The sequence below is a fragment of the Dromiciops gliroides genome, chromosome 1, assembly GCF_019393635.1.
Source record: "Dromiciops gliroides isolate mDroGli1 chromosome 1, mDroGli1.pri, whole genome shotgun sequence".
In the NCBI taxonomy this organism is placed as follows: domain Eukaryota; kingdom Metazoa; phylum Chordata; class Mammalia; order Microbiotheria; family Microbiotheriidae; genus Dromiciops; species Dromiciops gliroides.
Genome location: NC_057861.1, coordinates 5,960,861 through 6,067,458, shown reverse-complemented (window position 1 = coordinate 6,067,458; position 106,598 = coordinate 5,960,861). Strand labels below are relative to the sequence as shown.

The window sequence follows — 106,598 nt, the reverse complement described above, 5'->3', positions numbered from 1 at the left end:
CCGCTGTATCACAAGAGAGAAGGGGGCATCCAAAGGATGTTGCAAAGGGAGATTCGATAGAACTTGGCAACTGGTTGGATATGGGGGGTGAGAGAAGAGTGAGGCCTTAAGCTTGGGAACCTGGGAACTAAGTGGTACCCCAAGAGTTAATTGGGAAGTTTGGAAGAGGGGAGGGTTTAGGGAGAAAAATCATTGGGTTTGGTCCGGTGGTTTGGGGGAGGCGCTGCTATCCCCAAGGCTCTTGGGCCCAGGGGCCTGGTCTGAGGGGAGAAGGGGGTCAAGGTGATGGTGGTTTGACTACCTGCCTCTCTCCCTCCATGCCTTGCTGCTTGGAGGGCCTGGAAAAGATTTGCTTAGATCTGTGGAAGCTGGGAAAATCACCAACCAGGACATCATAGTAGAAGAGAGGGAGAAGGGACGAGGGCCCAGGACAGAGCTTTAGGGGACACCCCAAGGTAAAGAGGCAGCAGCTACATGACAAACGAGCAAAGCAAAATGAGGAGGAGCCATCAGACAGGTAGGAGAGGTGTCACAGCAACCTAGAGGAGCAGGTCAGTGACGAGCAAGCGTCAGAGTCTGCAGAGGGGTCAGGGCCCGTCGATTATTCCAGACCTCACAAGCACCTGCCCCTCGAGTCATTGGATTTGGCAGCTCTGGAGAGAAGTATTTCAGGTGAATGAAGAGAAACCAGACTGCAAAGGGCTTAGAATCCAATGAGATGAGAAAAGAAGTCTGGGCACTCACCGTGGGGCCTTTCTCAAGGAGTGTATCCATGTATAGGAGGTAAGAGGATGATAACTAGGAGCTAACAGATGGAGAGAGGTTAGGGAGGCAGTGGGCATGGAGACAGTAGGATGGAGAAAGGGTTGCCTTGGCCAGGAGAAGGACCACTTCATCATGGGAGACAGAGGGGGGCAGGGATGGAAAATGAGAGGAGCATGAGACTAGGTCTTCAGCTCAGAAAGTTGGGGGAGAGCCGACAAGGAGCTCTGAGGGGGAGGAGCGGGAAGGCTTGGAGTAGCTGCTGTGGCCGACGGAATGGCTCTGACAGCTATGGAAGGATTGCCTTACTCCAGTGAGGGCCCAGTGCACAAGGGTCTTCTCTCCCAGTTCCGCAGCCTCTCTAAGGCCTCTTCACCCCGTATCTGCCCCTGCCTTTGGGGCCTGTTGCCAGGGTCTTACACAGAGAAGACCATCTGAGGAAAGTACAATCTCTGCTCCTGAATCTCTGGGCTCTTCCATCTCCTCCTCCCCACCCCCCTAGTCCTCACTTGGCCACTTCCCTTGTCTGAGCTGTCTTCCCTCTTTAGACTATAAACTCATTGAAGGTAGGCACTTTCTTTTGTTTACATTTGAACTCATTTAATGCTTCCCTCAGGAGCAGTGAACAGGACCCAAGGGAGCAGAGCTGGGGCTGGGGAAGGCATGACATTTGTGTACTCTGGGACTGGGGAGCAAGGGATGTGAGGGTAGTAAATCCCCAAGGGCTCTGGCTGGGGGAGATAAGGATGGCCCGAGAAAGAACGGAGGGCTTGCAAGGATTCGTGATCGCAGTGAACGGGTAGGGGTTGTAAGGAAGAGGACAGGTGAGCAGTCAGGGGAGTTTCAGAGTTCATCAGCATGGATGTGATGAGGGACAACCATTTCTGTGTGTAGCTGAGGAGGGCAAGGGGAGTTACGGTTCTTTAGGGCATAGGGCATATCAGTAAAGTCCCCTAGAGAGAAAGCATGAATTAGACTAGGAGAAATACAGGGAACTGGGCACTGAGCTCAGGTAGGAAGGAAGGGAGGGAGAGAGGGGAAGGAAATGGGGAAGGAAGGAAGAGGAAGGGAGGGAGGGAGGGAGGAGAATGCTTCAGATCCCTGGATAACAGGGACCAGCATCTTGATTGGTTGGGTGATAAATCTGGATCCTCAAAAAGAAGAGAAGATGCTGAGTAGAAGAGTTAGAAGGTGTCTGCCCTCAGCCTGAACTTCAGGTAAGAAAGTTGGATGGAAAGGTGAACTGCGTCAGTTTATTCAAACAAATATATTAAAGTCTGTGCAGAGCATCCTATGAGAAGGAAAGGCTGGTCACCCACCGTGGTCTTTGCCCTCAGGGCAGGGGCATAAGCTACAAACACCTGTCAGCCACCACATTACTTGGTGAGGGCATAGAAGGTTGTCAAATGTCCCCACTATGTTCAGATTTCTCCTTCAGGGAAAGGACAGGAAAGAGGAGTCAGAAACTGACTTAACCTAACTGAGGTTTGCCCTAAATGGAAAAATTCGAGAAGGGAGCCCCCAGGGCTGACCCCAGCCCACTCCTCAGGTGACGGCTGGGTGGAGGACTTAGCGGAGGCTCCAGAGAGCTGTGTGTCAACAGGCAGGGCATTTTGATCCAGTTAAGTCTGGACTCCCAGCAGCTGGGGCTTCTTCCCTTCCATGAATTTCCTTGCTTGCAGTCCAAGAGTACAAAAATTTCATTAAATGAAGCAGCCTATTGCTTAGAACCTCTAAGCTTTGGGAATAGGTTGCAGATGTGGTTTTGCTAAAAGCCAAGACTCATGCCTTTAAAACCATTGCGGGGGCGGCTAGGTGGCGCAGTGGATAGAGCACCAGCCCTGGATTCAGGAATACCTGAGTTCAGATCCGGCCTCAGACACTTGACACTTACTAGCTGTGTGACCCTGGGCAAGTCACTTAACCCCCATTGCCCCGCAAAAAAAAAAAAAACAAAAACAAAAAACAAAAACAAAACAAAAAAAAAACATTGCGGCCAGTCTTTTTGACAAGAGCTGACGATTATTCCCGACCTCACAAGCACCTGCCCCTTGAGCCAACATAAACTCCTTTGGCCTTCTCTTGGTTGTCTCCTGCAGTACCAGGTGACCAAATAACAACAAAAGCTCTGATTGGCTCACCCTGGGCCCCCGGGGTCCAGACCGGCTCATCGTCCAGAGGAAGTAACAGAAAGAAGTTCAAATCTGGGCTGTACAGATGCTAGTTCTGGTGGCCTGACAGTTTCAGGACTGTTCAGATACTCTGAACAGAGCCTCTTCTCTAGCAGAAACAAAGTTGTGCTGTTGTCTGGAACCCTGGCTCCAGCATGGGTCCCTTGGTGATGGTTGGCCTCGGCCTTGCCTGCTGGCCTCTCGCAGCATCCAGGACTGGCTGACCTGGATTCCCCGATTTTGGCAATGGTGGTGCTGACCCACAGACAACGTTACATAAATCCACCAGTATTAACAGTATGAGCCCCTAAATCTCTTTCCCTGTGTTTGCATATTTCTAGATTCCAAGACAAGAAAATTTCAACCTTACTCACTGGAGGAAAGGGATTTTTATTTTTATGTTTAAGCAAAATGACAAAATTGGCCAGAAGTCAGGCCCTCGCCCAGTGAAATAAGAGAATAATAAGCTATCCTTGTGAAGGAACAGTATGTTCTCCCAGACCAAGCCATGGATGGGGAAATAGGAATTCTTGGGTTCTGCTCCTGGGTGGGTCACTGGGCAAGTCAGAACCCAAAACTCTCCCTTTTGAGCTTGGTGGTTTTTGGGGGGGGTGTTCATAGGGATGACAACATGAGTAATGAGACTTTTGGGTGGTTCCTTTATAGCTAATGTTCTTGTTGCTATATTAGCAACAAAACACAAATACATACAAGATCTTGCAGTAAACTCATGTCTAAATTCCATCAGATTTTTAAATTAAATTTTCTAATGAATTAAATTACATTTTCTTCCTCACCTCTCCCTTTCCTCTCAGTAAAAGCAAAACAAAGCTTTTGTAAACATATATATATGCATAGTCAAATAAATTCTCTATGGACTGTGTCTTCCCCTAGAGTCTGCCCATCACCTCTTAGGATGTAGTAAATAGGCTTCCTCATGGATCCTTAGAGTTCTTAAATCTTTGTGGTTTGTTTTTGTTTTTTTAGTGAGGCAATGGGGGTTAAGTGACTTGCCCAGGGTCACACAGCTAGTAAGTATTAAGTGTCTGAGGCTGGATTTGAACTCAGGTCCTCCTGACTCCAGGGCCAGTGCTCTATCCACTGTGCCACCTAGCCGCCCCCGAGTTCTTAAATCTTTGAAGATAAGATGTGCCATTCATCAAGCACTGATTAAGTACCTATTGTGATCAAGTCCCTCTGTTAGGTACTGGATGCTCCAGGATGACTTGGTACCAAAAACTCCATGCAGACAACACAGTATGAGGAAGGGTTTGCAGCCATATTTTTGTTTCCAACCCCTTCCCTTCTCCCCAAACGTCTTTCATTGGAAGCACACTTAGGCCTCTATAACTGTCCCAGCAATTTCTCTCCCAACCCATCACAGGCAAATAATGTTAGTTGTTGGGTCACTTCAGTCATATCTGACTCTCCGTGACCCCATTTGGGGTTTTGTTGGCAAAGATACTAGAGTGGTTTGACATCTTCTCCAGCTCATTTTACAGATGAGGAAACTGAGGCAAACAGGGTGAACTGACTTGCCCAGGGTCACCCTGCTAGTGTGTGAGGCCGGATTTGAACTCGGGTCTGACTGCAGGCCTGGTGCTCTGTCCACTGCACCACCTAGCTACCCAATGTTTTCTCCTTTTGGGGGGGTAATTGTTGGGTAACTTCCCCATCTCACCTTTATATGTCTTGAGAATCAACCCTTATCGTCCTCCGAATCAGGTTCCCTCCAGCATGGACACCCACTGTGGCTACTTGGTCCTGTCCAGGGATTTCTTTCTCTCCATCTGGGCCTGGGAGCTTGTAGGAGGAAGGCATCCCTTGCCCTCTGTACCTCACAGGGTTCTGATGAGGAAAGGACTTTGCAGAACTGACAGTGTCATGTAGATCCCGTGTCTGTGGGGAGGCTGTGGGAGGTTCACAGTGCTTGGCACGTGGTAAGCACCTGATTGATCAATGCCTGATTCATTCAGCAGAGGAGAGCACTGTACTTGGAGTCAGGACTCCTGAGTTCAAATCCAGCTTCAGACATTTACCATGTGCCTTAGTTGCTTCATCTGTGAAATGGTGAGAATAATAACTGCCTCCCAGGCTGTTGGAAGGATCAGACGGCATATTTGTAAAGCGTATTTGATAAACTCGAAAGGACTAAATACTTCACTCACTGGCCTGCACAAGGATTGATCTGCCCACACAGAATGTGGCTGTTTTGATGCTGCCGAGCCGTGTGAATTCATCCCCTCTTCCTTGCTCCCCCTCTCCTGCTTCACGAACGTACCCAGAAGCCTCATTTATTTGGTGCCCATGTGCTGATTTGGGTTAGATCCTGAGGCAGGGTTTGCTGTAAACGAGTGGCCCTCTCTCTGGCCGGATCCCCTGGCCTCTGCTTGCATCCCAGAGGAAGCTCTCCTCCTTGCTCCTGGCTCTTTCTGTCTTTGCTCCATCCCATTTCCTGTCTCTGGGGATTCATTAGACTCCCTCTGCTTTCTTTAGTGTCCCTCCCCCACATTATCTTACATCCATCTTTGTATGTAGTTTGTCTTTACTCATCTGTGTCCCTGAGGTTACCCTGCAGTAGACTGTAAGCTCCCTATGGGCAAGTTCTTTGGCTCTCCAGCACCCAGCACAGGGCCTGTGATGAGTGGGAAAGTAGTCATTTTCTCCCACGGATGGCACCACTTTGAATGGGGTGGGAGGCCTGTGTCTGTGTCCCGAGGCCATGCTTGGTGGCTGCCTCCCCACCGCTCTTTGTCTCAGCTGGGGATAACGACCCCACGATGGCCAAACGGCTCTCTGGGGTCCAGGACCACCCCATACAGCCTGGTTTTATATAAAGCAACATTACGAACTCTGGCCATGCAGACGCTAATGGGCAGAAGGCACAAAGGGCAGCGAGGGTTGGTGCTTGGTGGTAACAATCTCCATAACATCTCAGGATACCAGGGCAGAAATTCCGAGGAATCCACTGTCAGAAAGGGCCTGGCCCTCTTCCCAAATGACTTCTATCTGCTTCCCCCAGAGCTCTCCTCGCCTTTGTTCTCTCTGGTCCGAGGGCTCTTGGCCCCTCTTTGCTCCCTGGGAGAGCCCCAGGGAGTCTGCTGGTCCGTTCCTGCAGGGCTCTGAAGCAGGGCCCCCAAATCGTAGCCCTGGGTGACTGGTGAAGCCCGGGCACAAGAGCCTGAATGCCTGGCGGCAGCTGGTCCAGGAACCCCTGGCGTTTGCTGAGTCACTCTCCTCACCACCAACAGCTGCAGTGGGCGCTGTCCTCATTGCAAAAGGGTTCAGCTTACCGTCAGCTGTGGGTGAGGAGGGGAGAGAAAACTCCAGGTGGGCTGCAGCCCGTCTGCATCAGAATATCCAGGCTGGGCCTGACATCCCAGTGAGAGCCCACAGCCCACGAGCTCCACAAGTCTTACTTCCAACACTCAGGGACTGAGGGATCCCAGCAAATCACTGAAACTCGGTACTTCAGCTTCCTCACCCCCAAGATGAAGGTGAGATGGAAGCAGATGGGATCCTGACATTCCAGAGGAGCCTGGGTCATTCGGGGGGTCCCTCAGCCAAGACAGGTGAATTCATCCCCTCTTCCTTGCTCCCCCTCTCCTGCTTCACGAACGTACCCAGAAGCCTCATTTATTTGGTGCCCATGTGCTCCATCTTTAAAACTGGGTGGACCGAGTGGTTAGGGCCCTTTTTGGCCTCCATCTTTCCCCCCACCCTCTTTTCTAATCTGCTGGCCCAGCTTGGATTCCATGAAGTGAACTGGTGACAGGAAGAGCTTCACACACTGAATCCCTGCAATGCCCCTCCCGTCCACACCCTTATGAACTCCCAGAAGTGGGTTGGCCAAGCTGCTCACATTTGTGAATGTTCCCACAGCTGGGCTCTCACTTCCCCTTCCCCTCCCTCCCTTCCCTGTTACATTAACCAATGCCTGGCATGTAGAACATGCTTGTCCATCAATGAAGGTAGGTGTGCTCAGCTTCTTCAATCTCTGGCTTACTGGCCATCCCATCACCTTGGCTGGGGAGGATCCCTATACTGTCTTTCAGGGGTGGGGGTGAATCCAAGGCCAGTGCTCTATCCACTGCGCCACCTAGCTGCCCCACCTGATCAGTTCTTGATCAGACTTCTAGGAAGCAAGGAAACAAGTTTTTTTAGGTCCCAGGAACTGCTCTGAGCACTTTACAAATATCTCATTTGTCCTTACAACAATCCTGGAAGGCAGTTGCTTTCATTATCCTCATTTTTTTGTTGAGGAAATCTGAGGCACAGAGGTGAAGTGATGTGCTAGTAAGTGTATGAGGGTGGATTTGAACTCATGCCTTCCTGACCCCTGCACTAGAATCTCCCTCACCTCCACTTAACCAAAGTACTTTCTACCAGCAGGCTAGATTGAAGTTCTTTGCATCTTGTCCCCCTGAGGGCAGGCACTTTCCATTTTTCTTTGTATCCCCAGCACCAAACACAGTGCCTGGCACAGAGTAGGTGTATCATATTTATTGACTTGACTCGACTTAAAATCAGTAATGATTTCTGCCCTTGATGAAGATGATTCTCAGGACTGGCTGCCATTTTGAGCGCCAGTCTGTTAGATGAATCAGAACCATTAACTGAGCTCTGTAATGGTGTTTTGTTTGTTGGGTTTTTTTTTTTTTTGTGAGGCAATTGGGGTTAAGTGACTTGCCCAGGGTCACACAGCTAGTAAGTGTCAAGTGTCTGAGGTCGGATTTGAACTCAGGTCCTCCTGAATCCAGGGCCAGTGCTCTATCCACTGCGCCACATAGCTGCGCCCTGTAATGGTGTTTTATTTTATTGTGGAATGCTATCTTTGTTGGGGAACACTTAAAAAACTCAACAATGGCTTGTGGAAGAGGAATTTCCAAAGGCAGGATGGATTGCTGACCCTTTGAACTTGAGATCTCTCTAAGCAGAGATGATCGTTAGAATTCATTTAACTGATTAAATTAGCCTCTAGATGGCTTGTGCCTCAAACACAGGCTCCAGCATTTTTCTTCCAGTGGAGGGCATGAATACTAAGCATACTTAGGCCATTGGGCAGCTTCACTGTATTTTCCAGTGTGGTCCCATGAAAGGGAAAACCTCAGGGCTTCAGAAAACCAGGAGGGTGGCTTCAGGCAGAAAGAAGGTGAAGAGGAGGGATAGTAATGGCACAACCCAGTGGGAGCCTGAGCAAAACCACAATCCCTGGGGAAACCCTCCTGGAAAGATGAAAAGGAAATGAGGTTCTGAAATAAGGGAAATGATACTGCCAAGAAAAACTGAAAAAATTGCAAAAGACGACAGAGTCCTGGGTTAGTAACTGAAAACCACAGGGACACAGGTGGTGTTTCCTGCATTGTTTCTGGCTGAAGGCAAAGGATACAGAAAAGAACTGATCTGGGAAGTGAACAGCTGCCTGGGAAGGTGATGGCTCAGGATGGGTTTTGGACTTGTGGACCATGGCTTAACATGGAGGAATGACAGATTCTTGCCTAGGGATGCAGTACACCTAGCAGAAGTTTCTAAGAGTTCATTTGCTTACCAGTTTACAAATCTAGACCAAGGGGCTGTAAACTAAAAAGAATGGGGCGGGGTGTGGAAATCCTCTCTCTCTCTCTTTTCTCCCTCTCTATCTTCCTCTCTGTCTCCCTCCTCTTTCCCTCCATCCTCTTCTCTCTCTGTCATATACACACACACACACACACACACATATATATACACACGTATATGTATGATATATGTATTTATGTATATATGTATATACACACAATAGATAAATAGAACAGTAAAAAACTGAAAAATTAGAAGAACAGGGAAGGTATCTAGAAAATGGTGAGTATTTAGAACATAGAAGGCATCTAGAACATGGAATATATATGTGTGTATATACCTATGTATGTATGTATATGTGTATATATGTATATGTGTGTGTATATATATATATATAGACATTGAAATTTTTTATATAGTACTTACTATGTGTCAGCCTCTGTTCTAAGTACTTTACAGTTATATTTGATCTTCATTCCCTATTGGGAGGTAGAGACTATTGTTATCCCCAAACCAAGACAAACAGGTTAAGTGACTTGCTCAAGGTCACATAGCTAGAAGTACCTAAGACTGGATTTGAACTCAGATTTTTCCAACTCCAAAACCAATGCTCTATGTGCCAAAACTTCTTAAACTGTGGGTCACAACCCCATAAGAGGTCACATAACCGAATGTGGGGGGGCCATGAAAAATTTGGCAGGAAATGTTTGACTTGTATACCTATTTTATGCACCTAATATACATGGGGTCCTGTAAAACTTTGTCTGGCAAGAAAAGGGTCGCGAGTAGGAAAAGTTGGGGAAGCCCTGGTCTGCACCCTACACCTTAGCTGGCCCCTACAAGATGGCAGGATTTTGGCCTTGGCCTATTGGAACTCCAGAAGGCCGTGAAGCCAGTCCCTGGTAGGACAAGTAAAGTCAATGAGCATTTATGAAGCACTTACTGTATGCCATGCACTGTTCTAAGTGATGGGGACACAAAGAAAGGAAAAAACAAAACAAAAAAGTCCCTGCATTCAAGAGTTCAACATGCAAACATTATGTGCCAACAAGTTCTATTCAGAGTCTGTTGGAGATAATCAAGAGAGGGAAGGCAGGGGCAGCTAGGTGGCGCAGTGTATAGAGCACCGGCCCTGGAGTCAGGAGGACCTGAGTTCAAATCTGGCCTCAGACACTTAACATTTACTAGCTGTGTGACCCTGGGCAAGTCACTTAACCCCAATTGCCTCACCAAAAAAAACCCCAAAACACCTTTATAATAAAGAATTTAAAAAAAAAACAGTAGGAAGAGACAAATTCCCTTTAAAATAACTAAAAGAATGTACAACGCATGTGAGAGCCTACCTACCAAGATGCCTATAGGAACTACATGGATGCAACTACAAGACACCATCTCCTCCTCCTTTCTGCCTCAAACATACTCATGTTTGGCCCATCCTTAAAAACCCTCACTTGGAGATGAGCAGAACCAGGAGAACATTGTACACAGTATCAACAACATTGTGTGTTGAGCAACTGTGATAGACTTGATTCTTCTCAGTAATACAGTGGTCCAAGATAGTTCCAAAGGGCTCATGATGGAAAACACTCTCCAACTCTAGAAAAAGAACTGTTGAATCTGGATGCAGATTGAACCATACTATTTCTATTGTTTTTGTTGCTGTTTTTCTTTTTTGAGGTTTTTCCTTTTTGCTCTGATTCTTCTCTTATAACATGACTAATGCAGAAATATGTTTAATGTGATTGTACATATATAACCTATATCAGATTACTTACTGTCTGGGGGGCAACTGGGTGGCACAGTGCATAGAGCACCGGCCCTGGAGTCAGGAGGACTTGAGTTCAAATCCGACCTCAGACACTTGACACTTAACTAGCTGTGTGACCCTGGGCAAGTCACTTAACCCCAGTTGCCTCACCAAAAAAACCCAAAAAACAAACAAACAAACAAAAAAGAACTTGCTATCTGGGGGAGTGGGGAGGGAGAAAAATTTGGAACTAGAAATCTTATAAAAACAAATGTTGAAAATTATCTCTAAATGTAACTGGAAAATAATAAAATATCTATATGGAAAAAAACCCTCACTTAATCTATGCCTCTCCATTAACTATGGTACCATCTCTCTTCTCCTCAGTGGCCAAAGGCCTTAAGAAGGTTGTCTATGATAAGTACCTCCACCTCCTTTCTTCTCCCTCTCTTTTTTTTTTGGGGGGGTGAGGCAATTGGGATTAAGTGACTTGCCCAGGGTCACACAGCTAGTAAGTGTTAAGTGTCTGAGTCCGGATTTGAACTCAGGTACTCCTGACTCCAGGGCCGGTGCTCTATCCACTGCACCACCTAGCTGCCCCCAGTGATCTCTTTCTTGCCCAATCCAGGGGCCTTTTCTCAGTCCTCCTTCTCCTCTGCAGCCTTGGACACTGTTGGTCAGTCACTCTCTCCTCCTTGATGCTCTTTCTCTCTCTCTCTCTCTCTCTCTCTCTCTCTCTCTCTCTCTCTCTCTCTCTCTCTCTCTCTCTTTCCCCCTTTCCTCCCTCTTCCTCTCTCTGTCTCTCCTTGTTCTCCTCCTAGCTATTGGGTCACCTACTCCTCAATCTCCATTGCTGGACCTTCATCTAGGTTGCACCTGCGAGCCACAGGTGCCCCTCAAAGGTCTACCCTGGTCCCTCTTCTCCCTCTATATCATCTTGCTTGGGTGATCTCATCAGCTCCCATAGATTTAATCATCATCTCTCTGAGACAGAAGGCACCACCACCACCATCACCTCGAACTTCATGATAACTGTCTTTCCCCTGAATGTGCACTTAATAAATGCTTTGCAGAAAGTAAGGGCGTTTTTCATTCATCCCTTCTATGCTAATGATTCTCAGATCTATCTATCCAGCCCTAACTTCTCTCCTGACCACTAATCTCCAACTGCCTATTGGACAGCTCAAACCAGATGTCCAGAAAGCATCTTAAAGTCACTATGTCCAAAAGTGAACTCGTGATCTTTTCCCCACCCAAACCTTTCCTTCTTCCAAACTTCCCTATTACTGTGGAGAACACCACCACCCTCCAAACCTGTGTTGTCCGTGACTCTTCACGCTCATCCTCCCGTCCAATTTGCTGCCAAGACCAACTGATTTTACCTTCATAATGTCTCTCAAACAAGCCCCTCCTCTCCTCCGACACTGCCCTTCACTGGTTTTCTCCAGTGTATCCTGAATACAGCTTGCATGTACAAAGCCGTTCACATGTTGTCTCCCCTACGAGATGGTGAGCCCCTGAGGACAGGGACTGTCCTTTGGACTCTCACTGTATTCCAAGTGCTTATTTGAGTGTCTGGCACATAGTAGGTGCCTAATCAGTGCTAACTGACCGATGGACTTTTCAGTTCACCATGCAGAAAGGCCCAGGATGGTAGATGGATGCCCAGTGAAGAGGCAATGGGGAGTCACAGACAAAAGCTACACTAAAGGAGAGGGCATAGATGGATTCCAGTCTCCTCTGGGGGAGGGGGCCCCATGTTGAAGAGATCGCAAGGTAGCCAAGCATCAAAGCACCCAAGACCTCTGGATTCACCCCTACACAAATCATGTTTTATTTCTGCTTTGAGACATGGAGTCTCAGGTCAGGAGATCTAATTACAAGTTACTTATGATCACAGAAAAAAATTGTAATTGAATTTTCCCACAGACAGGACAGTGATATATGGGTTTTGGCCCAGTGCCTGTAGAAACAAACCCCCACCAGGCCGAGAATTTGCCTAATGAAAATAAGCTTTTGAAAGGACACAGAAATTTCGAGCATGATGCTAAGAACAAACCTGCATTTCTTGGAGGTTGGCCATGGCTCATTCCTATCTCACCACTGAGGGTATGGCTTGTTGAGGGGTAAAAAAGGGGGACCCCAGCCGGAAGTGGGGCACAGAGATAACTGGGACCTTATAGAAAAAAGCTCCCATGGCTTTTCCTTCCAAAGAAAAGGGTGCTTCTTTTCTGCTTTGGGCTACATGACTGGGCATCCAAGATGTTCAACACTGCTTTGGAGGCAATTTCCATTTTGGGAATCTTTCAATGTATTGGGATCATGGTCTAGACCAAAAAAGGCATGAATATCAGAAGCAATGGGGCAATGAATGGTGCCCAGGGCCTGGAGCCAGGAGAAAAAATGGCCTCAAATCCTGCCTCTGATACTTGCTGCCTTGGTGAAATTAGGCACAAGCGGTAAACTTCACAAAATGATGACAATTAGGGTTTTTACACCCCCAAACAGACTTAACCTTTTGTAAGTAAACATTTTACTCCTTTATTGAGAAATGATTTTTTCTGGACTTTGCAAATTGGATATTTCAAATAAAAGCAATTTTCTAGAAAACCAAAGCCACAAAAAATGTCAGAAAAGCTCCTTCTTTGTAAAAAGAGAAAAAGTTAAACAAAAAAAAATTGAAAAGTTAAACTAAAAAAATTTTAAAATTAAAGTTAAGTAAAAAAATAAAGACAGGGTCTAGGCCACACATACACACATGGAACTTACACACCATCCAGGAATTGAGCATTCAGATGGATCTTCTGCCATACGAGGGCATCAGCTGCTGCCATTCAATCTATAGTTCAGTAAAACTGTCTGCATTTAGGCTGAGTTAGTAATCACTCATGGAGAGGCTATCTGGCTTCTGAGGAGCCTGGACGCCTGGCCTATGAGGCAGCAGTTGGGGGCGGCTAGGTGGCACAGTGGATAAAGCACTGGCCTTGGATTCAAGAGGACCTGAGTTCAAATCCAGCCTCAGACACTTGACACTTACTAGCTGTGTGACCCTGGGCAAGCCACTTAACCCTCATTGCCCTGAAAAAATAGAAGGGAAAAAAAAAAAAGAGGCAGCAGCCACTCTGCCTTTATCTTAGACGTTTCCTTCTTGGCATGATGAGCCAGTCTTGCTCCTTGCACTGAAGTGATTGCAGAGCTCCCAGCAGGTACAGGGGCCTTAAGACCTTTGATCCACTCTGCTAAGCTAGACCATGTGGTTTGGGTCAGTGGGAGCAAACAGTCCCCCCAGTGCTCCTCGACTTGTCCATAAACTGTAGGCTGAAGCGTCTGTAAAGGTGGTACTGTCAGATGGGGGCTTCAGATATCTGCACTATATCTGTACAGAGGACAACAGTTCATGGTATAGAAATAGCTACAGCAAGAGCTAGGGTTTTCCCAGCAGTGGGGACCCTGACAAAGATCAGAGCCTTTCCCAGTGCAGCCTGGGGGCTTAGAGTTAGCTGTGGCCCAGGTTAGGAAATGCAATGTGGCCTTCTTTGGAAGCCTTGTGTAAGAGCCACACTGATGGGGGCTTGGGAGCTATGATTTTGAATGGCTACTGACCCACACTTACAGTTTGTCCTGAAGCTGGGTTCCCTTGGGAGGGCTATCCCAGAGTCCACACAGATGCCTGGGACAGACAATGGGCAGGGCCCAGAAAGGAGTCAGAGGAAGAAGGATGGATGGCCTTTGGGAAATCACACAGGGCTTTTAATGACCTCAGGCGTCTTCATGGAACAAATGGCCATCTTTGTTCTGTGATGGTGCTTTAATGTGTATATTATGGAATACCACTGTGGGTTAGGTCTCATTTGGGTGCATAATAAGGAAGTCTGCTCTTTGGCAGCTGGGTGGCAACATGCATAGAATACTTGGAATCAGGAAGACCAGAATCCGGTCTCAGACACTTCCTAGCTGTGTGACCCTGGGCAAGTCACTTCACTTTGCTTTGGTTTCCTCACCTGTAAAACGAGCTGGAGAAGGACATTGCAAACCACTCCAGTATCTTTGCCAAGAAAACCCCCAATGGGGTCATGAAGGGTTGGATACAACTGAAACAACTGAATAATGAGAAATGCTATTATTATTCTGAATCTGTGACATTGCTGTTAGGACATATCCCTCGCCCGACCCCCACCATCTCCCCATTCACTTTTTTTTTTTTTTGGTGGGCCAGACTTGTCCAGGGTCACACAGCTAGTAAATGTCAAGTGTCTGAGGTTGGATTTGAACTCAGGTCTTCCTGAATCCAGGGCCAGTGCTTTATCCACTGTGCCACCTAGCTGCTCCCCTCCCCATTCACTTCTATTACTGCTTTGGGAGCCTCCTCTGGAGGGGAAAGGCTCATCTTCCTGCATACCCAATATGCACAGCACCTGGCACATAGTAGGTGTTTAAACAGTAAATTAATAAGGGCAGCTAGGTGGTACAGTGGATAAAGCACTGGTCCAGCCTCAGACACTTGACACTTACTAGCTGTGTGACCCTGGGCAAGTCACTTAACCCTCATTGCTCTGTTTCCCTACCCTCCCCCCCCCCTCCAATTAATAAGTTAATGATGACTAGCAGGGAAACAAGCCTGAGCATGAGGTGAGAATTTTACCACTGAATCACCAAATGCTTCCGTTTTGGGGGCACTGGGAGTGGTGTCACCCCAATTTTCCTTAGTCTTTGGTATATGACTGGCAGTGACTCTGGACCTGAGGGTGTAGTTCTTTGGGGCCTCCTGACTTAAATTCATCAGTGACAACTAAGCCCCCTCTTGCTTGGGGATCGATCCTTGCCTGCCATTTTTATTCTGATATTTCCAGTGCAAAACTCATTCTCCTTGGCTTTCTTGCAGTTTATTTCAAAGCAAAGGTCCTTCCTTCCCTTGATCTTCCTCTTTTTTCCAATATGACCTTTTTACACTTCTTAACTCGCACAGCTGTTGTGCAGAAAATGCTAAAGAAAAGGGAGTTATTTTTGTTATTTCCCTCCAAAAACCGAATTTGATGAAACTAAGTAGCCTAACAGATCCAATGCTGTGCTTGGAGTCAGGAAGGCCAGAGTTCAAATCCTCCCTCAGACCTTTACCAGTTGTGTGATCTTTGGAAAGTTGCAAAAACTGAGGCTCAGTTCCCTCATTTGTAAAATGGCGATAATAAGAGCACCTACCCCCTAGGGTGATAAATGTAAAGTGATTTGCAAAGGATAAAGCACCATTGTTATTATTATCTTTGAGCACTTTGGAGCTGAAAGCCCATTGGTGGTATTCAGTGCTAGTCTAGGGGTAGGGTCTGCTCTGGGAATGAGAAGCTGGGGAAGTTTGGAGTTTTTTCATGCCAAAAGATTGCTAGATGCAAATACAGATGCTTATGATTTGGGTTTTGGTTCTGATTCGCTCATCTCATATTTACTATTTCTAAGGGCACCAAGGCTCCGGCATTTATGTTTTTGCACAGACCAGCACCCCCCCCCCTCCCCAACCCCCCCAGCCCTCAGCCTTCCACCATTTGCTGAATGTGGAACCTCAGAGGTCCGTAAGGTCTGTAAGGAGCAGCTTTTAGGCAATGGGCAATTTGACCACAGATTTATAGCTGGGGGGAGGGGGGGCGTGCCCAAGTCCTCTACTACATTACTCTCATTTTCTAGGGGAGGAAACTGAGTCTGGGAGAGGGGAAGTAACTTGCTCACAATTGTAAAATGGGAAATACCACAATCTACCTGACTGGATTGTCTTAAGGATTAACTGAGAGAATATTTGCAAGTCGGTGCAGTGCCTGGCATGTAGTCGGTGCTTAATAAATGTTTTCCTTCTTCCTGAACTAGGTTGGTGGCTATGTGCAAAGGATAGAAGCCAAAGATGTCAAGGAGGTGGGATCCATGAGTTGTGGCCATGGGTTTGGTGTGTGGGTGAGGGGGGGTCGAGGATGGCACTGATTTCAGACCTAGGGGGTTAGGACGGTGGTGTGTACTCTTTATAGAACAGGGAAGCTTGGAAGAAGGGTGGGGGGGTGGGGAGAAGGATGGTTTCAGTTTTGGACACATTGAATTTGAGGTGTCTCTGGGACATCCAATTCAAAATGCACAATAGTAGTTGGGGGGCAGGGGGCTAAAGGTCAGGGGTCAGACTCAGGCTGGATGCCTAGATTTGGGAATCCTCTGTGCAGAAATGGTCTTTGAGCCCAGGAGAGCAGGGGAGGGCATCCAGTGAGAAGAGAAGGCCCAGCACAGAGCCCCGGCTAATTCTCCTAGTCCATGACGTGGATGTAAGAGGGGTGGTCAGACCGGTAGTAAAGTCAGAAGAGAGCAGGGTCATGAGGGCCCATCGAGGAGAAGGGAGTGGTCACCAGTGTGGAATATGGCGGAGCGGGGCAGCTAGGTGGTGCAGTGGATAAAGCACTGGCCCTGGATTCAGGAAGACCTGAGTTCAAATGTGGCGTCAGACACTTGACACTTACTAGCTGTGTGACTCTGGGCAAGTCACTTAATCCCCATTGCCCCGGCAAAAAAAAAAAAAAGAAAAAAAAAAGGAATATGGCGGAGAGGTCAAGCCATCGGATCGGATGGTTAGGAAACTGTTGGCCAATTTGGAAGTGGTGACAGTTGAGAGAAGCTGGAGGATTTGGGAGAGAGGGAAGGGAAGCGGAAGCTGTGCTTCTGGGCAAGTTTTTCCAGGAGCCGGAGAGGATGGAGGGAGGAGGGAGACGCCTGGGTGTGTCTGCAGGCAGTAGGAAAAGAACCAATGCAAAGGGAATGTTGGAAGATGGGGGCTGCGCTGGAGAAGACGGGAGGAGGGGGGATCCAGGACACTGGCTGGCCGAGGGCCTCCAGAGGCCACCGGAACTTCTTCAAAAACTGGAGTGGAGGAAGAGGGAGTGGGAGGCTACCCCAAGGGCTGGTGAGATGAGGAGAGGGGACAGCTAAGAGGAGGCTTTCCCAGTAAAGCTCTGGAAGGTGAAATGGCCTGAAGGAAAAACTTAAGGACAGAGAAGAATTGGGGGTGGGGGTGGGGGTAGGGTAAGACAGAGAGAGGGAGGGGCAGCTAGGAGGAGCCACAGTGCTCAGCTGGGCTTAGGGTCAGGAGGACTCATCTCCCCTAGTTCGAATCCAGCCTCTGACCCCTGGGCAAGTCACCTCACCCTGGTTGCCTCAGTTTCCTCATCTGAAAATCTGACCTGAACTGGAGAAGGAAATGGCAAACCCCTCCAGTGTCTCTGCCAAGGAAACCCCACAAGGGATCACAAACTCGGACACAATTGAACAACAAGGACAAAAGGTGAGTGGAGCAATCTAGCAAGATGAGCAGAGGAATTTCAGGGTCCTTGATTAGCTCATAACTTGTGGGTGATGAGCAGCTCTAGGGTGTGAACACCCATCATCCCTGATTGTGGCTAAGGGTGGAGGTGCAGGGAGACCCCTGACCTCCCACCTCAGTGCCCGAATCATGCCCGGGTGTCAAATCTTGGTGTGCTGGGGTGGGGTGGGGGGAGGTCCTGGAAGAGCCCAGCTTCTGGGCCTCTAGCTCCTCGGAGCTCTCTGTGCCCGGTAAGGCGATGGATGACAGGAAAGCAGACCAGACTAGACCAGCAGAGCCCACTCACTCCCCTGTCGAGGACTGGGCCTGAGGTCTCACATGCACACGCCTCGGTCACTCCTGTGCGCAGGGGAGCACAGGCCCAGCCTGGGCATGGCTGGTGAGGGCCTTTCTGATCCCGTATGAATGACAGTTCACAGATGTTGGCTCTCTCTAGGGGCTGGAGAAGCTGCCGGGCCAGCTCCCAGGACAGTGGCCCTCGGGGGGCCAGAGAAGTCCAGATCCTGCTCTGTGGCTGAGAGTCTGACCCGCTGGCTAAATCCCAACTCAGGGTCTCAGAAGCCCAAGGCATCTGGCAGGCATGATTCTGCTGGGGGACTCTGAACAACTCTCTCCCCTGCTCTGGGACGCCACCTGTCCTTCTGGGTAAAATGAAGGCACCAGAGGAACAGGCCCATAGGGCCCTCTGGCTCCCACCCCAACATTCAGAATTCTGTGTTTGAAGACATCCCATGCTGAGTGAGGGAGGGGAGAGAGACAGTGAGTGAGTGAGTGTGTGCGCACACACGTGCATGCACGAATGTATACACATGTACAGGACGAGGCCCCCCGTGAGACTGAGCAGAAAGAGCCTGGCTGACTCCAGGCCAGATGCTGGAGGGCAGCATGGAGAGGGGGCCACCCGCACCTGCCTGTGAGAGCTCCCCCTCTTCCCAGAGACGGAGACAGGCCCTGGGGGGCCAGGAAAAGCCCGGCAGGAGAGGCCTGGCTGAGTTTTGTATCCAATGCTGTGTTCATTTATTTCATACTTACAAAAAGAATCGCCCGCCCCTTGTCCCTTCCCAGAAATACGGTCTCTTTTACAAACATTTAAAAATTAAAACCCAAATGAGGACAGGTGAATTTTGGTACAATTATTGAGCAACGTCACTGTCATAATTAGAGCTGCAATGTCCTATGGGTGACAAGTGTCCACGTGCCCCATAGGGAAATCCTGATTCTTGGCCAAGGAAAGTCCTCTGTCACGAGCGAGCAGACTCGCCTGGAAAGCCCGCCCGGGGGAGCGCAGCCTCTCTCTTGGCAGGGGAGTCTCTGGGCTGCTGACGCCTTTCCCCTTCCACCCGCCAGGGCTCCATGGGCCCTGGGGCTGCCCGCGGCCGCTGGTGCCGGCGGGCTCTGGAGGGCTGTGCTTGTGGCCGGGCAGGGTGATGGCCGTCTCCCTCCGCCTCCCCGACAACTCATGGCGAGTCCCCTGGAGCACGGGGGGAGGCCTTCCGGCGTGGGAGCTGCAGCTCCCTGCAGTCCCAGGACCTTGCTCTGGAGAGGGAGGTCCTTCTAGGAAGGAGGGCCGGACCTGTCCGTGTCTGGTTGTCACACACCCTGCCGTGGTCTCCCTGTGCGCTGGAGGCCCTCCTGCTGGTTCCTTTGGGAGGGCAGGGCGGCCATCCGTCCGTCGGGCAAGACGTGGCTGTGTCGTGGTTAGTGCCGAGAAGTGTGTACCTCCTAGCGCAGGCCACCTCCAGAAGGCTGGGGGCTGCTATTTGTCCCTCAAGATGTCCAGCTGTTCCTGGTACTCTGTGAACAGTCGTTGGAAGCGCAGGTTCTGCCCGATGACCGGAAGCAGCTCTTTGAGGAGTTCTCGCTTTCGTAAGCCCTGCACACAGACAAAAGGGAAGAGTTGGGGCGGGCCTGACCTATGCTGGGGCGTGCTTGAGGGGGCCCACAGCTCACCTGGCCAGCTCTAGAGGCCTCACTTCCCCCCTCCCCCGGCCACCTACAGGGCACACTGAAAGGGAAGTGAGAGAACAGATGGGAATATGGAGAAGAAAGCCCAAAGCCCTTTACAAAGCCCCCTGCTGGGCACTCAGCCACGCAGGGTGACACGCCAAAGAAGTTACCGGATGTGCCCGTGGAGAGTGAGGTCAAGCCCACTCACATGGGACCACCAGCCCCCCAACGACAGTTCCCAGATGGTGCTCAGCTCTTGCACCAGGATCCCCGAGGAAGGGGACCTTCCCTCTCTCTCCTGAGACAAGCCTGAGTGGGCAGGAAGTCCTCCCTAATCACGAGCCCTTCCCCCACTGCTCCTGGCTCTGCCCTCGGGACCAGGCAGAATGAGGCTGATCCTTCTCTAGGTGACACGTCCTCAGATGGCACAGTCTCAAGTCCTGGCTGCCTGCCTGTGGCAGCACTAGACCAGGAGCTCCTTGAGAGCAGGCCCTGGCACATAGTGGGCACCGATCAATGCTGTGGATCCAGGCTAGAGGAGCCCTGCTGCCTCCCTACACCCGCACACCAGGCTGTCTTCAGTCTACATTGTGCTTGGTTGTTTTCTTGACATCTTGGCTCGTAAAGCTTGCGGTCCACTAGGACTCCCAAATCTTTTCCCTTCATATAAACTGTTGTCCAGCCATTCCTCCCAAATGTCTCCTTGTGAACCCAAGGAGGAGACCTGTCATTTACAGCCCTTCATTTTCACCCTATTAGATCAAGCACAATATTCTGGGTTACTGGGATGTCTGAATCCTGCCAGGCAGAGCGTGGCGGCCACTGCTCTCAATAGCTGGCCTCTATGGCATTTACGTGACTGCCCAAATTCCTGAGGAAAGGTCCTCTCCATGCCCTGGCCCGGGGTTTATGCTGCAGCCTTCCCTGTTGGAGAAGGGGCTGGAAGATATCCAGCTCTTCCCTTCTCCTGGCCCGGTCTGAGGTTTCTGTGAGATCTCAGGTAAGTCCAGAACCCGTGATCACGTGGGAAAAGCGCATGACAAGGCTGGCATTTCAGCAGTGCCCAAAGGCTTGTAAAGGGCCGGCAGCTCCTTGGGGCCCAGAGGCCCAGTCTTCCTTGCTCAGCACCCCGCTGTTAGACAGGAAACACAAATATCTGGGGTGTCTCCAGCAGGGACTAGGAAAGCACTGACGGTCTCTACCTTGTCCCTGACTACATCCGTCTATGGCTGGCTATCTGCTGTCTCTCTCCGGCTCCCTCGCTCTTCCTTTCCTATGCCATCAGTCACAGATCGGTGGTGCAGGTGCATTCCTCCTCCTCTCCCCTGCCCTCACTCCAATGCCTGGCACCGTATCCCTCCTGCCCATGGGCTCCCCCTTCCTCCCACCCCATGTCCGAGCTGTGCCCTGGAGGAGGGACCTCTCTGCAGGAGATTCCCAGGGGTTCGCCATGTTTTCAGCAATGCCCACCCCCCTTTGGGCAGCACTGACCGTCCTGGTGAACAGGAACGGGAGACCTTACCACCACTGTTGATTCCCACTGACTTCCAGTAGAGTAATGGACTGGCCCCAGCAAATCCTTGCATAATTCTCGCAGCCGATATTCAAACCCTGAGTGTGAAAGGATGAAGACACGCTGAAGTGGGTCCTGGACGTGCAGCCAGGGCTTGGGGAACCTCCCTCCCAGAGGGGCCTGTGGGGCTGGGGGTCCTGGTGGCTCCAGTCCTTTCCCCAAACATTGTGCCCTCCTCCCCCTCAGCCCCAGCCCCAACAAGTGGCTGCTGCTTTCTTGGCACAGCGCCCATGGCCTGGGAGTCCTCTGGGATTCATTCTCAGCTCATCCCCTACTCTGAGGAGTGGAGATATGCAGGTCCTAAGCAGGTCTTTGTGTCTTCCCCTCGCTGGCCTCAGGCCCACCTGCCCTAACGAGGCCCCCGGACCCCTGGCTGGGGGAGCAGCTGGGGTCTGGGCCAGGCTCTTGCCACGCCCTGCCCGGCATCCCCAGCCCTCTTGTGGACGGAGCCCGGGCTCACCTTCATTAACTAGGTACCGTGCATAGACGAGGAGCCAGTGGCGATACTCCTGGCTGGACTGTAGCGTCAGGGCTGCTGCCATCTGGCTCTCTAGGTAGGCCAAGGTGGTCTCTTGCTGGACCACATGAGGCACGGAGAACAAGCGAGTGGCTTGTCTTCCTGAACTGCAAAGACAAGATGGGGACCATGTGACAAGCCTGGTCCCTGGGCCTGCCACGGCGGCCAGAGAGGAAGAAGGGCAGGGGCGTGAGCTGCTGCTGTCGGCCGTGTCTCAGACCCCCCCAGGCGGGCGAGCGAGCCCCTTCGCCTGGCCTTTCACCCAGGCCCTCTCCCAAAGCACAAGGAAAGGTGGGGGCTGGAGCCAAGCGGAGGGTGACACAGTGAATACCAAGAGGCCACGCACCTGGGGGCCACGCCTCGGGACTGGCTTCATCTAATCCAATCCACATTTACTCCAGCACCACAAACCACCGTGCACATGGGCAGACCAGGCTTCTCATAAGCCTGGGGGCCTCCTGTGGCAACACTTGGGAAAGCAGGCCCATGCAAATGGCTGGGGTGGGGCAGGCTGCCCTGGCCGGCCGGTGTCCCGGCCGTGGGAGAGCTGGAGACACCAGGAGGCCCTGGTCAGTCTGACCGTGGGTGGTTCTGTGTCAGAATCTGCTGTGCCTCAATAATAGGGGTGACACTAAAGGAGATGTGGAACCCTCGGCCCCGGCCCCAGGGAGATCGAGTCCTGGGTCCGGTCGGCTGTCAGGCGCCCTCAGCATTTGTGCCGGGCACTGTGCTTGGGGCTGGAGATGCAGAGGCAAAGGACAGCGTCTGTCCTCGAGCTCACAGCATAGGCGACACAAAAGGACTATGGGGAGGGGCTGGCGAGGGCTTCCTGGAGGAGGCGGCGGGAAGCCAGCACAGGGAGCAGAGGAGGGAAGCAGAACAGTCAGGTCAGGCCCTGGATTGAGGGGACATGTTGGGGAGTGGGGGGTGAGAGGCTGGAGGGGCCCATGTAAGAAAGGGCTATGGAGGCCACAGGAATTCACTGGAGTCTACGGGGGGGGGGGGGGGGGGGGGGTTGGTGGTGGTGGCAGGATCAGGCCTGAAGGATGGTCCAGGGCCCACAGAGAGACCTGAGGCAGGCAGTCGCCCCCATGACAGCTGCAGTGATGGTCGGGGAGGAGGGGGCAGACTGGAGAGCCATCGACAAGAGGCCCACTGAAAGTGGCCTCGCCATCACATCCTGGGGGCCAGCGGGCCTCACTGTGGGCCCCGAGGCTGGACTCTGCCATGTGCCATCTTCCCCTCAGACTGTGAGGAGAGCAGGCACTGTCTGCGAGCCCCTGACAGTGCTCGGCGTGTGGCAACGGTTTAAGAAATGCCAGTTTTTCCTTCCTTCCTAACATACGCAAAGTGCTCTGCAAAAATTTGTTCTTTTGGGGGCAGGACAATGAGGGTTAAGTGACTCGCCCAGGGTCACACAGCTAGTAAGTGTCAAGTGTCTGAGGCCGGATTTGAACTCAGGTACTCCTGAATCCAGGGCCGGTGCTCTATCCACAGCGCCACTTAGCTGCCCCTGTGCAAATCTTAAACTACATGCTTGGCTGCCTTCTCATCATCCATTCATTCACTCACTCACTCACTTGCTCCTTCACTCATTCACGGGTAGAGGACAGAGGGTGTGTGCGTACTTAGACGTGCGTCCCTGGATTATGGCTAGAGGTCCGGAGCACAGCATGGCCTCCTGGGACGGCAAGCTGTTCCTGTAGTCTGCACACTGGGCTAAGGAATCCTGCTTGTCAGAAACCAGGTTCCTGGAGGGGAAGAGAACAGACGTCCGAGTTCAGGACGGTTACGGGCACGAGGACAGCTTGGTCAGCTCTTGGGCTGTGTCTCCTCAGAGAGCTGCCTGGGGCCCACCGGAGAGGCTTCTCCAGGGCCCCCAAAGCCCTTGTATGGAACCCTGCTGGACCCCAGAGGCTGGCACACGGCAGCCTGTGGCCGGGGCACCACCTGAGGTGGTGGAGGAGCTGGTCACGGCGCTTGCCCCAAGGCTGCCTGCGCCGGAGCCCCTCTGGGGGCTGGCTCCTGAGGGAACTTGGTGGCCCCGGCTGATGGCTACACAGACCCCTGGAGCAGAGGAGGCCCCCTCCGTGGCCACTCTCTGCTCAAGGCCCAGCATGGAATCCCTGTGGGCCTTGGACTCTCTGTCAGCCTTAGCTCTTGATGTGCCCGCATGTGCCAGGGGGCAGGACTTGCTCTTCTCCCGTGGGCAGAAGCCTATGGCAGGGGTGGGGGGCTCCCACTGCAGTGTGAAGGCTGAGTGCCAAGGCCAGGCTGGACTGATCTAATTGACCTCCTGGAGGTGTAGCAGCGGATGGGGCCACTCTACATACGTGTGCCTCCTGCTGCTTCACAGGGCTGTGATGAGCAAGGGGGCACAGGAGCCTATGCCATGGCACCCGGGGCCTGCCCTCGTTTACTGTAGGGAAGGGGAACTGGCCCCAGGCAGGGACCCTTACACAGGCCATGCCAGGAAGGCTCCAGGAAGCCTGGGGCTTTGGCCTTGCTGGCAACCTTTGGTACGGAGGTGGCCTCCGGGGATACTGACAGCCCGCATGGCTGGCAGCCTCTGCCATGGGCTTCAGGACGAAGGGAAGAGCAGGGCTTACGCCAGCCCTTTGAGAGATGAGGGAGGGGGCAGTGACCTGCCCGGGTGGGCGCTGGCAGCCAGGCCACCTCCTGCCCCCAATGTCCCAGTGCGGCCCCGAGAGGAGGTCATCAATGTGCCTCCCTGGACAGCTGGGCGGGGAGATTGTGGCCCGTGGTTCTAGAAGGAGGACAGCCTCTTTGGGAGCTGCTCTCAGCAGGTATCTCCCCTGTGTGGGCACCTGTGAAGGTCAGGCCCTTCCACACAGCGGCCTCAGCTTTGTAAAGCACGGTCCTCACATCCTGGCCCTGTGAGGTGGGCAGCACAAATGTCCTACCCATCAGAGGTAACTGACCCAAGGTCCCACAGACCAAACAAAGTTGGTGGCCCAGCCCTCCCTGACCATGCCAGCTGCCTCTGTAACTCACTTACAGGAGTCTCCCCAGAAGGGACCTGGCTGGGTAGGGCATACAGTCTCATGGGGAAAGCAGTAAGGGGAGACCCCCAACACACCCAGCTGGCCACTGACCCAGGGCACAGGAGGACCACTGACCCAACTAACTGCCTTAGAGAGAAGTGGACATGGAGCCTGCTGACCTCGAGAGCCGCAGTCCCCTGTGGCCCCTGGTCTGGTGCCCGGGGCTGCTTCTACTTGCACACAATGACAGTGGCAGGAACATCATCAGCTCACACAAGAGCCGAGTGCAGGACGCTGAGGACAGAGGGGCCCGAGCAGTGGGAAGTCAGGGAGGGAGACCAGAGGCTCGCTTACTCACCAGGTGGAGAGGGCAGGGTTGAAACAGTAAGCCTTCCCGTCAGACAGATTCATTACGGGGATGCCGTGCTGGGTCAGCAAGATCTGTGAAACGGTCATATCACTTCCTAGAGAGAAGACCAGAAGAATTGTTCCCACTGCTAAGATTGAGAAATGCCTTGAAAACCTCATTAACACCAATAACCGCCTCCTTCCTCTAACACACGCAGTTTACAAAGCACTTTATGTGTTGTCTCAGGCTCCTCACAAAAATGAGGTAGATCCTGCAAGGATCAGCTACCCTGCCCATTGCAGGATACAGGATACAGGCCCAGAGAAATGACGTGACATGTGGCAGGTGAGCCCCTCCCTCAACACTGACTGGCCCTGCTGAAGATCATGGCATAAACCCAGGGCCCTCCCTCGGATCCTCTCTAGTGTGCCCGCTGTGCCCACTGAGGGCAGAGGCTGGAGGGTAGGCACATGACCTGGAGTAGGGACGGAGCCACACCGGCCCTGCTCGAACCAGCCCCCTAACACACCCTGCTGGTAAAAGGGGCCTCCATTACCTGATAGAATAGTCTGCAGAGACTCATCTTTGATGACGACCACCTGTTTATGGACATCCCTATGAAAGGAAATGGGGACAATCAGTTCCTCCAAAGGCAAATTTCACCAGTGGGCAGTGGGTATGGTTTGGGGCCTGGCCGAGGCCCCCTGGCGCAGGCGTTGGCAGAGGAAAGGACTTCTCAGTGGACACTGATTTTGTCTCTGGTCCCGGGCAGGGGCTAATCTTTGGCAAGGCCTCTCTGCCATCACACCTGTCTTATCTTACATAGAGAAAGCTCAGGCTCAGCGGGGTCCCAGGTCACTGGGCTGGAAGGGAGTCCCCAGACCATCCAGTCCCACCTGGAGGGGAGGTCAGGCTCCAGGCCACAAGGCCAGCGGACAGGCCTTTGGCACAGGGTGACCTGCAGCTCCTTCAGGGGGATAGTTCTTCTCTGGCCCCTCCCCTCCCCTTACCCAGCACATAGTTGGGGCTCAGTGTTTGCAGCTGAGGGCCCAGAGTCTCTGCTCTTATTTAAAAAACTACTCATTTCATGCATTGTGCTCATACAAACGACTACAGGCCTTAAAAGAATTCTCTTTGAAAGGAAAAAATACAGATGGAAGCCAAGAATTCTGCTAAAAAAAAATGCCTGGATGGCTACTGGGAGGGTGCGGGGCAGCCGTGAAGGCTCTGGGCTGCCCTGGTGAGGAAGGGAGGGGCAGTGCCACTCCTGGTAACCTCCCCAAGGCAGAAAAAGATGAGGGAACCGAGGGGAGGACTCCCCGCCTACCCTTCTCCTCTCCTCAAGCCTGCCCATCTTCCCCCAGCCTCGGGTACTCACCACACAGACAAGGTGGCAGCGGAAGTGAGGGCCATGATGTAGGGCCCCGTGCAATGGAGCGTGGAGACGGGGGAGTGCAGGACGATTGGGGGCAGCAGGCGGCGGCCACAGGCGGAGAACACAGACAGGGTCCTCTTCTCGCAGGCAGCGCAGACTACGTCACTGCAAGGAACCAAGGGGAAGCAGGTGTCAGCGTGGGCGCTGTTATTGCTCCCATTTCACAGACTGGTCCATAGACCCGGCACCCTAGGCCCCAACCAGGACAGGACCCAGGTGAGGACTGATGTGCATCTGGGGGGTCTGAAGGCAACAAGAGGTGCCAGGCCGGCATGCTGGGCAGTCATCTGTACTAGGATGGAGGCCTGCTCTCTTCTGGAATAGTCCAGGTCAGAACCCACCAGCTGCCCTGCTCCAGGAGCAGGGGCCTCTCTGGCTAATCCCTGACCCACCTCAGCTGCGCCATCAGAGGTCTTCTGACCTCTAATACACCTAGACAGGAACCCACCTTTGCCTACAAAGCCCTCAATCTGGCGTGGCTCCCATGCCAATGGGATCCTGTTGCAACCTAGGGGTGTCGAGGCCAGCCTGTAGGCCAGGCCCTGTCTCCTTTTACCCCCGGCAGGGGATGGAGCTTCTGGCCATCAGCATCCCTGGCATCTCCTTGCTGAGGCAGTTATGGGGGTGGGGAGGAGTCGGGTGGTGGCAGAGACGGCGCTCAGGCCGCCAGCAGCCCTGAGAACTCACCAGCTGCCCGCTGCAGTGAGGATCCGGCTGGTCAGGACCGTCTCCCACTCTTTTCCTTCCCTAGTACACTTTAAGCGGCTCAGCTTCAAGCCTCCTACTGCAGTCACCTCATTCTCCACTTCAATGTACAAGGAAGGGTCAGAGCTCACCTGCAGTGGGAGAGAGAGGAGACCCGTAAACGGCCGTGTCCCCCAGCCCTGTCCCCTCTGATGGGCTGAGGCGGCCCCAGGCCTGCTCGGCCCCACCCGCTCACACTCGCGGCTGGGTGGTTTAGCAGGGGCACTTTTTTTTTTTTTTGTGGGGCAATGGGGGTTAAGTGACTTGCCCAGGGTCACACAGCTAGTAAGTGTTAAGTGTCTGAGGCTGGATTTGAACTCAGGTACTCCTGAATCCAGGGCCAGTGCTTTAACCACTGCGCCATCTGGCTGCCCCCAGCAGGGGCACTTTTACCAGCTGTGTGTCCTGCATGGCTCCAGATGCCAGGCTCCATCTCACCAATATCGGCTCCCAGAGCAGGAGCGGGGGGACACAGTCTCAGATGCAGCCAGCCTCACCCTGCAAACCCAGCCTGGACCCAGGCCAACGCCCCAAGTCTGGTGCCTCCGTGGCTGCCGCTGATCTCCCCAGAGATCTGTCCTGCCCCTCTCTGGCGGCCTTGTATGAGCAGCAGTGTGTGTCCAGCAAGGTCCTGCCCGGGGGGCCAGGCCGCTGAACAAATTCAGTGCAAGAGAGAACGGCGTTCAGCCCTGGAGGCCTGGGCCTGGGCCTTCACTGCCGCCCTTCAGAAGAGCCCTCCAGGGCCATTTGGAGCTATGCCCAAATGCTGTGGGGCTGTGCATGCCCTTTGACCCAGCAATACCACTTCTAGGGCTGTATCCCAAAGAAAGGGAAAAGGACCCACATGGACAAAAATATTTCTAGCAGCTCTTTTTGTGGCAAAGAACTGGAAATTGATGGGGAATGGCTGAACATGTTGTGGTATATGAATATATATTTTTTTCAATCTTAATAGTATTTTATTGGGGGCAGCTAGATGGCGTAGTGGTTAAAGCACCGGCCCTGGATTCAGGAGTACCTGAGTTCAAATCCGGCCTCAGACACTTGACACTTACTAGCTGTGTGACCATGGGCAAGTCACTTAACCCCCATTGCCTAAAAAAAAAAAAAAAAATAGTATTTTATTTTTTTCCAGTTACATGTAAAGATAGTTTAACATTTGTCTTCATGTTTTTTGGGTTTTTTTTAGTGAGGCAATTGGGGTTAAGTGACTTGTCCGGGGTCACACAGCTAGTAAGTGTTAAGTGTCTGAGGCCGGATTTGAACTCAGGTACTCCTGAATCCAGGGCTGGTGCTCTATCCACTGCGCCACCTAGCTGCCCCCATAAGATCTTGTTTCAAATTTTTTCTCCCTCCCCAAGACAGAGAGCAATTTGATATAGGTTATACATGTGCAATCACATTAAACATATTTCCACATTAGTTATGTTGTGAAAGAAGAATCAGAACAAAAGGAAAACACCTCAAAAAAGAAAAAAACAACAACAAAAAGTAGAAACAGTATGGTTCAATCCGCATTCAGATCCCACAGTTCTTTCTCTGGGTGTGGACAGCACTTTCCTTTGGAATTGTCGTGGATCACTGCACTGCTGAGAAGAGCTAAGTCTGTCACAGCTGATCATCGCACAGTGTGGCTGTTACTGTGTACAATGTTCTCCTGGTTCTGCTCACTTCACTCAGCATCCATCCACTTAAGTCTTTCCAGGTTTCTCTGAACTCCTGCTCATAATTTCTTACAGCACAATGGTATTCCGTTACATTCATATACCACAACCTGTTCAGCCATTTCTCAAGTGATGGGCATCTCCTCAATTTCCAATTCTTTGCCACCACAAAGAGCTGCTAAAAATATTTTTATACATGTGGGTCCTTTCCCCTTCTTTAGGATCTCTTTGGGATACAGACCTAGCAGTAGTATTGCTGGGTCAAAGGGTATGCACAACCCCACAGCCCTTTGGGCACAGTTCCAAACTGTTCTCCAGAATGGTTGGATCAGTTCTCAACTAATGGAATACTATTGTGCTCTAAGAAACGATGAGCAGAGCAGGAGAACATTGAACACAGTATCAACAACACTGTGTGTCGATCAACTGTGATAGACTTGACTCTTCTCAGCAATACAATGGTCCAAGATAGCTCTGAAGGACTCATGATGGAAAAGGCTCTCCACATCCAGAAAAAAAAGAACTATGGAATCTAGATGCAGATTGAAGCACACTATTTCTATTTTTTTGTTGTTCTTTTTCTTGAGGTTTTTCCCTTTCGTTCTGATTCTTCTTTCACAGCATGACTAATGCAGAAACATGTTTCATGTGATTGTACATATATAATCAGATTGCTTGCTGTCCTGGGGAGGGGGAGGGAGAAAAATGTGAAACTAGAAATCTTATAAGGACAAATGTTGAAACTATCTCTACATGTAACTGGAAAATAATAAAATACTTTTATGAACCAAAAAAGAAAGATGAGCAGGCAGAATTCAGAAAAACCTGGGAAGATTTACATGAACTGATACTGAGTGAAGTGAGCAGAACCAGGAGTGTGAAACGAGGCCAGTTGTTGTACACAGTAACAACATTGTTTGATCTGGCTCTTCTTAGCAATACAATGCCAAAAGACTCATGATGGAAAATGCTCTCCATATCCAGAGAAAGAACTGTGGAGTCTGAATGCATATCGATGCATACTATTTTCACTTTTGTTGTTTTTTCTTTATTGTGGTTGTCCCCCCTTTGTTCTGATTCTTCTCTCACAACATGACTCGTGTTGAAATATGTTTAACATGATTTTAATGTATAACATATCAGATTGCTTGCTGTCTTGTGGAGAGGGGAAGGAAGGGAAGGAGGGAGAAAATTTGGAACTCAAAATCTTACAGAAATGAATGCTGAAAATCATCTCTACATGTAATTAGGAAAAAAAATACTATAAAGAAAAAGAAGAGACCCCCACCCCCTGCCCCCAGAACAGCTGTCAAGCTTGGCTCATTTCGCTATTTCCTGAAATGGGCAGGAGGTCTGTCCTCATTTCTGGCCAGCCTGTCAATGAGGTCTTAAAGTTGAACACGACTGTACTATGAGCCAGAGGCGAGAGCACAGCCCCGAAGGTGCAAGGCATCCAGGTATGAGAGCTCCATTGAGGAGGGCTGGCAGTGACATGCCCAGAACTTCCTCCTGCTCTCATTTTCTAGAGCTGGGGTGGGGGCAGGGAGAGGATGGTTGGGGATTATTGAGACAGAAGGATGAGAAAGCTTAGCTATGATCAGTGTGTGTTGGCTCAGGAGGTGGCTACCAGCATCATTTGCATCAGTAAGCATTTATTACGTACCTACTATGTGCCAGACACTGGGGACACAAGGAAAGACAAAAATGCTATTTGCTCTCAAGGAACACACATCATGATAAACAATAATAACCCCATCATTTAAATAATTATACATGTAGTTCTATTATAATCTATAGTTTATCTTTTTCCTTTTTTTTGGTGAGGCAATTGGGGTTAAGTGACTTGCCCAGGGTCACACAGCTAGTAAGCGTCAATCGTCTGAGGCTGGGTTTGAACTCAGGCCCTCCTGACTCCAGGGTCAGTGCTCTATCCACTGCGCCACCTAGCTGCCCCTAATCTATAGTTTATGATTTATAATCGATGGAGGAGGGCAGGGGTGGTGGTGGAGGAACAGAACAGGCTCCTTTGTCTTCACGGCAGAACAAAGAACCAGGCCAAGCTCTTGTCATCTATAGCATGTAGACGTTACTCCTCCATGGACAAGAAACAAAGATGTTTTTACCAAAAGGGTTTGATTTTACCCAGAAAGGGGAGGCCATGGGCCTGGGGAACACTCAGATGAGCAAACTCTCCAGGACCACTGGAGAGCACCTGATCTGCACCAAGGCACCCAGGGGTGAGGTCAGTGCCTTGGCCAAGGTCACTTGGACACGACGGTGCACAGGAGCTCAGGAACTCCTGACTCTGAGGCCAGTGCTCACTCCCTCCCTCCCTCCCTCCCTCCCATGCTGGGCTGCTGTTGCTCCTAAGATGCTCACATCTCACTCCAATCCCTAAGGGGCTCAGAGACCTCTTTGCTATAGTTCCCTTTTACAAGGCCTTGTCTATGGGTCTTTTAAAATTTTTTTTTAGTAAGGCAATTGGGGTTAAGTGACTTGCCCAGGGTCACATAGCTAGTAAGTGTTAAGTGTCTGAGGCTGGATTTGAAATCAGGTACTCCTGACTCCAGGGCCGGTGCTCTATCCACTGTGCCACCTAGCTGCCCCTCGTCTATGGGTCTTTGCACATGGCATTATGGGAATTCATGAACCTGCAAACATCATGAGTCCAAATGCTGAGCCTGACTATTCTCCCTGGCTAAGCCAAGGTCATCCTGGCCACGGGCCAGGAACCCTTCTTGGCCTCAAGCAAAGAGGGCTCAGCCTGCCCTGGGACAAGTGAGCACACACTGGTGACCCTTGTTACTATCTTCTTGGGAAGAGAGGCCAAGGACCAATGAAGGGGCACCCACACAAACATGCTGGGTTCAGTGGGGGGATCTGACATGGCTGGCCAGCCCCTTGTGGGTGAGCAAGAGCTGCTCTCGGCCTCTCTATCCTTGGCAAGGCATCCTTAGCCCCACCTTCCCAAGGCCAACCAAGGGCAAACATCCCTACCCTCCTCTGGAAGCACATTCCCGTGTGTATCTCCCAAGGGCACTGGTGCCCTGGGTCATGTGGCGCCCCACTGCTGCCGCCCAGACAGTGACAGTGTGCCAAGCGCAGGGGCTCAGGTTAGAATGGGAGAAGGGCCCAGGAGGATGGAGACCAAGCTCAGTCTCAGGCCCGGGGACAGTGGATACACAGGGGAGGGTGGAGGAGTTCCCTGTAGGCCTCAGCTCCCAGCAGCCCCAACTCCACAATTGAGGCTTTGCCTCACCAGGCCCTTGGCTTACCTGAAGGGCGAAGGACTTCTGCGGGGCTGGTGTTGGCAGTTTAAGAGCTAGTGCTGGGGTAGACACACAGAGGGCATCCTTGTCAGCCGTCAGTGGGGACTGCAGGGGCCAAACAACAGAGAAGGGTCAGTGAGCACCAGGCCTGGGGGTGCAGCACGAGGGCCATGACTCACCCTTCCCCGATGGAAGGTAACTAAGTGTGCCCTCAGTGCCAGGCAGAGCATAGGCAACTTATAGAGGAAAAGACCAAAGTTCAGAGCGGGCCAATGGCGGTCATTCGCAATCACAGAACCCAGCGTCAGAACTGTGTGACCTCGGTGACTCCCTCAGCCTCTCTGGACCTCCCAGGTCCTTTCTGGCTCTACGTCTCACCCTGCACTCTTACTGGTCACCTGCCGGACATAGGTCCTCCCCCAGCTCTCAGGATGCAGTCTGTGCTCCGGGCAGGGATGCTCCTCTCTGCCTCCTGCAGAGGCTGCTGCCCCAAGAGGAAGCCTGAAGCCAGCGGCCACAGCACAGCACTGCCCCAGGCCCTGAGAGGAGGCCACGGAGGGTTCCTCAGAGAGCACCCACCTGTCCTCAAGGCAACCCCGGGCTGCGTGGTGCTTATAGGTGAGGTAAACAAGCCTCAGAGGGGTCAGCCGGCCATGAGGGTCTAAAGCCCTGGAGGCCGCGGCAGCCTCACCTGCACAGACAGTGCCACAGGCAGGAGGCGCGTGTCCTTGCGTGGGCGGCCCTTCTTCTTCTTCTCCACAGTCTCCCCTTCGAGGTCCAGCTTCCGCTTGGGCAGTGAGGAGGGCTTAGAAATCGGGATCTTCTCGTCGCTGTCGCTGCTGCTCTCCAAGATGTCCTTGGGCTTCGTCTCTTTCACCAAGTTCTGCTCTTTTAACCTAACACAAGGATGATGAGCCTCTGTTCAAATGAAGGCCCAAAAGATGGGGGGCTCCTGCAGTAGCTGGGGGTGCACTCCCACGGTCCCTGCTTCCCCCGCAGCTCTTGGCTACTTCCAAAACTCAAAGCCATCCTCAAAGAACCAACACGTGCCACTGAGTTAATTCCAAAGAATCTTCCTGGGCTCAGAGGCAATATCTAGTGAAGCGGCCCAGAAAGAGGAGCCATCCTCCTGGCTTGGAGAACTTTGAAGCCTGTGGCAGAGCTTTTCCTACCACTCCCCTAATGCATGGGGGAAGAGGGGCTGGATGTGAGATGGGAAGACCAATCTCACGGCACTGCTGCAGCCAAAAAGGGAAAAAAATGCAAGCGTGAGGCAACAGGCCCAGGGTCCAGATGGGTCTTCCTGACACACACCTCCCGCGACAGGCTTGAAAATACTGCCAGGGACCGGGCAGCCCCTGGGGTGTCCAGGAGCCCCCAGAGCCCAGGGAAGCTGGGAGAAGGAGCAGAGACCCCAACATTAGAGCAGGAAAGAGCATTTAAGGGGGTGAAGACACTTTGGCCACAAGGCTGATGTTCTTCCTGCTATGACCACAAGAACCATAAGAGAAAGGAAAAATTCTGTGGGTCAGTAAACAAAGGGCCAATCTTTCTACAGCCAGGCTGGGCCCAGTGCAGAGAGCCAGGCACAGGGGGTTCTGGGAGAGCACTGGTCACAGTCTCTGTTAACTGTCTGGAAAATGGGACCAATCGCTTTTCCATGAATGTCCTCCCCAGTCAGCTCTGAGTTGGGGAGTGGCACCCTCACCTCCCCAGCTCTCACACCCCCATCCCATTTTCTATTCTCTACCCCTTCCCCACTCCTCTGTGAGTTTGCAGAAACAGACGATGGCCCTCCTCTGGACCAAGGGCCAGCCCCTTCCCTCCCTCGGGGGCCCCCTCCATATCTCCCCACCTTCCATCTCTTCTCTGATGTTACCCCTCCATCGGAACAAACTTGCCCTCCTCTCCAGCAGTCACCTCATCTCTCCGTCTTCTCCCCGAGTGACTGGCTGCCTCCACTTCCTGCCCACACCTGTGCCATCTGACTTACACTCAGTACTCTCTCCAGCCATCCCTTCTCCTGGCTCTCCTGGCCTCCTCTGGTCTCCCTGAGGCCTTCTCCACCCCCCTGGCTGGGCTCTTTTCCCTGTCTTTGCTGCTGGCCCATCTTCATTCTCTCTCTTTCAGGCCCTCAGCAAGTGTCTCTGTCCGGGCTCTCTCTCCTTTCTCTACACTGGGAAGCTCATCAGGTGCCACGTTGCTAAGATATCTCTGTGCACCTAAACCTCCTTACTCTCCAGAGGAATATCCCTGCTGCCCTCGTGCCATCCAGGCTACCATGGATACTTCCCATTCCATTTGACCCCAACAGAGGGACTCCTGCCTGTCAACTGCTCAGCTCCCAAGGCCTGACTCCCCAGCGGTGTACACGTCCCTCCATTCGCCCCCCAGGCCCAGCATTGCCTGACCGGGAGCTCTGTGAAGGCACGGACCACATCATGCTTTACAGTCATGTGCGCAGAGGCCATAGCACAGCTTCCATGGCTCCTGGAGCTGTGGCAGTGCATGCCTCTGTGGGCCCCACAAGCCAGAGGAAGGCCGAGGCAAAGGGTCCACCCACCTGCCTGGACCTTCTGCCCATCTATCTCCCTGTGCCTTACCGGTCCACAGCAGTCTGGTTCATATTTGTGATGGCAGCAGTCCCAGTCCCTGAGGTGGCTTTGGATCGTTCGGTGAATCGGGAATCAAACGCTTTCATTGGTTCGATCTTGGAAGGGGTCGTTAACACAGAGGACGAGGATGTGGGGGGAACGGCTGCAGCCGAGGTAGCATTTACACTGAGAGAAGGGAAGAGAAGGAATCAAACAAAAAGGAGTAGGTGACAACCTCCTGGGACGACAAGTGTAATGGGTGTCTACAAGGAAGAGATCCGCCAGTGCTGAAACCTGCCTCTGTCTCGGGGTCCTTGAAGGTTTGGCTGCCCCAGCAGGCTGGTCAGAGTGCATCAGAGGCTCTTCTCAATACTATATAGAATCTCTTCCTACAGAATGTTCATCCACTTTCACTTTTCAGGTTTTTTTTTTTTTTGCAATGGGGGTTAAGTGACTTGCCCAGGGTCACACAGCTAGTAAGTGTCAAGTGTCTGAGGCCAGATTTGAACTCATGTCCTCCTGACTCCAGGGCTGGTGCTTAACCACTGCGCTATCTAGCTGCCCCCACTTTTCAGATTTAAAAAAATGTACATTCTCTAAGAACTTGGTCTAGACAAGGTGTTTTTAAGTCATCAATATGCTATAATATATGAAGATGCCAAGAAACCCAAACCTTTCTAAGTTGGGTTGGCTTGAAAGATAGTCCATGATAGAATAAACAAAAGGTAGTAAACAGCTAGGCTCAAGGGCCTGCCATGGATCCTGGTGATCTGTAGCTCTCTACCTGGGTGGAAAAATCATCTTGCTTGCTTCCCTTCTCCATCTTGGGCCACCTTCCCCCTTCCATGTGCTCCCTAGTGAGCCACGGGCTGCTTTGGATCTCAGGGATCTCATCTGTATGATGGTGCCAATGGTCCCTCCTTGCGTCACTCAGAACGGTGGGGAGGGCAGAGAGTGCCACAGAAATGGGAGCTGTATCATCAGGATTAGCCCTGAATCTTGTTTTAACAGTGCCAATCACCTCACTTTTCTGAAGCACACTCGACCGGCTACTGTACCCACCAAAGGTGAGACAGGTGGGAAGCACCCGGAACGAAGGCTGCCAGAGGTACACTCAGGTGGCCACTAGAGGGCGCCAAAGTGTACAGTGTGCAGGCCTCCAACTGAGTTCAACTATGACTTCAGGCTGGGTGACCCTGGGCAAGTCTTTTCACCTGTTTGCTTCAGTTTCCTCATCTACAAAATGGCGGCCATAGTAGCACCAACTTTTCTAGGCCCTTGTGAAGCTCAAAGATGTTCATAAAAAATCCTTAGTACAGTGCACACAGTAGGAGCTTGATAAATGCTGATTCCCTTCTCTCTTCCCTAAGCATGAGAGCAAGCCCATATCAATGGGGATTTAAGTTTCCAGAAATGTGCATGACACTAAGGCCAACTACTCACCCCCCCCCCAACGGGATGCATTCACATGCAGGAATGGAGGGATGTGTATGCGAATATTCACCTCAGGCAGGGACAACCTAGGAACCCAAAGTCTTACAAGAAAGAGGCCCGGTCCTGTAAGGTAGAGCCCCAAAGGTACAGGAGAACCTCCACATGCCTTGAAGTTAGAGGACGTGGATTCCAACTGCAGCACTTTCGAGAAGCATAGTCTGAGCCTCAGTTTTCCTATCTATCAAAAATGGGTCTGACCACTTCAGTCACTTATTCGATAAACTCCTAAATTCACGTTCTTGCTCAGGATCCAAGGCCCCCCTTTCCTAAGAGCCCTTTCTCAGCCCCTCTTAATGCCTCCCTCTCTCAACCATCTCTAATGCACTCTATCCGGTCTACAGACGCCCTCTCCCTCCCTAGGTCATAAGCTTCAGAACAGTGGAGCCCCCCCACCCTTATCTTATTCCTTATGTCCCCAGCACTAAATCCTGCAGAGCTGAGGACACCTCTCCTTCTGCCTGCAGACCCTGGAACATCACACCCTACTAGACTCCTCTCGGCCAAGGACAAGCCCCACATCCTGTGCCTTCGCACCTTCCCTTCCTGAACAGGCAACTCAGAAAACACCTTGTAAAACACCTTCTTTCCCAACACCTCCAGCGGGTACAGACACATCTCCTCAGACACCTGGTCTTTATCCTGTTTACAAACTCCCCGAGTCATAAACCACAGCTTGTTCAGTGATGGGCATCGCCTTGATTTCCAATTCTTTGCTATACTTTCTTTGTCCATCTTTACTTGAAGGTTGCCTTGATTAATATTAAGCCCCCCCTCCCCCATCTGCCCGTCTTCTGATTTCCCCATTTTCCTGTACCCAACTCTGTGTGGGAGTTTTCATCTTGGGGTTTCTTTCAGGAGGCGACCAGAATACTTCTACTTTGCCATCTGCTTCTAAGAGATCTGGGCAGTTTTAGGATTTCTTGAAATACCCTGTCTAGGTCATGGTGTTCAGGGAGTCCAATGATTCCTTTTTCCCTTCTATTTTCCAGGCCAGTTGTTTTAGCTATGAGACTGTTGGTGGTGGTCAATTGTTTCAATCATGTCCAACTCTTCAGGACCCCACTTGGGATTTTCTTGGCAAAGATACTGGAGTGGTTTTCCATTTCCTTCTCCAGCTTATTTTATAGATGAAAAAAAATGGAGACAAATGGGGTTAAATGACTTGCCCAGGGTCACAGAGCTAGTAAGTGTCTGAGACCAGATTTGAATTCATGAAGATGAGTCTTCCTGACTACAGGCTTGATAATTTTTCCCCCCCTTTTCTGTGTGTTGACTTTTAAAAATACTCCTTTGTCGTGAACTGATCCAACCATTCTGGAGAGCAATTTGGAACTATGCCCAAAGGGCTATGGGACTGTGCATAACCTCTGACCCAGTAATACCACTACCAGGTCTGTATCCCAAAGAGATCATAAAAAAGGGAAAGGACCCACCTGTACAAAGATATTTATAGCAGCTCTCTTTATGGTGGCAAAGAATTGGAAATCATGAGAATGCCCCTCAATTGGGGAATGGCTGAACAAGTTGTGGTATATGAATGTAATGGAATACTACTGTGCTATAAGAAAAGATGTACGGGCAGATTTCAGAAAAACCTGGAAAGACTTAAGTGGACTGATGCTGAGTGAAGTGAGCAGAAACAGGAGAACATGGTACACAGTAACAGCAACATTGTGTGATGATCAACCATGATAGACTTAGCTCTTCTCAGCAGTGCAATGACCCAAGACAATTCCAAAGAACTCATGATAGAAAATGTTCACCACATCCAGAACGAAGAACTGTGGATTCTGAATGCAGATTGAACCAGACTGGTTCTACTTTTGGGCTGTTTTTTCTTCTTCTTTTTTGAGGTTTTTTCCATGTGTTCTGATTTTTTCTTGTACAACATGACTAATGCAGAAATATGTTTAATGTGATTGTACATATATAACATATAGATTGCTTTCAGTCTTGGGGAGGGAGAAAAAAATTTGGAACTAAAATTCTTATGAAAAGAAATATTGAAAACTATCATTACATGTAACTGGAAAATAATAAAATACTTGTCTCAAGGAATCACTGGCTTCTATTTGGTCCATTCTAATTTTCAAAGAGTTTGTTGCTCGAACTAGGTCATGTACTACTGCCAAGCAGTTAATTCTCTTTCCAATTCTTTCTTCCATAAGTCTCATTTCTTTTCCAATTTTTTCCTCAAGCACTCTCATTTCATTTATTTTTTTGAATTAAAAAATTATTTTTTTACTGAGGCAATTGGGGTTAAGTGACTTGCCCAGGGTCACACAGATAGTCAGTGTTAAGTGTCTGAGGCTGGATTTGAACTCAGGTACTCCTGACTCTAGGGCCGGTGCTCTATCCACTGCGCCACCTAGCTGCCCCACTCTCATTTCATTTATAAAACATTTTAAACTTTTCCCCCCAATCTCTTTCTGGAATTCTAGATGAATCTGTGCCCAATCTTTTTTTTTATTTTTTATCCTGAGGCTTTGCTTGTAGACATTTTGGGAGTCATTCTCTTTTGGGTTTGTGTCTTGACCACCCCTGTCACCACAACAGCTTTTCATCGTGGGATTCTTTTTGCGTTTGCTCATTTTTTCATCCTACTTTCTGACTCTGGACTTGATGTTAGAGCTGGGTTCTATGTACTTCTGGAGGGAAGGTCTAGGCTGGTCCTGCTGCTGCTTTCTTTGGGGTGGTGAGTGTTATGTTACTGCAGGCTCTCAGGGACAGGCTAGGGATCTGTCTGCTCCAGCCTGAGCTCTGCAAGTTCTTGACTTGGATTTGGGTCTGAGCCACAGCAGATGGATGCTGGCCTTAGTACTATCAACCAGCTGAGAAGTTCAGCTGGTTCAGAGGGACAGAACTATAGGCTTCCCTTTGGTCCAGGAATCCCACCCTGTTTATTCTTCTGCAGTCTTGAAATTAGGTTAGTACTTATAACAGAGACCTTGCTCTGCTCCCAGGGTCTGAGCCACATTGCTGCTGCTAGCTTCTTGCCACTTATTCTAAACGGGCACCTCCTCTGTTTCCCCTGGATCTGTGACCCAGAACTAGGCAGTGAGCACCAGAATTGCCAGCTGGAATCTTTTCTTCACCTGGCGTGAGTTTAGGCTCAAACTGGGACTTCTCTTTGCCCAGGGGCACAGCCTCCATTGTTCCTGGCCAGACCCGGTGCACAGAACTCTCTGTAACTGTCTACTAATCTGGGTTGGAAAAATGACTCGTGGTTATTTTGGGAAGGATTTCCTGACCTGGATTCAGCCTGAAACGTTTTGTAGGTTTGTTTGGAAGAGTTCTGTGGGGGAGCTCCACCTCCTCCTGGCACATAACTATTAAGGATGGAGTCTTCTTTGAGTCAGCTCTGAATCCATCTGGTGATGCTCTTGTTGAGCTGGTGCCTCTCCATCTTTCCCACAATCACCTTAATTTCCTATCTACAAAGGAGATAACCAGGGTAGCTTCCCGGCCAGCTTTTGTGGAGGACAAGCTGCATCTTGGTCCTTGAAGCCTTGGTCACTAACTGGCTCTGCTAATAGACTATTCTGGACTTTTCCCAACAATCAAAGGGATGCTCCCTAGCCAGCAGTCAGCTGCAGACCTTCCCTTTTGTGAAACAGGTCAATGTGGCCCGGGGCCAGTCCCAAGAAGCTCTTCTGTCTCCACAGACCCCACTGGCATCTACATTCCACTCCAGGCAGCTTGGTGCTCTCTTTGCTTCTCCCAATGGCCATTATTGTTCTCACCTTCCTATTCTCCTTGAATAATGAATGAGCAGCCCTGTCTCCTCTGGCATCAGGGATAGTCACCCCACCCAGACATGAAGACTGAGTAGGGACCACCCCTTGTCTCTCCTTTCTTCCCCCAACAGAGCTAACCCTTCTCTGCTTGTCCTTGGTATTGCTTCCCAGTCTCAGCAGATGAGGAACTCCTAGCGTGCAGCTCTGCTTACAGCACTGGGTCACCCATCTGTGTCAACTGTGTTATCCACCCTTGTTTCTGTATCTTTAAAAAAATCTGAGTGGGGCCTGGAGCTCTCTGGGCATCCACATGATTTTTTAGAAACTTCCTCTCATTGAGAACAGTGCCACACACAGAAATAATTGAGGCCATTCAACACTTCCTCTTCTCCCCTCCTCATCATCTCCTATCACCTAGGTGTCTTCTGCCCCCTTCCTCCTTCACTCATCTCATGTTGTCACCTCACTCCTTACCAAGGCTACACCCTCCTTGTACTTGTTACTTGTTCAAGTGATCCTACTCTATCCCCTCTCCACCAACACACTGGGCCCTCTCTCTGTCATCCCCACTCTGTCACTTATCTTCAGTCTCTCCCTCTCTACTGGCTCATTTCCTATCAGCTACAAATATGCCCCTGTCTTCGCAACCCTGAAACAAACCCTTACTTGATCCTTCCCTCCCCATTAACTATCATCCTATTTCTCATCTGCCCTTTGTAGCTAAACTCCTGGAAAAGGCTGTCTAGGACACAGCTTCTTTTCTTTCTTTCTTTTTTTTTGAGAGGCAATGAGGGTTAAGTGACTTGCCCAGGGTCACAGAGCTAGTAAGTGTTAAGTGTCTGAAGCCAGCTTTGAACTCGGGTCCTCCCGAATCCAGGGCCGGTGCTTTATCCACTGGGCCACCTAGCTGCCCTGACATAGCTTCTTAAACTGTGGGTTGCAACCACCTATGGGGTAAAATAATGGAATGTGGGTGGCAAAAAAGACTGGCAACAGTTGGGCGGAGCCAAGATGGCAGAGGAAAGGCAGTGAGCTCTCGAACTCATGACACAATCACTCCAAAAAACACTGAAATAATGCCATAGGGCAATGCCTGAAGCAGCAAGACCCACGGAAGAATGTACTGAAATCATCTTCTAACCAAGAATGACTTGGAAGGTCAGAAGGAGGGAGCTGTATGCTGAGACAGGAGGGGAGCCCAACCCCACAGTCAGCCTAACACAGATCCAATCCCAGGAAGGCCTCACCAGAGGAGACCCCCAGAGTCTCTGAATCAGCTGAAGCACCAGTGTCGTCTGGAACTAAGCTCACAGTCTGGTGAGAGGGCTGAGCCCTGGGCAGGGGGGAGACTACAGGGGTCTCTGCTGGTGCTGAGGCAGAACTTGGGTTTTTCACCCCTGCTGAGAACCAGGAGGTAGGCTCGAGTAGCAGTGGCCCTGATGGGGGAGGGGCACAGGCTGGTCGGAGCTAACAACCACAACACACAAAGCTGGTTGATTAGCAAGTTGGTCTGGGGTCATCTAAGGACCAGGGAACAGGCCAGGCCAGTGAAGAACCTGATCCTCCTTAAATCATACCACCTGGGACTTCTGAAGCTTGGGATACTGCAGCCTGGAAACAGTGCCCCACTTTAAGGAGCTAAAAGTCTAGTAAAAGAAAGGCAAGATGAGCCGACAGAGAAAGGTGAGGACCATAGAAAGTTTCTTCAGTGACAAGAAAGACCGAGGGGCACCCTCAGAGGAAGATGTCAGTGTCAGGGCCCCTATATCTAAAGCTTCCAAGAAAAATATGAATTGGTCTCAGGCCATAGAGGCTCAAAAAGGACTTTGAAGATAGAGAGGTAGAGGAAAAAATGGAAAGAGAAATGAGGGCGATGCAGGAAAAACATGAGAAAAAACAGTAAAAGGTTATGTATACCTATTTTATATACCTATATACCTGGGGTCGCCTAAACATTTCTCAGGTGAAAAGGGGTTGCGAGTGGGAAAAGTTTAAGAAGCCCTGCTCTAGGTCACCCACAACAGGGGCCTCCACTTTCTCTCCTCTCACTCTCATTAACCCTTTACAATCTGGTTTCCAGTCTCACCATTCCACTGAAACTGCTCTCTCCAAAGTGACCGGTGAATGGGCTCTTAACTGCCCAATTCAGTGGCCTCGTCATCCTCGTTCTCCTTGGCCTCTGTGCAGCCTTGGACACTGTTGGGCACCCTTTTCTCCTCGATAATCTCTTCTTTTGGGGTTTTCAGGACATCCCTCTCTCCTGGTTCTCCTTCTACCCATCTGAGCACTCTTGTCTTCTTTGCTGGACCTTCCTTCAGCTCACACGCTCTGACCATAAATGTCAGGGCTCCATCTTGGGTGTACTTCTGTCCCTTTATTCTACTTCACTGGCTGATCTCATTGGCTTTCATGGATTGAATGACCACCTCTATGCTGAGGATCTCTGCCCATGTCCAATCTCACATACCCAACTGCCTTTCAGATGTCCTGTAGATACCTTAAACTTAACATGTTCAAAACAGAACTCACATATCTCCCCCCTCCCCCATTCCCTACTGCCATAGAGGACAACACTTTCGTCCAAGTCCCTTAGGCTCTCAACCTAGAAGTTCTCCTGCACTCCCCTCTTACTCTCTACCCCCAATTTCCAAGCTGTCACCAAGGCAAATTGACGTCAGCTCTGCAGCATCTCCTGGTCTGCCCATACCCAGCGGAGGTCCTCATTACCTCAGGTCTCCTCCCTTTCCAGTCCATCCCCCAAAGAGATCTTCCTTAAGTCTGATCATGTCACCCGCCACTCAACAGACTCCAGTGATTGATTCCCTATCACCTCCAGGAGCAAACACAAAATGCTCTGTGGGGCACCCAAAGCCCTTCAAACCCCATCTTCTTCCCACCTTTCCAGGCTTCTTATTCCTTACATACTCTTCAATCCACTGACACTGGCCTCTAGGCTGTCCCAGGAACAAGAAACGCCATCTCCCAACTCCAGGCATTTTCTCTGGCCACCCCCTACACCTGGAACATTCTCCCTCCTCTGCTCCAACTACTCATCTTCTGGCTTCCTTTAAGTCCCAACTAAGTCTTCTCCGAATCTCTCTTAATTCTAGTGTTTTCCCTCTAATTATTTCCTATTTATCTTGTATATAGCTTTTACCCCCCACACATGCATATGTATATATGTAAGCTATATACAAGATAAATAGGAAATAAAGATTATATCAATATATCTTCATATGTTATATATATATATATATATATATATATCTCCACCCATTCATCTATCTATCTGTTTGCACACTGTCTCTCCCACTAGATTGTAAGTTCCTTGAGGGCAGGGACTGTCTTTTGAATCCCCAGCTTTAGCACAGTTCCTGGCACATAGTAGGTGTTTAATAAATGGTTGATTGATAATAGTGATGGTGAATTTCTATTACCTATACGCCTTCTGCAGTTCTTTCTGCCAAAAGCAGAGGCAGTTAATAATTTCCTGATTCAGCATAATAATTTCATCCTTCAATAGGAGGAAAAACTAATAAGACGGAAAATCTCTTCTGATCTCTTTCTTACCGACAAGGAAGAGCTAGGGTAGAAGCAATTAGAACTTTGGAGACAAGGCCAGACTAGCTAGATGGCTCCTTTGGGAAAGCAGATTTGAACAGATTCAGGGTCAGAAGAAGTAGAATCCGCTACTTGCCCTTTTTCTCCCAGAGCTGAGTTCTCTTTTATTTGGGAGAGCTTCCCATACTTCTCAGGCTAATTGTATCCTGTAGAATTTCAGCTCTGGGAGAAAAAGGACAAGTTGCAAAAAGGAACAGAAGTGCTGTGAAATCAGAATGACCCTGGTCACCCCCAGAGAAAATACAATATGAGGGTGGAGTAGGGGGTATTTGGGGAGGTGGGACAGGGGGAAACACGACAGTTTCTGTCAGACCTTCTTTCACTGTGTTGATTTTTTTCAATGAGATGGTTTTCTTTCTCTTTTGAAAAAAATTCTGTTTCATAACATCAGCCAGTCAATAAGTGTTTATTAAGGCCTTGCCATGATCCAGGCCCTGTATTAAGTGCTGGGGAACCAAATAAAGGCAAAAACATGGTCCCTGAGGAGTAGTTCTCTGGGAGGGAGAAGGGGCAGGAGCCCTTGAAATACGCAGGTGATGTAAAAACAAAAAATATCAATAAACATTAAAAAAAAATCTGACTGATGCGGATATTCAGGAAACTTACCAATTTAAATGATAAAAATATAAATACAGAAACCATATCACACAGAAGAGGCAGCTATGTGGCACAGGGAACAGAGCGCTGAATTTGGAGTCAGGAGGTCCTGAGTTCAAATTGTGCCTCACACTTTACCTCTGTGTGCCTCAATTTCTTTAACTGTAAAATGGGGATGATGATAATAGCACCTCCTTCACAAAGTTGTTGCCTAACAACTCTGAATAAGAAGATACTTGTGAAGGGCTTAGCATGACACGTGGTAGGTGCTTAATCATTGTCCGTTTCTTGCCCTCTTTCTAGGGAACATGGCAGGCAGATTAAGGAAGGCCAGCCTGGGGGAGCAGTGCCTCTGCAAGGCCGAGTTCCCTAACCTGTCCAGCACCAACTCCTTTGTGTCAAGCTGCGTCTTGACTCCTCCCCACCCCACAGGCAGCTGCTAATGAACCCCTTTAATTACTGACTTCCTCCATACATATTTAGGCTGACCTTATATGCATACACGTTGTTTCCCCAGAGGAATGTAAGCTCCTTTAAGACAGGAACCAACACGTGTTTTTTCACATTTCCAGCCCTGAGCACTTCAGGCAGGGCCAAGGAAGGAGGGAAATCCCATGGGAATCCTATGGGGTGGGTGAGGGGAGAAGGCCTGCTGCTCCCAGGGGATGGGCAATATAGAGCTGAGGATGAGCTGCTCAACTCTGCTCCAGAGAAGCATCTTTGGACTCAGAAGCACAGAAGTCATGAAATGGGAGTCCACTGCCAAGGTGAGGAGAAAATGGTACATGAGTGAGTACCTTTCTGCTCCCAAGCTTATGGGCCTAGGGGCATTCTGCACCATCTAATCCCAAGGGGGTCTTTCCCTCTCTCCCATTCTCCATCCCACTCCCCACCAGTGCAGTCCCAAACCCTCTCTTCTCTTCTCCCCTCAACTAAGCAATGTCCTCCTCAACCTCTGGCCACCTCTTGGATCCTTCCATGAGTTCTCCCAGCTCTGCCCTCCCTTGGTTCTCCATCACCTTTCATCCCTAGACCATGGCCGATCTGCTGCAACTCTCAGTCGCAGGACACTTGCTGTCATTTTGACCTCAACAGTTTCTGCAACTGAATTACTATCTCTATATTCAGTCTTAAGTCACATACCTACAACTGCCTTCTGGATATTTGGAAATGGAAGCCAAAACAGAACTCAAACCGTTCCCCTTCCCCACTTCCCCTCTCATTGCTGAGGGAGTGCAGCATCACCTTCATGCCTGAGGATCTCTACCTTTGTATTACCCTTGACCCCTCATTTTCTCATACCTTGTGTCACCACTCCCCTCTCTCCATCTCTGGCATCGACCCCTGGGCTTCACTCACACAGGCACTCCCGAGGACCATTTCCAACTACCAGTATGATTTTCCTCAAGTGCATGCCCAACGGTGCGATTCTCCTACTCAAACTCCCAGTTTCCTGTCACTGCCTAGCTTTTCTATTTCTTCCCAATCTTGGCTCAACTTCCCTTTCTAAGCTTATTATATCTCATCACTCCCCTTATTCCTGCACTCGACAGTCCAGCTTAACAGGTCTTCTCTTTCTTCTTCAGGAACAACGATCCATCTCCCATCTCCAGGCTTTTGTGCCACTTGTTCTGGATACCAGGCACGTTGTCCCCCACTCCCTTCTACATCTTAACTTTCCCACTTTCTTCCAAATCTTACCCACCTACAAAGGGTCTCATCATTTACCTGGTAATGCTTGTGTGCATGTTTTCTTGACATTTATGAACAAGGTTTGCCATCCTGAGAGAATGTGTGTTCTATGAGGCAAGAAATGCTTGCATACTGTTGGGGCCTAATAAAGGCTTGCTGACTGACTGACTGATCACAGGGTAAAGACCTGACAAATGTAACTGCTGAGTCACAGGTGAAGGGAAAAAAAGATCATTCTGATGTAGGACAAAACTCACTAAAAAATCAAAGCTATCCAAAAGGTAGAAAGGAGCTGGAAAGGAAGAGAAAGGAATCTCCTCTCAGGAGAGGTGCTGATGCTAAGGCTTGCCTATGACAAGGTGATGGGGAGGCGGTAGAGATACTTGCTTAAGAATGGGGGCAGCTAGGTAGCATAGTGGATAGAGCAATGGCCATGGCATCAGAAGGACCTGAGTTCAAATCCAGCCTCAGATACCTGATAGCTTAAGTCCCTTAGCCCTGATTGTCTAAAAAAATAAAATTAAAATAAAAACAAAGAAAGAACAGACTGGTGAAATGAAGTGGCCAAATATAAACAAAGGATGGGAAAAGCATTGATGGCGGGGCTCTCTGAAATCAGAGATGACATTTCACTTCATGTGCTAACATATGTTAACAATGGGAAAAAGACCAGCTTAACAATGAACAAACCAGGGCATGGACCAAGAGACTGTGGCCAGCTCCTTCAGATCTACCACGAGCTGGACCCCAGAAGGGGAAAACCAGGCAGCATCCCAACTTGGAAGATGCAGCTTCCAGTGTTCTCTGTGATGCAAAATCCCTCCCAAAACTAAGCACGTTGTCACTATTCCCCTGTGAGCCTGTACCACTGTACACACCACATACCTAACAGAATGGCACTGCACAAGGCACCATGGGCAGCAGAACAAGGCTGTAGGATGTGGCCAACAAGGGACTGCACCCTGGCAGCGCTGGGAACACACAGCCTCTGGTCATATGAATAGAATAATTGCCACCTAAAGGAGACGGGAGATGACGAGACCCGAACCCAGGGAGAATGTCTGGAAGTGAGACCCTGTGGCATGATGGGAAAGCATTTCCCAATCTGAGATCTGGGGGCCAAAGCAGCTGGCTTCTCCTTGAGAAGCAGCCTCTTGCACATACTGACCTGTCTTTACCGACAGCATCCCCTGCAGGTTTCAGACTCGATGCCACGGGCTCCAAGGAAGGTTTTGACGTGCAGAGGGAGTTGGTAGCATTGGAATCTAGCGCCATGAGCTGCTGGTTACTTTGAGAAGACAACATGGAGCCCGCCAGCGATCCCGAGAGAGGAATACTATTAAAGAAGGCCGTGGAGAAGTCCCTGCACAGAAACAGAGCAGATCCCTGAGACCGAGCAGCGATGCTGGGACAAGTTTCCTCCCTAACCTCTCATGGGCTTCCATCCCACAACCCATCAGCGTGGAAGGAACCAGGCAGTAGGAGCCTCTGTCTGTCTCTGTGTGACACATGAGACTCAGAGTGCAAACCCAGCCTGGTCACTGCGCTTCCCTAAGTGGAAGCTCCACCTCCAACCCAAAAGGGCAGAAGGGAACTCCCTGATAAAGAGAGGAGAACCACTGATCCACACGCACCCCAAGCTTTTTTTGTGGAGGCTCGTAACAACACCCCATGTTTATATGGCCCTTTTCACTTTTGCAGCTTAAAAGTCCTCTCATCTGGGCTGTACAAGATACCACAGAATCAAGCAAAAGCAGAGCAGAAGTATCTTTGGTCCCATTTCACACATAAGAAAACGGAGGCATAGAAAAGTTAAGTGCCTTGTCAATGGCCACAGACAGACAGACACCCCCCCCTCCCCACTAGGTCTCTTGACATACAGGTCTCGACACGTAACATTGAATCACTGGGAGACAAAGACAGCTTGGGGGGCAGGGGGTCCTGAGGAAGGCACTGCCAGGAAGCCTCTGGGCATGGGCAGCGTGTCATCCACAAGACTGGGATCTTGAGAGGCAGGGATGGACGTCCATCCCAGTGGATGCAGGAGCAGCCGCATGACGAGGTCACAGCTTGGCCTGGGCCGCCTGTGTTGGTCAGGCAGAACTTGTGCCCCAGCCAGCCAGTGCGGTCAGCCTCATTCACCTGCCACCCTGACCAAGGGCCAAGAGGACCCGTGGACGATGCTTGTTAGCTCCAAGCCTTCCTCGAGCTGGCCGGCAGCTACTTCCCCGGCCTCCTTCCGCACCTGCTGGTCCCATGCCTGGAGTGCTCCTCTTTCTTACCTTCACCCTCAGAATGACTCAGGGGCACCTTCTCCTTTAAGTCAGTCTCGACGCACCCCAAATGCCACTGAGCTCCTGGTCAGAACCTCGTACCTCTTGGTTATCTGTCCTACCAAGCCCCGTGTCCATACATGTGGTCTTCCTAGAGGAATGCAAGCTCCCTCAGGGGAGGCATCACCACCTTCCTGTTTTCCCCTGGGGCACTAAGTGCATGTAAACACCTAAGCTCCCAAGAAGCACTCAATGAACGCTTATCCGCTGACTCATGGAGTCTTCAAACATTTATTAAGTGCATACTGCATGCCAAGCCTGGACTGGCCCTGGAGACAAGGAAGGACAGAAGGGAAAGTCCTTGGCACAGCCGTCACCTCTCAGGGAAGAAATGAGGACAGCATCTGTAGTGGCACCACCCTGGGCCCATCAGAGATCTCAGTACAGAAGCGTGAGGCGAGGCGTTCCAGCCTTCCTGCTTCCCAAACTACAAGGGGCACGTGGCTCGCTCACCAAAGCATGACACAAGGCCCCATATCTCAGGGAAACGACGACTACAAGAGTCTTTTCTACTGGAAGCCGCCACCCCCTTCGGCCATGGTGTCAATGGAAACCTTAGGGAGGCACGTCCAAGGAGGAGTTCCCAACCCCTGGATCCCCTTTCTGTCACCTCCAGTGCCCTGCTGTTCCTTTCCATTTGGGAGGCAATTGATGTAAGTGAAACAAAGCACTTCCTTACCTTTTCTACAGGAGCACTGGGAGAGGCCTGGCTGCGAGGAGGCCCTTTGGTCCTTTCCCAGATGGGACATTCTACATTCTATACTCTAAGCGAGAACCCTCCAAGATCTAACGTTGCGCTGAGACTGCTGGTTCTCATCTCTGGCATTCTCTGTTCTCAGGCCCTTCTGACTGTGATGCTGCATGTTCTAGGACCCTCCCAGCCCAGACATTCTACCAAGAGGTTTCACTGGACAAGAGCTAGCACTCTCTTTAGCAGGGCACGGGGTCTGGGCCTGGGGTGACCAGGCTTGATTCTCCCCCACCTGTCCCTCCTGACAAGGTAGAAGCAAGCTGTGCTCCCAGGCAGGGGACACCAGAGCACAGCCAAAGGCAGCTGAGCAGGTCAGTCAGCAGGTGTCCCTCTGCACAGCTGGGTGCCACCTCCTGCCTCTCAAGGGCTTGTACCCAGTGTCCAAGCGAGGGCTTGCCAGAAGGATCCTGGCACCCAGGAGTGAATCTGGCAGCAAAAGGCCCTGTCGGCTGTGCATGCCAAGGGAGCTGTGGGGGGGGTGAGCCTCCTGGCTGCTCAGGTGTATGGGGGCTGCCTCATTTACGAGTGAAGAAAATATTTTGAAAAGCCTAAGACATGACATACATTTGGTGCCACACCAGTGAATGGAGAGAACCTGGCCTTGGACCTGGAAGACTGGCCTGGGGTCTGGCGCCAGCCCAATCACTGACCGGCTGTGTGACCGTTGAAAGCCACTTTGTCTCTCTGGGCCTCAGTTTCCTTAAACCCCAAATATCTCCGTTATCTATTTCACAGGATCCTTGGAAGGAAAAACACTCATGATCACCAGCCTCACCCCTCATCACGGTCCCTCCTGGCCCTTGGATGGAAGGCTACTGAATTCTATCGATGCAAATGGAAAAGTCAACTCGAAGCCACGTTCCGGGGCCTGGCCGTGGAACAGGCTGGGGGCAAGTTGGCTGAGTGCCCAGTGCGGGCAGGCTCTGCAAACCGCTCTGGGGGGAGCAGGGGATCCCGACCTCATCAGGAGCCAGAGCTTCAGGCTCACATCTAGTCAGCACAGCTACTCAGCTCCCAGAGGGAGGGTCCAGAGGGGAGGGTAAGTCCTCCTCCTTCTCCTCTCTCCACGAGCCTGCACACTGGCCTCTTACCTGGACCAGGCGTCTTGCTCTACATGTGTCTGAAGTGGCAGGGAAGCTGGTAAATTCAGGACACAGAATATTGGACTAAATATAGGTCATCCCTGAATTGAGGCTGCGTTGAGCCCCTGAGAATGAGACGGCCTTGAAAAAGAACATGCATTCTCTCTTCTCTCTTAAAAACCCTCAATTCTAGATGACAGGCTTGATACACACTTGGGGGAGAGTGTGCTGTAGATTCAGATCAATCTGTCACACAAGAGGCCTCTATTCAAGAAACGTTCACAGACTATCCAGCCACGACAGGCTACTCTGCCAAGTCCAAGTACGGCTATGTGGCTGGAGGTCTGAGACAGACGTGTCCGAGCTGGATGCACCTCAAAAGACCAACCCAAATGGGAATAAGAATCCTCTCTACAGCCTCTTAGACAAAGGCTCTGTGGACTTTCCGTGATGGGAGACTCAACTATCTGCTGCCTTGGACCATCAGGGAAAGTGCAAGGCCACCCCACAGATCAGTCCAGAAGGAGCTTGGTGGGCCACAGAGAGTGGCCTGAAGGCATGGTCCCTTCCTGGCCAAGTGCTGAGGATGACGGGGTGTCATTCAGAAGAGGAAATGGCACTGACAGGGCCCAGAGTCACAAGAGGGATGCCCAGTGCAAAGGGTACCAGGATTAACGTCCCTGTCAAGAGTCTCGCTTTCCTGTTCTGTGAAGGGGGACGGTAAGAGGAGAGAGGGCTGCCAAGGTCCCATCCCCATTCCCAGGATTCTGTGGCTATCATTAAAACCTAGGAAGAATGGAAGGCACGTGGGGTGACAGCGGCCCTGAGCTGAGGTAAACACATAGCATGGTGAGGCTGGCTGTGCACAGGAAAGCCTGGGCACACCTGTGGCTTTGCCTCCATCGGGTCCATGGGCCCGAGTGTTTGGCTCTCAAGGGCAGGTTAAACTGAACGAAAGTCAGAAAACCTTCCTAAACCATCTGGGTCGGCATGCTCGGTGACAATGGCTAGCAGAGAAAGGAGGCCAGCTGGGTCCTGGGGCAGAGAACCTCGCTACTCCCGAGGTGGGAGAATGCAGTGGGGATGAATGGAGAGACTCTCCATCACATCAAGACCAGAGGACTCCAGGAAGGCCACACACAAAGAAGACTTGGAGCCGTTCTCCAGGCAGACCCCACAGAGAAGAAGATGAAGGCCTCCACAGGTAACAGAAAAAACTAAAACCTTGATGAATACCCAGTGTCCAGCTGAGCTATACAAAGGGGCGTGATCCTCCTCCGGCCGTCAGCCGTCCGTGTCTCCACTTGCTTCTTTAATAGGTTCTGCCGAGGAAAAGAAATACAAATGAAAAGGAATCCCGCTCTCTCTTCTCCCCAAGTACTGCAAAGAGGCTGGACTGAGCCCACAGTGAGGCCAGGATTCGCTTTTCTTCCACCATCCTGAGCAAACTGATCTTGCTATGCCAGCGGGGCACAAGCTGCTGGCTCCCTAAAATCTCCCCTTTGACTTTCTGCACATTTAAGGGCCAAGAACAGTGGGCCACAGCAAGCCCAGGGAAACCAACCTGAGACAAAAAACGAAGGAGCTGACTAAAGAAAGGTGAGCAGATCTGGGTCAGTGCCTTCCTTCCCAAGGCCACAACATAAACAGGAATTACTCAAAAGATCCAAACCTCCAGGAGGCTCTTGTCAGAGAAAAATCTGTGTTTCCAGAGAGACTCTGGGGGTGTCCAAGGGAACTTAAGTTCCTTCCTTTTCCTATCTTCTTAATCTTAACCAAGAAACCAAACAAGGTCACAGAGGGTCAGGTCCTCTGAGATCAGAGCTTCTTGCATTGGGGTTTGTGAACCTGTTTTTAAAAAAAACATTCGGGGGGGGCAGCTAGGTGGCGCAGTGGATAAAGCACTGGCCCTGGATTCAGGAGTACCTGAGTTCAAATCCGACCTCAGACACTTGACACTTACCAGCTGTGTGACCCTGGGCAAGTCACTTAACCCCAATTGCCTCACACAAAAAAACCCAAAAAAAACATTCTGGTAGCTCTATTTGAACAGTGATAATCACCTGTGGAATTCTGGGTATATCTTAAGCATTTAAAATCCCCAATTCTAAGAAGGTCTCCATTAGCATCACTGTCAAAAGGGGCCAGGACACCCAAACAAGGAAGACCTCCTGCCCCAGATAATGACAGCTACTGAGGGCTCTGCCTATCTGTGGGAGAGAGAGGCCCAAAAAGTTGCTTAAAGGAATCAGAGTCAGACACACGTGGGCTCATCCCTTTCTTCCTTCTCTGACTCCAAGTTCTGACTGCCCTGTCTCCTTCCACCCCTGCCATCCTTCAGCACAGAAGCCCACCCACTTGCTGCTGCCTCCCCAGGCAGGCCCTCCACACTTTCTGCCTGGGTTAACACCTCCTTGCTGGCATCTCTGACCCCGAGGCCTCCCCACCGCTCATCAGCCTCCTCCTCTGCTGGGCCTGCTTCCACGCCAATCCTCATTTCTCCCAGACTGAACCTCATCATTCCTGCCCTTTAAGGTCCAGCTCCCAGGCTGGCCAGGCAGCCCTGCCTTGGCAAGTCTAGACTGAGCACGAAGCTCTGAAGTTCTGCGACAGAGACAAGGAACCACAGCCCTCAGCCCTGCAGTCGGGAAGCTCCCGGGGTGGCCCCAGCGCACGCCTGGCACAGAGCACTGGCCCCGAGAGGGAAGCGGCTTTTGGCGCTGCCTCGGTGGGAGGGCCTCGGGCTCAGGCTGAGACCCACCTTCCTGATGTCTTCCAGGCTCTCGCCATTCACCATGCTGGCCACTTTGGGGCTGGAGCCAGCTTCCCGGGCCGCTGCGTTCTTGTGGCCCAGCTGCTGCTGCTGCCTCTGCTGGTACTTGAGCATCTCGGGGTTCTCGATGATGGTGGTGGGCAGCTGAGCCTCCGTCATTACCGCAAGGCTCTTCCCATAGGTGGACTGGTGGATGTGGCTCTGAGAAGGAAAAGAGGCTTTAACGAGGAAGGCTCTAAAACATGTGGCACAACCTCAGGTACTGCTGCAGATCAAGACGCCTGCGTCGCTGAAGACCAGCTGCCTCCAGAGGCCCTAAAAGCTCCCGCACCTTCGGACTGCCCCCACCACCTGGTGAGTGGCAGTGTTACCATCTCCATTGACAGAGGATGAAACTGAGGCTCAGGGAGGAGACGGACTTGCCCAAGGTCAGGCAGGGAGGTGAGTCTGCTGTGGCCTGCTCCTTGCATACCATCAGGCACATGAGGCTGTCACTGATGTCAAGGGGAGAAAAGGAGCCCAGAGCGCTCTCTGGCTCAACCCAAGGGTCCATCCTAGAAGCTCCCAGGGCCATGGGCCGCACTGCTGGCCCTGCTTCCTCCTCCAGGCAGCCTGGCTACAGACTGGGCCTCAGCAGGTGAGTGAGTGCGGGCACTGCCAGCCTCCCCATCCTCTCCTCATGACCAGGAGCCACTACCTTGGAGGCTCTAATTGATTCCTGTCCTCTATGGCCTAATCAATAGCACAGGCTCCAGAGGATGCCTCTGCCCGTGGGAGCTCCTGGAGCAGGGGACAAAGCCTGAAAGAGCGACTCTGCTGGGGTCAGAGGTCTGGGGGGTTGGGGGCGGAGCTGAGGGCAGCTGTCCTGAAGTACTGCCCCCTGGCTGTGGCTCCAGCTCCAATCTACGCTGCCCATGGCTGTCAGCTCGGCTCAGCCCAGCCTGCAGAGCGAGCGTCTACCAGGGGGCAGAGCTGAGAAACCACAGCCACGGCTGGTCTTGTAGAGACCTCAGCAAGCGCAACATCCTGGAGAAACCTCATCCTGCCCTGGGAGAGAGCATGGGACGGGGCAGGGAGGTACTGGGATGATCACTGAGGAAACGCCCTGAGGAGGCAAGCGACTCGCCTTCAGTCTGCCAGCCCCAAGGCCTGGCATGTGACAGAGCTTAGAGGGAGCCCAGAGGAGGGGGCACCGGGAAAGGGGGATGTCTGGGCCCTTTGGAGCTGGACATAAAACAGGTCCAAGGCCTGTAGGTCCTTAGCCTGGCCCCTCAGTATGGAGGCTCAGAAAGAGATCCCCCTGAACTGGATTAAAGGAGTGGTCGCCCACCAAAGCCCGGGGTACGCCTTATGGGCGGGGGGGGGGGGTGTTTACGCCTCTTGGAGATGGAGGGGTGTTCTGGATCCATATATCTGAGTCTCGTCTCCCCAGACACATTACAAGCTCCCCTGGGAGTGGGCTGTAGATCCGGGGCACCTCCTGTGGCCCTGGGCAGGGACAATAGGCTGGAGAGTCGTGCTAAACGTTTTCTGTTCTCCATTGAGAAGGGCAAGGAGGGGAGAATAAATCGGGAAATGGAGCAGATGTAAACCCCAAACCTATCCAGGTGCTTGAGGACTAGAAGCACCCTCTGCTTGTGTCTTGTCACCACGCACAGAACCCTCCCTACAGGAAGCCACTCTCCCAGGGGGGCAGGAGAAAGAGGAGGAGGAGGGGACACTAAGTCAGGAAAACCCCTCTTTATTGGCTTTCTTCTCCTGAGCCGCCAGGCGCCAGGGAGTACAGGAGGCCCAGCCAGGAGGGCCTCCCCCACCTCTGTGCACCCCCACAGGTGGTTAGCTCAGTACCTTCTCCTCCTCGCTCAGGGGATCCCCGAGCTCATCTTGGGAGAAATCCAGAAAGGCCACGGAGCCGTCCATGGAGCACACTAAGATGCCGAGTCCGTTTAAAGTCCTGCAAAGGAATCAAAGGGATGAACTCTGCCTCAGGGAGGGGAAGTCCTTCTCTCTGGTTCCTCATCTAGTTAGAAGGCTGACTGGCAGTAGAAAGCAATCCCACATGGGGGAAGCTGGGGGCCTTGAAAGAGCCGCTATCTGTGGGGTGCAAGGCTCTGCCAAGGGCTTTGCTTGATCCTGAACAAGGTCCTGGGAGGAAGGTATCCCTTGGACTGCCAGTCCTAGTTACAGGTGAGCAAACTGAGGCCCAGAGGCCAAGGGGTTGCCACCCTGCTTACTCAGTCTGAGCAGGCTTCCCTCATGAGCCGGGAGCCAGTGAACTCGAGGGGCTTCAGTCTCCATTTAGAGGCTGCGGAAGGCCCACTCTGCCATGCACACAGCAGGATGCTATCTGAGCCTCTCAGCCAGAGGGCAGCCTAGGCATGTGTGGACAGGGACACAGAAAGCCTGGCCACTGGGGCCCCCAAAACAAAGGGGCCGGAGGGGATGAGCTGTGCCTGAGCGTGCAGCCCTGAGCGTGCAGCCCAGAGCACACAGCCCCAAGTGCGCAGCCAGCCCTACGCAGCTGGATTCTACAAGCTGCTTGGTCTGGGGAGGAGAAACTAAAACTCATCTTACCAAGAAATGTCCATGATGGACTTGTCGAACAACTCATGGATGACAACCAATGGCCGCTTCAAACACGTGAGCTGGTGGGGAGGAAGAAAGAGGTCAGGGACACGTGAAGCCCATCCCCCATCCTGCAGAGGCCCCTCCCAAGAGCATGGGTGCGACCAGTGATCCAAGGAAGCTCCGACACAAGAATTAGCAGGGCTGACATGGTCAAGGCACAACTACCTCCCCAGAGTCTGTGACACCTCAGCTAAGTGGGCATGGCCAACAGACAGGAACACAGAGGCTTGGAGAAGGCTGCCCCCGGCTTCAGGGGGCGCAGCCAGTCACTTGGTGTCTGAGCCGGACACTGCCTCCTGGGACCCCCAGGCCAGTGCCCTCCCCACCCACTACTTGATAAATCCCTCCTCCTGTCATTTGTAAATGAGGCCCAGACATGAAGGGCTTTTGTTAGCGCCAAGCACTCCCTCTGCCAATGCAGGGGTCACCACCTGAGGCCCAGATGGGTGAAGTAACCTGACCAAGCTGGCAGCAGTAGGATGCCAACCCAGGTGTCCTGACACCAAGCCCGGCTCTGCCTTGAACAGCCTCTACCAGCCAGGTGTCTGAGGCTGTCGTGCGTGCGTGAATGGGAGGTAACAGACTGTGGTGGACAGAGCACTAGCCATGGAATTGGGACAGTGCTGGGTTTGAATCCTGCTTCAGACGTCGGGCCAGTCCCTTAAACACTACCAGCCTCAATTTCCCCAAGTGTAAGATGGGAGCTGGAGCAGATGGTCTCCGAGGCCCAGAGCTAAGGTGATGGTTCTAAATTCTAGCCTCTATAGCACACGGGGTGGGCCGGGCAGCCACCAGGACGCCTTGCTATACTAACCAGACACTTTTAGGGTGTACCGGTCATTGAGCTAAACACAAAAACGGTGCCAATCCCCCCCATCGCCAGCTCCATCAGGGGCACAGAGGCATCGGGGAGCAGAGCATCCGTTCTGCACACTGGCAAACCACCAGTTGGAAATCACCTAGACCAACCCTGGGATGAAGCCTGGACACTTCAGCTGGCCTCGGGTCACTCGAGTCCCTCCACATGTATGTGGCCCTCACTGCCTCATGGTCACCCCTCTATACCTTGGGGTCTCCACAGCAGCTCTTCCAAACCAGCTCAGCTCTCCTCAAGCCTCCCCTGCCCTCTCAGCAGGGGTCCTTGACAACCTCGTGTTTTACAGGAAACAGAGGCCATCTGTCATGCGCTTCCCTCTTCTGAGGGGCCGCCACCCTAGTCACCCCAGGTCTCCCCCCTCCTCCTCGCCAAGGCGAGCCCTCCTCTACTTGGTCAAGTCACCTCCTTTCATCTCCTCCAGCAGACTGCCTGGCCCCACCCCTTACCCCCATCTTCAGTCTCTCCCTGGCTCGCTCCCTCCTGCCTACAAACACACCCAGGTCTACCCCATCCTAAAAGACCCTCACTTGCTCTTCCATCCCTGCTGACTGTCATCCTGTATCCCTTCTGCCCTTTGTGGCCAACCTTCTAGAGAAGGCGTCTGTGACGGGGCCTCCACATTCTCTCCTCTGCACCCCTGCTGATCCGGCTTCTGACCTCAACATCCCCCCAAAACTGCCCTCTCCAAAGTGGCCAAGGAACAATGTCTTCGGTGCCAGATCCAGAGGCCTCTTGTCCATCCTCCTTTTCCTCTGTCCTGCCTCTTGGCAGGCTTGGACACTCCATCACCCTCTCCTTGATCTCTCTTCTCTCTGGGCTTTCAGGACACCCCCCCCCCCCGTTCTCCCCTCCCTCTCTGACGGCCCCTTCTCTGCCTCCTTTGCTGGATCCTCCTTCATATCACCTCCTCTCACAGTAGGTGTCCTTCAGGGCTCTGTCCTGGGCCTCTCCCTCCATACGGCTTCACTGGGGAGCTCATCAGCTCCCATGCATTCCATGATCGTCTCTGCTGATGACTCAGATCTACCTCAGCTGACCTCCAGTCTTGTGCCCACAACTACCATCAGACACCACAAACTCATTCTCTTCCCCCTACGTTGTCCCTCCTCCCGGCTCCTCTGGCTTCTAGCCCAGGAGCCGTGGCTCCCTGTGGCCTCCAGGATCCAATACAACACGCACTGCTTGGCCTTCAAGGCCCCCATGACCCGCCTCCTCCTCCTGAGTGACCAGCAGACTCGTGCTGTTTCTGGTGCCGGGCAAGCCCTTCTGCTTGTAGCCCTTCCAGCCAGCTCACAAGGGTCAGGTGGCCCAGGGCCGTGGAACAGCTGCCCCCCCAATCCTGCTTTAGATGGCTGCTAATGGGGAGGCTGTGGTGACTCCTGGTTTGCACCCTGACTTCCATTCTACCTTCCCTTTTTTTTTGGGGGGGGGGGGGAGGGGAGGCAATGAGGGTTAAGTGACTTGCCCAGGGTCACACAACTAGTAAGTGTCAAGTGTCTGAGGCCACATTGGAACTCGGGTCCTCCTGAATCCAGGGTCGGTGATTTATCCACTGCGCCACCTAGCTGCCCCATCCATCCTACTTTCAAAGGTGTGGAAGAAGAGGGCCCACTAGTCCCGGAACCTTCCCTGAGGAGTCTCACTGTCTATTGCAGCCTGCCTGCCCCAGCCTCTCTAGGACAGCCCCGAGGAGAGGTGGCCTGGCACCACGGAAGGGATGCAGGCTTTCATTTCGGCAGTGCTGGGTTCAAATCTCATCACTGCCACTTGTGACCCTGGGCAAAACAGCTAAGTCTGTGCCTCTGCAGATTCAGGCCCTGGGTGCAGGTGCTGCCTCCCAGCCCTCCCAGCCCCAGCCCGGAGGCTCACCCAGACAGAGAGGGACCGATCCTTGCTGCCCACCGCACAGCAGCAGTACGGGCAGCTTGGCTTGGCGGAGCTCCCATTCTTCTGCTTCTTCTTGAAGATTTTAGGATTGAATTTCTACAAACAAACAAACAAGCACCTGATAAGCACCTGTCCTGGGGACAGCCACTGATACCAGCAGATTCTTCCCTGCACAGCACCCCCCACCCCCAGGGAGAAGCTCTGCGCCTGGGCAGGGGCCCGCGCCAGGCCCCGAAAATCTCCGGCCAGTCTGGGAGCTTCCCACAGACACGTGCTCTTTAGAGGTTCTCTAGCCCTCTCCGTCGTGATGCTGAGCAGATCTGGGCCAAGCCTTCCCAACACCCCGAGTCGGGCAGCGCGCTGGTGCCACAGAGGAAGGTGCGGGTCCCCTGGCACCTTACGCCCACGAGCTGTAAGATTTGCTGAAGGGGGATGACAAAGGACAAGAGGGATGACTGTTTTGGGACCCCAGATGACTAGGAGAAGATTTCTGGAGGCGTGTAACGGAGCCAAGGGTCAAATAAAAGGGACAAAGAGTCCCCATGCTTGTTCTGAGCCACCCGCAGGGTCGCTGGGATGCCCGCTTCTCAGCCACATTTCCCCTCTCAGATGGGGTTTCTCTCCCCAACACTACAATTGCCTCTTTGCATCCTACTTTAGAGATGGGATGTGGCTGCACAGACGCAGCTTAGAAGGTGCGGCCAGTCCACGGGCACCTTGGTAGGGCCCAATTTGGCCGGACACTTTGTATTCGCCAAAGCCCAGCACTTGTCCCAGTGGGGGCTGCGCCTCTGTCCTAAAGTTGTCCAGGTGATCTTCCCCACCCTGGTGTTCTCTCCTTCAGGCCTATTAACTCCTCTTCATGATCAGCGCTGAAGCAAGGCAGCTCCCCAAAGGAGCCTCAGCGGCCTTGATGCCCCAGCCAGTAAGCGCACAGAGGAAGAGCGGCACTCGGGCATCTCTTGCTCACTGTGACCAGTATCTACTCCACTGTCCCCTGGCTCCTGGCTTCCCTGCTCCCTCCCTCCTTCCTTCTTCTCTTGTTTTAGGTTTTCTGTTTAAGTTTACAAAGCCTTTTCCACACAGGATCCTCCTGCGTCCTCCCGCCTCCCTGTGGGGAAGACTCACCACCACTGTTACTGCCTTACGATGCCCCACAAAGTCCATGTTGGTTTTCCATCCATCCCTCTCGATGATCTGAGCAGTAGGTCCTGAATTATTCATGGCATGAGCAGAGACGAGATAGTGTCCATCAGGTGACCAGCTGAGACGTAAAACGTGGGTCGTCCCTCCACACTGCAGAGAGGGGGGGGTGGGATTTGAAAGCCATACCCAGCCTGACCTTGGCTCTCCTTGCAAAAGACAAAAAGGACCCCCCAAGGCGGCAGCCAATCTCCTCGTGGGGCGGACATCAGCGCCTCAAGATGAAGTACCTCATCACCAATGTCTCAGTAGCCTGAGACTAGAAGAGAGGAGCAATCACCTACGAACACTAAAATCAATCACTCAATAAACACCAACTCTATTCAAGACACTGCTTGCTCAGAGTGGGCAGCTGTCGTGCGAGCGACAGAGGAGCGCAGCACTGCCTGGGATCGCTTCTCTGCACCTCTAGGGATTCAGGGAAGGGGCTAGTCCCACCTGGAAGTGCACAGGAGAGCTAAGGTTAAGGCCAAGCCCAAGGGTAGGGATGGTGGCCAAGCCCTGGACAAGGGGTATCAGGGGCCAGGGAGGGGGGGAACGTCTGCATGCCTAGCAGAATGCCGATGTGCACAAAGCAGCGTGTCACTTGATTCACCACCAGTCAGGAAGTATGAGGAGCTAGAATATTGAAGCCAAGGCCTAGACTCATCCAAAACTCCTCTATGCCTAGAATTTTAGAGCTGGCCAAGAGCTCGGAAGCCATGGAGCCCCCGGGGGCTGGAGGAACAGCAGCAGAGGGTGTGGGGGAGAGTGAGTACAAGGGCACCAGGAGGAGGAAGGATGCGGGACAAGACTAGTGAATGGCCACACCCACTTGCGTGGAGCAAGACTTCTTGGAAAAAAGCGGCCAAGTAAGGTTCAACTTGACTGCAGGGGGTCTGGAGGGCATGGGAATCCCTGCTGGGTCTGTGAGCAGGTCACGAGGCTGCCCCTTCCCACATTTAATTCACAGTGGGGTCTGGGACAACAAGGATGGAGAGGGGTGACCAGGTCTATCCTGCTGGCCACCTTTCCCACTGGCAGCAGGGCCCAGCCAACCACACTACAGAGGCATGGTAGCATTGGTGCCTCCTAGGGACTTGGCCACTGCCCCACAAACACCTCACACCAAGGGCAGAGCTCAGGCCGCTCCGGCTTCATACCTCGTCAAAGGGCTTGGTAATGCTGGTCTCCAGCTGCCAATCCATGGTCCTCCACACTTTCAAACTGCGGTCATCAGCCTGGGAAGCGATGTACTTCCCAACAGGATCCCAGGTCAGCCCTTTCACCAAACCAGAATGACCCCGTAAAGTGGCAAGAATTTCTGGGAAGGACAAAAACCAAGGAAGAGTGAGGAGTCAGCGTGTCTGCCTGGAGCAGCAAGTCTTGGGAAGTGAGGCTGCAAAGGGAGGTAACGACCCCAGAGGGTTGTGAGGAGCTGACCCCGGAAGAGCTGGCCGGCCAGCCGGCCCTACACCAGGGGCTGGACATCTAGGTGACCAAACGTCATTCCACCTGCTAAAGTGTAAAAAAGAAAGCAAGCCGGTGCTTTTGGAGAGAGCCCATGGATGCCTCCCAAAGTGGGGCTGGGCGCCGGGCCAATCAGCAGCCACCTTCCAGCTACTGCATCTGTCCCTGCCCTGCCCACCTCTGGTTACGATCCCCACCCGAGGGCTCTAGGCTACTCGGCCAGAGGACAATACAAAGCAGAGAACAACACTCAAACTTGGTCTCAAACCCTTGCCCCTGCTGCCCGGGACCCCTCTGGCTGGGGTTGCTTCTTTTCTCTGGGAGCCACTCATGGCGCTAAGCTGATCCGGGAGGGCCCCAGCACGGGGAGACGCCTCTGGCTGCAGGGCCCCCTTCTCCTTTCCAGGCTCAGTCTTAGGCCAGAACGGTAACCAGTCCTGCCTGTCTCTTGCTCCACTTCCAGAGATGGCTGCCACCCCAGCCTGCCCCACCAAGCTGATCTCTGCCACGGAAGAGCCGAGGAAGGCTTGGTACCTGGAAATTTGACGGCATTCCAGATGACAACGGTATTGTCCACACTGCAGGATGCGAGCCAGGCGTCGTGAGGCGACCAAGCGACATCCATGACATCTGAAAGGAGAGCCAGCAGAGGTCACAGTTCCAAAGCAGTGGCTTCCCCAAGCCAAGGCCAATCAGCACAGCTCCCGTCAGCAAGTGTGCCCGACAGCCTGGCCCGTTCATGCCCAATCACATATGGAATCCGACCGGCCACGCTCTGCTCATCCCACGGCAGGCTCGGGGGGAAGAACTTGTCCAGGGTTACATGGCCAGCAGAAGCAGAGCCTCCTGGGCCTGGGCACTCTTGCCACTGCCCTCCTTGGTTTGAAAGCTAATTTGGAACCACTACGTGGGTCAATCCTATGCCACAGAAAAGCCTCACCACTAACTCTGGAAAGGAAAGGTGCTACCTGTGAGTGAACTCCCATAACCCCCCAATGCCGGCACGGCTTCCTTCGCAGCCCCATCATCAGCTGAATGAATGCGGGCTCCAGCCTGCCCTTGCAGCCTGCAATCTTTCCCAGCCTCTGAAGAGTCGCCTGGAAGATGCCACCCCCATCAGGAGGCCTTCTTGGACTGGACTCCTTCCTTTGGGAAGTCACCTCTCCCTCCTTAAGGTTCTTCCCACCCTCCCCTGCACTCCTGGTCGGTCCCCTCTGGGTCATGATGGAGCCCTGCCACAGGAAGGCAGTGACATGGAGAAAGTTCCAAAGCCCTGGGCTGGAGAGAGAGGCCCCAGAGGGCTCTGCATTTGCAGACCAATGAGGAAACAAGTCGAATGCTTTACTCACTCTCAGCTTTAGCAAGGACTGTGGTTAGCCAGGAAGACCTCCGAGCCATAAAGAATGGAGCTACCACTCAAACAAAGGCTCAGTGGGCAAGGGAGAGGTTCTAACTAGCAGCAGCATCCTCTTCAAAAGCACCCCCCCCCTCTGAAATCACACTGGCGAACAAGCTCAATGTTCATGAAGTGTGTTCTTCTCTGAACAAATCTGAGTTAGAGGGTGCAAGTAAAAAGTGGATAGGCCAGTCCTAGGCCATTGGGGGAGCCGGGCCTGGCCTGGGGCCTAGCTCAATGGCGAGACAGCTTCCCTGGGGGCAGAGTAACAGCTTCTCATTTATTAGGGAAGTGACACTACAGGGCCATCCAGAGAGCAAACGCTTTGGTCCCTCTGGGACCCAGTTTGTAAGCAAATTAAACCTCATTCAATGTTTCAGTAAGCCAGAGGCCAAAACGTAAAAGTGGACTGTGCCTGTAGAGGGGAAGCGAACTATGCTGGGAGCTGGACAAAATGCTGGCCGGTGCAGCAGAAGGGACAGTGAAGAGGTGTGGGGCCACTGGGCCAAACTGACAGGCAAGCAGGGATCTAATGGAAACGGGGCCCTACTGGCTGCTAACCATTGTGCCAGGATCTCTGCCCAGGGGCTACACGGTGGAAAGCAGGGGGAGCAGTGGGAAGCCCCTCTGCGACTGGCTCAGTACAGTTGGAAAGCCTGGCGCCAAGGCTCCATGACCAGGAACAAGCACCACTGCCATGTGGTGACGTTTCCTTACAGCCTCATTTCACAATGACTATAATCTGAGGAAGCCAACTCGCCCAAGCTCTCAAAATACTGACTCAACCAGGTTCCAAAGAATCACAGTTCAAGGTCAATGTGGAATGTGGCGCCCCAGGCTGTGGCCCTGTGCTGGTCAGACAACAAGGCCAGAGAAGCTGGGGAGGTACCGACATCAGTGCTCTTCATATAGAAGGTAACCCTCCTGAAGGCCTAGCATAGGCCAGGCTTACTCCCAGAGTAAGACTGTTTGTAGGCTGGCCCTTTGGGGCTCCATGCCCTGCAGCTCAGCGTTCGAGGGACCAGCCTTGGCTGCTACACGTCTGTGCTGAGCGTGGGAGGCACAGACATGAGAAGCAGACAGCGCCTGCCCTGATGAGGCGAAACATTAACAAGAGCTTGGCTGCAGCCTGGATGAAAGAGCCCGGGAGTCCCTAGGAGGCTGGGGCCGTGAGTGCAGCAGACGAGGCAGGAGCCAGGGAATCGCTAAGCTCTGGGGGCTGCGAACAGCCTCAAATGGGGTATGAAGGATGGGGACACAACGACTCTCTCCCAGGTGCCAGTGATCTCTTGGCTGCCAAACCCAGGGGCCTCTTCTCCGTGACCTCTCTACAGTGCATCCCTCTCTCCTCGCTAGCCTCTCGGGATCACCCTCCTCCCGTTCCTCTCCTCCCTCTCTGATGGCTCCTTCTCTGCCTCCTTGGCTGGATCCTCCTCCACACCACACCCCCCCCCCAATAGGTGTCCCTCGGGGCTCTGTCCTGGGTCGTCCTCTTCTCCCCTCCCTCTATGCTGCATCATTGTGCGACCACATCGGCTCCCATGGAGGAACGACCATCTCTACACTGATGCTTCTCACACCTACTTGCCCTGCCCCGACCTCTCTGCTCCCCTCCGACCCCCCATATCCAATGGCCCTTTCAGACATGTCAAGCTGGATGTCTGTCCAGAAAACAGCTGCAATTCAATATGCCCAAAAGGGAGCTCATGGGGCAGCTAGGTGGTGCAGTAGATAGAGCACAGGCCCTGGATTCAAGAGAACCTGAGTTCAAATCCGGCCTCAGACACTTGACACTATCTGTGTGACCCTGGGCAAGTCACTTAACCCTCATTGTCCTGCCCCGCTCCCCCAAAAAAAACAAAAACAAAAGGGAGCTCATTTTCTGTCTCCCCCTCCTACTTTCCCTCTTCCCCAGCCCCCCAGGCTCCCAGCCTAGGAGTCATCCTGGCCTCCGCACTCTCTCTCACCTCCCACATCCAAGCTGGTGGCGAAGCCTGTCAGTATAGTCTCCCTAGCATCTCCTCTCCTCTGACACCGCCTACAGCCTGCTGCAGGTCTTCATCACCTCCTGCCTGGACTACAGCAATAGCTGCTGGGGGGGGGGGGGGGGAGGAGACACTGCCTGCCTCCAGCCCATTCTCCAGTCAGCCAGCAAAGGGGTTTCCCTAACACTCAGGAAGGACCACGTCGCCCCTTTCTCCCACTTACTAAACCCCAGTGGCTCCCAATGACCTCTGGGTGCCGTCTTCTTCCACCTCACTCCCCAGCCCATGCTCTTCCTTCCAGGGCCCCCGGCCTCCTGGCTCTTCCACCCATCAGACCCTCCACCCCTCACTCCGGGCATTCTCTCTGGCTGTCTCCCCATAGCTGGAAGGTTCCTCTGCTCTGACCACTGACCTCCCTGGCTTCCTTGAAGTCCCAACTAAAATCCCACCTCCTCCAGGAAGCTCTCTCCCACCCAACCCCTCTTAATTCTAGCGCCTTCCCTCTGTTGTTTCCTACTGACACCACACGGAGCTAGCTTGGTCTCTCCTCCACTGGACTCTGGGCTCCTTGAGGGCAGGCCATCTTTGGCCTCTGTGTCCCTAGCACCGAGCCCAGTGCCTGCCTGGGGGATTGACAGGATAGTCCAACAGGAGGAGGTGGGCTATGGGGGGTGGTATGGGGGGTGGGGGTGGCGCTATGCCTGCGGGGAACCAGGGATGACGACTAGGCGTGATGGAGGTTCTGGGAGAGTCTGCGGGGCCGCCAGCCAGTCTCAGTAAAGAACCAAAGCACAGGAGCTTCTGACCCTGAGGCAGAATGGCCTACGGGAGTCTAGGCACCAAAGCAACACTGGTGTCCTTTTCTTTCTTTTTTGTTTTTCTTTTGTTTTTTTGCAGAGCAATGAGAGTTAAGTGACTTGCCCAGGGTCACACAGAGTAGTGTCAAGTGTCTGAGGCCGGATTTGAACTCAGGTCCTCCTGAATCCAGGGCCAGTGCTTTATCCACTGCGCCACCTAGCTGCCCCCAGTGTCCTTTTCTAACGTCCCCTTAATACTTCCCCCTCTTTTTTCTTGTCACTCTAAGGGCAGCCACTTGGGACCACAGGATTAGAACTGAAGAGACCCTGGCATTCACTAGTCTAAGCCAGAGGCTCTTGTGTACCTCAGGTCTCCCAGGCAGGAACAGTAGAGCCAGGAAAAGAAGCAGGCCTGCCGGCTCTGCACCCACTCCATGAATACTGAGGGCTAAGGGACCGTGAAAACGCCCAGGTTTCTGCGTGGTTTGGATGATGGAGTAAGACGGCCTCAGATGGTGGTGGCCCACAAAGCCCCAAGGCACAAGACCTGACAAGGCCAAGAGGAGAATGAGAGGGCCAGGGAGAGAGAAGGAGGGAGGAAGGGAGGGGGAGAAAGAGAGAAGCCAGAAGTGGGGGGGAGAAAAAGCATGCCAGGGCTTCCAGGCAGTCACCGTCACCACACCGAACCCCTTCCTCCCTTGGGGGGAGGGCAGGGCACAGAGGGTCCCAATGTACTCCTGCCTCTTCAAGCAAAGGCCCAGGGTGGGGAAGACTGTCCAGGGGCCAAGGAGCAGGGCCCTCGCCAGCGTCTGGCCCCTGGTCTTCCCATGAAAGCTTAGTGACCCCAGGCCTTTGTAGAGGGGGCAAGAAGAGCCTCCTGGGCAGTCTCTGGTCTCATCTGAACCAACTGATTGGATGTTCACTCACCGCCTGAATGGCTCCGGAGAATCGACACACATCGCCACTGCTCCACATTGGCAAGCTTACTACTGGAACCAAAAACAGTACTGGGGCCGATGTAGCTGGGGGAGACAGAAGCCAAGCGGTCACCACCTCAGTCCTCACCCATCACCAAGGAGGCACAGAACACACAAGGCGCCAAGGCGGGGCTGCGTGAACACACCTCTTGGAGGCGGCGCTGTGTGGCCTGTGCTTTTGTGGATGGGGATCCAAGGGGTCCTGACTTGCAGCATCTTCGTTAATCTGACCTCTGCAGCCCCCTGCCCGTGGTCGCGAGCCGATGGCGGCCAGCATGTCTCCAGTGCGGGCTAGCAGTCCCACTGAGTTAGTTCTATGGGCATGACCATCCCCATCACATTTTTATAACCCTTAAATGGTACAAAGTGTCTTCTACACAATAAACACACAAGGAAGGATTCCAAGGAAAGTAATCCCTTTTACATATGAGGAAACTGAGGCACAAGCAGGATAAATGACTTGCCTAGGGCCACTCAGCCAGGAAGCATCAGAGCTGAAACCCCAAACTGGGGCTCATTTCACCACAAAGAGGTAAAGAAATAGACTATGAGATGGCTGGTGATCTGCTCAAGGCTCCATAGGGATTGACTATCAGGGCCAAGGCCTGAGTCCAGACCTGCTGCCAAATGCGGAGCAAAAGCCCAGCCAAGCGCGCCCCGGTCCTTCCAGAAGGACGCAGCAGGACTCAGCCTCAGGCTGGAGCTAAGAGTCTGCCCATGGGGCTCCAGGAAGATGCCCCCCAAATGCGCATGAGCACTCAGAGTGGACATTCGTCCACGGCCGGGACAGGAAAAAGGGGGAGCTGGAAAACACACCCTCCAGAACTCAAGCCATGAAAAAGAAAAAGATGCTTACGTAGCCCGCTTCCACACCATAATCAGTTTGTCATCTCCCCCAGAAGCTAAATACATCCCACTGTTTGACCATCGAACACAGTTCACACAAGCTAGGAAGAAAAAGAAAAGAGGTTGATGAAAATCCCCAATTCATGCCCATTTCCTCATCTGCAGGCTCTGGTCCAAGAATCGCAGGCCCAACGTGTGAAACACGAGCTGGATCTCTGCCCAAGGCGATGGTAGCGACGGCTGCCGGTGGCAGCGGCAGGAAAACCTGCTTTATCTGTCCCACAGCTGAAAAGCATTTCAGAGTGAGCTGAAATCGGTCAGCCCTTTAATGGAGGCCGGAGGCCAGAGCCCGTGGCACTGGCCCACAAAGAGGCCTCTCCTTAAGCAGGATCTTTGTGACAGCGGGCATGCTGATGGGCCCCTGGGCACACAGAGGCTCTGTTCTGGTTTGATACCTACCAGATTTGGCCAAGAGGTGCTGCGGTTTGGGAAGGGAAAAATGGTAAGTGACCTAGGAGCCATTAAAGTCGGCAGCCACAATCCAGCTGACAAAGACCATTTCTGGATTTGGGGGTAAGTGTAATATAAACCAAGTCTTCTTCACAAGGCACATTCTGGAGCTGGAATGAGCCCGGAGAAACATGAGTGCAGGGACCACCGAAGTGGACATCTCCTCACCAAAGCATGGGAGCCACATAGGGTACAATGAACTGCCTTGGTCTGCCTGGGAGGCCTGGCCCTTTCCAGAGCAGACAGACTCTGCATGGATAAAGGACATCAGGTGGAGTAGCCACCAGGGTCAGCAGTGAAGCTGAGGCTTCCAGAAGGTTCACGGCTCAGTCCTTAGTCCAACCGTGTTAGGGCCAAGAGAATAAAAACTGCTCTCACCAATATGGCCTGTGGCCAGCCTGGGCCCAGGCCCAGAGGGTGTTTCAGGAACAAGGATGTGGGAGCAGCATCTGAGACCGGATTAAAGGCTCAGAGCACAAATGCTGAAGGGATCTTGGAGTTCATTTGGCCCCCATGTCCCGTTTTACAGATGAGGCCACGAGGGCCCAGGAGAAGTCCAGTAACGTGGCCAGAGTCACACACCTTGTAAGTAAGTGGCCAGGCTGGGGTTTGGTCCAGGCCCTCTGGGCCTGCACATCAGGGGCTCCTTCTATCAGACCACGAAAGGTGACACGCTGAGGGACAAAAGGATGGACTAACAGTGACTCATGGGGAACCAGCAAAGCTGAAAACACCATGGAAATAAAAGGATCTCACCGGGCTCGAGGGGAGGGGAAGTTAAGCCACAAACACATCCAGGCAGGTCCCCGGAGGGGCCACACGGGCCCAAGTGGGAAACCCCAGCGAGCAGTCCGTTCTCTACCCCCTTCCCCAGGATCTTCCTAGTGCTCGGAAGCTGGACCCAAAGACGCACGAGACGCGTGTGGAAGCCCTAGGGAACCAGGCGCTGAGACTGGTGAGCAGGAAATCCCCAGAGGTACCTGCAGGACTGTCCAAAGGTGGTTCTGTGGGTTGGCCAAGTCTTCTGCTGAATAACTCAACCAGGTGTGTAGCCAACATCTGTGCCTTCTGACAGCAGACCGGGGACATTTACCGCTGCACGGGGCCTTACATTTCTAATTACAAACACACGGGCTAACTTTGGGCAATCTGCCAACACGCAAAGCCCACGAAGGGCTGTTCTGTAATACCTAAGTGATTGTCCATCTGGCAAAGCATCTTGGGAATATTTTCATTCTTTTCATCTTCTTCTTTGAGCACTGGAGCCATATTCCAGATCACAACCTTCCCAGAATCTTGCCCTACAAGGAACAGGAGAGAAGGCATCAACATACCCCAAAGTGCAGTATTTTTAACAGGCTGTCTTAATCCTGCCAGGTTTCAAACAGCTCCCTGCTTCCAAGCATCAGCAGGCCAGAGCCTGAAGAAACACCCAACAGGCTGATCTAGAGAAAGAAAGCCAAAGAGGCCAAGGCAGAAGCCCTGGTAGGGAGTGAGGTGTGGAGAGGCCCCAGCTTGCACAGGAGGGGCGCTGGGCTGCAGCCCTAGCTTGGCCCCTGACTCCTGGGGCCCTGGAGCAGAGGTCCTTAGGGAACAGCTCTGGGGCACCAGGCCCCGTGGCGGCTGCTGGTGAGCCTCCAAAGGGCTCACACTCTTCCTAAGCTCACGCCACAAGCCTTGATGATCCGGCTGGTGTGTTCGCTAAGCTTCAGACGGGTTTCGAAGGGTCCGCTAAGATGAACGGCACCCGCCTCCTCTACTCTCAACTCTGCCACCCATGTTGTGAACGATGACTGGGGAGCTCACAAAGAAAATGGCCAGAGGAATGTCGACTTCTGGCACGTCCCGACATGAGCCAGCAGAGAGTGGTCAGTCTGAAACCAGAGACCTGGGGTCAACTCCTCACTCTGCTACTTGCTCCCTATGAGCAGGTGTCCTCCCTTCTCTGGGCCCGCGTGTCCTTCTGTAAATGACAGCGCAGAAACAGATGCTGACTAAGGTGCATTCTAACCCTAAAGCCTATGAGCGGGCCATGTGTGCATGCACACTCGCTGTGTCACACACACTCACACACACACCCTGTCACCAGGTCACAGGAGTGCACTGAAATGTGCCAACCAAAGGTGTCTGAGCCTTACAAAGCTCAGGGAAGAGACTTACCCATGTGCCCTCCTCATAAAACACTGGCAGGAAAATGTACTAAGAGCGCACGTGGGTCTTTGGAAGAGATTCTCTGGCCTGGTGTTGGCTCAAACTGGTAATTCCCTGAGACTGTGAGGTCACTTGAGCTCAAGAGTGTCTAGCCTAGGGGCAGCAAGGTGGCGCAGTAAATAAAGCACCGGTCGTGGATTCAGGAGGACCTGAGTTCAAATCTGGCCTCAGACACTTGACACTTACCAGCTACGTGACCCTGGGCAAGTTGCTTAACCCTCATTGCCGAGCCTAGGTCTGTGGCTCAAGCTGACTGGTGTCCGGACCAGTCTGGCGCAGATATAATGAACCTCAGGGCAGGGTGCCCCCAGGCCTGCTGCACAGGTGCCAAGCAGTGACCAGGAGGGCCGCCATGATCCAGGACTGTTCTGGGCTGCCTAAACACCCTTCCTAATGTTCACAGGCTGCAGATGAGCTCTGATGCCAACGAGATGCCAGTGGGACACCAAGCCTGCTGTCTGGGGGTTGTTTCATGGCAAGGCTGGCCATGCTCTTCCCTTCCCAGAGCCCTTGTTGGAGGTACCCTGTGCCCATTCGGACACCCCAGAACATTTCACCCTCCGTTCTCCAAAGGAGGAGAGAGGACCAGGTGGCTGCCCAGGCCCCATCTCAAGGGGCAGAAGCAGAGGAAGCTTGTTATCAGGCGGGTGCACAACACGGCTAAATGCTCTCTGCTCCTGTCAGCTCAACTCCAACTAATCCTTTAGGACACAAAAACATGGCTGGATGATGGGTGCTACTCGGAGCCAAAAAATAAGTAAATCAAAATAAATTTACTTGCCATCCATCCAAGTTCTTTGTCTCAGGTGGGTTCAATATGTTGCAGCTGACTTAACCAAGTCACTGAATCACAGAATCTCAGAGTTGGGAGGGAGGGAGGGACCTTAGAATACAGGAAACAAGGGCTCCAGGGAGTCAGGAGACCTGACCAAGGTCACACAGAGGCAGAGCCAGAACTAATGACCAAGTCCCCCAATTTAGTTCCTTCTACTACAACACAGTCACACTCCATCATCACTAAATACTAACAACCTCAAATGATTTTCTTTGGTTTGAGTGAGAATCAGGTCCACTCGTGACCAGGATGTTCCCGCACATATGATGTGTATGTCTGTATGCTCCAGGGCTTCGTGGCCCCCACCATCCATCACACGGCAGAGCATGAGTCTACAAGTCCCTAAATAGCTCCTTGCTCCGCCTGTGTGCCCGGCCGTAACAGGCCCTCCCCCCTCCCTCCAATTCACTATGGACCTACCTTGCCCTCCAGTTGCAAACTTGGTCCCATCAGGATGAATATCAACAGAAAAAATCGGTTTGCCTGGAGAAGAAAGAAAAGGGAAGACATCTCAATGGGCCTGTATTCCTCAGAAGACCATAAGATGCACGAATATGGATCTCTACAGTGTGGGTCACCTTTGTCACTGTGGTCATCACAACAACGAAGCTTCTTAAGTGGGGGGGGACGGGACATTTCCTGCACAACAACCTACAAACAGGCGACGCAATTGCTATTGCTTCCCTTTTACAGATAGGAAAACCCAGGCTCAGAAAGGAAGTGTCTTTCCCAAAGGCCCGCGGCTCCTAAGTGTGGGAGGCAGGACTTGAATCCATGTCTTTGGACTCCATGACCACACCAAGCCAACATGTTTCCAAAGGCTTTTTTCCCCTCTATCAGTGCCCCATCAGCAGATGCTCTAAGCCTAACCAGCGAGGCAGGCTCCCCTCCTCCAGGGGGTCTCAGCCTGGCCTGGGCCACCCCTCAGATAACTGTGTTTCAGTGCTATTGGTTCCTTTTACATTTTGCATTTACAGGCACATTTCTGAGAAGGGATCCCCATGCTTTACCACTGAGGAGGGTCCAGGCCAACAGACAGAAAGGGTCCTGAATCCCTACTGGAGATCCAGAGGCTGGGTCTTCAGCGTGATGCTCCTGAATGATCTCGGGGAGCGGGAGCTGGGCCAATTCACTGTCATTTGATTTTCAGTGGCAAACACCCCATCTGTACCTCAGTCACTGACTTCCGAGTCAGGGAGCAATGGCACATAGAGGGCAGTGGAACAGATTAAACAAACATCCCTCTAAAAGTCCAGGCCTGAATTTCCTGCCGCTTATTGGGCATCTTTACCTAACGACCCCCATCACCTCAAGCTCAACGTAGCCTGAGCTCATTCCTCCTTTCTCCCAAAGCCACATTTCCCTTGGTAAACAGCCACGCCATTCTCCTCCCGGTGGCCCCGGCCCCATCAAAACCTCCATCTTCTCTTCTCTTTGTCCCCTATCTAATCACCCTGAATGGTCCCCAAGCTCGTGACTATTCTTTCTCTGTGTTCTTCTCGCGGCAGAGGACAAAGGAACTCTGGGTCTGAGCTCTGCAGGGTGACCAACCAGGTACCCTGCTCCTCACCTCCCTGAGACTAGACATAAAATGAGAGACAGACAGATGGACAGACACCAAATGATCTCAAGAGGCCCTTGCGGTTTTAACTCTCTGTGAATCTGAATCAGAATCTTAGTCCACAACCCTGAACAAACTAGTCCCCAGCTCAAAAAATGGCCATGCTTCCTCATGGCTTACCAAGTCAAATGTCACCATCATACTCTTTATCCTTAGCCAGGGAAAACCTGAAAACAAAACTAAAAATGGTCTTGTGCCCTGTGCTGCCCCCTTGGCTTCTGTGGAGAGAGACTAGCAGATGAGGGAAGCCAGGTAGAGGATCCCTCCCATCGGATGCTCTGTAGACCACCTATAACATATTTCTTGGAACTCTAAATGCGACCTTCTGTCCAATGACCAAGCAGACCCAACGCTGGAAGAAATGAACCCTCTCCTATTACCAGGATAGACTCCCTTCCCACAAACAAAATCAGAAGCTGGCAGCTATGATGGGGCAGCTGAATAGATGACCCGCCACTCCTCCTTAGAGCGACAGATAAAGGAGCAGGCAAAGTTGGTTTTATTTTCCCTCCCAAGGCTACAAGGGTCATCAGTACATGGGGTGATCAGTCACCCCACCACAGGGCTCACGTTTAAAAAGACAAGCATGAAGATCAGCTGCAGATGAGCCACCAATAACGTATGTTACACGAAAAGAAATTCTGTAAAGAACTGGATAAGAGCCTCCAAATTAATTCATTATATTTGCTGACTTCAATGCAAAGGTGGCCAAAAGAAAAGGTGGAAAAAATGTTGGAAAATAGGGCTCCAGAGTAGGAACAAGAAGAGGCTCAAAGTCTGCTGACAATGAAGTCTCCTACCTACATACAAGGAGCCCTTTCTTGCAGAAGAGAGTCAAGAGGCACTAGCCCTGGAGAACGTAGCGAAAACGGTCCCTTGGCCTCTCAGGGCTTGAGACACCCATGACCGAGGAAGGGAAGCCCCACAGCACTCTGCCACCACCATCATGGAAGGGCTAAAGGAGAAAGGAGCCTAACGACAAGTGGGAAGAGCTGACCTAGACACAAAGAAGCCAGAGAATGGAAGTAGCTGGATTCTGGCATGTCAAGATACCTGAAAGAGGAAGGAGACCAAGTGCCTGGAAAAAGTCAAGGCTGTTATTTCTAATGAAAAAGGTAACCTAGAAAACTGCCAAGCCAGACACCTCCTTTTCCATCTCTAGAAAATCTTCATGAGAAAAATGTTGACAAAGCTTGAGGGCATACTTGATAAAGGTGCTGCATTGTTGACTAGAAATCAAATGAGATAATATTTGTAAAATGCCCTGAGCACAGTGGTTGGCATATAATAAGTGCTACATAAATGCTTCCCCCAGGAGAAGGGAAAAACCAAAAACCATCCGATTCAATCAAGCAAAATGGGACCTGAAGTGGACACAAGAAAAGAGTCATCGTTACTAAGCAAGACCCAATTGGGAGAAGTGGTGTCCATGAATGCATGCGCAGAAGAGGGGGCGGGCTGGCCAGACAGCAGGAGGGAGGAAGAAGCAAAGGGCTTTGCCGGGATCTCCCCATTATTGATTGCTCAAGAGGGGAAGGCCTCCTCAACATGTCAGGTCAGGCACACAGCAGGGATCCAGGGGCACACGAGACTCGGCATGACTGATCTCTCCACTCTCTCCCCAGTGCATGGCATACTAATAGGCGCTTAATAAACATGCCTGAAACTCGCATGAAGGATGCACAATGACCATGGTGACATCATTGAGGAGAGCACTAGAAGGAAGCCAAACTTGGTAACCGCAATGACCAATGGGGGGCCCAGAGGCCAGACAACGAGACAAAGCGGAGAGGGCAGTGGAGGAGGGCTGAGATGTGTGGCACCCACAGCCACCTAGAACCCACTTAACTAGTTCCTTGCAACAAGGGAGGGCAGTGAATATCTGGAAGTGACTACAATGTCTTTAAAAAGGTCATCACGGGGCGGCTAGGTGGCGCTGTGGACAGAGCACCGGCCCTGGAATCAGGAGGACCTGAGTTCAAATCCGGCCTCAGACACTTGACACTTACCAGCTGTGTGACCCTGGGCAAGTCACTTAACCCCATTGCTCCACAAAAAAATTAAAAAAAAAAAAAAAAAAGGTCATCACTACTGTGTGACCCTGGGCAAGTCACTTAACCCCAATTGCCTTACTAAAACAAAAAACAAACAAACAAAAACAAAAAAAGGTCATCACTAGGGGGCAGCTAGGTGGTACAGTGGATACTGGATTCAGGAGGACCTGAGTTCAAAACCGGCCTCAGACACTTAACACTTACTGGCTGTGTGACCCTGGGCAAGTCACTTAACTCCTCCCCCCCCCCAAAAAGGTCATCGCTAAAAAAGAAAATACAATTCTCTTTGGGAGGGAGAGAGACTACTCAAAAGCTAAAGCAACATGAACTGAACAAACAAGGTGATTCTGTATTACCCTGTGGTGTTGGAAGTGACCCTTCATGGGGTCCTACTGGAACCTGAAATAACAACCCTGTCTGCAACAGACCCCATAAATCATCGTCCCATCTCTGCAGGAAGACCTCCAGTGGCAGTGGGTGTTTCCCCAGAAGCTCTTGTTCCTAGATGGTTTTCCCTGGCCTCATGGCCATGTGGTCACTTCCCCCCTCCCTCCCCCTTGGCCTCAGTTCTGGCTTTCTCCGCCCTCGAGCAATCATGCAGAATTCCTCCAATTGATCCTCAGATGAGGCTGGTTTCTTAGCCTCCTCCCCCCCCCCCAAAAGTATTCTGGCTTATAGACAACCTTCCTAAATGTGGTGCCCAGACTACACCACAGCTGCGGTCTCGCTGAGGCCAGCCCAGGAGGCCGATCACTTCTGGACAGCAGCCTGCCATCAGTGGTGCTGGTCATCACATCATGCCAACTCCCAATGACAAGATAGACTCCTAAGGCTATTCTCGACTGGCACGGCGCTTTACAAACATTCCCTCACTTGGGCCTCACAGCAACCCTGGCAGGCAGGTACTACAGGGCTCATTATCCTCACCTTCCAAGTGGGGAAACCGAGTCACAGAAAGGTTGAGGGACTGGCCCCAAGGCACAAGCCTAGGAAATAGCAAAGCACGTAAGCCCAAGTCCTCCTGATTCAGAATCCAGCGTTCTAACTCCTGTGGCACACTGCCTCTCATGCCAAGTCTGCAGTCTGTAGCACTGCCCCGCCCCAACGACCTTCTCACCACACTTTTACAGCTTCTTTAAATGAACCACGAGGCCTGGTGGTGTCCAAGGTCTCTCACGCCAACAGTACTCTGTGATATGCCAAGGGTTTCCTGGCACCACAGCAGCCCAGCCTGATCCCAGCCCTTTTCTACTCTCTCTGGGTCCAGGCTGCATTGCCTCCTGATGCTCTAGGGCCACTTCTAAAAATGTTTTCCTCCCCTCCCCCCAAATTATGAAACATTAATTCCCCCCACTTCTCTCCCTACCTCTACTGGAAAAGAAGGAACAGAAAAACCTTGTAGCATCTAAGTATAGCCAAACAACAGATTCTCACATGAGCCACGTCCAAAAAGAGGCGTCTCATTCTATTAGTCCACCCCTCAGGAGGAGGCAGCATTCCTCATCTATCCTCTGGAACCCTGGTTGGTCACTGTCATTTTCACAATACAGACATTATAGCATACATTGTTCTCCTGGTTCTGCTCACTTCCCTCTGTATCCGTTCATACAGATCTCCCCAGGGTTCTCTGAAACCACCTCTATGCTTATAGTCAAATCCCATTCATGTGATCATTTGTCCAGCCTTCCCCAGTGGAGGAACGCTTCCTTAGTTCTGAGTCCTCTGCCACCACAAAAAGAGCTGCCATAAATGTTTTCTTGTACATATATCTCATTTCTTCTTTGGGGTACAGGCCTAGTGGTGGTGCCAGGGGGGTCAAGAGGTTGGCAGGGATTGGCATCTTCTAGGCATAGTTCCAATCTGCGCTTCAGAATGGACTGACCAGTTCACAGCTGCACTAACAGTACATCAGTGTGTCTGTCTTTCCCCAAGCCCCACTAACATTTGTCACTGTCTTTCTTCATCAGCCAATCCGATGGGCATGAGGTGGAACCTCAGAGCTGCTCTTAACTTGAATTTCTCCCTTTATTAGCAATTTGTAGCAGCTTTTTTTTCCCCACATGGCTATAGAAGGCTTGGACTGTTTCCCTGAGGACCTGCTTGTTCATATCCTCTTACTATTCATCAATTAGGGAATGGACTATCAGTATAACAATTTTCCCCAGGTTCTCCAGGGTCCCTTTTATGCCAGGAGTCTGTGAATACAGTCATTCTACTAGTGTTTGTGGAGTAAACAGCCCATGTACACCTGCTTCAACTGTACATGTGATAAGATCCTTAAGTTCTAGGTGGGAGCTTGGCTTCAGAGGCGCCAGGATCCTATGAGTTTGGCACACACCTGACTAGGAATGAGTGATGCAGCACGGTTATTTAAGAAAGCAGCCACAATAATGAGGTTTATGAACAGAGTAGGACATGAGAATTGGGGAAAGTAATTCTGATAGACCTGCCACTGCTTACAGATGTATTCAGACGAGTCTCCATCCTTCTGTTTCTAAGAGGACATGGGAAACAGGAGACTGTCCAGGGAATTGAATACAAAGGAGGAAAGTGGTGGAAAATGAGTGAGTTCTAGGGATAAAGGTTCCAAAGGCTGAGAGAGTGTTTAGAGACAGAGTTTCTCAATGCTAAGGCACACCAGCATATCAAAAGACCTTCTGGTAGCCAAAAATCTAGACTCTTTCTGCACTCCTGCATGAGGTGGGAGGGCTCCAACCTGGTGCTGTGTCTCCAGTTGCACTTTCCCTCACTCATTATCATCTGATCAGCCTCCTGCCTCCCATCCCCATGAAGCAGCACAGCCAGGTGACCTGTGACATCTGGACTGAGCCCTTTCCCTGGGAAGGAGTGTGGCTCCAGACTCTAGGTGCTCCAGGCATCAAATGCATCCTCTGCTGAGGCCAAGCTCCCTAGCCAAACCCTCACCCCAGCTGGTGAGACTGGGAAAGGTACAAGACACTCTAAAGGGTCCAAGTGGGCGAGAGAATGAAAGAGGCTGGAATGGCTGTGGGACAAGGCGATCCTTTCTTTCGGTAGATTACACCCTCTTCCAATGTCTCCCCTGGCATATTCCAGTTGCTCAGAGGCCACATACACCAGAGAAGCACAACTTCTGATAGATCATGATAGGTCAAACACATTGGAAAGCACACACCCCTGCGCCTCCCCCCCTGTCAATAAATATTAATTAAGCACCTTTTGGTGCCAAGTACTGTGCTAAGCGCTGGGGAGAACAACAGGCAAACAAACATGTACGAAGTCAGCTCTACCCCAGGATAAGTAGGAGATCATTAACAAAAGGAAAGCATAGCATGGGACTGGATGGGCCTGATACAAGCGGGCAAGGGTACAATATGTCTGGATCCACACAGAGAGTGTCAGTGTAGGTGCAAGTTATCCTCCCCAGTGTTCTGGGAGCAGATCCGGGAGGGCCTCCCCAGGAAGGCGCAGACAGGAGCTGCATCTTACTCATCTGTAGGTGGAGAGCAGAGGTGCTCACATGGCCCCTGTCACGGCCCATCCCATGCTGTGTCAGTTCAGACATCTTGGTCCCTCAGATGTGGGGCTTGGCCAGGCTCCTCTCGTGATTTTTTTTTTTTTTTTGCAGGGGGAGAAAGTGAAGTAGAGAATGAGTCCTCCCTTTCGCTCACTTGCCAAATGCCTGTGGAGTTGGGCTTTCAAGAAGAGGATCCCAGGATACAGATCTAGAGTGGGAAGGCACCTAAGGGGCACCTCAAGGGGCACCTAAGGGGCACTAAGTCGGACCCCTCATTTACAGATTAGGAAACTGAGGCCCAGAACTTAAGTGACTTGCCTGAGGTCCCACAGGTAAGCAGCAGAGATGGTGAGATCTGAACCCAAGTCCTTTGCCTTCAGCACTCTGTTCCCTGACACACTGGTTCAAAAATAACTTCAAAGACTGAGCCAGGCTTGTACTCCCTAGAAATCTCATCATTTCTAGGGCTCAGCCTCAGAGAAGGTGACTCGCCTAGGGTCATAGGGCAGGGCCTCACATCAAGGTCTTTAAGGCCTGAGAATGCTTTTGAAGCCACGGATGCCAATTAAGTAGGATGAGGGTTGGATCACAGCAGGCTTCATGGAGGAGGGGTGGAGGCCGGGCTTGAAGGAAAGGCAGAAATCTAGACTGGGCTGGGGAAGAGAAGGCGAGCAGGGGTGTGGAGTGTGGCTGGCACTTAGCGCCTCATCCTGGGACTCGGGCAGCAGAATTTCAGTTCTCATTCTTTCTTTCTTTTTTTTTTTTTTGGTGAGGCAATTGGGGTTAAGCAACTTCCCAGGGTCACACAGCTAGTAAGTGTTAAGCGTCTGAAGCCAGATTTGAACTCAGGCCCTCCTGAATCCAGGGCCGGTGCTCTATCCACTGTGCCACCTAGCTGTCCCTTCGGGCAGCAGAATTTCAGGCAGGATTTCCCCCCATGGGTTAAGGTGATGGTGAAGTTCTCATCCCCAGCATTCAAGCACACAACTCTAAGCCAAACCAGAGCCATAAAGGGAGCTGGGGAGGGGTGCTAGTTGGCACACATTGCTAACTATAAGAGGGCTGTTGGGGGAGGCAGGGTTCTCTCCCACATGTTATGCAGCCTTTGTTGTGCTCCTGTCTTCTAACCTGAGCTTGGGGACATGACTTTATTAGGACACAGGCAGGAGCTTGGTCCCGGGCCCTCTCTGAAATCATTAGGACGGTTGCCCTCTGCCCTCTGCCAAGCTCCTCCCTGTCTCTAGAGGTAGGAGGGATGAAAGCTCCAGAGTCCCCCAATGCATCTTCCTTACATGTGGGAAGTGGGCAGCACCTGGGCATTCTCAGAGGTGTCTTCTAGCTCTTCTAGGCTATTCTCTACCTGCTGGCTTCACCCCCAAACCCCCTTTCCTCCGATGAATCCAAAGGCCAATTCATTAGGTCCTTGGCACGTGGTAGGAGCTCAACAAATGCCTGCTGCCTGTACACAGTAGATATTTAATGCCCGCCCAATCCCAGAAACCACCTGTCAAGCATCTCCTATGTGGCTGGTTCCCTGTTCAACACGAAAGACACAAAGAGCAGAAACCACAACGGTCTAGACACTCAAGACTAATCTGGGGGATGGGCTTGATGCCCCCCCCACATTCAGCCTCGGCCCAGCAATGTGATGGCTCATCGTTAGCAACAGCCACTTGTATCTGTAGATACACAATAGACCGAGGAACCCAAGTAGGACTGTAAGGGGGAAAAATCCTCTTCTCAATAAGGAACTCGGCAGCCATGTGACGAAGGCTCTTTTATTTCCTTCTCATGAGAAGGAGGGACCCTAGTGTGCAGCGAATGGGTGCAAAGAAAGGGGGCTCGCAGGCCCTGTTTTATACCCTAGTCCCTAATGCAAACAGACCCCCCCCTTTCATCATTGGTCCGATTACTCAAGGGTTACAATCTACACGCAAAAACTAGGTAATCAGAACACAGTATTCCCATCCCTCTTCCTTATATGGGCATAACTCAGGAGTGAACCTTATTATTCCTTATGTGGACACAACTCCGGAGCGGACCTTATTGAGAACAGGGCTCCTTGAACCATATGATTTTGTTAGCCTGAGGGGGAGGAGGGGATCTGAGGCCTCTGGCCTACAAACAGGTCAGAAGGAGTATGGTCATTGAGAGTTGACAACTACCAAGACAGTTTGCAATCAAACTTGAGGTTGACACGTGAGTTAATTTTATCAGGAGAGAAAAGGGAGCTGCAGAAGGTGTAGATTTGCACCAGGAGAGATTGGGGGCGATCTTTCTCTTTTCAGTCCAAAGGGGCTTCCTGAAGGAGGGACACAAAGAACTGTCCAAGCTGCAATCAACAGGCAGCTCTGCTTTCCGGAGTCACTGCCAGCTTCCCTTGGATTGCCCTTGTCACTTCCCATGAGGTCCTCCCATCACCACTAGCTACTGTCCTTGGTGCTCCACTCCTTCTCACCCCAAATCCCAGAGAAGGCCGGCCAGAGTGGACACCTGCATCTCCTCTACTCTTCCTCCTGAAGGCGGTGGGCCAGCTTCCATTCAGCTGCCACTGGCTGCTCTCTCCCTGGCTTCTCATGACTCTGCTTTCACTTGCTTCTTCTCCTACCCATCTGGCTTCTTCTCATCTAGATCACAGCTATTAACCATGGTATGCCCCGAGGCCTCTAGGTATTTTCTCCCTTGGTGACTTCATCGGCTCCCCTGGGTTTAAGGAGATGACTCCCAAATCTCCATGTCCAGATGTAGTCTCTTCCTTGCACTCCAGGCCCACACCACTAACTACATCAACCATTTAAAAATGAATGCACTCGAGGCAGCTAGGTGGCACAGTGGATAGAACACCGGTCCTGGATTCAGGAGGACCCGAGTTCAAATCTGGCCTCAGACACTTTCCCCAAAAGCCTATTTCTGTCAAGGGGATCATCATCCTTCCAGTCACTCAGACGTGCACACTTGGTGTCACCCTGCCCCCCCTTAATGCTCCATCATCTTACATATCCAAATCAGCTGCCAAGTCATGGAGTGTCTGACCCTACCACATTCCTAGGCCCAGCCCACCCTCCTTCTCTCCACTGACTGCTGTCTCATGAGCTCAGGCTCTTCTCAGACTGTGCCTAAAGTGGAGGTCTGACCACGTCACAAACCCAGCGGCTCCCTCTGACTTTGGGGACCAAATATCACCCTTTTGTTTGGCATTGAAAGCTCTTCACAATCAGGCCCCTTCTTACCTTTCCCATCCACCTTTATGTTCATTCCGCCCCTCCATATCCTCAAGGATTCGGCCATACCAACCTTCCTACTAATTCCTCCCCAGGGCGGGAATATGCAGCCTTGTCCTTTCTACATCGCCATCCTTAGTTTCCTATGATGGAAGGCAGCAGCGCCTTCTCCTCTAAGGTTACCTTAGTTTTTCTGGTACATCCCTATGTACATACATGTTGTCTCCTTCATTAGAATGTAACCCCCTTGAGGGTAGGGCCGCCACTCCTAGTGCCTCACATAGTAGCTGCCATGTAATAGGTGCAGACACCCAAGCTCAGTCTGTGATAAGGAGCAAGTCAGTAATGAGTCTGAGCAACACTTACGTATTAGGCACCTGCTCCACAGACACAGCGTACCAATGGCGAGACACTACAGCTACAAAGACAATAAAAGAGCATCCCTGAAAATGAGGAAGGGGATGAAAGTAAACCAAATGAGGGTGTGATTCAGTGCACAAAGAAGAAGGTAGGATTGCTTCTGGTAGACAGCAAGGGCTCACAGGAGGCTTCTAAGGTAGAATGTACCTGAACAGGAAGAGAAGGGGTGGAAGGAGAATGATTTCAGGCCCAGGGTAGGAAGGAAGAGCGTGCGTGCACACATGGGCAAATACACACATGCATACACACACACACACACACACAATCTAGGTGACTGCTTCTGTCATTGACTCCCAGTGTGACTCTCTGCACTCTTCACATGCATCCTAAGGGACAAACAGCCCAGGCAGCCTTCTGCCTACTTTCTTTCCTTACACAAATATTCCCCCATCCAGGGCCCCTGATGTATAGAACAGTGGGCTGCTCAGTACTCAGAGAGACACTTTTAGGTAACTTTAGGTAAAATCCTTTACAGATGAAGACGCGATGAGGAGGCTCAGAGAGGCATGAAAGGGTCACGTGTCTGGTCCATCAGCACTGACACTAATGCCCAGTGCTCCTTCCCCAGTACCAGGCTGCATCCTCAGGTAGACGTAGGGGCTTCTGAGAACAAGAGGAAGAGTGAGTACTGCCTCTAGAACCCAAACCATGGCAAGAAGCGTCGGTGAAAACAGAAGAGAGCCCAAGGAACGATATAAGTCCAAGAGCTCCCCCTCACGGTGACTGAAGCCAGACCAAGGCCCCCTTGATGAGTTGATCCTTAAGCAAAATCTATTAACCTGATAAATAACTGAACCAAAGAGCAACAACCACCATGAGAAAATGTGAAAAAGCTCCTCAGAAAGACAACTGACCTGGAAAACAGGTCCAGGAGAGATAATTGAGAATTACTGGACTACATGAAAGCCATGATCAGAAAAAGAGTCTAGACATCATATTCCAGGAAATTATCAAGGAGAACTGTCCTAATATTGTAGAATCAGAAGGTAAAATAGTCACTGAAAGAATCCACCAATCACCTCCTGAAAGAGACTCCAAAAGGAAAACTCCAAGGAATATTGTAGCCAAATTCCAGAATTATCAGGTGAAGGACAAAATACTGCAAGCAGCCAGAAAGAAAAAATGTAAATATCATGGAGCCACAGTCAGGACTGCACAGGACCTGGCAGCTTCAACATTAAAGGATTGGAAGGCTTAGAATACGATATTTTGGAAGGCAAAGGAGCTTGGACTGCAACCAAGAATCAACTACCCAGCAAAACTGAGCATTCTCTTTCAGGGGAAAAGATGAACATTCAATGAAACAGGGGACTTCCAAGGTTTCCTGAAGACCAGAACTGAACAGAAAATTTGATCTTCAAATACAAGACTCAAGAGAAGTATAAAATGGTAAACGGGGGGGGATTTATTATTCAATAAGCTTAAAATGTTTATATCCCTATGAGGGAAGATAATACTTTTAACTCTTGAGATCTATTAAATATACTTTGATGTGATTATATAAAGAAACTTCAGGGGCAGAATAAAAAGAGAATGGGAGGAGAGGGAAAGGGAGGTGGAGTAGGGTTAATTACATCATATGAAGAAGATGCACAAAAAACCCTATTACAATAGAGGGAAAGAAGGGAGGGGTGATCATGGTTTCAACCTTATTCTCATCAGATTTGGTTTAAAGAGGAAATAACATATACACCCATTTGTATAAAGAAACTTAACCTACTCTTCAAAGAAGTAAAAGGGGAAGGGGAAAAGGGTGGTACTCACAGAGGGGAGGACAGAAGCAGGGGAAGAAAGGGCAAAGGAAAGGATGGGCAGCTGATAAAAGGGAGGGCAGATTGAGGGAGGCAGTGGTCAGAAGCAAAACACTGGTGAGGAGGAATAGGGTGAAAGAAGAAAAAGAGTACAAAGGGGCAAAGAGGATGGAAGGAAATACACAGTAATCATAACTGTGAATGCTAATGGGATGAACTCTCCCATAAAACATAAGTGAGGAGCAGAGTGAATTAAAAACCCAAATCCTACAATATGTTGTTTACAAGAAACACATTTGAGGGGCGGCTAGGTGGCGCAGTGGATAAAGCACCGGCCCTGGATTCAGGAGTTCCTGAGTTCAAATCCGGACTCAGACACTTGACACTTAACTAGCTGTGTGACCTTGGGCAAGTCACTTAACCCCCATTGCCCCACAAAAAACCCAAAACGAAACAAACCCAAAACCAAAAACACATTGAAGCAGAGAGCTACACACAGAGTAAAGGTAAAAGGTTGGAGCAGAATATATTATGCTTCAGCTGAAGTCAAAAAAGCAAGGAAAGCAATCCTTATCTCAGACAAAGCAAAAGCAAAAATAGATCTAATTAAAGGCAATAAAGAAGGAAACTAAATCTTGCTTAAAGGTACCATAGATAACGAAGTAATATCAATACTACACATATATGCACCAAGTGGTATAGCATCCAAATTCTTAGAGAAGTTAAATGAGTTATAAGAGGAAATAAGACAGCAAAACTATACTAGTGGGGGATCTTAACCTTCCCCTCTCAGAACTAGATAAATCTAACCACAAAATAAATAAAAAAGAAGTTAAAGAGGTGAATAGAATTTTAGAAAAGTTAGATATGATAGATGTCTGGAGAAAATTGAATGAGAATACAAAGAAATATACCTTTTTCTCAGTGGTACATGGCACATACTCAAAAATTAACCATGTATTAGGGCACAAAAACCTCACAGTCAAATGCAGAAAGGCAGAAATAGTAAATGCATAGTTTTCACATCATGATGCAATAAAAAATTACATGTAATAAAGAGCCATGGAAAGATAGACTGAAAATTGATTGGAAATTAAATAATCTCATCCTAAAGAATGAGTGGGTGACCCAATCAATAACTTCATCCAAGAGGATGACAATAATGAGACAACATACCAATACTTATGCAATGCAGCCAAAACCGTTCTTTTTTCTTCTTTTTTTTGGTGAGGCAATTGGGGTTAAGTGACTTGCCCAGGGTCACACAGCTAGTAAGTGGCTGAGGCTGGATTTGAACTCAGGTACTCCTGACTCTAGGGCCAGTGCTCTATCCACTGCGCCACCTGGCTGCCCCCAAAGCAGTTCTTAAGGGAAATTTTATATCTCTAAATACTTACATGAATAAAATAGAGAAAGAGATCAATGAATTGGGCATGCAACTAAAAAAGCCAGAAAAAGAACAAATTAAAAATCCCCAATTAAATACTAAATTAGAAATCCTGAATATCAAAGGAGAGATTAATAAAATTGAAAGAAAACTATAGAATTAATAAGTAAAGCTAAAAGCTGGTTTTATGGGAAAAAAAAACACAAGATAAACCTTTGGTAAATTTGATTAAAAAAGAGAAAGAAAACCAAATTACTGTATCAAAAATGAAAGGGGTGAATTCACCATCAATGAAGTAGAAATTAAAGCAATAATTAGGAGTTATTTTACTCAACTGTATGCCAATAAATTTGACAATCTAAATGAAATGCATGAATATTTACAAAAATATAAACTGGCCAGATTAACAGAAGAGGAAATAAAATACTTAAATAAGCCCATTTCAGAAAAAGAAATTGAACAAGCCATCAGTGAACTCCCTAAGAAAAAATATCGAGGGCCAGATGGGTTTACAAGTGAATTCTACCAAACATTTAAAGTACAACTAATTCCAATACTATACAAATTATTTGGAAAAATAGGTGAAGTTCTACCAAATTTCTTTTATGACACAAATATGGTGTTGATACCTAAACCAGGCAGAGCCAAAACAGAGAAAGAAAATTATAGACCAATTTCCCTAATGAATATCAATGCAAAAATCTTAAATAAAATATTAGCAAGGAGATTATAAGCAATTCATCACCAGGATAATATATTATGACCAGGCAGGATTTATACCAGGAATGCAGGGCTGATTCAACATTAGGAAAACTATCAACATAATCGACCATGTCAATAACAAAACTAAGCAAAATCATATGGTTATCTCAATAGATGCAGAGAAAGCTTTTGACAAAACACAGCACTCATTCCTATGAAAAACACTAGGGGGCAGCTATGGGGCGCAGTGGATAAAGCACTGGCCCTGAATTCAGGAGGACCTGAGTTCATATCCAGCCTGAGACATTTAAAACTTACTAGCTGTGTGACCCCAGGGAAGTCACTTAACCCTCACTGCCCACCCTTCCCCCCAAAAAAACAATAGAGAGCATAGGAATGAGTAGAGCTTTCCTTAAAACAATAAGCAGTATCTACCTACAACTATCAGTAAACAAACAGAAGTTAATTAACTGAAGAACAAGATGAGAAGATGTGACCTAAATAAGGACAGTCCAGCAGAAAGACTAAGGGGAAGCAGAATGGTTTGATGTCCCCTGGAAGTGACATCTCCATCTTGGATGAGGCATCCAGGGGCCAACCCTTCTACCTAATCCTTTTATCTGTGTCGTGGATGAAGGCCCACACGGTACACCCATCAAGCTTGCAGGTGACACCAAAGCCAGTCATGGTGACAGTACAGTGTGATATTGGGTAACCCTGTGTACCATGTACTTCCTGGGACCTTCCCATGGCCAGGGGAGGTCATTATCACAGTGGGCTCACTTTCACTTTTCAGATGAGGAGTCCAAAGCTCCAAGAGATGAAATGACTTACCCACAGTCACCTAGCACCAGGGGCCAAGGTGATGTTGGAAAAAGGACTCTCCTTACCATACCTGGTGCTCCTGCCACTTTTCATGCACCAGGAAGGTCCAAAAACACTCTGATAGGGTGTGACACTGGGCTGATCCAAGAGGGTGTGAGTATTTCAAACATACTGGGATTTCCACCCCCAGGGAATCCCAACAGGCTTAATAGAAATTCTTCACAAGCCTCTGGAGCAAAAAGCAGCCTCAGAGGGGTGAGTCTCCCCAGACTGAGCCAGCCTGACACCTCTTCAGCTCTGGTTCTGCTGGGCTGTGGGCTCTGCACTCACAGCCTTCTAGACCTGACCAGCCCTTCTCTCCACCCCATGAGCAGGCAGGGGGGATTCGAACCCCAAAGAGACAAAGAATAGGGGAGGTTTTTTTTTAAAAGCCAACAGTACAGAGACAAGTTGGGCATAGGGGAGAGAGGCAGGCCCAAGTGTGGCGGCCCTACCCTCAAGCCTGGCCTGGAACACTTAGCTGTGTGACCTCAGGCAAGTCATTTAACCTCTTAATACAAAATGGGAATGTGGCCTCCGGGACTGCTGTGAAGACCCACCGAGATAATGTGTAAAGTATAATGTGTTGTGCACGACCACAGCAGGCACCGCAGAAATGCTGGCTGTCACTGTCACTGTTCTGTGTCCTGAGCCCCCTGCTCAGAATCAAGTTCTTAAGTGAATAAAGCAGAGGATTACAACAGGAACCAATTCTGGTGAAATAATCATCAAAATACCTAGGTTTTTTTTTAACATTCATAGAGCCCAGGTGAAGAATCCTATTGTACAAAGTCTTTCCTAATTATAAAACAAGCCAAGTAAACTGCTTCACAGAATCACCCTTGTTCCTGGTTCTCCTCATGTGCCAGGACCCTGCCCTCCCTCCCTCATATTTAATGCCCCATGATCTCTTTACCTTTATCCTGTACCGATTTCCACAGAGACTTCATGTCCCCACCAGAATAGCAGCTCCCTGGGAACAGGATTTGTCTCTTTGTTACTTGCACAGTCAATGCTGGTCTTAATGGATGCTTTTTGACTGGACCATGCATGCCCTGTTTGAATTCCAGCCAGGGACCCCCTTCGAATGCAAAGGGATGGAAGAGGCCTAGATTGGTATCACCAAGCAGGCACTGGGAGGAGCTGCTGGGCAGAGTTGGCCACCAATTGGCTAGCTGGATGGATCAAGTGGACAGCGTCCCAGCTGACAGTGCCCACTGCAGGGGAACTGTCACCAGAGACAAGCATATTCCAAAGAAATAATAAAGCCAAATCAAAGTTCTGGAGCAGAGGCCATACTTCTTGAGCTCAGCCACCCTCTGCCCTCCGCCAATGAGCATGGATTTGTCCACACTGGCCTTAAGTGGCACCATTATTTCCAGCCTCAAAGGCATGGGATGCTGGCCACAGAAGCAGCGTCATAGGCTCATTAAAGGACAACAGATTTGCCTTGAGGAACCTCCAAACTAAAATGTAAGGCTGGACACCGGAATAGACAATCAGCAAGAATGCCAAGTTCCTTAGGGCTACAGTGTTCTCAAGAAACAAGTGGGTTTCAGGTTTAAAGAGAACTCTGACATTGCCTCATGCAACCACCTCTCTTACAGCTCAGGAAACTGAGGACAAAGAACATGTGAAGCCCCAGAATTCCTCTTCATTCCCTTGACAAGGATAACAAAGACAAAGACATGGCAGGAAGAAAAGAAGTCCATTCAGCAGAGACTGGCCCTTTCCAAGAACTCCATTTGTCATCAGATTAATCCCACTAGAGTAAATACTACTACAAAGCCAGGGTCTATATAACAAAACCATTTCCATGTCTGGGCATGGGGCCCATAGTAACAAAGCTTTGTTGATCTACAATGAATAATCCTGCACAAGTGGGAACTGGGATCTTTTATCTATGAAGTTCCCTGGACCCACAAGAAAAAAAAAATCAATACAGAGGCAGAGATAAAAATCAATTTTCTTTAGGGCACAGGATTTAGAGAAAAAGAAATTTTGAGAAAGACCTCAGAGGCCATCTAAGCCTCGCTCCCTCATTTAACTGATGATAAGGGGAGAAGTGGCTTGCCCAAGGTATGACTAAATCCCACACTCTTTCCATTTCTGCGGCAAGATGTTATTTTTGTGGTTTTGGGTTTTTTTAAAGAATCAGAGAATATTCGGGTCAGAAGGGCCTTTAGTGTCCCAAGGTACACCTCAGCAGGGTTATCCCAGACAACAGTCTCTTCTATTGGGATACCTTCAGGAAGGAGGGGAGCTCACTCCCTGATTACCAAGGATGTCCTTCCCGCTTTGGACAACTCTCGTTGTTTTCCTGTCTTCTCTGCACCTTTCACCCTTTGCCTTCTCATTGGTCTTCCTACCTCAAGTCTCAGCACTTCCTATAGAGTTTGTAAAAGGCGGGCATTTAATAGGTTTGAGAGAAAGCCAGCTGCTCATCTTGGCTCATTCTGGACTTGGTGGCTTTGCTCTCATGCATGTCCAAAAGCTTCCTAGAGTGCCGAGCTCTGCAGGCCATCCTGTGTGTGTCTGTGGCCAGACTCCGGGAAGATCCCCAGCAGTACGTGCCCTGCCAGAAGCTGCAAACAGCAGCAGCTTTCAACATGTCTTCTTACTGGTCTTTGGGTCTACAAGGACTTTGGTTCTGACCACAGTTTGCTTAAGAATTCCCTTTAGGGATGGGCAGGATTGAATCCATGTCCTCTGTTCCACAGAGAGGCCTTTCTCAAAAGAATCATCACATCATGATTTCCCTGGGTAAACATTTCCCTAGAATGGCTTTCACTCAATTAGAAAGCACCTACATTTTATGCTTTTCTTCGTGTTTTTTTTCCTTTAGTTCTTTCAAATTTAAGCTGTTTTATGAGTCAATGAATTCTATCTAGCTCATATGATCTTTCAGGTAAAGAGAATTCTCTAAAATTCACAATCAATGAGAATAACAGCAGCCATTTACATAGTGACAGTGCAAGCTAAGTAGCAACATTCCATTTTGCAACTGTGGAAACTGAGGCTCCATGAGAGCTCCCCCTATACATTTTCAAGAATCCTGATAAGACTGACTGTTCTAAATTCTTGTTAGGGCAATAAAAATTTGATCTGGAGTTGAGATTAATAATTAATGCTTGGGCAGCTAGGTGGCACAGTGGATAAAGCACCAGCCCTGGATTCAGAAGGACCTGGGTTCAAATGTGGCCTCAGACACTTGACACTTACTAGCTGTGTGACCCTGGGCAAGTCACTTAACCCTCATATCCCCCCACACAAATAATAATAATAATAATTAACACTAGGTTGGGGGGAGGGAGTCTGTGATCAGCCTTTCATTTTAATATAGCCTAACTCCAAATTAAGTTGACTAACCAAAAGTGAACTCAGGAACACCTCCTCTTCAAAGGGCATATAATCTGTAAGCCCACCACCATTGGGGTCTTTGGTCTGAGATGGCCATAGACCTCATTTTACTGATAACCAGTTGGCCTTATTAATTAAAATTATTAAATTACCCATATATTTTTAATAATCACATGGCACAAGTGGATAGAGGCACTGGCCCTGATGTCAGGACAACCTGAGTTCAGACCTGGCCTCAGACATTTACTAGCTATGTGACCCTAGGAAAGTCACTTAACCCCAATTGCCTCCCCAAAAAGGGGGGAAAAAAGCACAAAACAACTTTGTTACCAGACACATCTCATGGGGGGGGGGGTGTATATGTGGAAATAATGGTGGCATTAGTAAGTATCAATAATTACACCAAGTGGATGGACTCCCTGAAGCAAACTTCTTGTAAGAGGGCATGGATAGAAGTTATACAGGATGAATGAGTGTGGCTGGCTAGCGATCTGCATTGTCGCAGGAAACACTGCTAAGCTCACAGATACACTGGAGGGTGACATCGCTTACGTCAAAGAAATCGGCTTTTGCAGCAGAGCTAGTTTGGGACGACTCAAAGCACTACGAGATTTCCCAGACTCAATCAAACCAAATCTCCCCTTCCTACTACACTGCTGGCCCAGTTCGCCATCTATTGGCGTTATCTGGTTCAAGATATACCCATTTTTAGCTCCATGTATAGCTCTGTGCTATACAACCTGTATGATAATCTGAACAAAATACCTTTTTGATCCCTTGTTTTTAACCGAGGCAGTGAGACGGATCTCTCTAGCCTTTCTATGGATTTGATCCTCTGGGGAGGCTGCAGAATTTTCAGGCATTGTTCTATTGCTAGAATCATCTCAATCAAATAATACAGTAGCAGGGTACCAAATCACATAGTAAAAGAGCTGTAACCTTGTTACACGTCTGGAAAGAATCTGCCCTAGATGCCTTTAATCCTTTCCAAAGAAACAAAGAGTACAATTCACTAAGAAAAAAATTAAAAACACTGGTTGGGGTGGGGGTTACGAAGAACTCTCTTCAATATATACTACTGGGAAAATTGGCAAGTTTAGCAAAAATAAGATTTATATTTATACTTCAATATGCTTCAATAAGTTCCCAAAGGATATTAATAGAAAACAGAAAAGATTACACCATTAAAAATTTGAGAGTAGATAGGGGCAGCTAGGTGGCACAGTTATGGATAAAGCAACGGTCCTGGATTCAGTGGGACCTGAGTTCAAATTCAGCCTCAAACACTTGACACTAGCTGTGTAACCATGGGCAAGTCACTTAACCCTCATTGCCCCGCAAAAATAAATAAAATAAAATAAAATAAATAGACAGTTGATGGAAAGTAGCCTTTCCAAATAAAAGAGATAATCACATTGCATAAAATAATTTATATATTATAAAAAGGTTTGAAGAAAAAAATCAACACAACTAGAAGTACAAGAAAGTGATAAAATGGGAAATTTTTTTGCATGAAACAACTGATAAAAGTTTGATACCCAAAATATATAGGGAACTAATATAAATATTTACTGTTAAGAATAATTATACCAGGGCAGCTAGGTGGCGCAGTGGATAAAGCACCAGCCCTGGATTCAGGAGTACCCGAGTTCAGATCTAACCTCAGACACTCGACATTTACTAGCTGTGTGACCCTGGACAGGTCACTTAACCCCAATTGCCCCACAAAAAAAAAAAAAAAATTATACCAATTGGGAAGCAGTTAAAACATATCAACAGGGTAGCTAGGTGGCGCATAAAGGGTCGGCCCTGGATTCAGGAGGACCTGAGTTCAAATCCGACCTCAGACACTTAACACTTACTAGCTGTGTGACCCTGGGCAAGTCACTTAATCTCAATTGCCTCACAAAAAAAAAAAAAAAAAGAAGCTATTAAAGTGTAAATGCCCATCAACTGGGAAATGGGTGAACAAGTTGTGGTCTATGATTGTGATGGAATACTCCTGAGCTATAGGAAATGATGAGCATGATTTCAGAAACACTGGAAAAGACTGACATGAACTGATGCAAAGTGAAGTGAGCAGAATCAACAGAACATTGTATATAGTTACAGCAATATTGTTCTAAGAACAACTGTAAATGATTTTGAGTATTATAAATACTCAAATCAACTGCTAAGGACCTATGAAAGCTGATGCTATCAACCTCCAGAGAAAGAACTGATATAGAAGTTTGTGTAGTATGGTTTTGCACACACACCCCTACCCCTCTGTGTCTGATGGTGAGGAGTGGGGAGAAAAGAGAAAACTGCACAGCAGGGAACAAAAGAAAACTGAAAAGTGGGATAGCTTTGAAAATGTGTAGTATTTGGTATATAATTTTTCCAAAAAAAGTAAACTGTGAAATGGAGATTCATGGTTTCATATCAAATCCTCTTTTTGTGCTATACTGTGTATGTGGAAATGTTTTTTTTTTCTTTTTGTATTTAAGTTCAAAATGAATTTAAATAAATATATGTAATACAAAAATCAAAGAAATGTCAGTTAAAGCAAAAGATACCTTAAGCTCAGGCTCTGCCCCAGAAATAAGAGTAAGGAAGCCAAATGAGAGCCAAGAAGCTTGATGGCCCCAAGTGATACATCTGGCCACTTGTGAGTCCCCTCTTAGAGTAGAAGCAAGGACAAATGTAGAGCTACTGGAGGAGATGAGATAGCGCCAACTGGGGCCTATGGTACAGAATGGGCCAACAAGGCGCCAGGGACCTAGTAGAACAAATTGTGCCTGATTAGTGCCAAGTAAGTCATTAGCAGCTTGGGGAGTGGAAAGCTGGTCTAGAGCTCAGGAAGACCCCTGCCTCGGGCTGTGTCTCTGCACCTCCCAAGGCCCCAGGCATCTCCCTATCCCACACCAACCAGAGGCACTAGGGTCAAAATATACACAATGGGAAACTAACTTAAGAAATGAGAAACTCTCTGCAATATATAGGAAGTGTGGACTGAACAACAAGACAGCCTAGAACTAGGCTTCTTAAACTGTGGGTCAAGATCCATATGGGGTCACATAACTGAATGAGGGGGTCTCGAAAAATTTGGCAACAGTAAAAGGTTACTATTTTATGTATATCTATATACCTGGGGTCACATAAAAATTTCTCGGGTAAAAGGGGGTAGTGAGTGGATAAAGTAAGAAGCCCTGGTCTAGAAAATACTGGACCTATGGGGAACATTTTCATTCTTTTTTATCCAAAGGGTCAGAAAGCTCGCTCAGGAAAATCTTCTGTCAGCAAAAGTCCCAGAAGTACACACTATCATAACTCGGGGGTGGAAGCCAAACATCAATGGTTTAGGTAAAATTCTGGCCTGCAGTCCTAGTGTCCTCCAACCCAAGTGACTGATGATGACCGTCAAGCACAAACCCTACCTAAGAAGGAGCTTTGTCCATCAACAATTCAAATTTGGCTTCATAAGAGGAAATCACACAGAGTCTCTCTGTTCACTGAGGAAATGGAATGGCTCAGGGCTGAACAGTCAAGAATCAAGAACTAAGTGCCGGGAATAAGACCACCAAAAAGACAGTCCGTGACCTCAAGGAGTTTATAATCAAATGGCTGAAGACAATACACGAAAGGTAGGCGTGTCAGAGGGTATCGGTCTTGGGGAAAGAAGTTCCAGGAATGGAAACTGAGAAGAGGTAGACAGGAAATGAAAAGCTAGCAGGAAAGTTAGGAGTCTGTGGGAGGAGTTCATAGCCCTACCCCCCAATCAGAGGGGAGAGGCCCTAGCCAAGGGGAGGTGTAGACTATCAAAGCAGAATCAACCTTCACGATAATGAGGTTTCAGGGGCCCAGCTTGGGGGAGGTGGGTGGGGTCCAAACTGAGCAGCCCAGAAGATGGAAAAAGACTAAATGATTTGCTCTGGGTCATAAGCTTCTCCTGGAATGTGAGTCAAGCGTTCTGAGCCCCAGCTCAGGGCCCTTTTCTCTTTCATACCTGCTAAGTACACATAACCTTGCCTAACATAGTGGCATTGGGAAGTTTCCCCACATTCCTCCTTGCAAAAAAATAAAACTAATGGTATGAAACATTATCCATTTACCTTAGAAAATACTAGAACAATTGGTGGGCAGCCCTGAATAAAAGCAGTAATCATTCATTACCTTGTCAAGGCCTGGAAAAGGAAGTAGTCCAGTCAGGTGAGGGGAGGGAAGGATACAAACAGATGGCCAGCCCAAGTGTGGCACTGGGGTGCGTAAAATATTAAAAGCTCTAACAAGGCATCAGGCATCCCAGGGAGTTGAAGTGGGCACAGAGTACTGTCATTTATGACCTCCTCAAGGATCCAGGAAGACACACAGGAGTAAAAATAAGACAGGATTTGAGAGACTGTATCCCTGTCTTGAATCACTTAACTCCGTCACAGTTTCTAACACTGTGATTCTCCATGTTCTTTCTATGTCCTCAGCTGCCTCCTAGTTCTTATGCCGAGCCTTCAATCTCTCACGTTTGGGTGTAGGCGTCCGTCCCCAAAGACTCTACAGTCTTTCCTTTGCTGATCTCATCTATTCATATAGGTTTCATTTTCATTTTCATTCAGATTTATATCTATCAGGAACACTAAACCCCACATGACCCCTGGACATCTCAAACGGAAGGCCTAATCATCTCCAACTTAACTTGGGCAGAAGGGTGCATCTCTTCTCCCACCTGTACCCTGCCTATCCAAATTCCTTGTTTCTATTAAGGGCATCACTTTCCTTCCCACTCTCAAGATGTAAAACCCTGAAGTCACCCTTGACTGTTCACCTCCCACACACTTGTATAATAGGGAAGTCCTGTAAATTCTACAGCCACCATGGCCTAACACATCTGGTCCTCTCCTCTCTACTCACCTCAATGCTACTAGAGTTCAAACTTTCACCGACCCATTACCTCAGGTTAAAGTCAACTCCTCTCTACACAAACTTCCAACTGAAGAAGAGGTTTTGAATGCCATTAGGCTTCTCTTCTGTGGCAACACACCTGGTGCTGATTCTATTCCAATTGAGATTTGCAAGGCCGGGGGTCCATTGCTCAGACAAAAGTTGACTGAAATCTTTCAGTTTATATGGCAAGAGGAGGTTGTCCTGCAAGAGTTCAAAGATGCTTCCACTATCCAGCTCTATTTAAGTAAAGGAAATAGATTATCCTTTGAAAAAAATCACTGGAAGGTCTCTCTCTTAGTCATTGCGGGCAGGATCCTTAATAGGCTGACCCTTCACCTAGAAGGTGGTCTTCTACCTGAGAGCCAGTGTGGGCTTCAGAAAGGTCAAGGAATGGTTGATATGGTGCTTGCTACCTGACAACTCCAGGAGAAATGCCAGGAGCAGAACAGAAGTCTGTACACAACATTCGTAGAACTGACCAAGGCCTTTGTGTCAGTCATGAGGGCTTATGGAAAATTACATCAAAATTTGGTTGCCCAGGGGCAGCTAGGTGGCGCAGTGGATAGAGCACCAGCCCTGGATTCAGGAGGACCTGAGTTCAAATCTGGCCTCAGACACTTAAAGAACTAACTAGCTGTGTGACCCTGGGCAAGTCACTTAACCCTCATTGCCCTGCCCCCCCCCCCAGAGAGAGAGAGAGAGAGAGAGAGAGAGAGGACAACAACTAACTAGCCTAGACTGTTCCTTTTCTTTTCTTTTGTGGGGCAGTAAGTAACAGCTAGTAAGTGTTAAGTGTCTGAGATTGGATTTGAACTCAGGTCCTCCTGAATCCAGGCTCAGTGCCCTATCCACTGTGCCACCTAGCTGCCCCTAGCCTAGATTATTCCAAGAGATTCCTAACCTGTCTCTGCTTGGCTGCCACAAAATCAATGCTTAATAAATGCTTGTTGATGTGTATACCCTTTGACCCAGTGATAATACTACTAGGTCTATACCCCAAAGTAAAAAAAAATGAATAAAAAGATTCATATGGACTAAAATATAGCAGCTCTTTCTGTGCTTGTGAAGACTTGGAAACTGAGGAAGTATCCATCAATTGGTGAATGGCTGAACAAGTTTTGGTATATGAATGTGACGGAATAATACTGTGCTGTAAAAAATGATGCAGGGGATGATTTCAAAGAAACCAGAGAATATTGGTATGAACTGATACAAAATGAAGTGAGCAGAACCAAGAAAATAATTTATCCACTAACAATGGTATCGTAAATACAAACAACTCTGAAAAACTTAGGAACTCTGACGAATCAATGCCTAACCACATTCCAAAGGACTCATGATAAAACATGCCACCCACCTCCTGATAGGAGCTGCTGGATTCAAAGGCAAACTGATGGATTATTTTTCCTCCCCTCCCAACCCTTTTCCTTCTGACATGTCTACTATAAGAATTTGTTTTATACTATACACATTTATAATGGAATCTGGTTTTCTTGCCTTCTTAATGTGGAGATGAAGAAGGGTAGAGGGAAAGGATTTGTAACTGAAAAATTTCCAAAAATGAATTTTAAAAAAGAAAAAAATTAATGCTTGATGACTTAATTTGCTTCCAGTCTCTCACCTCTCTCATCCATTCTCCCTCCCCACAGCTGCCAAAATCTTCCTAAACACAGATCTAACTGTTCACTTCTGCTCTAAATCCTTCAGGGTCTCCCTATTTACTCTGGAACAAAATGCAAACTGGCTTAGCCTTATTAGTCTGGTTTCAAAGCCTTCTACAGCCTGGATCCCACCAACCTTTCTCTTTCTCTCACCTTCAGGTACATTCTTTCCCTTTTTATGCCCTAAGTTCCTGCTACACTGCTTGACTTTCGTACATCCATTTAATAATTACTATTATTTATCTTGTGCTTAAAGGTTTGCAAACCACTTTACATGTTACCTCAGCTGATCCTCATAACACCCCTGGGAGGCAGATGCTATTATTATCCCCATTTAACAGATGAAGAAACTGAGGCACAGGTGATCAAACAACTAATGTCTGAGGAAGGATTTGAACTTAGATCTTCAGGACTTCAAGTTACCAGCTATACACAGCCAGGTCACCGAAGAGTTCAAAACAGCACAACTTTTTTTTTTTGGGGGGGGGGCAGGGCAATGGGGGTTAAGTGACTTGCCCAGGGTCACACAGCTAGTGTCTGAGGCTGGGTTTGAACTTAGGTCCTCCAGAATCCAAGGCTGGTGCCTTATCCACTGCGCCACCTAGCTGCCCCCACAGCACAACTTTTTAAACTACCTCTGTCAATAACTTTTATTTCCTTTTCTGTATATCAGTTACATGCTCCCAACCCCATCCCTCTCAGGGGTAAGCTCCCTGAGGACAGGGATGGTTGTTTTTGCCCTTTCATGGCCGGCACCCTGCACAAAGCATGTACTTGATAACTAGGGGGTTCGGAGGGAGACGGCTGTTATTTTGCTCTACACACATGACTTTGTGATGTGATTTCACTGGTGATCAAGGGGGTGCCCAGAGAGAGTGCTGAGAGGGCATGTGACTTGCCCAGAGTCACACAGCTAGCTGCATCTTCCAGAGTCCAAGGCCAGCACTCCATCTATTGCTACCCCATGGTGCCTCTCTTTATTCAAGTTCATCAGATCAGCAATGATAACCAAAAAAGGGAAAATGCTGGAAGGACCTCAGGGAAAACGGGTGCATGAATACACTGTGGATAAAAGGATGTATTTATTAGTCCAGCCATTTGGAACTGCACCCTCAAAGCTACTCAACTGCAGAGCCTCTTTTCACCCAATCACACCCACACCAGGCCAACCCCAAAAGATCCATGAAAGAAGACAAGGAGGCATTTGGACAAAAACATTTATAGGCACTCTTTTTGTGGCAGCAAAAAGTAGGGTGCCCACTGACTGGAGAAAAGTCTTTGAAGGTGACAGAATACAAGTGTGCAGAAAGATACAATGAAGGGGGGGGGGCGGCTAGGTGGCGCAGTGGATAGAGCACCGGCCCTGGATTCAGGAGGACCTGAGTTCAAATCCGGCCTCAGACACTTGACACTTACCAGCTGTGTGACCCTGGGCAAGTCACTTAACCCCCATTGCCTCACTAAAAAAAAAAAAAGAAAATAGCCCTGACAGCTCAGCTTTGTCCCAGGAAGATCAGCCTACCAAACCTTCCTTACGGACCAAATAACGCTCACTTGTAAACAGCAACACTGCTGAAAAACCGGCAAATTCATGGAGGATCCCAGGCTCATCAACTTATAGGTAGAACAGACCTCAGAGACCACCCAGTCTGACACTCGTTTTCTGGATGAGAAACCAAGGCCAAGAGTCAAAGAGCTACTGAGTGTCTCAGGTAGAACTGGAGCCCTTGGAGCTGACTCAGGGCCAGCACTTGGCCCATTCCAGCAGCGCTAAAAAGGCCCTCGAAAAACAATCCATTCTTCTAAATGAAGGGCAACCATGGGGACCCCAGGATTCTGGAGAGCAGTTTCACAACCACTATTCTATTAAGCTAGTCCCACTGCCAACAAAACAGAGAAATCTGGCGGCCCAGGGAATACAACATTCTTTGCAGCTCAGCGCCACCAAAAGAAACATGGAGTAATGGAAGTAACAGAAGACTGATACTTGAGTCAGTCCCCTTTCTCTCCCTCTCTCCCTCTTTCTCACAGAGTTGCTATGAAGATAAAGGAGATTTTAAAGCCTGCCTATGAAAAGCTTTCTCAACCTCAACATTCTTCAAATTCAAGGGGTCTTCAGTTCAAATTCAATTCAACTTTTACTAAGCATCTCTGTTAGAAGCAGGTGGGGGTGGAATGGATGGAGTACAGGAGGCCCTGAGTTCAAATCCAGCCAGCTGTGCAGCCCTAGACATCTCAGTGCCTCAGCTTCTTCATTCAAATGAGGGCTTAAGGGCTCATGACCACTGAGGCTCCTGCCCAAGCTCAATCTATGAGTCTGCAACATGGCAGGCAATGAAAAAGGACTCAGGAGATGAGGGGTCTGGTCCATACTCTGCTCCTGACTGCATGATGCTGGGCAGGACCCTTCTCTCCTCTAGGCTTTCATTTCCCAGATTTGTTCAAAGAAGAGGTGGGCGCCATGCCCACCCCCAATGCCAAAGGATGGCAGCAAGCGCCCCACCTCTTCACGGAGAGGGTGCAGAGCGAGAGGTACGTGTATGTACATGTCCTTAGGGCACAGCCCATGCTGTGCTTGACTACACATGTTTATAACAAGGGTTTTGTTTATTGACCTCTCGTCCTGAATGAGGACGAGGACAGGGAGCCAAGGCAGATTGCTGCTGAATTTTTTAAAAAATGTAATTTTCAACCAGGGGCTGGACGAAATGGACTCTAACATCAGAATATCTGATGGCGTTTCTCCATGTTACTTTTTTTTTTTTCAGGGCAATGAGGGTTAAGTGACTTGCCCAGGCTCACACAGCTAGTAAGTGTCAAGTGTCTGAGGCCACATTTGAACTCAGGTCCTCCTGAATTCAGGGCCGGTGCTTTATCCACTGCACCACCTAGCTGTCTCAAAGAAATCTTTTTTTTTTTAATGGCAGGGCAAAGAGGGTTAAGTGACTTGCCCAGAGTCACACAGCTAGTAAGTGTTAAGTGTCTGAGGTCGGATTTGAACTCAGGTCCTCCTGAATCCAGGGCCGGTGCTCTATCCACTGCGCCACCTAGCTGCCCCTGCTGTTTCTCTATCAAGGAACTTAGGAACAATATAAACGCATTCACCAAGTATCTGAACAGCTCTGTGTGAGGTACCATTCCAGCCCTCAAGGAGACCAACACAAGAAAAATCTAGCAAGAATAAAAAGGTTTGGGGGCAGCTAGGTGGTGCAGTAGATAGAGCACTGGCCCTGGATTCAGGAGGACCTGAGTTCAAATCCTGCCACTTATTAGCTGTGTGACCCTGGGCAAGTCACTTAACCCCAATTGCCCCCCCCCCCCCACACACACACACAAAAGAATAAAAGGTTTAAAAATTACCAACAAGTCCTGTTTACCTCCTGAATGGAAGGAGGAAAGCGGGCCAGCACTGCCTCCAGGGAACTGCGAAGCGCCTTGAATTCTGCCCATGGGTGAACGCAAAAGCCCCTCTTTGTAGCCTCAGCCTGCTGCTAGCCTGGCTGTAGAAGATGTGGGCTACAACAGTGTCCAAACACTTGAAATCAATTCCTCATGAGGAGGTACCGGGGAGGCACGTAGTGAGTGAGAATAGCCAGCAACATAGAACGAGCGAGGACGTTTGGAGACTAGAATGACCAGACGTCATCAAGGAACTGTGTGACAGGAAGAAAAGGACCAGCTCTTTGGAGAAGGCAAAACGGTTGGTGGTGGACTGCCCAAATGCCCCACAGGTAGCCTTGAGATGCCAGAAGGATGTGAGGAAGTCTTCCAGCATGCTTGGCATAACTCCTTTGGTAAACTTTAAGTTGCATAAGGTCGGTGGGCATAGATCTGAATATTTGCAAGGAATGTCCACATCAGTGAGATCACAGATGCTTTGAGTATTTGAGTGAGAGAAAATCAAGAGATGATTTAGTTGAAAATATTTGTTCCTGAGACCAGCCAAGATGGCAGCACAGCAAGAAGCAGTGTAGCCCTGTTCTCCCTCATACCTCATCCAAAAAGATCTAGAAATGTAACAGACAAAGCCCTGAGCAGGAGATCCAAGGAAAAATCATAGTGAGTCATTTTTCCAGCACAGGGAAACAGAGAGGTTGGTAGAAAATGGGGTTGGAATCTAGTCAGGAGCACCCCCAGGCGGAGCATTTTAGCCCCTGGACTGACTGAGGGCCTGCCTGCAGCCAGGCACCAGAGACTGGCACTGAGAGGTTGGACACTTTTCAAAGAGCAGGAACAGATGCCAAGTGGGAGCTCTGTCACACACTACCCAATGCTGGGTCACAGATTCATTGGGTACTGAGGGGGGAATCTGTATCTTGGAGGTGGTGGTCACTGCTCCTAGCCTGTGGATGGAGCAAGGTGGAAGTACAGAACAGGGAACCAGAACAGGGCCTCAGATCCAAATTCCAGCCTTGTGTGAAGCCTGCAGCTGAATAACCATGGCAAGAAGCCCAGACCAAAAGGGAGCCTACAGTTCTATGGGTCTGAACCTGCCGAGCTTTCCAATTTACCGCTGTCTACTGGAGCTCAAACCAAGGACAAGTCCACAGCTGTGTTACTCAGACCCAAAGTCAGGTCAGGAATTTGTGGAACTCAGACCAGGAGGGAAATGTTCAGCTACAGCCCTGGGGTGCAGAGAGCTGGCAGGTCACCAGGATGAACTATCCGTGAGACTCTGGAATAAACCCCATTCGATGCCCTAAGAAACCAGCAGTTCTGTGTACAAGAAAACACAAACAGGACCATGCACAGTGCAGTCACTCCCACTACAAGTACACACAGAGCCTGGCCCTGACAATGCCAAGTCTGAAGCCACCAAGAGCGTGCTGACATGCGTGCAACACTTTGACTATTAACCAAGTCAAATTCTGTCTGTACCTACTATTACCAGTCATCTTATCGTCAGGTTTTTTAGATGCCCACTGCGATTTCTACCTGCCACTGCCAGTGCCCTAGACTCCTGCCATGTGCCTTGACACAGACCCCTTCTTCTGATTTGAGATCACCTTCACCTCTGCCCATTTCCTGAATTCTGGTGGGGACTCCCAAAGAGAAAGCATAGTGCCACCTTCTGAGTACACATTCTGTAGTACTCACTTGCATTTATAGGCCAGGCAAATACAATCTTTAAGGGGCAGGAATCATGAAAAACACCTGATTTCACAGTAGGTCAGGCCAGGCCAGGCCAGACCAGACCTGACGGAGAGGAGTCTGGGCTTCTTAGTGATTCAAAGTCACAGGAACGAATCTGGGAACTTTTTGCAGGTTATTTCGGCAGCATTTCTGTGACTGATAAGTTTCTGAAGTTGAAAAGGGACACTGGTAAGAAATTTAACAGCAGGGGCAGCTAGGTGGCACAGTGGATAAAGCACCAGCCCTGGATTCAGTTCAAATCCGACCTCAGACACTTAACACTTACTAGCTGTGTGACCCTGGGCAAGTCACTTAACCCCACTTGCCTCAAACAGCAGTTTTTAAAAAGGTGAAGGGATATCAGAGAGAAAGCCTGAATTTAAATTATTTTTACAAGCCTCCAGGAGAAACTACAAATTATTCCTTCCTCAGCCTGTTGGATCTTTAAGGTCCTCCACACTGTATTATTTCTGTGACTCTTGCAGTCCAAACAGACTGGCCCATGCCCATCTCTCAGAGCCCAGACCTTAGCCAAAGCTGAGCTCAGGTGCCCCCCCCTCCTCCAAGAAGCCCGGTCCTGATCTCTGGGCTATTAATGCTCTCTCCCTCCTCAAAGGCCCTGCAAGAGGCCACACTGTACCCCTCCCCCAAGAAAAGAAACTCCTTGAGGGCGGTGTCTTGGTTTTGCCTTGACAGCTCTGGAAGCTAGCAGCTGGCCAGCCTTACACACAGCAGGCACTTAATAAATACTTGTTAGAATGCATCTGCACAGAGTAACTGACACACCCTCTTGACAGTCCTTTCTGACGTCCCTGAGCTGCTGTGGATGCTCTCTAAATGACTTGGATAGAAATTGAAGTATAATGGGAAAATGAATGGTACGCTAGAGTTGAGATCCTTCAGCAGACACTTAAGAGGCTTGTAATGGTGGACAAATCAATTCGCCTCTGAAGTCTCGCTTTGTCATTGGCAAATACTAGAGGCATCACAGTGCCCGACCCCTGAAGCAGCAAGTGTGAAGATCCCTGCAGACAGTGCCTCTGGCAGGCTTCGTAAGCACCACGTGACACTGCTTGTTACCTGAGGAGGAGGGAGCAAAACTGCAAGTAAAAAGCCCGGTCTCCTTACAAACTTGTATTGGCACAGAAAGAAGGAAGGAGGGAGAGGGGGAAGAAGGAAGGAAGGATTTTTAAAGTACCTAATATGTGACCTGGATGGAGATGCTATTATATCTTCCTTTTACTGTTGAGGGAACTGAGGCAGCCAGAGGTGAAATGACTTGGTCAGGGTCACACAGTGTCCCTGAGGCACTTTGAACTCTCTCTAATAGCTGCAGAGTGCTACAGCATTCTGAAAGCAAGTCAGTTTCCAAGTCTCTATGTTTTTCCCCTAATACATTCCCTTCTCCTGAGCGCCATTCACAAGCCTAGCTACATATAATCACAGAAATGAAGGGAGAGTACCCTACTGCAACATCATAAGTACTGCTTCATGGATTCCCTGATGTTTAAAAGAGACACAACTAAGGGGGCAGCTAGGTGGCACAGTGGATAGAGCACCAGCCCCGGATTCAGGAGGACCTGAATTCAAATCCCACCTCAGACACTTAACACTTACTAGCTGTGTGATCCTGGGCAAATCACTTAACCCCAATTGCCTCACCAATCAATCAATCTAAAAGAGACACAACTTATGGACCGGATAGACTCCTCTTCCAAGAAGCCTTCCAGGATTGCACCTCCTGCTCATCCCTTTGGTATCATGGCCAATTCCCTACAAGGATGTCTGCAGCAACCCCTCTTCATGTTAACAACCCATCTTTTTGAACTGTGACCAACCACTAGGTTAAGTTGGACAGGCCCAGACCTCTGCAGCCCAGTACGATGTGCCAGAGCCTCCCCAAAGAAGCCCCGGGCTCACAGACCTGAAACGAAGGGACCGCTGACATGTTCTGGTCCGTGATCACCCAAGCAGGAAGAGGCATTTGAACAGGTCCTCTGACTCCAAAACCAGTTCTTTCTACTCCACAAGAACGCCTCCTACCAGGTGATAGAACCTATCTTGGAAGCAGGCTGCAAGAGGAACCCGTCTGCCTCAGCCCACCTCCCCCTCCCCCTCCTAGCACTGTGCTCTACAAACGGGGAGTTGAGGATGGAGAGAGGAAGGCGGCTCTCACACACACCCAAAGAATGAGGTCCACGGACTCCACTGGCATCCACACAAGGTGGCCTCTAGCAGGCCGATGGATCCACCCTAAAACTGACTGCGAACGGATGGGGGCTGGGGGTCAGCATCCCAGGGCCATTGGAGGGCACTGAAGCCCACAGCCCAGGCAGTGCCAGCACCAACCTCCCCAGAGGCCCCAGGGGAGAACACTGGCTTATCACGGGTACATGAAAGAAGCCAAATAAATGTTTCCTTCCCCAAGAGGACGTCAACTCCCTGGGGAGAGATGTGGCTCCTTCTATGTCCCCTTCAAGTGCCTCAGAGAAGGCTGAGCTCACTAAACGTTCTCTGAATAAATGAATGGAAGCCAGACAACCGCTTCCACTGACATGGCCACTCATCTGTCCAGCAAACATTTACTGATCCAGGACCCCGCGATGGGTGCTGGTGGGTCAAAACCTGCCCAAACAGCAAGCATGGGAGAGGCCAGAGAGGTAACATCTGAGCACTTTGTTCACAACATCCTTTCCAGAAAGGCCACACAATTTGGGGTGGGGGGATCCCCACTAGAAATGGAGTCAGAGAACTGGGGTTCGAATCCCAGCTCTGCTGCGTGCTAGCTAGATGATTTGGGTCAAGTCCCTTCTGCTCAATGGGACTCAGTTTCCTCATCTGTAAATGAGGGGACCGGACTACCTGTGATGCTTTGAGGTCCCTTCCAGCTCTAGAATCCCAACAGACTGTACGAGGACTGGTCATTTTACAGATAACAAAGCTTACTCCAGGTCACCCCCCACCGCTAGGTAGATGATCTTAGACTCCAGTCAAGGCCTCCTGGCTCCCTAGAATGAGGCCCAAACAAAATGCCCTGAATGGTGATGGTTTGAGGAAAAGAGAGAACACTTGCAGCTGAGCAATCTGAGAAGCCTTCATGGAGGTGGCACTCAGACTGACCAGGAGACATGCTGGGAAAGCTTTGTTCTGGGGGTGGTGAAATCCGGGCTGTCACTTTCACAAGCAATAGGCCCAAAATTTAATTTCAAGAGTTACAGAAGAATGAAGCCAAGGGGAGTGTGGGCAGGTCGCAGGTGAGAAGAATGTATTCCCCAGATGGGAAAAGAGGCCAGGCCTCCAGCATGCTGCCCTCTTGAGAGGGCTTGTGGAAGTCTCTCCCCCGAACGGCCCAGGAGAAGCAAGCCCAGAAGGGTGGCCACGGATGCCACCCAGCAAAGACCCAAAGTAATGGCCTCGGAGGACTCTCCTACAGCATCAACAATAAGAGCCTGGGCCGCTCCCACTCAGACTCTAAAGAGAACTGCCCTCCCTTCAGCCTCACGGCCCAAAGGAGGCCCAGGGTCCCTTTCTCCCATCACTCCATGGCAGAGCCAAGGGTAACTAACACACAGACACTTAAAGAAACTTCCCGGGAATCAGTGGGGCTCCATCACACCAGGAAGGAGGCTCAGGAAGCTGGCCAGCAGAGGAGCCCACCCTGGGCCCGGCCCTTCCCCCAGGGGGCGCTCTGAGCCAAGGCTCCCCCGGGGGACCCCAGCTTCGGCACTTGAGGCCACCCTCCATTGGGGAGCCCGGCCCGGCCTGCCGTCGGAGCACAGCAAAGGTGGCAGAAGTGCCGCCCTGCCAGCCCTGGGCAGCTCCCGGGTCGGCTTCCCGGGGGGGGGGGGGGGGGCACGCTCCGTTCTTTGGGCCCGGAGCTCAGGGGATGAGGGGACCGAGCGACCCCCAGCCCTGACCGCATGGCTCCTAGCTTGGTGATGCAAGCACTGAGCTCCACTCCTCCTCCCCAGGTGGCTCGGGGCCGGGCGGCGATGGGGCTCCGGGGACTCGAGGGAGTCTTTGGAACTTGCGGGTCCGCGTGCGGGGCCCGGGCTGCCCGCAGGCCGGGCCGGGCCCGGGGGGCCGGGGTCCAACCGTCCGAGGGCGGCCGGGGCTGCGGGCAGCCCGGCGGCCGGCGCCTTTTTCAAACGGCCTCGCTTCCCGCCGCCGGGCCGGCGCCGGCCGGGCCCCCCGCCCCGCGCGCTGTCACCGCCCGCCGCTCACTCACCATTGTGGTTGACCCAGGTCGGCTTCAGGAGCTTCATTGTTCGGCCGCCGGGGCCGGGTCCGAGGCCGAGGCCGCCCCCGGGCTGCCTGCCTGCCGAGGCGGGGCCGGGCGGGACCGGGCGCTCAGCGCCCCCGGGCCATGGAGCCCGCGGGGCCCGAGCCCGGGCGCGCCCGGGCCGCCGCCGCCGAGGCCGAGGCCGCCTCCGAGCCCGAGCAGCCGCCGAGGCCGAGGCCGAGGCCGAGGCCGCCTCCTTCCCGCCGCCGAGGCCGAGGCCGCCGCGCCCGCGCCCGCGCGCCCGCCGCCGCCGCCGCCGCCGCCGCCGCCTCCTCCGCCCTCAGCAGCAGCCGCCGCAGCAGCAGCAGCCGCCGCCGCCGCCGCGGCCGCGCGCCAGGCCGCCCGCGCCCCCGCGCCGTGCCCGCGCCCGCGCTCCCGCCGCCTCCGCCGCCGCCTCGGGCCGCATCCCCCGGCGTCCGCCCGCCCGCCCGCCCGCCCGCCGCCGCGGCGCCCCGGCAACGCCGGAAGTCCCGGCCACCCGCGCACCTGCCAAAGCGCCCCGCCGGGAAACCGCGCCCCCGGCCCGGGGTTCCGGCCCTCCCTCCGAGCCGGGCCCCAGCTGGGGCCCGGCCTCCCCGCTAGGCCTGCGGTGGCCTAAGCCACCCCCCCACCCCCCCCCCCGCGATATACACGTTCCAAGCTCTAGGTGTCCTTCCCCCACCGACATTCCGTGTTCTAAGTGTCTTCCCCACACCAACATTCCAAGTTCTAAGTATCTCCCCTACCGACATTCCATCTTCTAAGTGTCTTCCCCCCACTGACATTCCAAGGACAAAGTTCTAAGAGTCCTTTCCCCCACCTACATTCCAAGTTCTAAGTGTCCTCCCCACACTGACATTCTATGTTCTAAGTGTCTTCCCCACACCAACATTGCAAGTTCTAAGTGTCCTCCCCCCACTGGCATTCCATGTTCTAAGTATCTTCCTCCCACTGACATTACAAAGATAAAATTCTGAGTCCTTCCCCCCCACATTCCAAGTTCTAAGTGTCCTCCCCCCACACGGACATTCCATGTTCTAAGTGTCTTCCCCACACCAACATTCCAAGTTCTAGGAGTCCTTCCCCCCCCCACTGGCATTCTATGTTCTAAATGTCTTTCCCCCCCCCCACTGACATTCCGAGGACATTCCAATTTCTGAGTCACACACACACACACACACACATTCCAAGGACATTCCAAGTTCTAAGAGTCCTTCCCCCCTACATTCCAAGTTCTAAGTGCGCTCCCCCCACCCTGACATTCCAAGTTCTAAGTGTCTTCCCCCACCTACATTCCATGTTCTAAGGGCCAGCCCCACACACTTCTGATACTCCCTATTCTAAAGGATCCTGCCAATTTTGACATTCTCTGTTCTAAGGACCCTGCCCCCATA

The 106,598-nt window shown here is 50.7% G+C and overlaps 1 protein-coding gene across 3 annotated transcripts; it reads right to left on the bottom strand.

Moving 5' to 3' along the window:
* Positions 1-18,575: 18,575 nt before the first annotated feature.
* Positions 18,576-105,303, bottom strand: LOC122734708 (protein HIRA). 3 transcript variants are annotated; one of them, XM_043975721.1, is made up of 25 exons: positions 105,172-105,303; positions 70,774-70,836; positions 68,498-68,608; positions 66,808-66,898; positions 65,902-65,996; positions 61,331-61,426; positions 60,490-60,650; positions 59,273-59,440; positions 58,127-58,240; positions 55,327-55,397; positions 54,601-54,706; positions 52,741-52,953; positions 51,216-51,301; positions 46,982-47,176; positions 34,682-34,858; positions 32,770-32,974; positions 32,085-32,183; positions 27,089-27,237; positions 26,345-26,506; positions 25,523-25,581; positions 24,976-25,081; positions 23,241-23,363; positions 21,556-21,719; positions 21,045-21,133; positions 18,576-19,448 (listed from the first exon to the last, which is right to left on the bottom strand). In XM_043975721.1, the coding sequence occupies exons 1-25, from the start codon at positions 105,206-105,208 to the stop codon at positions 19,332-19,334; spliced, it is 3,057 nt and encodes a 1,018-aa protein (XP_043831656.1). In that variant the 5' UTR covers positions 105,209-105,303; the 3' UTR covers positions 18,576-19,331. The 3 variants fall into 3 exon arrangements, with proteins under 3 accessions (XP_043831656.1, XP_043831655.1, XP_043831657.1); XM_043975720.1 differs by lacking the exon at positions 105,172-105,303 and adding an exon at positions 66,098-66,265 and having other exon boundaries at positions 68,288-68,608; positions 70,774-70,794; XM_043975722.1 differs by lacking the exon at positions 105,172-105,303 and having other exon boundaries at positions 68,288-68,608; positions 70,774-70,793.
* Positions 105,304-106,598: the final 1,295 nt, after the last annotated feature.

Bases quoted from the DNA above. Each gene is read 5' to 3' on its own strand.
- LOC122734708 (XM_043975720.1), bottom strand. From the start codon at position 68,396: ATGTCCCCGGTCTGCTGTCAGAAGGCACAGATGTTGGCTACACACCTG. The intron at 60,651-61,330 runs GTACCAAGCCTT...TGTCCTTCCCAG, and splicing joins GAATGCCGTCAAATTTCCAG to AAATTCTTGCCACTTTACGG. The intron at 52,954-54,600 runs GTACTGAGCTAA...TTTCCTTCTCAG, and splicing joins CCCTGAGCGAGGAGGAGAAG to AGCCACATCCACCAGTCCAC.